General features: G+C 41.2%; 1 protein-coding gene and 1 long non-coding RNA gene across 4 annotated transcripts; both read left to right on the top strand.

The window, feature by feature from the left end:
• Positions 1 to 56,227: 56,227 nt before the first annotated feature.
• Positions 56,228 to 137,583, top strand: LOC134589117 (dermorphin-2-like). 3 transcript variants are annotated; one of them, XM_063444317.1, is made up of 8 exons: positions 56,228 to 56,287; positions 56,977 to 57,063; positions 59,228 to 59,275; positions 60,680 to 60,709; positions 60,936 to 60,965; positions 129,285 to 129,335; positions 134,902 to 134,984; positions 137,435 to 137,583. In XM_063444317.1, the coding sequence occupies exons 2-7, from the start codon at positions 56,987 to 56,989 to the stop codon at positions 134,969 to 134,971; spliced, it is 306 nt and encodes a 101-aa protein (XP_063300387.1). In that variant the 5' UTR covers positions 56,228 to 56,287; positions 56,977 to 56,986; the 3' UTR covers positions 134,972 to 134,984; positions 137,435 to 137,583. The 3 variants fall into 3 exon arrangements, with proteins under 3 accessions (XP_063300387.1, XP_063300386.1, XP_063300388.1); XM_063444316.1 differs by having other exon boundaries at positions 56,239 to 56,287; positions 56,974 to 57,063; XM_063444318.1 differs by lacking the exons at positions 56,228 to 56,287; positions 56,977 to 57,063; positions 59,228 to 59,275; positions 60,680 to 60,709; positions 60,936 to 60,965 and adding exons at positions 124,010 to 124,088; positions 126,260 to 126,307; positions 127,714 to 127,743; positions 127,972 to 128,001.
• LOC134589074 (uncharacterized) lies at positions 67,720 to 70,226 on the top strand. The gene is made up of 2 exons (XR_010086644.1): positions 67,720 to 67,804; positions 70,036 to 70,226. It is a non-coding gene; the product is annotated as an uncharacterized LOC134589074 (long non-coding RNA).
• Positions 137,584 to 144,179: the final 6,596 nt, after the last annotated feature.

Here is a 144,179-nt window from a genome sequence, read left to right as displayed (position 1 = left end):
GGGATTTAAGAATGGGATTTAAAAATGCAAAAATCTAGCATATTATTCATGCCAAATCCTTGCATTAGTCTCAATTAAAGCTGCATTGCTGCCCAAAATGTCCCTTTGTCAGGGGCTTACTAGTGGTGGTTTGTGAAGTTTTAAGATGTTGAGGTGCCAGACTCAACCCACGGATTTGACAACACTCCCTCTCTTTTGGAATATGACTTCCCCACCCCCTGATCTAATGGACTCATATAAAATATTATAACAGCTGGCAAAATGTAAAAAAAATGTGTTTTATTGGTTTAATTCTTTGAGTGCCAGAGATAATACCAGCACCTGTGACACTGAAAGGGTTAAAACATCTAATTATAAATTACTTAGTTTGCAGAAAACTGCTTAGGGTAATAAGTTACACTATTCCTGACCTGGTACAATACATTTTGCTGAGATATGAAGTTATTACAATTGACTGCACTGAGAAATGCAATTTAAAAAAAAGAAGATTTGAGGATACAGGACAAGACAATAACGGAACTGTACCGTGAAACCTGAGAGTGCCTGGCAGCATGCTTCAACAGACACAAACAGTGCTGGCATTGTGGGGATACACTGTGCTGGCTGAGATAAGGGGCATTTCTATCAGGAGCTAGAATCAGTCCTCTTTAAAATGGTTAATGTTTTAGGTCTAGGTTTAGGGCGTTGGACAAGGTTATCTTCTCATTGAGTTGGATTTGCAGTTTGCTAACTTCTGACTTTCTTTTTTTCTTAGGAACTACTGGATTTGAAAAGAAAAAAAAGAGACGTAGTGGAAAAATACTCTTTAAATGTTGTAGTACATTTTAACTAAAGTAATCCCAAATGTTTTAGCTTAGTAGCAATCAAAACATGTTTATAGTGATGACAATTAAAGTATTGGACGTTTATGCTCATATGTAACCATGTGTTTTCTTTTTTTTCTTCCAAATCTATTTTCTATATATAAAACAATAACTTTCCAAAATCTAGGCACTACAGATCAAACTGTCAATGAGTCTTTTGAGTGTAAATAACATATGAAATAATACACACTTTAGCTGTTCAATCTCACATCAACTGGTTGCTCATTCAAAGTGGTTGTCGCAAAGTTCTCCCTAAACAATACTCCAAATCACTGAACTATTATATTACTGTGTTCATTTTCTACATGTAAATGAATACAGACATAATATTGACTATTAGCCTAATAAAGAAATGTGCATCTGGGGCAGCTGGAAAAGCAGCATCCAATTGATTTATTTATTTGTGACAATTTTTGTGACAATTTTTTTCGAGTTTGCATTGAGTTAGTACATAGCACAAAAAAACGGTACAATCACACCCGACGAGAATGCATACAGCAATAGAGGTCATAGAATCAACAATGAGCCATGTGATTGCATAAATATATTATTCTTCTTTTTCACTGCTCACACACTGAAAATTAATATACCGCTATCTACACTCCAAAAAGAAATGACTGCATGGTAATAAAAAAATAAAAAAAAACAAGAGTGAGAGCGCTACAAAATACGCACTTTCATCTCTCTTTTTCATGAAACTTACTTTATGTCACATAGGCATCTCAGGTACTCAAAAAAATACTATCCACTCGGATTCTTTGCTAACAACCCTGACTCGAAAACCAAAGAGACAGTGATCCTTTTCTCAGCGGAAGTTTCATTCCATAAAGAAGCAAAATTGTCAGACCCGAGGGGCAGAAACCTCTTCCTGTGGGGCACGATCCACAACTCGTGCTTTACGCTTGCTAATGTCTACCTCCCCAACAAGTGGCACAATCCTTTTCTAGCAAAAGCCCTCAAAACTTCGAAATCTTAAAGTGAAGGCACTCTCATATTGGGAGGCAATTTTAATACACCACTAGACTGCAGGCTAGACACCTCTAAGGACACCTTGACTCTCTCAAGTCATGTGCTAATTTATGAAGTTTTCTTTAATCTTTTTTTCTTTTTCACTAGGGGAGAAAAGTGGCTATTTAGAAATAGATCTGAATTAAAGAGGATTTTTAAAGGACCACTATAGTGCCAGGAAAACAAACTCGTAGTGCCCCCACTAGAGATGTTGTGAACATAAAATTTTCCGTTCGCGAACGGCGAATGCGAATTTCCGCAAATGTTCGCGAACGGGCGAACCGGGCGAACCGCCATAGACTTCAATAGGCAGGCACATTTTAAAACCCACAGGGACTCTTTCTGGCCACAATAGTGATGGAAAAGTTGTTTCACGGGGACTAACACCTGGACTGTGGCATGCCGGAGGGGGATCCATGGCAAAATTCCCATGGAAAATTACATAGTTGATACAGAGTCTAATTTTAATCCATAAAGGGCATAAATCACCTAACATTCCCAAATTGTTTGGAATAACGTGCTTTAAAACATCAGGTATGATGTTGAATCGATCAGGTAGTGTAAGGGTTACGCCCGCTTCACAGTGACAGACCAAACTCCCCATTTAACGCACCGCAAACAGTCCATTTGCACAACCATAAACTCCCCATTTGCACAAGGTTGGATACCAAGCTAGCCATGTCCCGTTCCTTGTCCTCACTGATGTCATTGCAGGTCTCTTCCTCCACCCAGCCACGTACAACACCAAGGGTCCCCGAAAGGTGACAACAAGCCCCCTGTATTTTTTTTTTACATTTACACTACTGTTACACCAGATATGAGTTGCACTGGTGTGACACTGTGCCCTGGCAGGCCCTGAAACGCACACGTGTGAAGGAAACTGACTGCTACTATTTCACAGTCAAATTTCTAGTTTTTTTTTAATGTACACTACTGTTACACCAGATATGAGTTGCACTGGTGTGACACTGTGCCCTGGCAGGCCCTGAAATGCACACATGTGAAGGAAACTGACTGCTATTATATTACAGTCAAAAACGTTTTTTTTTTTTAAATGCAAGCTATTGTGACACCAGATATGAGTGGTGGCACTGGGCAAGTGGGCACAGTATACGCTGTGAGCCTGACACACACGCTGTCAAGCAGGCAACTGCAATTAGATTACACAGAAAAAAAAAACAGACTTATGTTCTAGCCCTAAAAAGGGCTTTTTGGGGTGCCGTCCTTACAGCAGAGATCAGATGAGTCCTTCAGGACTGTAGTGGACACTGAATACACTAGCCTAGTTATCGATTTCCCTATTAAATCAGCAGCAGCTTTACTGTCCCTCCTCTCACTAAGAATGCAGCTTCCGGGGGGCGGGGCCTAGCTGTCATGGAGGAAAGACGCACTTCGTGTGAGCTCCCACAATATCTCACTTTAAGCAGCTATCAACAAGCGAACTTCACCCCAGAAGGGGATGACCCAGCAATGTTGCTCCTACCTGACCGACCCGACATGCTTAATAGCGGTCAGCAACTCGACAGAGTCTTACTTACCTCCGCGTGGCAAGTGTGGCCTGGTGCTCACATGGCGGGTTTGGCAGCCGATCTCCTGATCCTGGGATTGCCAGGAGCAGCTACTTCCCGGCAGGAGCTCCGTTACCCCCCCCCCCCTTCGGACCGGTGGGGGGTTATCCCGGTCCACCCCTGAGAGGCTGTCTGGAGCTAATGGACGCACAGAGCACAGCCGCCTTGGCTGACATACTCATCTGCGACTCTCCCAATATGGCGGCAGCCGCGTGTCCTCCTGGTACCAGCAAAGCATGGCAGGATATTGAGTCTAAGCTGGACAGACTCTTTAATCAATTTTGGAAGCAAATAACAAGCAGGAAGCCCCAACAAGCTCCACCACAGCCCCAACAAGCTCCACCACAGCTAAGCGAAGCAGTCCCCATTAAAATCCACCAACGCAAAAGGCGTCGAAGACGGGACCGGAGGCACAAACAGAAATGCAGAGCCTGCCCCACGTCAAGCAATCGCCTCCACCTTAAGCCACCACAATCCCGCACTGGACATGAAGCACCACTGGGACAGATCCGACCACCCGACAAAACAAGCTTCCACCACCTCAAGGCGCGAACCCGGCACTCAGCCAGAGACTTGCCTTTGTTGTTTCAGGTAACAGGGACTCCCAGGGTCTGCACCTGGTGCCCAGAAGGGATTGGATGAGCACAAGCAGTAAACAGCAGCCTGCCAAGCATGTCCCACTATAGCCGATCCTCCACACCATGCCTTTGATCACATGAACTGCTCTCTGCACATTAACTAATCGTAAAGTAGCATGCGTTTAAACATGTCATTATTTCACCTCCTGAAGAGTTTATTGTAGTAGTTCCTTACATGTATGTTATTCACTACTAGTCTCATCTCATGGGGCGACTCACACTTGATTTATAACTAGTGGTGGAGCTGCTGATATAAATACACAGTCGATAATGTGCATGCTACACCCTAAACATGACAGCCATCTTTCACAACAATGTACTGCTATATACTCATACACTCAGTGCAACTAGCCATGATATACGCACGTTCAGCCTAGCATGCTCAAATAAAAAAAATAAAAAAGAATGCAGCTTCCGAATGAATCTAAAATGGATGCTGTCCAGGAGGTTGGAGGGTCTGGGAGGGTGGGTCTGCTGCTGATTGGCTGGAATGTGTCTGCTGACTGTGAGGTACAGGGTCAAAGTTTACTCAATGATGATGAATAGGGGGCGGACTGAACATCGCATATGTCCGCCATCCTGGCGAACGCGAACAAGCTATGTTCACCAGGAACTATTCGCCAGCGAACCGTTCGGGACATCTCTAGCCCCCACCCTCAAAGTCCAACTCCCGCTGGGCTGAAGGGGGAGGAAGGGGTTAAACACTTACTTTTCTCCAACGCCGGGCTCCCTCAGCGGTGAGGACTCTCCTCCTCTTTCGGTCACCATCGGCTGAATGTGCATGTGCGGCAAGAGCCGCGCGCATTCAGTGAGTCCATAGGAAAGCATTCTCAAAAAAGAAAATCACAGTGAGAAGCGCGGAAGCACCTCTAGCGGCTGTCAATGAGACAGCCACTAGAGGCTGGATTAACCCATTTGTAAACATAGGTTATCTATAGATATGCCTTAACTCCACCTCTGGGTGAGGCGTGGTAATCCACAGGGTATATCCCTAATGATCCTGAAGGGTGCTAGTGTACTTGCTTGGGGGTCAGAATCTAATTCTAAGTGAGTCACCATCTTTCCTTGCCAGAGACCCCTGGACAGAAGTTGTACTTTGAAAACCTAAGTGAGTAATTAGGACTTCTGTATTTTATCCTTTTTGTTTGTATCTGTTGTTGGTGTAAATAATTTGTTTATCATATATTTTTATATGCACTGTGACTAATTTTTGCTCATAATAAACATTAATTTATTAAGTTCCGCCTTTGTCTGGTTAAGAATTACGTTACCTGAAGAGACTAGTTAGTATTTTTGTAATTCCTGAAATATTATACTAAGTAATATTTAGTGGGTTTTATTGTTGATTTACCTGGGGAACCAAGGTACCCCATTTATACATTGTCTTGGTGGTGGCAGCATTAAAATAGTAATAATTATATTATTATGTTTAAGTGTGGGTGATGTTAAAAGGGGGATTTGGTCATTATTTCCGGTCTAGTACAGACAAATAGTGAACTTTAACCCTTTCACTACCACAACCACGTCACGCACACTCTTGGAGCAGGTTGCGTTCGTGGCAGGTAAATAAAAAAAACCATATATGAAATGGAACTCCTGGTTACAGCGGATAGAAACCCTATAGGACCTAAAAGCCTATGGCTTACCCTGGTATTAGGGAATATTGAGTTAAGTTCTCTTTTGTGTTTGGGTCCAAGGGGGGTCTGCCTGACTGCTGGTGCTCTCTCTCTCTCTCCTGGGTCGCTCTCGCTCACTCTCTATTTCTCTCTCAGAGGGAACCTGAAGATAGGAAGAGAAAGAATAGGTTTTTTGTATTCTGTACATGAATAACCTCGATTTAGGGATCCTATATGGCCTTGTATTTGTTTGTGACGTACATAACTTATGTTGGTCTGTTTATTGTTTTTTTATAATATGATATATTTATTAGGTGTAGCACTGTATACTTGTCTTGTATACAAGGTTATGCTGTTTCTTTGTGTATGGGGCACTTTAAGATTAATTGTTGGATAAGAGTGCAGCCCAGTGGAGCACTGGGTTAATACTGTAAATCATACCTTGTATTATTTATTGTGTCCTGATGGGTCTTTAGAAAATAAAAAAAGATTATATATTAAAAATAAATAAATCTATTTTCTTTATATAAAACATAATAAATATCCAAAATCTTGGCACTATAGTCTTGATGTCTTTAACCCCTTAACACCGCAGCCAAATGTACAAGTTGTGAACGAAACAAAACGTAAACAAAACCTGGCATTTGCGCTATATGTCTGTCCAACCGTAATTCACCTCTTTCATATTAAATGCACCCCCCCTTATTATATATCATTTTATTCAGGGGAAACAGGGCTTTCATTTAATATCAAATATTTAGCTATGAAACATAATTTAATATGAAAAAAATGGGACAAAATAAGATTTTTTTTGATTTTTTTCGTTCTACATGACATTTTAACTGTCAATGTCATAATACTGTTTGCTTTTACTGCAATAAAATACACATATTTGTATTCAGCAAAGTCTCACGTGTAAAACAGTACCCCCTATGTACAGGTTTTATGGTGTTTTGGGAAGTTACAGGGTCAAATATAGCGTGTTACATTTGAAATTGAAATTCGCCAGATTGGTTACGTTGCCTTTGAGACTGTATAGTAGCCCAGGAAATAAATTTACACCCATAATGGCATACCATTTGCAATAGTAGACGACCCAAGGTATTGCAAATAAGCGATGTCCAGTCTTTTTTAGTAGCCATTTGGTCACAAACACTGGCCAAAGTTAGCGTTCGTATTTGTTTATGTGTGAAAAATGCAAAAAACGCCAATTTTGGCCAGTGTTTGTGACTAAGTGGCTACTAAAAAATACTGGACATACCCCATTTGCAATACCTTTGGTTGTCTACTATTGCAAATGGTATGCCATCATAGGGGTAATTTTCATTCTTGGGCTACCATAGGGTCATAAAGGCAACGTAAGCAATCTGGCGAATTTTAATGTGAAAAAAATTAAACACAAGCCTTATATTTGACGCTGTAATTTTTGAAAACACCATAAAACCTGTACATGAGGGGTACTGTTGTACTCAGGAGACTTCGCTGAACACAAATATTTGTGTTTCAAAACAGTAAAAAGTATTGCAGCAATAATATCGTCCCTGTAAGTGCTGTTTGTGCGTGAAAAATGCAAAAAACGTCACTTTTACTGGCGATATCATGGTTGTAATACATTTTACTGTTTTGAAACACTAATATTTGTGTTCAGCGAAGTCTCCCGAGTAAAACAGTACCCCCCATGTACAGGTTTTATGGTGTCTTGGAAAGTTATAGGGTTAAATATAGTGCTAGCAAATTAAATTCCCTATACTTTCGGCATGGGTGGTCAGGCAGGTCCCGCTAATTGTAATTAATTAGGATACCTAATTATGTAAAATTATTACATAAATATATGTGTAGAATTAATATATGTATATATATACATATGTGTATATATACGTATATATATATATATATTTTTTTTTAAATATTTTTATTTATATATAGGTATATATATAGTGATATATACGTATATATTTATGTATATAGATATATATATTATTTCGTTCTACGTGTATTTTGATATAAATATATATATATTAATATCACAATACAGTTAGAACGAAATAAAACACATCTATATATTTTTTAATATTTTATTTTTAATTATTTATTTTATTTTATTTTTTTACGTATTTACATATTTATTTTTTTTATATTATTTATAAATATATATATAACAATAATTATATATATATATTTAATCAGTATCAGTCTACGTGTAATTTGATATTAATATATATATATAATTATATATATATTAATATTAAAATACACCTAGACGGTGTATGTGTGTGTATGTATATGTGTATATATATACTTAGATCATATATATATAATATATATATATATGATCTAAGTATAAATTTTTTTTTTTACACTTTTAACATTATTTTTATTTTATTTTCAGCCAGCAGGGGGACCAACTGTCATTACAGTTGGTCCCCCTGCTGGCAATGCCTGAGCCAGCTATACCGGCCATGTGATTGTGAGGTCCTCGCAAGGACCTCACTCTCACATGACCGGGAGGCACCGGAGGAGGAAGATGTGCCGCGGGGGGGCTCCCTGGGAGTCCCCCCAACCGCGATCGCCGGCGTGGGACCACCGGCGACCGGGTAAGTTACTAAAAACCGGAGGGCGTACTATTACGTCCGGCGGCGTTTAGAGCCGCTTTTAAAAGGACGTAATAGTACGCCCTCCGGACTTAAGGGGTTAAACAAGCAAAAAATAGCGTTTTCAACTTGTTAATGGTCTTCTTTTATTATACCTTTCTCTCTCTCTCTCTCTCTCTCTATATATATATATAGGATTAATTTTATTATTGAACAACAACCATGTTCTCAATGAACCCAAAAAACTCATTAATATCAAAGCTGAATATTTTTGGAAGTAGTTTTTAGTTTGTTTTTAGTTATAGCTATTTTAGGGGGATATCTGTGTGTGCAGGTGACTATTACTGTGCATAATTATTAGGCAACTTAACAAAAAACAAATATATACCCATTTCAATTATTTATTTTTACCAGTGAAACCAATATAACATCTCAACATTCACAAATATACATTTCTGACATTCAAAAACATAACAAAAACAAATCAGTGACCAATATAGCCACCTTTCTTTGCAAGGACACTCAAAAGCCTGCCATCCATGGATTCTGTCAGTGTTTTGATCTGTTCACCATCAACATTGAGTGCAGCAGCAACCACAGCCTCCCAGACACTGTTCAGAGAGGTGTACTGTTTTCCCTCCTTATAAATCTCACATTTGATGATGGACCACAGGTTCTCAATGGGGTTCAGATCAGGTGAACAAGGAGGCCATGTCATTAGATTTTCTTCTTTTATACCCTTTCTTGCCAGCCACGCTGTGGAGTACTTGGACGCGTGTGATGGAGCATTGTCCTGCATGAAAATCATGTTTTTCTTGAAGGATGCAGACTTCTTCCTGTACCACTGCTTGAAGAAGGTGTCTTCCAGAAACTGGCAGTAGGACTGGGAGTTGAGCTTGACTCCATCCTCAACCCGAAAAGGCCCCACAAGCTCATCTTTGATGATACCAGCCCAAACCAGTACTCCACCTCCACCTTGCTGGCGTCTGAGTCGGACTGGAGCTCTCTGCCCTTTACCAATCCATCCATCTGGCCCATCAAGACTCACTCTCATTTCATCAGTCCATAAAACCTTAGAAAAATCAGTCTTGAGATATTTCTTGGCCCAGTCTTGACGTTTCAGCTTGTGTGTCTTGTTCAGTGGTGGTCGTCTTTCAACCTTTCTTACCTTGGCCATGTCTCTGAGTATTGCACACTTTGTGCTTTTGGGCACTCCAGTAATGTTGCAGCTCTGAAATATGGCCAACTTGGTGGCAAGTGGCAACTTGGCAGCTGCACGCTTGACTTTTCTCAGTTCATGGGCAGTTATTTTGCGCCTTGGTTTCTCCACACGCTTCTTGCAACCCTGTTGACTATTTTGAATGAAACGCTTGATTGTTCGATGATCACGCTTCAGAATCTTTGCAATTTTAAGAGTGCTGCATCCCTCTGCAAGATATCTCACTATTTTTGACTTTTCTGAGCCTGTCAAGTCCTTCTTTTGACCCATTTTGCCAAAGGAAAGGAAGTTGCCTAATAATTATGCACACCTGATATAGGGTGTTGATGTCATTAGACCACACACCTTCTCATTACAGAGATGCACATCACCTAATATGCTTAATTGGTAGTAGGCTTTTGAGACTATACAGCTTGGAGTAAGACAACATGCATAAAGAGGATGATGTGGTCAAAATACTAATTTGCCTAATAATTCTGCACTCCCTGTATATATATATATATATATATATATATATATATATATATATATATATATATACAAAAAGAAAAAAAGTGCTGTTCACAATCGCAATGTATTCGCTGTAAGGGAGTGCACCAATGAAACAGAAAGTGCCAATCGTGTAAATATATTCTATACACAGAGTAAAAATACTCGCCTCCTGTCATTAATAAAATTCAGATTATTATTACACTGAAGCTAGCATAATCTAGCAGTGACGTACGCGTGTAGTGTCTGGACCACAAAGAGTTGGGGTTCCAATGGGAAAAATGTATAAAAGATCGTTGTTGAGTCTCATTTGGTATGTCGAGACACTGAAAAGTGACCGCTTCAAAAGAAAACGAGAAGGGTCCATGTCGAGAGCCCAAACATTCAAAATCAGTCAGAAAAACAAACAAACACAAAAGGAGGGTAAACTTCGCAGACAAGTGCCGCAAGAGCAATTTGTCGCTGGAAGGCCACTTCTTATGAAACCAAGAACCTGGGCTACATCCCAAAGGGAGGGATATTTTGGGGCAGGAGGGATCTATGTAACCGAATGCCCTAACTCAGTCTAAAAACCAAGGGATTCTGACCTATCAGTTCCCCTTGGATTGGGATATGAGCCGCCACAATCGCAGAACGCACTACGTTAATGGTCCGGTAAAACTTACCTTCCAAAATAGGGACGTCTAGAGTTCAATATGGAGGATCCAGAGGCCGCAAAGGAATCGATATTCTGTCCCATACACCAATTGGTTCATGAAGTCCAAGCCAAGAGGTAACATTTCCTCGTTCCTAGGGCCCATGAATCCCAGAGGATATCTTTAGCTGTTGACGATAGGTCGTCGGTACACCAAGCACCCCTGAAAGACTCCAAGCTACAAAAGAGAGATGTCCTTCTTGTAGCTTTGGGTGAGGGTTCCCCCACGGGGTCTGTTAGCATCATCTGATCGTCCAGCAGTAACAGAGGATCTTGGCATGACAGTGCGAGGAGATCCGGGAACCATAGTTGACTCGGCCAGCGTGGGGTCACCAGGAGGATCGCTACTTCTTGCAGACTGATGTGATGGATTACTCTCGCAATCATTGCAAATGGTGGTAATGCATAAGCCCCTTTGGTCTGCCAGTTCTGCAGGGATGCGTCTATTGCCGAACTCTCTGGTTCTGGCAACCAAAGATATCCTCTGGGATTCATGGGCTCCAGGAACAAGGAAATGTTACCTCTTGGCTTGCACTTCATGAACCACTTGGTGTATGGGACAGAATATTGATCCCTTTGCGGCCTCTGGATCCTCCATATTCAACTTTAGACGTCCCTATCTTAGCCTGGAAGATGTTCCGCCACCAATGTGATATTGCGTGGGAGGCAGTAATCAAAGATTTCCTTCGTGAGTTCTGTCAATGTCTGAGAGCGAGGGCCACCTAAGTGATTGATGTATTAAACTGTGGAGACATTGTCCATGCGTAGTAGGATACAGCAATTGGATCTCCCTTTTGCTAGGCTTCAAATAGGCTTTGAATACGATTTTGCCTTATTAACTAGGAAGCAGAGGGATTCTAACAAGGTCACCATGTACTCCATGGTTGAAATTAGAGGATTTCAGATTTGGTCGAAGAGTAGAATGTCATCAAGATAAATCAAGCAACTGGTTTCGGAACTTTCAAAAACCCATTTAGAATGTTTATGTAGAATTATCACACCTTGCTAACGAGGTGTGAAAACCACAAACCACAAGGGAAGCCTCAGCGTGTGCTGACCCTGGGTGGTGGCCCATTCGTTAGATAAACGCCGTCCAGGGGGAGCATTCGCAGATTGCTTCCCACCTCATTTGGCTCCCAAACGATAACCTCCCAAGCACCCCTTGGAGTGTCCACACCAATAACTTAGAACGTTGCCAACTTGCAACATAAATGTGAAACCGCAAGGGAAGTAATTCATGAGTGCTTCCCTGGGTGGCCGCTGTTCGTATAGACTAACGCCGGCAAGGGGGAGCATTCGTTTCCCGAAAGGAGAAATTTCCTTTGCTTGGTTTTAACCAGGGACCCTGCAAATGGAGGCTGTTTATGCCGGTTACCGTTCTGGGGGTCCTTGAGATTGGTAGGGACACTCTGTAGGGACAATGGTGGTTTGCTGGGCTTCCAGGAGGCGGGAATCTTTCCCGCGCTGGATCTCCCAGGTACATAGAATCCTGGGTAGAAGACCCCCTGCCACGGGAGGGGAAATAAAGTGGGGGGAACAGGAAACAAATGGTTCCGGTTCCGATATACAACTCCTGGGAGGGGGAGGACCCTGGGAGGGGACATTGTCTTTTACCTGTGTTCCACCTCCTTGCATAGGGAGAGTATAAAGCCAAGTGTGGCCAATAAAGTTTGTTGTTGTAACCCTGGAACTGTGTGTCATCCAATTACTGGGGGGGGGGGGGATGGGTCTGGTCAATTATTAATAGCGAAGGTAACCAACCGGGTTACCCAGGGTTCGCTACAACAGTCAGATATACATCTTTTAGATCCACGGGGGTATACCAGTTTCCGTCCTGTAGTAGATCCCTCAGTAAATGGATACCTTCCATTTTGAAATGGTGCTATGAGACGTATGGGTTGATATCCCATAGATTTATCATCGGGCAGAATTCTCCTGAAAATGTTGCTGAAGAAACCTTGCGAAGTCAACGCAGGTTGGATTGCTCCTTTTGCTCTGAGGTCCTGATCCACTAGCCGAGAGTCTGCTGCCGTGAAATGCAGTGGAGGATGAAATTGCACAGGTGTGGTCTCAAACTCAATGTGATAACCGCTAGTGGTTCAGGAATCTGAAGAAAGTTCTATCCACTTCGGGAAAATATGAGAAAGGTGCCATGGTTAGTACAGAAGGCATACAATGGAGGTTTACCTGTTGCAGAGCTTGCACAAGCTCGTCAACGGCCTTCGCTGCCTCTGCTGGAGCCTTGAGAATATTGGAAAGGCTGTCGGCCGCCCACTTCTTGATAGAATGGTGGAGGGCGTGAGAATCTGTGGCCTGATGGCCAGAATCGGCTGGTGGCATGATCCCTCTGCCGACCAGCCCATCCAAAAACACCCCTGTGTCTGTTGCTATGAAACACTTTGTGCAGCGATGTCTGCGCTTTGTTCAGGGATGTAAACAAGTTAACATGTTTGTTAAGTTCTTTCATGAACGGTTCACCAAATATTTTACCTCAAGCTTGTGGGCCCAGCTCTTTGGCCCTGAGGTCCACCAATTTGCCATCAATCCAAAATAAAGCTGCCCGGCATCTCTCCGGGCCACTTTTGTGTTGCCCCCCCAAAAAAATAATTGGGCCCACTCATGGATGTCGTGCGCCCAATAATGCACCATGTCTGCCGTGAAAGAGTCAGCTTGAGAGTATGCCTCATCTGCTAAGGAGCTTGTCTTGGGCTCCTTTAAACCCTTTTTTGACTCATTTTCTTGGGTCTAAACTTCCTCTTACCATTAAGGCTAACGTAATTTGGTCGCACTCTGGGGTGTATGCAACCTTATCTGGTAGTTAAGGTCTGGGACATTCGGGGCTTAAACTTTTGCAGACTTCATTGTCCAATGCCTTGCGCAGCTAGAAGTGCATACATTTTAGCAAATTAGGAGCTGGTGTCCAATCACCTGAGCGGAGATGGCAGATGTTCCTTTGGTCAAACATTCATTGACCCGTGGAATCGAAGAAAACCAGTTCCTCGTCCATGTCTCCCATCTGCTGGGGCTCACCCAGGAATGTTTCTTTAACAAAAGAATTGGCACCCTATGTCCTGTTGTCTGAATAGGAGTCCTAAGCTTGCTATTCACCAAGAACGGATAGCGAGGGAAGGACATCCTGCTCCTCGTCTGAGGAGGCATCATGAGTTGGTGGGATCACTGGTCATGCATGCATGGACCCTTCACCCTTCCAATGGTGTTTCACCCGATGTCCTTGGTCCTTTGAAGAGGAGTCTGAATCGTTTGACACTTCTCTCAGAGAAGGCTCTTTCGTAGTGTCTTGAGTAACAGGTAATGCCTTAGGTAAGGCCGCGTTAATCAGTGCTTGGAGATCAAAGGGCATCTAAGATTCGTCCATAGTTAATATTTGGGGTTCACCCAAATTAGAATCTGTGAGTAAGTATGTACTGTGAGGCAAATTGGTAACAGGGACTGCCTGGCGGGTGTAGTGGTCAAATATGTGACGCACGATAATGCAGATGAAGGCAAATGCTGGGGCTCACCCAGTAATAAGGAGATTGCATGCACAGCTCCAATCAGCAGCACAAGCTGGGATAATAGGTTGAGACCTGACTGGCTGACTCAACCCAAGGTTGAAACTAACCTATAAAAGGTCCCTAGTAAAGTGTAACGTGTAACAGTAGAGAAATCTGCACGGTTTTCCACAAATTGACAGCACACAAAAATTTTCCGACTGTCCTGTGGAAACTCCTAACAATCAACAAGGTTTAAGATGGCCGCCGCGGATTTCACGATGTGAGATCCAAGATGACCGCAAAAAAACCTACAAAACATGATTTGTGGGTAATGTGCTGAATGTTCGCCAAGAAATATTCAGACGCAGGAGACAAAGGAGTGAATTGGCAAAAAACCTAACTGGAAAAACAGGCGAAAGTAGAAAAAAAATGAACGCTAAAACTATGCAAATTAGATGCAGTCAGCAAACTAACCCAGAGGGAAAAGTAATCGAACGTGAAGGTTCAATCTCGTTCGTGCAAGTGAATAGCCCGAATGGCCAAATCAATAGTATAAAATACACCGAACGCACGCTCAAAACTACACGCATTTGGTGGATTTCATACTATTGATTAGATTAATACCCCAAAAACAGGTGAATGCTATCGCACGGATGCATGCGAAAGGTGAATGCCTGATTGGCGGGAGAGACTCAGTGGTTCCTCACGGCCTCTGAAGAGAGTGTGTAGCATCAGGAGAGCCCTCTTGGAGTGGCAAGCATAGCCACGGAAGCAGAGGGGATACCTGACAGGCAACAGGGAACCCAGGGAAGCTTTATGAGAAAAGAGAGGGAGCATGGGGGAATAGGCAGGGGAAAGGAACCCACAGACCCAGACTGTCCTAGTTCCCACAAGATATATAATACAGAAAGTAAAAGAGTATAGATATAAAAAAATCTCTTACAATATGTCACTACGGCTATACAAAGGGGAAACAGAGGGATTTTTTTTTCACCGAACCATGTTTGTTTTCCACAATGTATATAGGGTCCATTCTCATGTGACTTGTAATGATGATATTAGGTTTGTTAATATGTGATACCTTCTGTGACCTACTATCTGTACTACTATGACAGCCTTGCCGTATGAGATTCTCCCTCCTCTCTCCAAGACAAACGCTCTAAAAAGCACAGACTTCCCAAAGGCATGTTCCTCACACAATTGACACACATCGACCTTGTGCTGACGGAACACCAACAAATTATGCCAACTGGCAATCGACACGCATTTACATTGCATTTCTAAACATTTCTGATGACGCCAAGTTCTCTATGGCCGATCCTAATGGATCACCTATCGCACTACTGAAAGCCATATACTTCCACCCCCCAAATGCCCACAAAGGGCCCCTAGCCTTCCCAAAGGCACACTGCAACACATACTTTATTTTATCCTTTCTGTTCATGTTCTCATCCCTGTTTCTTTCTTTTTCCCACACTCATTTAGCAATGCATACGCGTGTGGTACAGCTCGCGCTGACCTGTGGACTGTGACGGGTTCCATCTGTGTCGTGGCCTCCCTACATGCTACCATAGGAGGTGATCCACAAGACTTGATGAAGTTGGCAATTGCGGCCCTCCAACAACACCTAGATGTATACATAAGCTCCTACACTTCACCAGGTTTAAACCTCCATGAAAATATACACACGCAATGTTAAGGTACTATATTAACCCGGTTAAGAGAAATGTCCTTAGCAGGGACGCACGCTCCCATAGAGAAGATGCATTATCTCCTCAGAGACTCATTTCAAAACTGTCTCCTGCCCTTCGATCATGACAAAAACCTTTTCGAAACCAGTTTCATGCCATCTCACGCACCAAAACTAGAGGGACCTATATACTGATTAGCAGTAGTGTGTAATTTACGCTCCATTCCCAAAACCTAGACAAATAGGGGAGGTATGTAGTAAAAACAAAGAGAACGTTACCTGCGCTCTGGCCTAAATCCCTGTAGCGGAGGGGCAGAGGTTACTCCAATGGCTCTCCGCTGGGAACAAAGATTCAGCATACAAAATCACAGGAACACAGCATAATCCACCTCCCCTAGGACTAGACGATACATAGTCTGGGAGTCAACTGTCAGCTTTATTCACAAGTTTTCTTTTATGCATTTCTCCCATGCAAGGGAGGTAACTTACCGTACCCAATCATATCGTGGTCACCTCCTCTCCCTCTCCTCCCCTTAGATTAACAGTTAAACTTATTAGTGGAGACAGAGTTTTCCCCACTTTCTGGATGTCCCCCAAATACAGGGGGTACAGGGACAAGGGGTCCCCTGGTAGGTCTGATCTGGGTGAGCAACATACTCAAAATTCACCCAGATCGGACCAGGGGTTCGGGAGTTATAGCCATTTAAAGTTTTGACCGACCGCAAGGATTTAGTAGCCGAAAACAGCTCCATGAATTCTGGCCCTGCGGTCGGTTTATTTCAATGAACCAAAAGTACCGAACAGCTTAGCCATCCGGCTCTATCTCTGCGTTCGGATGAATCCCCTAGTCTGGGGGATTCATCCTACCGAACGGCGGGCCGGTCGGCAGTTTAGATCGAACTCTTCCGCTGTTCTGGAGGTCTGAGCGGTGTCTGGGTAGTCGAGCATCCGATTTGAGTTCCAGACGCTCGACGAACACCGCTGTTCGTGAGTTAAGATGGCCGCCGCCACGTGTTCGTTATACGAACGGCGGCCACACACGAACCCAATTACCCCTGTTTGCAACATTGTTGCCTTCCACTAATGGGAGGCACACAACCAGTGGCGTACGTACCGCGGTCGCAGGGGTCGCACCTGCGACCTGGCCCGGCACTCCACGGGGCCTGGCCGCCCTGCGGCCCCCCGGCGACCGGGTAGCAGCTGCCACGCTTTGCGGCCCCGGCCCGTGCGGCAAACCGCCGGAGCCGCATGTCAAGGGGTCCATCGGGTGGCCCATGCTGTCAGGGCCACCCGATGGACATGGATTGTAATGGGGCCCGGTCTGCGCTGAGCACTTTAAGTGCTCAACCGGGCCCCCTGTGATGAGATCATCACACGCTGGGAGGAAGTGACCGCACGTCACTCCTCCCAGCATACTGAGAGCCCGCGCGGGAGGAAACAGAAAGGAGGAGGGAGTCAGAGTGGGAACTCTGACTCCCATCAGGCTGAGCCACCACTGGACCCACACATGGTAGGAAACATTTTGTGTATTTGTGTCTCTGTATGTATGTATGTGTGTATGTATGTCTGTGTCTGTGTCTCTGTATATGTGTATGTATGTCTGTGTTTCTGTATGTGTGTGTTTGTGTGTGTATGTGTGTATGTGTGTATGTATGTCTGTGTCTGTGTCTCTGTATGTGTGTATGTATGTCTGTGTCTGTGTTTCTGTATGTATGTCTGTGTCTCTGTATGTGTGTATGTCTGTATCGGTGTGTATGTCTGTGTATGTGTGTGTGTATCTGTATGTATGTCTGTGTCTCTGTGTGTGTGTATGTATGTCTGTGTCTCTGTATGTGTGTATGTATGTGTCTCTGTATGTGTGTATGTCTGTGTCTCTGTATGTGTGTGTATGTATGTCTGTGTCTGTGTGTATGTGTGTCTGTGTGTATGTATGTCTGTGTCTGTGTCTCTGTATGTGTGTATGTATGTCTGTGTCTGTGTCTCTGTATGTGTGTATGTATGTCTGTGTCTCTGTATGTATGTCTGTGTCTCTGTATGTGTGTATGTCTGTATCGGTGTGTATGTCTGTGTATGTGTATGTGTATCTGTATGTATGTCTGTGTCTCGGTGTGTGTGTGTGTGTGTGTGTGTATCCATATGTATGTCTGTGTCTCTCTGTGTGTGTGTATGTATGTGTGTGTCTGTGTCTCTGTGTGTGTTTGTGTGTATCTGTATGTATGTCTGTGTATGTATGTTTGTGTCTGTGTCTCTGTATGTGTGTATGATTGTGTGTCTGTGTCTCTGTGTGTGTGTCTGTTTCTGTATGTGTGTATCTGTATGTCTGTGTATGTATGTGTGTCTCTGTATGTGTGTATGTATTTGTATGTCTGTGTCTCTGTGTGTGTCTCTTTATCTATGTGTCTGCGTGTGTGTCTCTGTATGTGTCTGCATGTGTGTGTGTATGTATGTATGTATGTGTTTGTCGGGGGTGTGTGTATGTGTTTGTGTCTGTATGTATGTGTCGGGGGGGCCCACAGTCAGGGGGGAGAGGTTCACGGTGGGGGGGGCCCACGGATCAGTTTCGCACCGGGGCCCCATGGAGTGTGTGTACGCCACTGCACACGACCACAGCAGGGTGGTCTCTCTTTCGGTATTTCAATCGGTTCCCGAACCGGCTAAGAGTTCTGGTTCGGGAACCGATTACATTATTCACATATAGTTAAAATAAATGCAATAGTCAATTTTAAAAGTCTCTTGTGGCTGCTTCTGCCACAATGCTCCCCCAGAACCAAGCCGGCCTCCCTGATGCGGTCGAGGATGGCTCCTATATGAGTCAAATGCTCGTCCCAGGAGTTGCTAAATATTGCTATGTCATCTAAATAGGCGCAAGCATACTCCTGGGATCCGTCCAGTAACTGGTCCACCATCCGCTGAAAAGTAGCTGGCGCATTCTTCATCCCGAAGGGCATCACCTTAAATTGGTATAGCCCAAACGGGGTGATGAATGCGGACTTTGGGATGGCATCCTCGGCTAGTGGGATCTGCCAGTACCCTTTGCACAAGTCTATTGTGGTGAGGTACTGGCCCCTGGCAATTTTATCTAAGAGCTCATCGATTCGGGGCATGGGGTACGCATCTGAAATTTTTTATCATTAAGTTTCCGGTAGTCGACGCAGAAGCGGGTGGTTCCGTCCCGCTTCGGTACCAGCACTACCGGAGAGGCCCAGGGGCTATCTGAGTGTTCTATCACTCCTAGTTGTAGCATTTAGTCAATCTCCTTCCGCATATGATCTTTTACAGATTCGGGTATGTGGTAGGGGGTTTGTCGAAGAGGGGGTTGCCCTGGGGTTTCTACCCTGTGGGTAGCTAGCAGGGTATATCCGGGCTGGTTGTAAAATGTATCCCCTTTTTCCCAGATAAGCTCTAGTATTTGAGCTCGCTCTCTAGTACTCAGCCTGTCTCCTAGCTGTACTTCCCCTAATTCGGTGTTGGCCCCCCCTTTTGTTAGTAGGTCTTGTAGGGGTAGATTATCTGGGTCCTCGGCGGCCAAGGCACATATGGCAGTTACTTCCTCGGTCCGCTCGTGATAGGGTTTCAGCATGTTAACGTGGAGCATGCGTCTACTGCCTGCGCCCGTACATGGGGCAATTATATAGGTGGTGTCACATACCTGTTCCACCACCTTATAAGGGCCTTTCCAGGAGGCCTGCAGTTTGTCATTTTGGACCGGCTTCAGGATTAGCACCTTTTGCCCTATTTGAAAACTGCGGTCCCTGGCTCCCCTATCGTACCATCTGCGCTGTCGTTGCTGGGCCGCCTGGAGATTAGACCGTACCGTCTGGATTAGGGTCTCCAAGCGTTCCCTGAACTCTAGTACATATGGGACGATAGGGGTAGCGTTACTGGTGACTGTTCCCTCCCAGTGTTCCCTAATGAGGTCTAAGGGACCCCGCACTCTCCTTCCGAATAGTAATTTGAATGTCGAGAACCCCGTGGACTCCTGGGGTATCTCTCGGTACGCGAAGAGCAGATGGGGAAGAAACCTCTCCCAGTCCTTCTGGGTGTCCATGAACGTACGGAGCATTTGCTTTAAGGTTCCGTTGAAATGTTCACAGAGCCCATTGGACTGGGGGTGATAAGCTGAGTTTACAATAGGTTTCACCCCACATGTTCTCCATAACTGATGAGTGACTTCGGCTGTGAATTGGGTACCCCGATATGAGATAATATCTTTGGGAAACCCCATTCTGGAGAATATCCGGATCAGGGCATCCACTATAGTTTCCGCATGGATATTAGTTAGGGCTATGGCCTCGGGGTACCGGGTGGCATAGTCTACTACGGTTAGGATATACTTTTTCCCTGACGGGCTGGGTTTTGCTAGGGGTCCAATTATATCTACTGCCACTCTACTGAAGGGTTCAGCTATTATGGGTAGGGAGTGCATTTTTGCCTTGTACCGGTTCCCTCTCTTCCCTACTCTCTGGCATGTGTCACAAGTTTGGCAATACTGCCGGATATCTTTGGAGACCCCTGGCCAAAATAAGTTTTGGGTCAAAGGATGTTTTGTCCTACTGACGCCTAGGTGTCCTGACAAAGGGATGTCGTGGGCAATACGTAGCAATTCTTGCCTATACTTTTTGGGCACTACTAATTGTGTGTGGGTCATGGGTACAGATCCTGCTACTACCTTCTCAGCATATACAATAATCCTTTCTCCCAACCGTATCTTTCCCCTTCCAACCCTGCCTGATTTTGCGTAACCCTATCCCGGTATACCTGCAAGGACGGGTCGGTGACTACTTCAGTACCAAATTCTAAGGGGGGAGCCCAGGGGACGAAATGGGGGGTAGTACTGTTACTTACTGGAGCCTCAGAGTGTTCAGAAGATGCGGTGGTGCGGGCCTGCTGCCGGGTTACAACGGGTAGCGCTTCCTGTGCGGGGTGCCGAGAAACAAAAGCTGAGGTCAGCTCCCCCAAGTCGTTACCCAGGATGACATCAGCTGGTAAGTCCTGCATGAGGCCCACTTCCACATTCCCCGATCCCGCTCCCCAATCCAAATGTACTTTAGCAGTGGGGATTTTGTAAATAGCTCCCCCTGCCACTCGGACTGCCACATATTCTCCAGTGAGCTGGTTCTTGGGAACTAGATGATTGCGCACCAGAGTTATGGTGGCCCCAGAATCGCGTAGACCCTGAAAGCGTTTTCCCTCTACGTGTACCCCTTGGCGGTGTCCCTGTCGGTTGTCTGCATCCGCTTGTACTGGGTTAACCTCGTGGAGTGTGCCCAAAGGTTCTTCATTGGAAAGGGTCCCGAAGGAAGGTTGTCGGGGCTCACCCTGGTAGCAGTGTACTGCTGCCCGGTTTGCAGGGGAATTGGTCGGAGTATTCCACGTGGAGCGGTTTTTGTTCCTGGGACAGTCTCTCTGCATGTGGCACCTGATGAAAGATCGGGTATTGTTGTACCGTGGAGGCGTTTGGTAGTTCCCACCACCCGGACGCAGTGCTGGGGTGGGGGTAATGGTGGGAGGTGTGTTTGCAGCTCCCAAGGTGGGCCGTGCTTGTGCCCGCTGTGCCCTTCTGGCATCTTGGTACTCGTCTGCCAACCTGGTTGCTTCAGTTAAGATGCACGGTTTCCGATCCCTCAGCCAGTTTTGTAAATCCGGGGTTAACCCCTGGAAGAATTGCTCCAGTAGCAATAATTGTAGCATATCCTCCACTGTGGTTGCTTGTGCGGCTTGCACCCAACTTTTGCCCGCCCTAGTTAAGCGGTGTGCCCACTTCATGTGAGTATCTTTCTCCATCTTTCGGCTTTCTCGGAACAGCTGCCGGTCGGCCTCCATAGTAATTGCATACATGTCCAGGATCACCTTCTTTACTTTCTGATAGTCTCTGCTATCCTCGTCTGGCGGGTACGGTAGGCTTCTGCTGCCCGGCCTGCAAGCTTACCCACCAACAGGGGTACCTGGTCGGCAGCGTTGATCTCATGTAATTGGCATAACCTCTCAAAGTCATGCAAATAGCCATCGATGTCCTCGGTTTCCACATAGTTTTTAAAAGCATGGTACGGAATTTTAGGCTTCCCCGGTACTATGTGTGGTGGGGTTGGGGACCCCTCTCCGGACCTCCGGTCTGCCCGCTGCTTTTCCATTATGTATTCGTGGACATCTGCCATAATCCTTTCCAAGGTTTCTGTGGGAGGCGTACCTGGGAAAAAGGCCAGTCTGCTTTGGAGTTCTATTCCAAACTCATTCTGTGTGCTGTCCATAAGAGGTGCTGCAGCAGCTGCCCGGTCTCCCTCCATGAGTTCAGCAATAAGGGTAGCTCTGGTATTATTGCTGGCAATAATTCCCCTGGCTTCCAATAGTTCTTTTAGCGTGGCCCGTTTCAAGTTAGTATAATCTGTCCCCATTCACTATCCGTACGGGTATATTCAGATACCCTTTCCTTTCGGTTCCATACGAAATAGCAAATTTCATGAACGGCTGTAACTGTCGAACAACGGTCTGCTGTGAGGTTTGAATCCCGTCGCTTGCCCCCAATTGTAGCGGAGGGGCAGGGGTTACTCCAATGGCTCTCCGCTGGGAACAAAGATTCAGCATACAAAATCACAGGAACACAGCATAATCCACCTCCCCAAGGACTAGATGACACATAGTCTGGGAGTCAACTGTCAGCTTTATTCACAAGTTTTCTTTTATGCATTTCTCCCATGCAAGGGAGGTAAATTACAGTACCCAATCATATCGTGGTCACCTCCTCTCCCTCTCCTCCCCTTAGATTAACAGTTAAACTTATTAGTGGAGACAGAGTTTTCCCCACTTTCTGGATGTCTCCCAAATACAAGGGGTACAGGGACAATTAAGGGGTCCCCTTGTAGGTCTGATCTGGGTGAGCAACATACTCAAAATTCACCCAGATCGGACCAGGGGTTCGGGAGTTATAGCCATTTAAAGTTTTGACCGACCGCAAGGATTTAGTAGCCGAAAACAGCTCCATGAATTCTGGCCCTGCGGTCGGTCTATTTCAATGAACCAAAAGTACCGAACAGCTTAGCCATCCAGCTCTATCTCTGCGTTCGGATGAATCCCCTAGTCTGGGGGATTCATCCTACCGAACGGCGGGCCGGTCGGCAGTGTAGATCGAACTCTTCCGCTGTTCTAGAGGTCTGAGCGGTGTCTGGGTAGTCGAGCGTCCGATTTGAGTTCCAGACGCTCGACGACCAAGCACCGCTGTTCGAGAGTTAAGATGGCCGCCGCCACGTGTTCGTTATATGAACGGCGGCCACACACAAACCCAATTACCCCTGTTTGCAACATTGTTGCCTTCCACTAATGGGAGGCACACGACCACAGCAGGGTGGTCTCTCTTTCGGTATTTCAATCGGTTCCCGAACCGGCTGGTTACCGATTACATTATTCACATATAGTTAAAATAAATGCAATAGTCAATTTTAAAAGTCTCTTGTGGCTGCTTCTGCCACAATCCCCATGTCCTTTTAAACAAAATGGAGGCGCTTTAGTTTTATTCCAATGGCCATTTGAAGATATAAGCTCACCTGCCACGTCAAGGCAAGCCTCAATAGGTGAGTTCCTACACTAGCCATTAGATATGCTGATATCAGCCAAGAATCTCCAGTGAGACAGGAAGGGGTATTTTATAAACCCTTTCACATCTAACCCTTTATAGGAGATTCTTGGCAGATCGAAGACTGCAGCATTTGGCTGGTTGATTGAGCCGACCATGCACCCATGATGATGATGCTAAAGGACCTCTATGACACCTCTCGCCATAGTCCATGGAGGCTAAATGACTCCTTATTACATGACCCATCAATAATCACTGATTCAATGCTTTCCTATGGGGGGGAAAAAATTGAATTGATAACACTCAGCAGTGAATATGGTGCCAGCAGACCATTAATTTGTCATAACATTCTAGACACTGTCAGGCTTATTCACTAAAAGTTCAACTGTTAGGAATTCAAAGTGAAATAGTCAGACTGAAAACTACCGACTCATTTTTCCAATTTGCCTATTGTGAATGTGAGATTCCCTTTGACAATTTACCTGACAATTCACATTTAAGTCAATAAACCTGCATAATTTGCAATTCACTCTACAATTCATCACAATCACCAGTTTGTGAATAAAACCCATTGAGTCCTAAGAGTTTTAGTCATCCATAAATATACTTTAAAAAGTAAGCCAGGGATTAGATTTCTGCTCAGGTGGGTTTTTCATGTTTACAGCAGTTGGGCTTACAGCAGAATATGTTTTGATCTTTCTTTCTATACAGGAACTGCAATGGATGCAGCTGTGTTGGGATTAAGGTGGAAATGATTGAAAGAGTGAAGAGATAAAGACATAATGAAACCGAAGAGATAATTGGTTTCACATATATATGTAACTAGAATTACACTTAATGTTTATTAGTCATATGTGTTTTGACTCCTTCATTTCCTGGTTACAGAAGAGAGCAGCCATGTGGGTTTATGGAGAAAATGTATGAATAGACAAATATTATGTTCAATTTCAATTTTCACTTTCTTTTCATAAAGATCAGACTGCTGGTTTAAATTTCCAAACTGAGCAAAAACTCTGCGTAATGCCTTCTTACGCTTGTAGTAATAGTAGGAATAAATATAAAGAATAGTATAGCATTTGTAAACACAAAACTGTATTACTAATGCTATAGAGTCCCTCTGCCTCTGTGGCCCAATGCACCCTGGTGTTGAAAGGTTTTTAACCCCTATTAACACTTACCTTAATTCCAGTACCGAGGTCCCTCGGTGATGTCTCTGTCTGCTCCTCTAATGACGTCACAGAGGACCCGTGCACAGATAAAATATCCTCGTAGGAAAATACTTATCAGAAACTGTTAGGGGAACAAGGACACTGCCCCAGACCACTTCCATGAGATGAAGTGGTCTGGGTGCCTATAATGTTCCTTTAATCTCCTCAAAAATTTAAAAAGTTGAACCACCATCTCCAACTCTGGTGCAAAAGGTCACATACATAAGGACAGCCACTGTCTCCACTTTGTGCTTTCAGGAGCTGGGAAGGAGATTATAGATCTCAATTACCGATCCAGTACAAGCAGAAGTAATGTGAAGACTTTAGTTTGCAATTTACAAAATACAAATTAAGGAACAGCACACACAAAAATACAGTTTTACATTTTAGAAGGCTAATTAAATTCACAAAATCTCAACAAACATATGTATGAAAATTCAGTTCCACCTTATATGGCAATATTATGTTAAGCCAACCACTACTTCGCAGTATCCCAATATCTGTGAATCCTTCACTAATTCTAACATGGGAGACAAACAACTACTTATAGTGACATTTATAAATGAATATAAATTAAAATACATTAAATTAATCGGTTACATAGTTACATAGTTTCATAGGATGAAAAGAGACATGCATACATCAAGTTCAGTCTTTCTCAAATCTGCTTTTGCTGTTGCTCCAAAAGAAGGCAAAACACGAGTTTGAAGCTCTTCCAATTTTGCCACAAACTATGACAAAATTCCTCTTGACCCCAGAATGGGAGTCAGATTTATCCTTGGATCAAGAAGCCATTACCCCACAATTAAAAATGATATCCCTGAATATTATGTTTTAAACATCTGTACGACTCTGATAAAACTACTTCTTCAGGCAGAGAATTCCACATCCTTATTGTTCTTACTGTAAAACGTTCCTTTGCCTTAGACTAAATCTCTTTTCTTCCAAACTAAACGTGTGACTTTGTGTCCTATGTATAGTCTGCCTATGAATAGAGTTAAAGTTTCTGCTTATGAATGGATTTCCAGACAATAGTTTGTATTGGCCCCGAATATATTTATATAATGCTATCATATCCTCTCTGAGGTGCTGTTTTTCTAAACTAAAAAGGTTTATATTTTGTTAACCTTTCTTCATAGCTAAAACGTTCCATTCCTTTTATCGATTTTGTAGCCCATATCTGCACGTTTTTAGTGCCATATTATCCTTCTTTAGAGCAGGTGGCCAAAAATGCACAGCATATTCAAGATGTAGTCTTATCAGTGATTTATAAAGAGGCAAAATTATATTCTCATCCCAAGAAATAATGCCCCTATTTATACATGACAATAACTTACTGGACTTGGCCACTGCTGATTGACATTACACATTGTTTCCTAGCTTGTTATCTATAATAATTTCCAAATCCTTCTTGTGTGTTGTTATCCCTAATTCACTACCATTTAGGATGTAAGTTATTTGTGTATTACTTACTCCAAATTGCATAACTTTGTATTTTTCTATATTAAATTTCATCAGCCATTTCAGTGCCCAGTGTATTAAATCCCTCTGTATTGAACTAATATCTTGCTCACGTTGTATTACTTTACAGAGTTTTGTGTCATCTGCAAACACTAAAACATGACTCTCAATGCTTATTTCAATATCATTCATAAATATGTTACATAGAAGTGGTCCCCGAACAGAAACCTGAGGGACACCAATTACCCCTTTTGTCCAGCTTGAACATTTACCATGAATGACAACTCTCTGTACTCTATTTTAAACCAATGTTCTACCCAAGATCAATCATTTTCATGTAGACCAATTTATTTTAGTTTGAACACTAACCTATTGTGTGGAACACCAATCTAAGTAAATCATATCCACTGCAACACCCTGATCTAAACTTCTACTTACTTCTTCATAGAATGCAATTACGTTAGTTTGACATGACCTATGTTTCATAAAACCATGCAAAGTTTTGCTAAGAACAATGTTCTTCTCAATGAATTCCGGAATATCTCTTAATAACTATTCAAGTACGTTCCTAGCCACAGAAGTTAAACTCACAAGTCTCTAATATCTAGGCAAGGATTTTGAACCCATTTTGGATATAGGAACCACATTTGGATTTTTCCAATCCTCCGGTACAATTCCTGAATGAATAGCATCTTGTAAAATTAAAAACAGAGGCTCACTTATTTCCACACCTAGTTACTTAAGTACTCATGGGTGAATACCATCAGAGCTTTCTTTATATTAACTTTCTTTAGTTGCTGCAGAACCTTGTCTTGAGTCACCCAATCACATTTTTTCTGCAAGCTTTTTGCAGCAATGTTTTGCATATCTCTAGGCATAGGTTCTTCCTCAATATATACTGAAAATAAAAAGTTATTTGAAATGTCTGCCTTTTTCTAGTCTTCATTAACTAACAACCCCATCAAAGTTTTCAGTGTACGTACACTTTTATTTTTAGAATGTATGTACTTAAAAATGTTTTGGGGTTAGTTTTGCTCTCTTTCTTTTGCTATCACTTCCTCATTCTGTAGTCTATTCACCTTTTTGCATGCATTATTGGCTTCCTTATAGGATGCCTCTGATTTGTCAGATTTAAATGCTTTAAATGCCCCTTTCTTATTTTGAAAATCTTGATTTAACTTCCCACTAAGCCACATAGGTTTCAATTTGTTTCATTTATATTTATTACCCAATGGTATATACCTTTCTAATATCTGTTTGAAGATTTTCCATTTATCCTCCATTTTTTTTTACTAAATAGTAGTCAATATATTGTAATGCTGCCCTTATCGTATTGAAATTGTCCTTTTTGAAATTATATGTTTTTGTTTACCCCATGTGCATTTGTTTTATTTTTAATTTATTTCAAAGGACCCTAAATTGGGATCACCATTTCCTAAGTGCTCCCCTACTTGAATGTTGGTCAAAAGTTCAACATTGTTTATTATAACCAGATCAAGACAAGCGTCCTTCTTAGGCGGTGTTTGTACAAATTGTGACCACAAATTGTGATAATATATATATATACCGTATATACTCGAGTATAAGCCGACCCGAATATAAGCCGAGGCCCCTAATTTTACCCCCAAAAACTGGGAAAACGTATTGACTCGAGTATAAGACTAGGGTGGGAAATGCAGCAGCTACTGGTAAATTTCTAAATAAAATTAGATCCTAAAAAAATAAAATTAATTGAATATTTATTTACAGTGTGTGTATATAATGAATGCAGTGCGTGTGTATGAGAGCAGTGTGTGTATGAATGCAGTGTGCGTGTGTGTGTATGAATTCAGTGTGTGTGTATGAGTACAGTGTATGAATGCAGTGTGTGTATGAGTGTAGTGGGAGTATGAGTGCAGTGTGTGTATGAGTGCAGTGTGTGTGTATGAGTGCAGTGTGTGTGTATGAGTGCAGTGTGTGTATGAATGCAGTGTGTGTATGAGTGCAGTGTGTAGGAATGCAGTGTGTGTATGAGTGCAGTGTGTGTATGAATGCAGTGTGTGTATGAATGCAGTGTGTGTGTGTGATGCAGAGTGTGATGCAGAGCCTTGGTGGGGGGTGGGCATTGTTATTGTTATTTTTTAATTATTATTATTTTAATATAAAAATTATTATTACTAATAAAACAAAAAAAAATTATAATTTATATAAAATATAAAATATATTTATTTTATTATTTAATTTGATTTCCGTCCCTCCTCCCTGCTTGTTAGCTGGCCAGGGAGGGGGGCTCTCACTCACTCATCCCTGGTGGTCCAGTGTATGGGCTGTGTAGGAGGGGGCTGGCAGGAAGCGTTTACTTACCTTTCCTGCAGCTCCTGTCAGCTCCCTTCTCCGCGCCGGTCCGGTCAGCTCCCCTGTGAGCTCACAGTGTAAGTCTTGCAGAGCGTTGCCACGGTAACCCGTGGCAACTCTCTGACCCCGCGGCTCTAGCGAGACTTACACTGGAGGAGAAGGGAGTAGACCGGACCGGCGCGGAGAAGAAGGGAGCTGACAGGAGCTGCAGGAAAGGTTAATAAACGCTTCCTGCCAGCCCCTTGTCTGTATTATGGCAATGTAAGTTGCCATAATACAGACATTGACTTGAGTATAAGTCGAGTTGTGCCGAAAAACTCTTATACTCGAGTATATACGGTATATATATACCATATGCAGTATGTGTGTGCTAAAGGCTAATTTCTTACTGAATATACAGAGGAGATTTGAATATATAAAAGATAATTGTTATAAAATGAAAATGAAAAAAGAATTGCAACAAAATTTACTAGAATTCTCCAGTGTGGTGTTCTATTTTGGAAGCAATTGTTGATCATATTGTTGAGGTAACGTTCTCTTTGTTTTTACTATGCATTTTGAGCTGTTGGATACTAAGCTACTGCTTGTCAGGGTACCTGGAGTCTCTACCTCAGAGGAGGTTAGACTTTCAGACGGCCGTCCTCTCAGGGGGCTGAATCACCCGATCCTCGCAGTTCTCCCGGCCGTTTACACGCCGGCCGCGATAGCTCCGCCTCCTTTTATGATGCGGCGCTCAGTAGCCGATGTCATTACGGCAATCACGTCCCGACCTGTCAATCTAATCCCGAACAACGAATCAGGGCTCGTCAGGGGCGGAGTCATCAATTAAAGAGCCAAGGTATAAAATAGGGATGTGTGTAATGGTTCATTGCCCTGTCGTGGTTCTAGCTAGTCTGGTCACTCAGTGCTCTTATTACTGTTTGTCTTTTTGGTTCTGACTCGGCTTTGTGTTTTCGTTCCTGCTTACCTCTCTTATCCTTTGACCTCGGCTTGTCTCTCGCTTACCTGCTCTCTCGTTCCCTCGACCTCGGCTTGTCTCTGACCATTCTTTGCTTACTCCTTACGTTAGTCCGGCCAGTCTAAGGTCCGGTATACGTACCTAGCTCCTGTTTGTATTCTGCGTGTTGGATCCCTGTCCCGATCCTGACACTGCTGCTGTAAGCGCGGTGCTTTATCTTTGTGTTTGTATATGAATTTTGTATCACACAGCTATGTTACATTGCTGCCAGCCACCCCATGTTTGTCTTATTAAGAGTTTATAAGTATGTAGGGGCAGCACCCCTTCCTGTCTCAACAGGAACATTTGCCTTTTAGCTTATACCGGCAATGTGATTTGTATGTTTTATAGCCCTATTTAGGGTTAATACGTATGTAGGGGTTTATAAAACACTTAGTCTAAGTGTTTACACTTAGTCTGATACCAGCAAAGTTCATTGTATGTGTAAAAGCCCTATAAAGGGTTAAATGTGAAAGGGTTTATAAAATTCTTGGCTGATATCAGCAAATCTAATGGCTGGAGTATGACTCACCTTTTAGGGCTTGCCTTGACGGGGCAGGTGAGCTTATATTCAAATGGCCATTGGAATAAAACTAAAGAGCCTCCATTTTGATTAAATGTACATAGGGATTTAGGCCGGATCGCAGGTAAAGTTCTCTTTGTTTTTACTATGTATTTTGAGCTGTTGGATACTAAGCTACTGCTGCTGTAAGCGCGGTGCTTTATCTTTGTGTTCATTTTAATGAGGGTAAAAAAAAAGAAAAAATCTCAGGCACCATAGGCGTGCGCACGGGGTGTGCCGGGTGTGCCTGGGCACACCCTAATCACACCCCGTGCTGCACTACCTCTGGGCAGACTAACATGTCTGGGTCCTCGGTCTATGACCGAGGACCCGACACAGGAGGGGGCCCGGCGGCTTGCCCACAATGCCGCCGGGTGCGAGGCCCCTCCTGTCCGTCTGCAGCTCCGCCGGGAGTGAGCTGCAGACTGAGGTGTCTCGCGATCTCCAGCCTGTCAGAGAATTGCCGCGGCAACGCTCTGACTGGAGATCGCGAGACTCACCATGTGGTCTGCAGCTCACTCCCGGCGGAGCTGCAGACTGAAGAGAGAGGGCGCCCACTGGACCACCAGGGCAGGTATTTAACCCCCCCCTCTACCCCCTGTCACTCACTGCCCCCCCCCCCCCCCACCCTGCCTCTGCCCTCATACCCCCCTGACCCCTGTCACTAACCCCCTAACCCCTGTCACTACCCCTTTAACCCCTGTCACTACCCCCCTAACCCCTGTCTCTACCCCCCTAACCCCTGTCACTAACCCCCTAACCCCTGTCACTAACCCCCAACCCCTGTCACTACCCCTCTAACTCCCTAACCCCTGTCACTACCCCTCTAACCCCCTAACCCCTGTCACTACCCCTCTAACCCCTGTCACTACCCCTCTAACCCCTGTCACTACCCCTCTAACCCCAGTCACTACCTCTCTACCCCCCTAACCCCTGTCACTACCCCCCTAACCCCTGTCACTACCCCTCTACCCCCTGTCACTACCCCTCTACCCCCTGTCACTACTCCCATAACCCCTGTCACTACACCTCTACCCCCCTAACCCCTGTCACTACCCCCCTAACCCCTGTCACTACCCCTCTAACTCCCTAACCCCTGTCACTACCCCTCTAACCCCCGTCACTACCCCCCTAACCCCTGTCACTACCCCTCTAACCCCCTAACCCCTGTCACTACCCCCCTAACCCCTGTCACTAGCCCTCTAACCCCTGTCACTACCCCTCTACCCCCCTAACCCCTGTCACTACCCCCTAACCCCTGTCACTACCCATCTAACCCCTGTCACTACCCCCTAACCCCTGTCACTACCCCTCTACCACCCTAACCCCTGTCACTACCCCCATAAGCCCTGTCACTGCCCCTCTACCCCCCCTAACCCCTGTCACTGCCTCTCCACCCCCCAACCCCTGTCACTGCCCCTCTACCCCCTAACTCCTGTCACTACCCCCTCATCCCCTGTCACTACCTCTCTACCCCCAACCCCTGTCACTACCCCCTAACCCCTGTCTCTACCCCCCTAACCCCTGTCACTACCCCCCTAACCCCTGTCACTACCCCTCTACCCCCTGTCACTACCCCCATAACCCCTGTCACTACCCCTCTACACACCTAACTCCTGTCACTACCCCCTCATCCCCTGTCACTACCCCCAACCCCTGTCACTACCCCCCAAACCCCTGTCACTGCCCCTCTACCCCCTAACCCCTGTCACTACCCCCAAACCCCTGTCACTGCCCCTCTACCCCCTAACCCCTGTCACTACCCCCCAACCCCTGTCACTACGCCTCTACCCCCAACCCCTGTCACTACCACTCTACCCCCTAACCCCTGTCACTGCCCCTTTGCCCCCCTAACCCATGTCACTGCCTCTCCACCCCCCCTTAACCCCTGTTACTGCCCCTCCACTCACCCACCCCCTGTCACTGCCCCTCTACCCCAACCCCTGTCACTACCCCTCTACCCTCCTAACCCCTGTCACTACCCCTCTAAACCCTGTCACTACCCCCTAACCCCTGTCACTACCCCCTAACCCCTGTCACTGCCCCTCTACCCTCCCTAACCCATGTCACTGCCTCTCCACCCCCCCAACTCCTGTCACTGCCTCTCCACCCCCCCACCCCCTGTCACTACCCCTCTAACCCCCGTCACTACCCCTCTACCCCCTAACCCCTGTCACTACCCCTCTACCCCCCTAACCCCTGTCACTACCCCTCTACCCCCCTAACCCCTGTCACTAACCGTCTACGCCCGCTACCTCCTGTCACTGCCCCTTCACCCCCCTACCTCCTGTCCCTCTACCCCCCCAACCCCTGTCGCTGCCCCTCCACCCTCCTAACCCCTGTCGCCCACACAGTGCACCCCTCACAATCATACACATTGTACCCCACACACACTGAATCCCTCACAATTACACAAACTGTACCCCTTACAATTACATACACTGTACCCCTCGCAATCACACACACTGCACCCCTTACACGCTGCACCACTCACAATCACACACACTGCACCGCTCACAATCACACACACACTGCACCGCTCACAATCACACACACACTGCACCTACGTATATTTGTATTTGTGTATATATATATATATATGTATATATATGTATATGTGTGTGTGTGTGTGTGTGTGTGTGTGTGTGTATGTATGTATGTATGTATGTGTATGTGTATATAAAAATACATATACACGTGGCGTGTGTGTTTGTGCTTTAGGGTGCACACCCTAATGCAACAGGCTGCGCACGCCTATGTCAGGCACTCACTGTGATTGTGTCCAGGCAGGTTTTTTCTTTTTATGCATATTCCGTGTGTTTTTTTGCTGACCCATGCTCAGTAGCACCCTGGATTGTAATATTGTGGCTGAGCGCGACCCTATCTTTTTTCCATTGCATATTAATGAGGGTGACATGCTTGTGAGCAAAAACAATAAAAAAATAAAAAAGTGCCATTAAAGTGACAGTGTTTTAGTTATGGTGCTTTCACTGGTATGGGCCAGCTTCAGCACTGGTATTAATCAACTTTTAAAATCTATTGAATACTCTGAAGATCATTGACAGGTCCCTGTGTATTCCCTCTGGTCAAATACTTTGCAAATAAATAAAAATTATGATGTCACCCTCATTAATATGATCAACAATTGCTTCCAAAATAGAACACCACGCTGGAGAAGTCTAGTAAATTTTGTTGCAATTCTTTTTTTTATCATTATGTATCAAATATATTTTATATATTCAAATCTCCTCTGTATATTCAGTAAGGAACATTAGCCTTTAGCACACACATACTGCATGCACTCAACTGTTTCACATACCTATTTAATCATGTGATGAAACTCATATTTCCTCTAAGAAGAAGTTCTCAGTAACTAATAATGCTTAAGGTGAAATGAAACCTTTAGATCACAAAGGGTTGGAGCTGCTCTGCATTTCAAGGGTCTATTCTACATTGTGGTTGCTATATAGACATACTAAGTAGACATAATGTCACATAAGCAGGACAAGGACAGTATATTTTAAGTCAGATAGATGAAACAAAAAATATTGTGCATCCAAACTGACTAACGACCTTAGTTTACTATTAGTGTTGCAAATAAAATCAGATATAAGGCACAGGTGCAAGTGACTCTTTATTTACACTTACAAAAACATTAATGGTTTGTTCAGCTGCTCTATTCATGGCCAACATGAATAATCAGCTGAATCTTTTTAAAACTGATAAAAACAAAAGCTAGACCCAATTCCAAGCAATTATCAAAACAATTACAACATAAACAGCTATAAAGCATAGCATTGGAAGAAGTACTAAAGTCACAATCCAGCGGGAAGAAACCCGAAAAGGGAAAAGAGAAGAGGAAATTTAAATCTTCTTTTTTTTTTTATTCATGGCAGCAAAAAAGGTCCAGGAGGGCAAACAACTTACGAAGAGAGAGAAGGAGAGGAAGTTGGAAATCAAACCAGAAAAAAGGTTATCGGTCTCTACTTTGTCGCAACAACAGAGACAAGAGTTAGAGCAACAAAATGAAACAGAGACTTCATTTAAAGAAATAGAAATTATTACACCACAGAAGGATCACTTAAAACAGTACCAAAAAGAGGCTAATTTTGCAGAAATACACGAGTATTTAGATACAGCTTTCGAACGGCAATTTGATAAGATCAAAAATGAAATACAAGTGGGCCTTTTGTAATTTAAAACTGAAATTCTATTATTAGAGAAGAAAGTTAAAAATCAATGAAGAGAAAATAGAATCTCTAGAATATCAACAAGCGACAGCGGAAGATGCCCAAGAAAATGCCAAGAAAAGAATAGCAGATCTGGAATTAAAAATCGCAGATTTAGAAGACAGAATGAGGCATCATAATCTAAGATTCAGAGGAATTTCAGAGACAGTTACTCATGAAAAATTACAAGATTATATAATGAGTCTTTTTCAACAATTAGATATTCAATTGTCAAACCCTCCACAGATGTTAGAGCGGTGTCATAGAATTATGAAACCGGAAACAGTAGCACAAGGTGCCCCAAGAGATGTCCTTATAAGCTGTGCTTCATATAAGATAAAAGAGCAAATACTAAGATTAACAAGAATGACCAGATTAAAAGAACCATATAACGATATTGTCATTTTTCCGGATATATCATATCATACTAGGGCGAAAAGGAAACCGTTCTTAGCATATACAAAGATTTTAAGGCAAAAGAATATTAGATACTCGTGGAGATACCCAAGCAAAATTGTGGTCTCATATGAGGCGAAATCATATACATTCTCTGATGCAGCGGCTATAGAAAAATGGTTCAATGAAATGAAATTTGCAGCTATTGACTGAATAGCATATATATATATATATATATATATATATATGTGTAGAGATGAGTTTATATGTATTGTATATATATATTTTTTTTTCTTTCTCCTTCTCTTCTCTCCTTTTCCTTTGAGAAAGAGAGCACACATTAGTTATGTAAGTAGAATAAAAAGTAAAATAATAAGGTAGTGACTCACAAGGGTACTATATAAGGAGATATTATAAGGCAAGGTAATATTTAGTGTTGTGAATGATAATTGTAATTTAAATAATAGATGGCACGACCATGATTCAAAAATATAGGTTAGTAGTAAAGTATTAATGGTGCACTATACTTAATTTGATAAAGACTGGATAAGATTCTGTAAGATTTTTATTAGAATGGAAGTTATAAACAGTACACATGAGAAAAGAGAAGAAAAAGTAAAATGAATTGCGATCACAATTAATAACTATTTGGTTTAGGAATTTACAAACATAGCACAAACAATAGAAATACTATATTCACGGTATGATTTAAATATATATATATATATATATATATATATATATATATATATAAAGAGTCAAGAAATAAAAGAGAAGTAGGAAAAATAAAGCACTCTCAAATAGGATCAAGAGGGAGGGGAGAGGGGAGAAGGAGGAAGATAAGGGAATGAGGGTTGGATTTGAAGTAACATGTGGAATATGAATTCTCATCAATAGAGAAAATAATATTGAAGAAGGGAAAGAGGAATATTGATATATACATATATATTTTTTTTCCCCCAATTTATATGATAATGAAAGTACCAATCTCTCTTTCATTGAGGTATTCAGCATCACATAATTGATCCCAGTAGGGATCTTGGTGGACGGTTTGGTGAAAGCGGATATTCACCAAAATCATCCAAACTTTCTTAAAGGGATGTTTTCTTTTTCTTCTGTATGTTTTAGTAGGTTTGAATTTGTTAAAATGTCTAGTGTTAGTCTTGTATCGAAACAGTGCTTTAAGTGTAATATAAAGGAAACAGAAATCTATCATGGAAAATTGATATGCATGTGTAAATGTCTGATAGGCAATAGAAGATATTATAACCTTATAGAAAGTCATTATGATACGAGTTACAAATAGGCTGATGCCTATTATATTAGGTTAATAATCTGCGGATAAATGGTAAACTTTGTGACTATTAATGTACAAGGTCTTAATTCACCCCAAAAAAGGAAAATAGTAATAGATCGTATGAAAACAGAAAATGCCCATATAGTGTGTTTACAAGAGACGCACTGGAGACAAGCTGATGTAGGGAGATTTAGATTTCGAGATTTCCCTCTTTCAGTATGTTGGTCATTTAAAGAGAAAAAGAAAAGAGGAGTAGCGTTTTTTTTTTCAGCTAAAATAAATGTCTCTATAAAACATCAGAGTATAGATAAAATGGGCAGATGGATTATATTAATTTGCGTTATTGATGAAGAACTATATACAATAGTTAATATCTATGCACCGAACTCTTCACAGATACAGTTTATACAAAAAGTTTTAACGAAAGTAGAAAAAATTAAGCAAGGTACTCTTATAGTTTTGGGTGACTTTAATTCCGTAATGGACCCTAAATTAGACAGGAGGTCTGAAAAAGGCAAAATAATTTCTAGGAATGTCTTTAATCAATCCAAAAAATTAAGAAATATTATACAAAATGCAGCTCTTATGGACTGCTGGAGGATATTCCATCCCACTGATAGAGATTTTACATGTTTCAGCAAGACTCATTGTTCATATTCAAGAATTGATCTAATTCTAATAGAAAGCAATCTGCTGGGTAGAATAAAATCTTATAATATAGTGTCTATTACCTGGTCTAATCATAATATGATAAAGGTCCAATTGAAAGATAAATTTATTAGACAAAGAACAGAATGGAAATTGGACAAGAACATATTAATGCCAGAGGACAATAAAGAACAAATAGCTAAGGCAATAGACACATATTGGATAGATAATGAAAAGGATGGGGTATCACCCATGATAAAATGGTGTGCATTTAAAAGCGTTATAAGAGGCCATTTAATCAGTATGGCTGCGCATGGAAAAACAAACAAAGGGAAATTTCTTTCAGAGTTATATATAGAATTAAGTGAATATAATAAAATAAATATGACTTCCCCTACAAGAGAGCGAGCAAACCAAATAAGGATAATAGAAAGTAAAATCAACGATATTCAAGTAACTACAGCTAATAGAAATTTACAATATATGAAAACTAATCTCTACTATAGGGGAAATAAAGCTGATAAACTCCTTACGAATAAAGTTAAAGCAAGTCAAAAGGCAAAATTAATAAATAAAATAAAATTAGGAAATGAAGTAATAATTGATCCAATTAAAATTGGGGCGGCCTTTAAAGAATATTATCATGATTTATACAATTTACCAATAACCGCTACCCAAGAGGATCTACAAAAATATTTTCAAGATAAGCATTTGCCCAAATTAACTCATTCACAAATAAACAAATTGAATGAAGATATCTCAGAACAAGAAATTATAGAGGCTATTGATGCAAAAAAAAATAAAGCACCAGGCCCTGACGGATAGGCTCGTCCAGGGTTTAAGGGAATGCTATAACACAGCTATGTCCACCGGAAAATTGCCACATGAGATGTTAGCAGCTAATATCGCCCCCATACTTAAACCAAAAAAAAATTCAGAAGAGATCACCAATAATAGGCCGATAACTTTATTAAATAATGACTATAAAATCTATGCATCAATTATATCTAAAAGAATTAAAAGTATAATTACGAGCTTAATATCGGATGACCAAGTAGGATTTGTTCCCGGGAGATCATCGTTTAATCATATTAGGAAAATTATTAATATTTTTGCCAAGGTACACGCCACAAAAAAACCCTTTCTCACTATGGTGCTCGATGGAGAGAATGCCTTCGACCGGGTTAACTGGAATTATATGAAATCAACCCTAGAGGCTTTTGGATTCTCGGGACAGATTCTTTTGGCAATTATGGCCCTCTATTCCTCTCCATTGGGTAGGATAGTGGGAGGGGGATTAAGTCTGATTTGTTTGAGATTTCAAATGGCACACGCCAGGGGTGTCCTCTATCCCCACTTCTTTACATCCTAGTGGCGGAACCACTGGCTCATGATATTAGTTTAAATGCTAATATAACAGGCTTCCATTAGAAAGACAAAGATTTAAAGATAAGTCAATATGCGGATGATATACTGTTAACATTATCGAACCCAGTTCACTCGGTTCCAGAAGTAATGAAAGAAATAAAGCAGTTTAGTTTTCTTACAAATCACAAACTTAACACTCATAAAACAGTGGTGGTGCTGCTATATATGGATCAGGATGAATATAATTTTTTTAAATAGACAGTATGATTTTAAATGGGATTGGAAGAGTTTAGTATATTTGGGGATAAATATAGTCTATGATCCTGAAAATATTATGAGAGCTAATTTGACCCCTTTGATAAAAGAAACTACTCACCTCCTTAAACTATGGAGTAAACTTGAGATATCTTGGTGGGGAAGAATTAACTCTATAAGGGCTTATATATTTCCTAAGATTATTTACCTGTTAAGGATGATTCCGTTGCCGATTCAACACCATTGTCTAACAAATATTAATAAGATCTTCAGAATTTACATTTGGAATAACAAGAAGTCTAGAATATGACAAGATCTTATGTATTTAAAATATAAACAAGGGGGAGCAGGATTTCCCAATATTTTTTTGTATCACCAAGCTGCACAGCTGATGCATACAGTAAATACAATTAATCAAGAGATATACCCACAAGATTGGTGTGAATTAGAGGGAGAGGATATTTCGGAACCACATAATATAGTTAAATTGTTGTGGCCTATAAAAACCTTATCCCGTAATAAATATAAATTATGTCAAACAGAAAACATAATATTAAATCCTCAGGTTAAATACTGGACTCATTTTAAAAAACAATTGGAATTGAAAGACAAAAACTCTTGCGCCCTGTTTTTTTGCTTGCCATAATTTTAAAGGGTAATCAAGGCGTGGACCCCTTGTTCACGGTGTCTAGAGAGAGATCAGCTATGCCTCACTGATGATGCCTAACAAGGCTGAAACGATCGTCTGGGGTTGCTGTGTCTCTTGTGCAGAGGGAACTTGCTGGCATTTTGGATCTGGACTGCCCGTATGGGTGGGACCAGTCTGATATGCTTCAAATATGTTCTCTCTGTAATTGCACAAGATGAGACAAAACCAGCTTGAGATCTGAACAGGGACCCACTGAAGGGCAGGCTATTTCAGCTGTCCATTCTCAGTATACTCTTGCATAGTTACATAGTTACATAGCTGAAAAGAGACTTGCATCCATCAAGTTCAGCCTTCCTCACATATGTTTTTTGCTGTTGATCCAAAAGAAGGCAAAAAAAAACAAAAACAGTTTGAAGCACTTCCAATTTTGCAACAAGCTAGGAAAAAAATTCCTTCTTGACCCAAGAATGGCAGTCAGATTTATCCTTGGATCAAGCAGTTATTACCCTACATTGAAAGATTATATCCTTGAATATTCTGTTTTTGCAAGTATGCATCTAGTAGCTGTTTGGACATCTGTATGGACTCTGATAAAACCACTTCTTCAGGCAGAGAATTCCACATCCTTATTGTTCTTACAGTTAATAATAAACCTTTCCTTTGCCTTACACAAAATCTTCTTTCTTCCAGTCTAAACACATGACCTCGTGTCCTATGTAAAGTCTGGTTGTGAATAGATTTCCACACAATGATTTGTATTGGCCCCAAATATATTTGTATAATGTTATCATATCCCCTCTCAGGCAACGTTTTTCTAAACTAAATAGGTTTAAATTTGTTAACCTTTCTTCATAGCTGATATGTTCCATTCCTTTTATTAATTTTGTAGCCCGCCTCTGTACTTTTTCTAGTGCCATAATATACTTCTTTAGAACAGGTGCCCAAAATTTCACAGCATAGTCAATATGTGGTCTTACCAGTGATCTAAGAGAATGAATGCCCTTTTTCATGCATGACAAACGCCTTGGCAAAATCCAAATAGATCACATCCACTGCAACACCCTGAGCTATACTTCTACTTACTTCTTCGTAGAACGCAATCAAATTAGTTTGACATGACCTGTGCTTCATAAAACCATGCTGATTTTTGCTGATAACCATGTTCTTCTCAAAGAATTATTGAATATTATCCCTTAATAACCTTTCAAATATTTTCCCAGCCACAGAAGTTAAGCTCACAGGTCTATAATTTCCAGGCAAGGATTTTGAACCCTTTTTGAATATAGGAACCACATCTACCTTCCTCCAATCCTCCGGAACACTTCCTGTAAGAAAAGAATCTTGAAAGATTAAAAACAGAGGTTCACTTATTTCTACACTTAGTTCCTTAAGTACTCGTGGATGGATACCATCAGGCCCTGGAGCTTTGTTTATATTAACTTTCTTTAGTTGCTGCAGCACCTTGTCTTGAGTTAACCAATTACAATTATTCTGCAAGTTTTTAGTAGCAATCATTTGCACATCTGTTGCCATGGGTTCTACAGAGGAAAAATAGTTATTTAAAATGTGTGCGTTTTCTTGGTCTTCATTAACTAACACCCCTGTTTTAGTTTTTAGTGTACCTACACTTTCATTTTTTATTTTTTTAGAATTTATGTACTTAAAAAATGCTTTTGGGTTGGTTTTGCTCTCTTTAGCTATCATTTTTTCATTTTGAAGTTTAGCAAATCTAATCGCCTTTCTGCACGCATTATTGGCTTCCGTATATCTTTTATAAGATGCATCTGATTTGTCTGATTTAAATGCTTTAAATGTCCTTTTCTTATTTTTAATCTCTTGTTTTACTTCTCTACTAAGCCACATTGGTTTTAATTTGTTTCTTTTAAATTTATTACCCAATGGTACATACTGAGAAATGTACCTTTCTAATATTTGTTGGAAGATGTTCCATTTATCCTCAGTGTTCTTTTCACTAAAGAGTTTATGCCAGTCAAAATATTGTAAAGCTGCCCTTAACTTATATAAATTGGCCTTTTTAAAATTATATGTTTTAGTATACCCCATGTGCTTTTTTTTTTTTTAGTTTATTTCAAAGGACACTATATTGTGATCACTATTTCCCAAGTGCTCACCTACTTGTGCCCCGTTTGTTTTGCTCTCCATATTCTATTTATTGCTTTAAAGAAAGAGGAGATGCTTATGTTGTCAGGTCCTTCTATCTCCTGCTTACCTTTTTTTCTGATTTTGTTGTTTGTTTTAGTGTAAGATATGTTTGCTGCTGCTGCAGTTTAGTAAAGAGAGTTTAATGCAAAATATTTGCCTCCTGTCATTACTAAAATTACGTTTATAGGTACACAACATTACCATAATTTATAATTCTCATCATTCCCTTATCAAATATCTCACCTCAAGCTTACTGCCTTGTAGTTACTTTTGATTTAGGTCTCACCTTTTCTCCCCACATCCAAACTGTCTCCAAATTATATAACTACAACCTTCCAAATATTGCTTGCATATGCCCTTATTTTACACAAAATTAACTAAAGCATTTGTCCATGCACTTATCATTTCCCACCTTGTTTGTTGTAACTTGCCTCTCATTGGCTTTCCAAATATCTGCATTTTCTCACATTTTTCTGTAAAGAATGCTATCATCAGCATGCTACTCTCACACCTCACCCTTTTGCCAATTCTTATATTGGCTTCAAATATCCTTCAGCATCCAATTCAAACTGCTGACAGCAATTCTACTCCTGACTACAGATCCTGTTATATTAGCTATGTTGTCCCCATATTGCTAACTCTCATTTTAAAGATTTCTCAATCCTATGTAATACCTTATCTAATCCTATTAAAATTTCTTCTAGCCTCCAGTCCTTTAAAAAACTGGTATTGGGTATCATCTTCTTCCATTGCAATAGCCTTCTGTTTCCACTATAATTTACTTGTTTCCACAGTCCCTTTTCACTCCATATCCTTCCATTTTTTGGTTCTTCTACACACCACATTTACCAGTTTAACGAGACACAGACATCATATTTATCTCCTCCTCTTGTTATGTTGTTGCTGTTCTTCTTAAAGTTAATTTACCTGTTCTTCAAGATTGTAAGCTCACTTGAACATAGTCATCTTCACATTTTATATCTGTCCATATTATGTTTGTTTAGACTTGTGCACAGCAAGATTTTTCAAATTTGATTCAGGTCTTTCTCAAGATTAACAGATACTGTACATGTGAATTAAAATAAAATTCAGCACAATACCAGTGGTACTCTGCTGGTACACCTCATAGTATAAACAAAAAAGCAAGATCCTGTACACAGATTATACAGCTGTATCCTACACATATTATTATTAATAATAATGAATAATATGAGACAGGAGCAAAGTGAAGTCCATTCACTGTTGGAGTGAAAATACATGCCCTCATACTAAATATATTAATCTGTTAAACTATCATCTATACTAAGCAAGAAGGAATAATGAAGTACATTCAATGTAAGGAATTAAAATGCATGTTAAAATATAAATAAACTAATCTATTAAAGTATCCTTTAATAAATTACAAAAAAGGGAAAAAAAACATCTAAATACAAGAGGAACATAGAATAAGGTATATTCTAATTTAACCCCTTAGGGGGAACTGTGTCCAAATGATGGATCCAACATGCTTCCTGTTATAATATTATTTGTGACCTATCAGTGGAGGGATATGATCAATGGCCATAAAACGCAGGGTGGAGGTGTTGGGTGGCAATAAAATATATAGCCACAGGTTTGTCTAAGAGTTGATCCCTAAATGTTGAACAATGTTGGTCTCTAAGTGTGAGATCAGTCTTTCCCATGTATAAAAGTTCACACGGACATGTAATCATGTAAAAATCATGGTCAGCGGTGCATGTGATGTAATGTTGTATAGGGATCCGTTTGCCACTATGTGGGTGTGTAAAAGTGGTCCCACTGATAATGTGGTTGCATTTGACACTGCCGCTGCAGTTGAGGCATCCGTGCTTCACCACTGTTAACTTTTTTATATAACAAATAACTGTATCACTCTGTACCAACATGTCCCGGAGAATGTTGTTTCTTTGGTAACTTACACTGGGGTAGTGTTAGAATATAAGGGGTAAATTTTTATCAGAACTTAAAATGTTCCAGTGCTTATGGATCTATTTTCTGATCTTCATCATACCGGTATGGAGGGTTAATGGTCTAAACATTTTTGGAACATTATGTGTTTCTTGTTCTCTTTTGTGGGTCTCAAAGGAGCAAAATTGTGTGTCTTTACTTTTTGCCTCCGCAAATACCTGAGGATGATATCCACAAGCCAACAATTAGTTCCACGTCTTGTAATTGTAGATCTCTAGTATCAGATACACTATTATATCTCATGACCCTCAGAAATTGTGATATAGGAAGTGAATCATTCAAATATTGTGGATGGAAACTGGAGGCCAGAGGGAGAAGGAGAACAATGTAATGAATATCCCAGTTGTCTAAGTGTTTTATACACCATTAAATCCAAAAATTGGATTGATCACTGGTTCCAAGTTGATACCAGTTTGACTGGAAGTGAAGATTGCTGCACTTCATCAATCATCTGACATAATTCATTCACAGTGCCACACCAAGCAAGGATGATATCCAGAGCCAGTGCAAAGATTTTTAGGTACACAGATGAAGATGCATTTTGCCACTCTGCCGACCCCCCAAAAAAAGCATCTTCATCTGTGTGTCTCTTAACCCTTCTTTTATGTTTCTTATCCCCTCTTTTGAATGTCTTACCCTCTTTAGTGTACCGTATCCCCTATTTTTCCCCATTATGTGTCTTACACCTTCCTTGTGTATCTCTTACAAGCCCCTTTGTGTGTCTTTTATCCCCCCTCTTTGTATGACTCTTACATCCTCCCACATAAAGTGTCTTACTCCCCCAGCCCCTTTGTGTGTCTCCTTCCCTCCTAGCCCCATTGTGTCTTTTACTCTTCCCAGCTCCTTAGTGTGTGTCTCTTGCCCCCCCCCAAACTCCTAAGAAGGTGCTGTCTTTGAGTTATAGCACTCTCTCGACTTAACACACGAACATGACTGCTAGTGATGTACCGAACTGTCCGCCGGCGGACAGTTCCCGGCGAAATTTGCTTGTTCGCGTTCGCAGCGGCGGGCGGACACATGCGCAGTTCGATCCGCCCCCTATTCGTCATCATTGGGCAAACTTTGACCCTGTGCCTCTCGGTCAGCAGACACATTACAGCCAATCAGCAGCACTCCCTCCCTTCCACACCCTCCAACCTCCCTCCCAGCATCCATTTTCGATTCATTCGGAAGATGCATGCTTAGTGAGAGGAGGGAAAGTTTAGCTGCTGCTGATTACATAGGGAAATTGATAGCTAGGCTAGGGTATTCAGTGTCCACTACAATCCTGAAGGACTCATCTGATCTCTGCTGTAAGGACAGCACCCCAAAAAGCCCTTTTTAGGGCTATAACATCAGGCTGCTTTTTTTTTTTTTTTTTTCCCTGTGTAATGTAATTGCAGGTGCCTGCCTGCCAGCCTGTGTGTCAGGCTCACAGCATATACTGTGCCCACTTGCCCAGTGCCACCACTCATATCTGTTTTAACAATCGGTTAAGCTTTACATTTAAATTAAATAATTTTTTTTCACTGTAATAGAAGAGCAGTTGCCTGCCTGCCAGCTTCTGTGTGAGGTTGGATGCCTTGCCTATTTGCACAGTCAGTGCCACAAATCATATCTGTTTTAACAATCGGTTAAGCTTTAGATTTAAAATAAATAATTTGTTTTCACTGTAATAGAAGAGCAGTTTCCTGCCTGCCAGCTTCTGTGTGAGGTTGGATGCCTTGCCCATTTGCACAGTCAGTGCCACCACTCATATCTGTTTTAACAATTGGTTAAGCTTTCGATTTAAAATAAATATTTTTTTTTCACTGTAATAGAAGAGCAGTTGCCTGCTTGCCAGCTTCTGTGTGAGGTTGGATGCCTTGCCCATTTGCACAGTCAGTGCCACCACCAGGGCTGCCATCAGAAATTTTGGGGCCCCTGACAAAGCACAAGGTCTGGGCCCCCCCTCCCCCGCCCCCTCCCTCCCGGGCCCGCCCACGCCCTACCTAGTCTGCTGACAATGATGCGGGACTGAATGTGGTGTGTATAGTGGAAGTGAATTAGAATGTGTGTAATGGATGTAGTGTTTGTGTGTATTAGATACTGTTTGTGCAGTGAATGCAGAGTGTGTGTTTGTGTAGCGGATGCAGTGTGTATAGTGAACGCAGAGTGTGTTTGAGTAGTGGATGTAGTGTGTGTACAGTGATGTAGTGTGTGTTTGTGTAGTGAATGTAGTGTTTGTATGTACTAGATGAAATGTGTTTAGTGGATGCAGTGTCTGTAGTGGATGTAGTGTGTGTATTAGACACAGTGTCTGTGTATAGTGAATGCAGAGTGTTTCAATTTGTGGTGGATGTAGTGTGTGTACTGTGAATACAGGATGTTTGTGTAGTGGATTCTGTGTGCACAGTTGATGCAGAGTGTATGTTAGTGTAGTGAATGCAGAGTGTGTGCATAGTTTAGTGAATGCAGAGTGTGTGTTAGTGTGTAATAAATGCAGAGTGTGTGTTAGGGTGTAGTGAATGCAGAGTGTGTCATTGTAATGAATGTAGTGTGTGTGTAAATTTGTAGTGAATGCAGAGTGTGTGTTAATGTGTAGTGAATGCAGAGAGTGTGTTAATGTGTAGTGAATGCAGAGAGTGTGTTAATGTGTAGTGAATGCAGAGAGTGTGTTAATGCGTAGTGAATGCAGAGAGTGTGTTAATGCGTAGTGAATGCAGAGAGTGTGTTAGTGTAGTGAATGCAGAGAGTGTGTTAGTGTAGTGAATGCAGAAAGTGTGTTAGTGTAGTGAATGCAGAGAGTGTGTTAATGTGTAGTGAATGCAGAGAGTGTGTTAATGTGTAGTGAATGCAGAGAGTGTGTTAATGCGTAGTGAATGCAGAGAGTGTGTTAATGCGTAGTGAATGCAGAGAGTGTGTTAGTGTAGTGAATGCAGAAAGTGTGTTAGTGTAGTGAATGCAGAGAGTGTGTTAATGTGTAGTGAATACAGAGAGTATGTTAGTGTGTAGCGGATGCAGAGTGTTAATGTGTAGTGAATGCAGAGAGTGTGTTAGTGTGTAGCGGATGCAGAGTGTGTGTTAGTGTAGTGAATGCAGAGTGTGTTAATGTGTAGCGAATGCAGAGAGTGTGTTAGTGTAGTGAATGCAGAAAGTGTGTTAGTGTAGTGAATGCAGAGAGTGTGTTAATGTGTAGTGAATGCAGAGAGTGTGTTAGTGTGTAGCGGATGCAGAGTTTGTGTTAGTGTAGTGAATGCAGAGAGTGTGTTAGTGTGTAGCGGATGCAGAGTGTGTGTTAGTGTAGTGAATGCAGAGTGTTAATGTGTAGTGAATGCCGAGAGTGTGTTAGTGTGTAGCGGATGCAGAGTGTGTGTTAGTGTAGTGAATACAGAGTGTGTTAATGTGTAGCGAATGCAGAGTGTGTGTCAGTATAGTGGATGCAGTGAGTGTGTTAGTGTGTAGTGTATGCAGAGTGCATGTTGTATTAGTGAATGCAGTGTGTGTATTGTATTAGTGTATGCAGTGTGTTTGTTGTGTTAGTGTATGCAGTATGTATGTTGTGTTAGTGTATGCAGTATGTATGTTGTGTTAGTGTATGCAGTGTGTGTGTTAGTGTATGCAGTGTGTGTTGTATTAGTGTATGCAGTGTGTGTTGTATTAGTGTATGCAGTGTGTGTTGTGTCAGTGTATGCAGTGTGTGTTGTGTCAGTGTATGCAGAGTGTGTTGTGTTGGTGTATGCAGAGTGTGTTGGTGTATGCATAGTGTGTTGTGTTGGTGTATGCATAGTGTTTTGTGTCAGTGTATGCAGAGTGTGTGTTGTGTTAGTGCATGCAGTGTGTGTTGTGTTAGTCTATGCAGAATGTGTTGTGTCAGTGTATGCAGAGTGTGTGTGTGTTGTGTTAGTGTATGTAGTGTGTGTGTGTTGTGTTATTGTATATTGTGTGTGTGTGTGTGTTGTGTCAGTGTATGCAGTGTGTGTGCTGTGTCAGTGTATGTAGTGTGTGTGTGTGTGTTGTGTCAGTGTATGCAGTGTGTGTGTGTGTGTGTTGTGTCAGTGTATGCAATGTGTGTGTGTGTGTGTGTTGTGTCAGTGAATGCAAGGTGTGTGTGTTGTGTCAGTGTATGTAGTGTGTGTGTGCTGTGTCAGTGTATGTAGTGTGTGTGTGTGTGTGTGTTGTGTCAGTGTATGCAGTGTGTGTGTGTGTGTGTGTTGTGTCAGTGTATGCAATGTGTGTGTGTGTGTGTTGTGTCAGTGTATGCAAGGTGTGTGTGTTGTGTCAGTGTATGTAGTGTGTGTGTGCTGTGTCAGTGTATGTAGTGTGTGTGTGTGTGTGTGTGTGTGTGTGTTGTGTCAGTGTATGCAGTGTGTGTGTGTGTTGTGTCAGTGTATGCAATGTGTGTGTGTGTGTTGTGTCAGTGTATGCAATGTGTGTGTGTTGTGTCAGTGTATGTAGTGTGTGTGTGCTGTGTCAGTGTATGTAGTGTGTGTGTGTGTGTGTGTTGTGTCAGTGTATGCAGTGTGTGTGCTGTGTCAGTGTATGTAGTGTGTGTGTGTGTGTTGTCAGTGTATGCAGTGTGTGTGTGTGTTGTGTCAGTGTATGCAGTGTGTGTGTGTGTGTTGTGTCAGTGTATGCAGTGTGTGTGTGTTGTGTCAGTGTATGCAGTGTGTGTGTTGTGTCAGTGTATGCAGTGTGTGTGTGTGTTGTGTCAGTGTATGCAGTGTGTGTGTGTGTTGTGTCAGTGTATGCAGTGTGTGTATGTGTGTGTTATGTCAGAGTATGCAGTGTGGGTGTGTTGTGTCAGTGTATGCAGTGTGTGTGTGTGTGTGTGTTGTGTCAGTGTATGCAGTGTGTGTGTGTTGTGTCAGTGTATGCAGTATGTGTGTGTGTTGTGTCAGTGTGTGTGTGTGTTGTGTCAGTGTATGCAGTGTGTGTGTGTGTGTTGTGTCAGTGTATGCAGTGTGTGTGTGTGTGTGTGTTGTGTCAGTGTATGCAGTGTGTGTGTGTGTGTGTGTGTTGTGTCAGTGTATGCAGTGTGTGTGTGTGTTGTGTCAGTGTATGCAGTGTATGTGTGTGTGTGTGTGTTGTGTCAGTGTATGCAGTGTGTGTGTGTTGTGTCAGTGTATGCAGTGTGTGTGTGTGTGTGTGTTGTGTCAGTGTATGCAGTGTGTGTGTGTTGTGTCAGTGTATGCAGTATGTGTGTGTGTTGTGTCAGTGTGTGTGTGTGTTGTGTCAGTGTATGCAGTGTGTGTGTGTGTGTGTGTGTGTGTGTTGTGTCAGTGTATGCAGTGTGTGTGTGTGTGTGTGTGTGTGTTGTGTCAGTGTATGCAGTGTGTGTGTGTGTGTGTGTTGTGTCAGTGTATGCAGTGTGTGTGTGTGTTGTGTCAGTGTATGCAGTGTATGTGTGTGTGTGTGTTGTGTCAGTGTATGCAGTGTGTGTGTGTAAATGTGCTGGGGTGTGGGGGAGGGGGGGGGGGCATTTTAACATAATTAAAAAAAAAAAAAAATTAAATTGTTTCTCCCCCCTCCCTGCTTACCTGTGTCTAGGGAGGGGGGAGATTCCATCCCTGGTGGTCCGGTGGCATGGTGGGGCCCCCCGGCTTCCCAGTTACCGCAGAGGGGGCCCAGGCAGCACACAGCCTCCTCTCTCCTCCAATAACTCTCGCGAGACCCGCGGAGCGTTGCCATGGCAACCGGGTCTCGCGAGAGTTATTAGCAGAAACGAGAAGAAGAGAAGCTGTGTGCTGCCTGGGCCCCCTCTGCGGTAACTGGGAAGCCGGGGGCCCGGGGCTGCACACATAGATAGCGATATTCGCTATCTATGTGTGCAGAGAGGGAAAGTGGGGCCCAGGACTGCCAGAGCAGTCCGGGCCCCCCAGGGCCGCCGGGCCCGTGACAACTGTCACGGTTGTCACCCCCTGATGGCGGCCCTGGCCACCACTCATATCTGCTTTAACAATTGGTTAAGCTTTCGATTTAAAAGAAATAATTTTTTTTCACTGTAATAGAAGAGCAGTTGCCTGCCTGCCAGCTTCTGTGTGAGGTTCACATTGGATACTGTGCCTATTAGCCCAGTGCCACCACTCATATCTGTTTTAACAATTGGTTAAGCTTTCGATTTAAAATAAATAATTTTTTTTCACTGTAATAGAAGAGCAGTTAGTTGTCTGCAAGCGTCTGTGTTTCAGGCCTACTTCAGCGTGTGCTCTGCAGACCTGTGCCAGCGTGCTTTGACAGTTGCCAATCATATCTGGTGTCTCTTTAGCGTGCTTTTACAACCAAAATTTTGTTTCCACTGTAATAGAAGAGCAGTTGCCTGCCTGCCAGCTTCTGTGTGAGGTTCACATTGGATACTGTGCCTATTAGCCCAGTGCCACCACTCATATCTGTTTTAACAATTGGTTAAGCTTTCGATTTAAAATAAATAAAAAAATTTCACTGTAATAGAAGAGCAGTTGCCTGCCTGCCAGCTTCTGTGTGAGGTTGGTTGCCTTGCCCATTTGCACAGTCAGTGCCACCACTCATATCTGTTTTAACAATTGGTTAAGCTTTCGATTTAAAATAAATAATTTTTTTCACTGTAATAGAAGAGCAGTTGCCTGCCTGCCAGCTTCTGTGTGAGGTTGGATGCCTTGCCCATTTGCACAGTCAGTGCCACCACTCATATCTGTTTTAACAATTGGTTAAGCTTTCAATTTAAAAGAAATATTTTTTTTTCACTGCAATAGAAGAGCAGTTAGTTGTCTGCAAGCGTCTGTGTTTCAGGCCTACTTCAGCGTGTGCTCTGCAGACCTGTGCCAGCGTGCTTTGACAGTTGCCAATCATATCTGGTGTCTCTTTAGCGTGCTTTTACAACCAAAATTTTGTTTCCACTGTAATAGAAGAGCAGTTGCCTGCCTGCCAGCTTCTGTGTGAGGTTCACATTGGATACTGTGCCTATTAGCCCAGTGCCACCACTCATATCTGTTTTAACAATTGGTTAAGCTTTCGATTTAAAATAAATAAAAAAATTTCACTGTAATAGAAGAGCAGTTAGTTGTCTGCAAGCGTCTGTGTTTCAGGCCTACTTCAGCGTGTGCTCTGCAGACCTGTGCCAGCGTGCTTTGACAGTTGCCAATCATATCTGGTGTCTCTTTAGCGTGCTTTTACAACCAAAATTTTGTTTCCACTGTAATAGAAGAGCAGTTGCCTGCCTGCCAGCTTCTGTGTGAGGTTCACATTGGATACTGTGCCTATTAGCCCAGTGCCACCACTCATATCTGTTTTAACAATTGGTTAAGCTTTCGATTTAAGAGAAATATTTTTTTTTCACTGTAATAGAAGAGCAGTTAGTTGTCTGCAAGCGTCTGTGTTTCAGGCCTACTTCAGCGTGTGCTCTGCAGACCTGTGCCAGCGTGCTTTGACAGTTGCCAATCATATCTGGTGTCTCTTTAGCGTGCTTTTACAACCAAAATTTTGTTTCCACTGTAATAGAAGAGCAGTTGCCTGCCTACCAGCTTCTGTGTGAGGTTCACATTGGATACTGTGCCTATTAGCCCAGTGCCACCACTCATATCTGTTTTAACAATTGGTTAAGCTTTCGATTTAAAAGAAATAATTTTTTTTCACTGTAATAGAAGAGCAGTTAGTTGTCTGCAAGCGTCTGTGTTTCAGGCCTACTTCAGCGTGTGCTCTGCAGACCTGTGCCAGTGTGCTTTGACAGTTGCCACTCATATCTTGTGTCTCTATAGCGTGCTTTTACAACCAAAATTTGTTTTTCACTGTTATAGATTGAATAGCAGTTACTTGTCTTCAAGCGGGTGTCTCAGGCCTACTTCAGCGTGTGCTCTGCAGACCTGTGCCAGTGTGCTTTGACAGTTGCCACTCATATCTTGTGTCTCTATAGCGTGCTTTTACAACCAAAATTTGTTTTTCACTGTTATAGATTGAATAGCAGTTACTTGTCTTCAAGCGGGTGTCTCAGGCCTACTTCAGCGTGTGCTCTGCAGACCTGTGCCAGTGTGCTTTGACAGTTGCCACTCATATCTTGTGTCTCTATAGCGTGCTTTTACAACCAAAATTTGTTTTTCACTGCTATAGATTGAATAGCAGTTACTTGTCTTCATGCGGGTGTCTCAGGCCTACTTCAGCGTGTGCTCTGCAGCACTGTTCCAGTGCACATTGCCAATCATATCTGGTGTCTCTATAGCGTGCTTTTAAAAACAAAATTTGTTTTTCACTGTTACAGATTGAATAGCAGTTACTTGTCTTCAAGCGGGTGTCTCAGGTCTACTTCAGCGTGTGCTCTGCAGACCTGTGCCAGTGTGCTTTGACAGTTGCCACTCATATCTTGTGTCTCTATAGCGTGCTTTTACAACCAAAATTTGTTTTTCACTGTTATAGATTGAATAGCAGTTACTTGTCTTCAAGCGGGTGTCTCAGGCCTACTTCAGCGTGTGCTCTGCATGGGTCAGTGGCTCTGCACCAGACTTCCCTCCAATTGATCAAAGTTAAAGGATTTCAAGTGGACTGATTACAATCACAGGGCCTCTAAAGAGTCCTGTATTGTTATTTGTCGTCACTACCTTCCCGCGTCGGGAAGATTTCTTGCACAGGGCGACCAAAGGCCTAAGGCTGGCCCTGCGCATGGGTCAGTGGCTCTGCACCAGACTTCCCTCCAATTGATCAAAGTTAAAGGATTTCAAGTGGACTGATTACAATCACAGGGCCTCTAAAGAGTCCTGTATTGTTATTTGTCGTCACTACCTTCCCGCGTCGGGAAGATTTCTTGCACAGGGCGCCCAAAGGCCTAAGGCTGGCCCTGCGCATGGGTCAGTGGCTCTGCACCAGACTTCCCTCCAATTGATCAAAGTTAAAGGATTTCAAGTGGACTGATTACAATTACAGGGCCTCTAAAGAGTCCTGTATTGTTATTTGTCGTCACTACCTTACTGCGTCGGGAGTGGGTCATTTGCGCCCCTGCTGCCTTCCTTGCATGTGGTAGCTGTTTGTCAGGGATTTGTCAATCCATATCTGCCAAGTGACCCTATGTAGGGGGAACAGTCCCTATTCTGCTCTGTGTCAGTGTGTATCAGGGATCATTAGGATAGGTGTCAATCCATATCTGCCAAGTGACCCTATGTAGGGGGAACAGTCTCTATTCTGCTCTGTGTCAGTGTGTATCAGGGATCATTAGGATAGGTGTCAATCCATATCTGCCAAGTGACCCTATGTAGGGGGGACAGTCTCTATTCTGCTCTGTGTCAGTGTGTATCAGGGATCATTAGGACAGGTGTCAATCCATATCTGCCAAGTGACCCTATGTAGGGGGAACAGTCTCTATTCTGCTCTGTGTCAGTGTGTATCAGGGATCATTAGGACAGGTGTCAATCCATATCTGCCAAGTGACCCTATGTAGGAGGAACAGTCTCTATTCTGCTCTGTGTCAGTGTGTATCAGGTATCATTAGGATAGGTGTCAATCCATATCTGCCAAGTGACCCTATGTAGGGGGGACAGTCTCTATTCTGCTCTGTGTCAGTGTGTATCAGGGATCATTAGGACAGGTGTCAATCCATATCTGCCAAGTGACCCTATGTAGGGGGAACAGTCCCTATTCTGCTCTGTGTCAGTGTGTATCAGGGATCATTAGGATAGGTGTCAATCCATATCTGCCAAGTGACCCTATGTCACTATTCTGCTCTGCTCTGCTATGTCACTATTCTGCTCTGTGTCAGTGTGTATCAGGGATCATTAGGACAGGTGTCAATCCATATCTGCCAAGTGACCCTATGTAGGAGGAACAGTCCCTATTCTGCTCTGTGTCAGTGTGTATCAGGGATCCTTAGGATAGGTGTCAATCCATATCTGCCAAGTGACTCTATGTAAGGGGAACAGTCTCTATTCTGCTCTGTGTCAGTGTGTATCAGGGGTTTTGAGGACAGGTGTCAATCCATATCTGCCAAGTGACCCTATGTAGGGGGAACAGTCTCTATTCTGCTCTGTGTCAGTGTGTATCAGGGATCATTAGGATAGGTGTCAATCCATATCTGCCAAGTGACCCTATGTAGGGGGAACAGTCTCTATTCTGCTCTGTGTCAGTGTGTATCAGGGGTTTTGAGGACAGGTGTCAATCCATATCTGCCAAGTGACCCTATGTAGGGGGAACAGTCTCTATTCTGCTCTGTGTCAGTGTGTATCAGGGATCCTTAGGATAGGTGTCAATCCATATCTGCCAAGTGACCCTATGTAGGGGGAACAGTCTCTATTCTGCTCTGTGTCAGTGTGTATCAGGGGTTTTGAGGACAGGTGTCAATCCATATCTGCCAAGTGACCCTATGTAGGGGGAACAGTCTCTATTCTGCTCTGTGTCAGTGTGTATCAGGGATCATTAGGATAGGTGTCAATCCATATCTGCCAAGTGACCCTATGTAGGGGGAACAGTCTCTATTCTGCTCTGTGTCAGTGTGTATCAGGGATCATTAGGATAGGTGTCAATCCATATCTGCCAAGTGACCCTATGTAGGGGGAACAGTCTCTATTCTGCTCTGTGTCAGTGTGTATCAGGGCTGGGCTTTGAGGACAGGTGTCAATGTTAGGTGATTTCTGCCCTTTATGGATTAAAAGCAGACTCTGCATCAACTGTGCAATTTTCCATGGGAGTTTTGCCATGGATCCCCCTCCGGCATGCCACAGTCCAGGTGTTAGTCCCCTTGAAACAACTTTTCCATTACTTTTGTGGCCAGAAAGAGTCCCTGTTGTTTTTAAAATTCGCCTGCCCATTGAAGTCAATGGCGGTTCGCGCGGTTCGCCGGTTCGCGAACATTTGCGGAAGTTCGCGTTCGCCGTTCGCGAACCGAAAATTCCGGGTTCGCGACAACACTAATGACTGCACTTGTTAACGCTTGGCAGGGGGATGTGGGTTCTCACCTTACTGCACAACAGTGGAAGAAAGCGTACACAGTCCACAAAGGGAGGTCGATGTGCACATCGCACTTTGAGACAGTTCGTAAATTACAATACAGATGGTACATGGTGCCCAATAGGTTGGCTAAAATATATCTAGCTTCCACAAACACATGTTAGCAATGCCAAGACGCAAGGGCTATCAAGTTCCACATTTGGTGGACATGCCCGAGAGTCAAGCCATTTTGGAATATGTTGTGAGACATAGTATCCACGGCCCTACACATGAAAATTTCCCTTATGCCCGAAACCAGCCACCTATTCATGGACCTGGATAACCTCGGCAAAAAGGACTCCATACTTCTCCTTCCCATACTTGTTGCTGCCGATACCCTGTTGGCTAGGGCCTAGAAGTCCAGGGACACACCAGCCAGAGCGGCTCTAATTCTCCAAACCACCACTAACCTAGACTATGAATGCATGGCAAGGAAAAATACTAGAGCATACTCGAAGATAGCGGAGGTTCGTGACAAATGGGAGAAGAGCGTGACACCCATGAATACTAACTAAATACATGAGGGGAAGGGAGGTATCCTTACATGTAATTGGGAAAAATGAAACAGTAGAAAGGAAAAAAAAAATTACAATTGAACCACACTGTATGGAACTGGGGAGCTCCATAATTTGGGGATAAATGATACTACGACAATTAGCAACTACTTAAGGGGGATAGATCGCACAGTGCTGACAGATAGAGCCCACAGGCTACTCACACATTATTATTATTTTTAGTTAGACCCTCTGCTTCTGGTTAGATTGCTTTTCGTATAATGAAAGACAACAGGTTGGGCCTTCACACCCCACGCCGATCTGCAACTCCCTCCCAGGCACACACATATCTGACTCCACTGGAAAACAGATAATATGTAAAAGTGTATGTTGTGTGTGATGCTAGCATGTGGGGAAACGTAGTCAATGTATCTAACTGATTTGCTATCCTGTAAGAAGACCGATGTGCATTGACATGTGATTGTCTTACCATGTACAATGTCCTTTATGTAACCTATGTCTTTCTCGCAGAACAAACCTGTGTTTAATCTAACCTGCACTCTGCAAATCTTTTCCTTTCTGTAACCCTCGTATCCACGAACTCGACAACCAAGTACCGCTACCAGAGTTCGGGAGACATAATGGCCACCATTTACTAGAGCTTGTGTGTTCGGCTATACAAATGTCAGCCACCCAAAGAGAGCATTTGAATTAATAGTTTTTTTTAAGTTAACGAGCCAGGGGTTGGTCAGTGTTCGGTCACATGAAAATACATAACCAAGGGGAAACATACTGTGTTCAGTTAAACAGGGAAAGAGAAATAAGGAAGTTCTTCACACTAGTCTTTTAGGAGTGAGTTCATCACATTACCTAATTTTAAGGCCTGCTAATAACCGGATAATTGTTAATATGTCCTAACATGTAAAACCATAGAATTTACACTTTCTCTTTCCCATGCGTTTTTGTGTGAAAAATGCAACAACAACAAAACAAACATGAGCACTAAATTTGGCCAGGATTTGTTACTAAGTGGCTACTAAAAAAGACTGGAGACAGCCTATTTTGAATACCGTGGGTTGTCTTCTTTTACAAGTGCTATATCAAGATGGAGGCAATGCTCATTCCTGGGATGCCATATGGTTTTACATTTTTCAGATTGCTCATTCCTGGGTTGCCATAGGGTTTTCAAATTTTCCAGATTGGTATACAGGGCCTTATTCACATAGACCCTGCAAACCAATATGGAAAATTTAAATGTACAAAAACTGAAATGGGCAAGCTATTTATTTGACCCTGTAACTTTCCAAAACATCATGAAACCTGTACATAGGGGGCACTGGACATTGTTGTACTCAAGGGACATCATAGCATACATATATGTGTGTTTTATTGCAGTAAAAGCAAACAATATTATATATAACATTCACAGTTACAATGCCATGCAGAATTAAGAAAATAAAATGTCTTAATTTCTCACACTTTTTAGATTTTATTCATATTAAATTATTTTTAATATATACATTTTTTGTTTATATGTTTATATGATATATAATAAGTTTGGGTGCACTTAATATGAAATAGGTAAATTGAGATTGAATATACATGGAGCTCAAATTCTAGGTTTTGGTGTAGGGTTTGGTTAGTACATTTGCTTCTGTCCTTAAGGGGTTAAAAAAACAGTTAGCAGGGCTGGGAATGTGATGCTAAATACACAGTATGAAAAAAATCAAACATTTAATGTTGGTCATGAAGTATGATGTGCAATGCTTTTATTTAACATCCTGGAATTATTATGAATTATTATTTATCCAGCACTATATATAGTCTCTACATTTTAGGGCCATATACAGACCAAGAAAGCCTTACTCATTCTCTGTCTGGATATCATATTTCTGACTGAAACAGTAAGTAGAACATTCTTATCTCAATTGTTCCTTACAATATTTTCTTCTCTTTTTCATACAGTTTTCAGAGGACAACAAGAATTGAGAATGACATTTCAAATTTTTCATCTAAGAAATAGCTGAACTGGAAAAATAGCCTAATTCGATTATTTTTCTAATCTTAATTTTTTTTACATTTTCTAATTTTTTACAAACATGCAATTCTATTGCAATTTCTCCACAAACCCCAATTTACTGTACAACAATGTGGGACACAATAACTAAACTTAGAAATGTAACACATTAAAATCAGAATGACAACATATAGTCTGAAATTGTTGATTTGAAAAAAAAAAATCTCAAAATTCTAAGTACATTTAAATAGATTTTTACATTTAAGGTCAAAAGAGTCAAATTGGAAAAATGCTCAATCGGCTAGGCATTCACTTTGTATTAACTTTTAATTTTCACTTTAGTGCAGTGATAAGCAACCTTGGACACTCCAGATATTGTAGACTACTTATCCCATGATTCATTGTAGTCCACAACATTTGGAGTGCCGAATGTTAACTACCACTGCTTTAGCGAATGACAATTTTCATTTTAGTGAATACCTCAGTTGTAATATTTAATGCTATGTACTACATAATAAGTAATTAATACACCCTAGATCTTTAATCCAGCTACTGATAATCATATTTTGTTAGCAGATTCGCCAATATGATTTTTAAACAATCTCTTATGATGTTCGTTTTCTTTGGAATGATTTCTCTATCAATTTGCAGACCACGCGATGCGTGAGTATCCAAAAAATTAACATTTATAAAAACATTTTTGCCTAGAGAACTATATATAGAATGACATTTCTTGCTGATGCTACCTAAAACTAATTAATAGTTGAAGGCACTTAAAAATAAATGGAAAATTTGTCTCAAAAATATTTTAGCTACTTCATGGCCATGTATATTTTGCACTATATAGATATAATTTCACATTGTGATAATAGTTTTATTTAACATATTAAAGGATGCATTACAGTTGCAGATGGTACAGAGAGAGCAGTTGTTATACAAAGATCATGATTTTAAGTACATTTAGTGTGGCCATATCCACCTACAAATTCAAATTATGTGGGTAGAAAATAAATTAATTACTCAAAAATAAATTGAAGCTTGAGAATGCTATATTCTGCAGGGTAGCACTTTTCATGTGCCGTCCATCAATATGTATATGTGCCCAGGAGAACGTGATGGATCTTGCAACTTTAGCAATACAAATGAATACACTAGAAGAGGGGTGCCAAAATATTGATTCTATATAATCATATTTATTAAGAATTCTAAACCTGTTTTTCTCATTAGTACAAAAAACACAATTAAAAGTAAAAGTGATGTTTCATACAATACAAATTAAACATGGTTATGTGGCTACACAAACTTATGATTCCCTGTAAAACCCCAATAACCGTTACAGCATTTACTACTTTGAACATAAGCAGATTGGTGCAGTTTTTTTAATAGTTATGATGAGCAAAATTGAAGGGAAAGTGTGTGATTACTGGATGTTTTGAAAAAAATATTGACCTGAGAATAATGGATGTAAATAGCACAGAAGGTATTCCTATCTTTGTTGGTCTTAAAACAAATGACAAAGTGTCAATTAAAATATACAGAGTTTACAAAGGTTTAAATAATATATAATGCTGTAAATATTTGGTTAGAAATGATTTAATATTGTTTTACATACAAAGTAGCAACATGCAAAAGTGGGGAGAAGACAGACAAACGGGCTATATGATATGCAAAAGGGAGAAAAGAGACACAAAGGTGTGTAAGATACACAAATGGACAGAAGAATTGGTAAGAGGGGCAAAAGTGTCTGAGAGGGGATTAGAAGAGGCACACAAGGAGGTTTAAGATATACAGAATGTGTGAATAAGTGCGCTGTGCAATACACAAAAAAGAAATCACAGTTTTTGGAGGGTGCCAAAATACAGTTTCCCTCAGCTGTCAAGTAGCCTAGCTATGCCTCTGCTCTTAAATGCTTTATGTAATTCTAACAGAGTAAAGAGAGAGCCTATTCCCTCTTCCCTTTTCCTCACTGTAGGAATAGTATGACTCATTAGAACTACCTTTGCTCTTTACAAAGAGATGGTAGTTGTTTTATTCTGCATACTTCTGTTAATTAAATGACCAGTGGCCCCTGGAAGAGAAATTCCTTCCGCTACAGACTGGCAATCTTGTCTAGACTAGAAATTAGGGCAAATGAGACATTACAGACTACATTTCATTTTTTCAGAGTAAATAAAAGTAAAGAGGAAGCACCTCTAGTGGCTGCCAGGAAGACCGCCACTAGAGCATGGGTAGGCAACCTTCAGCACTCAGCAGATGCATCTACTCTGATGCTTTGTCAGTATCATGGCTTTAAGAGTATTATGGGAAATTGAGTCCTCAACATCTGATTACCGTTGGTTGCTAACCCTTGCGCTAGAGGCTCACTCAATCCATTAATGTTACAAAACAGCAATGTTTTATGTTAAAGAGTTTAAAGTACATGAACAATGCACCCAAACCACCTAATTGAAATGAAATCATCTGGGTGACTTAAGTGGTCCTTTAATATAACTTGTGCACAAAAGAATGAACAAGACTCCACATGTGAATCCCGGGCAGATTGATTCATTTGGACGCAGATTAAAATACATTTGTACCAGCTAAAACATATTTATGCACAATTCTTGGTAACAGAAACAGTTGCATGAAATTAAAACCTACACCTCAAAATAATTTCAATAGATAAAAAAAATTGAAGAAAGGTATATTCTACCAAGCATACTAATTAATTTACATGTTATCTTTTGGTACCAGTAGTCATTCACGTTTGTTCTCTTTAAAATGTTACAATTATTAGCATAACTTTATATAAAATATAAAACATTTTGACCTCAATATTTTTTCTTAGTGGATATGAAGAGCGATATGTAAGGGAAGACGCAAGTGAGGAGCCTGGGTGAGTAATGAATGTTCTAAAAACTATTAGCTCCAGAAAAATGTTTAGAAAAAGTCAGTAGAGTATGTTTATGACTTTTTGTCTTAAAATCAATGATAGGACGTCATATGAAATATGTGTAATCAACAGAATAATAAATATATAGCTATTACAAAGAGTCATATGTATAATAAGGTCAATAATAATATTTGTTAGAAAGTAATTAACGTTTTATGCTTTTCTATGTAAACTGAGTTTTTGTGAAAACTCATTTTGGTATTTACATATTTTAGCTCTTAAAGCAACACTATAAGTACATTTAAGAGGCACATTTCTAACCTAAAATAAAAAAAAGACTAAAAAACATATATTTGTCTAATTTGAGATATTATTCCTAAGCTGCACTAGCTGTGTAAACATTCTTCTAAGTAAAACTGGAGATAAAAATCTATTTTCCTGTTTTTATAGTGCTGTGCCCTGTGCCACTGAAACAGAAATTAAAATGAATGCATGAATACATTGTGTGGTCTGTGATATAATGTAGTAGGAGAGATAATCTGCTTTCTTTATAAAAAAAACAAAAACTAATTATTAAAACTGTGTAGAGGCTCAAAGAGTCTGCCTTCTTCCACCCAGTGGGTTGTTGGTTAAAAAGAGCCAGGTTAATTGGATCAGGTCACCCAATGCCCTGGTCCTGCAGTAGTTTACAATACCTGGAATTGGCAATTCTCTACTGCTGAAGTGTTAAAAGGGCCATGGAATGGCCAAATATATTCAAACAGGTTAGGTAATTCTCAGGCTCCTAGCACAGAAGGGGGTAATTCTTTAATTAATATATAGATTCAGGAAATGCCAAGTCTCATGCCCAAGGGGCTAACCCCTCAATAAGTAAGGCCAAGAGATGGCCATTCTCCGGACCCGTAAAGTACATATCAGGCTGTGATATGGCCAGGTCAGATTAAGAGCAACTAGCCTAAGCACATACCCATACAGGATGGGCAAAAGAAAGCCAGCGAACAATTAATGTCTGCACTTTCACTACTGGAGCATTGCCATTTGGAACCTAGACACCTCCAGTGCTTTTAAATAACGAAAGAAAAAATGCCTTAACCCCTTAAGGACACATGACATGTGTGACATGTCATGATTCCCTTTTATTCTAGAAGTTTGGTCCTTAGGGGGTTAAAAAGTAAAATTAAAAGAAAGATTTTACAGTTTAAAAAAAAAATATTTCTGTCTCCATAGAAAAGTGGATAAAAAATGAGTTGACACTGTTTTTTACTTCATATTCTTGAAATTCATTATAAATAATCACATGATATATAAAATCAGTAACAGTATTTAAAAATCAGTTTTCTACAATTCATTTAAAAACCTATTTGCGATAACACAGAATAATAAACCTAGTTTATTCTTCTTTTTTAGTGACGCTGAAGAGGAAAGTGAAGAGGAACGGTGAGCACTCCACTTTTTTTTATTTTAAAGATGTCAGTCTCCATAGAAAAGTGGATAAAAAAGCAGTAGACACTTTTTTTTACTTTATATTCTTGAAATGCATTATAAATAATTATATGATATATAAAATCAATAACAATATTTGAAAATCAGTTTTCTAAAATTAATTTAAAAGTCTATTTGCGATAAAGCAGAATAATAAACCTAGTTTATTCTTCTTTTTTAGTGGCGCTGATGAGGAAAAGGAAGGGGATCGGTGAGCAATCAGTGAACACAAATTTTTAGCCACAAAACCCTGACTGTCCATCTCCCTCCTTGCACAGCCCCCCTCCCTTGCACCCTGTCAGTTCATCTCCCTCACTACACCCTTACAGACCCCCCTCTCTCCCTGCACAGTTCCCCCTCTCACTTCACAGACCCCCTCTCTCCCTACACAGTTCCCCTCTCCATTCACATACCCTCTAGCTCCTTGCACAGTCCGTCTCCCTTCACAGATCCCCTCTCCCCCTCCCTTCACAGATCACCTCTCCCCCTCCCTGCACATTCCCCTCTCCTTCCCGTCACAGACCCTCTAAATTTGATATAATATTATAATGATATGTGAGATTAATAAGATCATATGTAGTATGAATTATAAAGTTACTTTGTTCATCGTCTTATAAGCAAAATAAAGGGAGTGGCAATGTAGTGATAGGTGAGTAATGGATATTTAAAAAAAAAATGTTGACCTGAGAAAAGAGGATGTTAATATTGTAGTACAGGGGTTCATCACTCCAGATGTTGTGGACTACATCACCCTTGATATTTTGCCAACATTATGGTTGTAAGAACATTATGGGAGATGTAGTGCCCAACATCTGGAGTGCCATCATATGCCCAACCCTGATGTAGAGAGTGCTCCTAAGTTTGTTGGTCCTAAAATAGATGACAGAGTACACATGAAATATACATGATTAATGGAACAAAAAATATACATTTATTGCAAATGGTGATTGATATATATATATGCACAATGCCAAAAATGACAACTAAAAGTTTAAAATATGTGTTTGATCAAATATAAAGTGACACTAGTACTTATACCAAATCACTGACTAATTAGAAAATAAATTATGAGTTTTGTTTGGTGTTTTAATTGTCCTTTTAATTTCTTTAGCATCTATGCAGATCAGCCTGTGTAAACTTTTTGCATAACCCAAGAGAAACAGGGTTCGTAGGTGAACAAAACTTGCCAAAGGTCCATTACATCCCCAGAGTCATTTACATGGAGTTGATTACATTTTTCACCACCGAATTTTTGTTAATTGAAAAAATATTAGCATATCATTTGATGAGGAACACAAAGAAAGATGGTGATTACTGTATATATTCACCAGAGAAAAGTGTATGAGTAGGGAGTGAGTAAAAATTATCTTAAAATGTATTATATAAAAACATGTAATATATTTGGGAATTAGAAACCTATTTTGTTTATTATCTAATATCAATGCTTTTTTAGTAATGAAAATGAGGAGGAAGAGGCGGAGGAAGAAGAAAATGAAAACGGGTCAGTGTTATATATATTTCGCTTTTTTATTTTTTATCAAAACCTTGTAGACAAAAAGTGACATAATTTCACGTGACTAACCAAGATGTCTTGCTGAGTAACATTGCAAGAAAGCTTATAAATATCTCTAATAACGTCCAGTAAAATGGAAGAGTAGTTAGGGGGTTAGAGTCAAATAATTTCTAAAAGCCTAAAAAAAGTTGATAAAAAAAAGAGTAAACATTATTTCTGATATCAGCTTCTCAAACTTTATAAGAAATGATCATAAATTCAAGAGTGGACTGGGCCTGGGTGCCATATAACGGCAGAGCCTCCCCCACCAAATCACACACGTTCCTGCACAATATAATATGGCAAGGAGTATCACGCCACAGATATGACGTAGAAATAGGTTACTGAATAAATGCACAGTTTTACCTATTCCCATCGAGCTATGCTAAATCACCTGTAATCCAGTCTCCTAGACATGTGCACCAATGAAATTTAAATTTTCTACGAAAGATTTTGTTTTAAATAAAAATTTAATTCGTCAATCCCGAATTTTGTCTTCAAACCATTCGTTTTCGGACGAAAATCATGAAAAATTTGACGAAAACAGCACTGCGCGTGCGCAAAAAAAAAAGCAAGGAGGGAGCCGGCATCTCTACCAGCTCCCTCCTTGTAAAAAAAAATATTACTATCCCCCCCCCGCATTAAAATCCATGGGGGTCACTATGACCCCCATATTAATAAATGGGAGGTTAAATCCTCCTGAATGCCCCTAGCCGCGAGTAGGGGCATGTCAACTAAACAGCAAGCAGCGAGTGGCTGCTCACTGTCATTACACACTAATTATAAATCAAAATGGGGGTCACTCTGAGTAAACATTATTTCTGATATCAGCTTCTCAAACTTTATAAAAATTACAAGTGGGGGGGCTGGCACAGGTAAAATCCTGCTGCCCCTACCTGTGCCATTGCCCCCCCCCCCTCCCTGCAGTAGGGGCATGCCACCTAAACAGCGAGCAGCCAGTGGCTGCTCGCTGTCATTTAAATCAGTATTTTACATAGAAGTGAGTGAGAACTATGGTAAGAGAGAGTACATGTAACAAAATGTTATAGTAAAACTATAACAATGTTGCAATAGGAAAAAGTAGCTATTTAGATCTAAATAGCTACTTTTCCCACGGTACTCTTACCAGCTCTCTCACTTCTATGTAAGTTTAAATAACAGCGAGCAGCCAGTGTCTTCTCGCTGTCATAAAACTAAATATAAATCAATATGGGGGTCAATAGGACCCCCATATTGATAAAAAGGAGGTTAAACCCTCCCCAATGTCCCTACTCAATAGCTGTCCAGTCACTTGTAATTTTAAATTTGTTTAGGCGATAGGGAGGATTTAATCTCCCTGTTATCAATATGGGGGTCAGAGTGACCCCCATATTGATTTATAATTAGTGGCTGCTCACTGTTTAGTTAACATGCCCCTAGTTTAGTTGACATGCCCATTCAGGAGGATTTAACCTTTTATTAATATGGGGGTCATAGTGACCCCTATGGATTTTAATGCAGGAGGGGGGGTAGTAATAATTTGTTTTACAAGGAGGGAGCTGGTAGAGATGCCGGCTCCCTCCTTCCTTTTTTTTTGCGCACACTAATGAAAATGAAAAGGTAATCATTCGGCATTTCCACTTTCCTTTCGTTTCCATTATCGTATGTTGCTCTTTCGTTTACGTTTCTGCTGACGAATTCGAAAAACACAGGAATTTCGTCCGAAAACACTTTCGTTCGAAAACGAATGCACATGTCTACAGTCTCCGATAAATGTAATACATTAGTGCTAAACCATGCTGCTATTAACTTTAAAGGTGCATGGACTGCAGGAGGTTTTAAAACTTCGCCAAGAATCAGTAAGGACTGAGGGTAGGTGGCTCATTATCACGGGTGGATGTCCATTGGGTGGCCCTCACACTTAAAGGGTTACTTAAACCACCATTACCACTTCAGTGATTTGAAGTGGTCATGGTGGTAGGAGTCTGTATGTGCAGTGTTTCTGCTTGAAACACTGCACCTACAGATAAATCTAAACTTGAGTGCAATGGGCTAGTTACACCCAGAACTCTGTTTCACATTGCACAAAGGTCAATGCTGTGCATAAAATACTACCATACACACAGCACACTAGTAATAGACATATTGTGCTTATCCCTTACAGGCAGTACCTGGATGGGTAAGCAGTTTTCTCCCTTCTGTACCTGAGTTAAACCCTTGTGCCTCCCAGTAAAATCAGCAGTGCTTGTTGTTTTCTTTTTCATTACATTTTTTCTCCCTTCTCACTCCCACTCCTCATTTGCTCAGAGTGTGTGCATTCGCTGTGAGGCGGCAAAACAGTCCAATCACAGGCTTGTCTTTGAGAAGCCTGCGATTGGCCCGCACGAGGGTTTAATGTAAACAAATTAATTGTGCACAATGGCGCCTTTTATATAGAAAGGGGCCTCACCCAACCAAAAAAAGGCTTGAAGTAATCCTATAACCACACAATGAGCATCTAAGATCAGGTGCCAAATTGGGATTCATGGCCCTTTAATAGCACATCAAACCAGGCCCTGTACACATCATTAGTTCCCCTGTGGCTTGTTGGGAGGAAGGATACTTCCTCCCAGCTTGCAGAGAGCCATGTCAAGAGGAATTACAGAGAAGATATTTAGAGGGACTAAGGAAACATGGACCCTCAGACTCACATCATCCCTAGCCATCCAGCCCCCACCCGTCCCCAGGTAAGACACACTAGCGCACCCAAAAGGTAAGGTAACAGGAGGATGGCTAAAATTGGTAAATCGTTACTTATATATGTGTGTATTTGTGTTAGTATGTATGTGTATCTGTGTGTGTCAGTCTGTATGTGTGTCTGTATGTACCTGTGTGGTCAGTGTGTACGAATACCTGTGTGTATCTGAATATGTCTGCATATATATGTCAGTGTGTGTACTGCACATAAATACACCCCATCATTAAAACACGCACACTACACATAACTACATTAAAAAACCAATACTACACACAGATCCACTTTTGCATTCCAATGCCACCACTACACATAAACACACCACTACTTTTAAATGGCAACAGTACATACAAACACACAAGTGCATTCAAATACCAACACTACACATAAATGCACCCCTTTATTTACACATACATACGCCATACAAAAACATGCTTACATTCAAACACACAAACACTGCTCACAACTACAACCCTGCAAGAATCAGTAAACAGTAGATCCCTTGCTGGCAAAGTCTTATGGGAATTGTAGGACAGTTGAGTAATAACCTTTTGGCGACCCATGCACTAGGAGAGGCTCAAACCATTTCCTGCTCCATGTCCATCTCTGCATTAGTTCCTCGACTGGCTAGTGTAGATTATCTCCTTAAGGACGCATGACGGAAAATTTCCATCATGCTATCCTACCCTTAAGGACGCATGGCAGAACATTTCCTTCATGCAGTATTTTTCCAGCAGGGTCTATTTCCTTGCTGGTAACTCTGAGCCCCAGGTATGATTTCATTCCCCTCACCTGGTGCCAGAATTAGTGGCCTCAGACTGACCGATGCTCTGTTTGCAGAGCTCAAAGTAAGAGCTGCAAACAAGCATTTAAATAAGGATTTAAATCCCCACTGTTACAATTTGGTGTGATCAGGTTTGAATCCCTGCTCACACCAGGGAGTTACAGGTATCAATGGAAACCTGGGGCTCCCATCTATCAGCTGGGGACATTTTTCTCGTGACCCCAGCTTTTTTGATTAGCTACATGCAGTGCTGGAAGTCAACAGTCAAACTGCTACAATGCCCCAAAATGAGACTTGCACCCATCAAATTCATCTATCAAAATTATCACAGTGAAAACTGAAATGGTCATGTCTTTTTTATGGCACTGTAACTTCACAGGATAGTGGCAAAGGCATAGATTGGGGGTATCGTTTTACTCAGTAGACATGGCTGAACACAATATGGGGTTTTCTACAGCAGTAGTATACATCAGCTTTATGAAACACACATTAAAAAACCTTATTTTATGTGTGTATGTTAGAAATCTGAAAAAAAACCAACACCATTTTACTACACTATTTAGCAGAGATTAGCGGTGAAATGGCTATTTAAAAAGTGTCAGAATTCTCTTAGGTAAATAGCCTGGCATGTGTGTTTTATATAAATATATACTTTTGTGCAGCAATTTTGCTTTCTGTGATGGCTATTAAGCTTACAAGACAAACCTACCAAATTCTAAAATAGCTCCACATTAAAATTTTATTTTACTCCTTGTATTTTGTGACCTGTAACTTTCAAAATAAGCTGAAATCCTAGACATATTATGTACTCTGAAAATTAGAACAACTAATTGAATATTTTTTAAATTACTTTCCTTAAGCTGCACCTCTTATACACACGTTATTATTGCCCAAACTGTGAAAAAATATTTTTTTTGCATTTTCCAAAAATAATAAATAAGAATTTATATATGTATATGTCACATCAGATTAAATCCCTTTTTGTCCTTTAAAAAAATGGTATATAATATGTGTTGGTGCAATAAATAAGAAAAATGCAAACTGAGGTTGAACACAAACAGCAAAAAATGTAAAAATTGCTTGTGTCCTTAAGGGTAAGTCCAGTTTTTGAAGCTGCGTCCTTAAGGGGTTATATAAAAAAGAAGGTGGAATTTTATTGTAGAAAGGACTAAACTCAATTTAAATTACTGTTCTATAGTTGGTGGAAAAAATGGGAAACTCCAGGCACCCATTATACTACATCTCAATGAAGTAGTCTTGGTACCATTTTTTCAGTGTTAAAATGTGATTAAAATATGATTTATTTAATTTCCTTTCCAAACGTTGCCAGCCAGCCCCTGCATATGATACACAAGAATAATTATAGTATTGGAAATTAATTTCCTGACGTTTTCTATACAAACTACGTTTTTGTAATAACCCAGTTTTGATAGTTTTTTGATAGCTATTTTTCACTAACACAATTATTAACATGGTTTGCCTATGATATGATGTTGGCGTTTAATTTTTTTGTTGTTGAACAGAATAACATGTTCTGAAAAATGTTTGAAAAGAGTCTAAATGTGACTAGTAGATGTTTAAAGTATTGGTTGGTCTTCAAATTTTTGACAAAAAGGGTTATTCACTAAAGTGTGAATTGAAAGTAAATTTCAAATTTAAGGCAAAAAATAACTGATTTGGAAAAATTCACTAAGCAAGGCATGCTTTCAGTTTGTCTATTTTGTTCAAGAATTTAAAATTCAATTTGAATTCTCACTCTAGTAAATAACCCTGAAAGGCTTATATAAGGTGGATTATTGGAATACAATTTATTTTATTTGGCTTTCAAACTTTAAAATGTAACTGATATATACATTAAAATTTCAGGAATTATAAAAATAGTTATTTAGTATATTCTATCCCTTGTTTTCTTTCTTAGGGGCGATAAGGAGGAAAATACAAAGAAAAAGAGATTGCTGGGGGAACTTGTGTCTAATCTCGGCCTATGAGCAGTGGAATAATGTGAGTAGAGAGTGTTTTAAACCTGGCTGGCCTTTCTGATAAAGATTCAAATCATATCCATGACCACTATAGTGCAATTCCCCAGGAAATGGATGGCCTGGGCAGCACTTTAAGGCATCCAATAATCTGGTATATGCCAATACACAATTACTGCTTTATCTGAATTATTTGCATAAAATTAGAGTTAGTGTTAGAGTAAATTGTAGGCTTTGGATTACAGAGTTAAGGTTATGCTTGTAGAATAAGGTTAGGGTCTGAAGTAGAGTTAGAATGGCGTACAGGTTAGAACAAGATGCTAATACAATAAAGCTACTTATTTAACCCTAATTCAAGCACACAGTCAGAAAAGCAATAGACATACATGTAGTGATATCCATACTAAATCTCTCCCTGGGTGTCCTCTCCTTCTAATGCAGGTTGCATTGTAGTTTAAAAAATTCAATGCTGTCAACGGTCGGGCTGTGTGCATACATACATTAATAAGGAAGTCTTTTTATGGATTGGCTAAGAAGTAGGGATCGATCGATTATCGGTTTTAACGATATTATCGGCCGATATTCTGTATTTTTGGGAATATTGGTATCGGCCAATATAGAAATCGATATTGCCGATACTACCTCCCAGGACCGCTGAGCCCATTACAAGCCCGGCGGTCCTGGAGGGGCCCGCAGCAAGCTGTTACTTACCTTCCCAGCAGCTCTTCCAGCTCCCTGTGTAAATCTTGCAAGACCCGCGCCCGTCAGAGCCTTGCCATGGGTTACCATGGCAACGCTCCGCGTGGCACGCAGGCCACGAGATTTACACTGGGAGCTGGAGGAGCTGCAGGAAAGGTAAGTAACAGCTTGCTGCGGCCCCTCCACTACTCAGCCAATACCACTTGACCACCAGGGATTGCTATAGCCCCTCTCCCTGGCCAGGCAACAAGCAGGGAGGGAGGATAAAAAAAAAAAACCCAAAAAACATATCAATATTAAAAATATTAAAAATTACAATAAAAAATGCCCCCCTCCTCCCCCCATTCTACACAAATTACATCCATTCAGAAACACACACTACACAATGCATTCACTATACACACACTACATTCACTATACACACACTGCATTCATTATACACACACTGTATTCAATATATACACACTACACAAACACACACAGCTCCCCTGTCTAAACACACTGCATCCACTACACGTGGCATGTATATTTTGTGCATTTACCTTTAGAAATAGTTATTTTTTTACTCCACTCCTTTTTTGGAATATCACTTCCCCACCTCCTGATCTAATTGACTTATATACAATATTATAATAGCTGGAAAAATGTTTTTTTTTAAAAAGATTTCATTGGTTTAATCCTTTGAGTGCCAGAGATAATACAAGCACCTCTAAAACTGAAAGGGTTGAAACATTCTAAATTACTTAGTATGCAGAAAACTGCTTAGGGTAATGAGTTACACTATTCCTGGTCTGGTACAATACAGCTTGCTGAGATATGAAGTTATTACAATTGACAGCACTGAGAAATACAATTAAAAAAGAAGACTTGAGGATACAGTACAATACAATAACGGAACTGTACTATGAAACGTAGGAGAGCCTGGCAGCATGCTTCAACAGATACAAACAGTGCTGGCATTGTGGGGATACACTGTGCTGGCTGATATAAGCGGCATTTCTATCAGGAGCTGGAATCAGTCCTCTTTAAAATGAGTATTGTTTTAAAACTTACAGGTAGTGATGTCCCGAACAGTTTGCAGGGAACCGTTCGCTGGCGAACATAGCTTGTTCGCGGTCGCGAACACGCGCAATGTTCGGTCGGCCCCCTATTCGTCATTATTGAGTAAACTTTGACCCTGTACCTCACAGTCAGCAGACACATTCCAGCCAATCAGCAGCAGTCCCTCCCTCCCAGACCCTCCCACCTCCATGACGAATAGGGGGTGGACCGAACATCGCGCATGTTCGCGACCGCGAACACGCTATGTTCGCCAGCGAACGGTTCCCGGCAAACTGTTCGGGACATCACTACTTACAGGTGTATGGCTTTGGACAGGGTTTATCTTCTCATTGAGCTGGTTTTGAGAACAGGGGCTTAAATGAGGAGAGAACAAAAAGTCAGAGAGTAGAGTCAAGCTGTGCCCCAACAACTAGAACATAATCTGCCTAACTCTCTTTCAGTGTTTGGTCTATTCTATATGCAGTTTGTTAACTTCTGACTTTCTTTTTTTCTTAGTGACGAAGATGTGAACTGTTAACTAGGAACTATTGGATTAAAAAAAAATAGATGAGAGAGATGTGCGTGGAAAAAGACAATGTTGTTGTACTTTTTAATGAAAGTAATTCCAAGTGTTTTAGCTTAGTAGCAATCAAAACATGCTTATAGTGATGAAAATTAAAATATTTGAGGTTTATACTCAAATGTAACCATGTGTTTTCTGTTTTTTTTTCCAAATCTATTTTCTTTCTATAAAATATAATAATAATTATCCAAAATCTAGGCACCATAGATCTGTCGATTAGTCTTTTAAATGTAAAAAAAATATTAATACATGTTTTAGCTGTTCAATCTCAGATTAACTGGTTACTTATTCACAGTGGTTGTTGCAAAGTTCTCCTTAAACCATATTACAAGTTACTGAACTATTTAATTTATGTGTTTATGTTCTACATGTAAAATACAGATACTACTATTCTCAAATTAAGAGCAAAAATCCACAGTTGATAATACCTTACTGAGCTATCAGAGACGGAATTTTAAAACTCACAATGAATAATAATTCCTACTTAAAAGTAGATAAGATAAACACCATAAAGCATGAATAATCAAGAAGTAGCTAACCCTGCTAAAATATACTCTAAAATCCAAACATAAGTACTTATTAAAATCCATTATATGTCAACGATCAAATAAACGATATTCTAATAGCTAAAGCTAATAGAAATTTACAATAAATGAAAACTAATCTCTACTATAGGGGAAATAAAGCTGATAAACTCCTTACCAATAAAGGTAAAGCAAGTCAAAAGGCAAAATTAATAAATAAAATAAAATTAGGAAATGAAGTAATAATTGATCCAATTAAAATTGGGGCGGCCTTTAAAGAATATTATCATGATTTATACAATTTACCAATAACCGCTACCCAAGAGGATCTACAAAAATATTTTCAAGATAAGCATTTGCCCAAATTAACTCATTCACAAATAAACAAATTGAATGAAGATATCTCAGTACAAGAAATTATAGAGGCTATTGATGCAATGAAAAAAAAATAAAGCACCAGGCCCTGACGGATATGTAGACTTTTTTTTATAAAATCTATAAGGATAGGCTCGTCCAGGGTTTAAGGGAATGCTATAACACAGCTATGTCCACCGGAAAATTGCCACATGAGATGTTAGCAGCTAATATCGCCCCCATACTTAAACCAAAAAAAAAATTCAGAAGAGATCACCAATTATAGGCCGATAACTTTATTAAATAATGACTATAAAATCTATGCATCAATTATATCTAAAAGAATTAAAAGTATAATTACGAGCTTAATATCGGATGACCAAGTAGGATTTGTTCCCGGGAGATCATCGTTTAATCATATTAGGAAAATTATTCATATTTTTGCCAAGGTACACGCCACAAAAAAAACCTCTCACTATGGCGCTTAATGGAGAGAAAGCCTTCGACTGGGTTAACTGGAATTATATGAAATCAGCCCTAGAGGCTTTTGGATTCTCGGGACAGATTCTTTCGTCAATTATGGCCCTCTATTCCTCTCCATCGGGTAGGATAGTGGGAGGAGGGATTGAGTCTGATTTGTTTGAGATTTCAAATGGCACACGCCAGGGGTGTCCTCCATCCCCACTTCTTTACATCCTAGTGGCGGAACCACTGGCTCATGATATTCGTTTAAATGCTAATATAACAGGCTTCCATTAGAAAGACAAAGATTTAAAGATAAGTCAATATGCGGATGATATACTGTTAACATTATCGAACCCAGTTCACTCGGTTCCAGAAGTAATGAAAGAAATAAAGCAGTTTAGTTTTCTTACAAATTACAAATTTAACACTCATAAAACAGTGGTGATGCCGCTATATATGGATCAGGATGAATATAATTTTTTAAATAGACAGTATGATTTTAGATGGGAGAGGAAGAGTTTTGTATATTTGGGGATAAATATAGTCTATGATCCTGAAAATATTATGAGAGCTAATTTGACCCCTTTGATAAAACAAACTACTCACCTCCTTAAACTATGGAGTAAACTTGAGATATCTTGGTGGGGAAGAATTAACTCTATAAGGGCTTATATATTTCCTAAGATTATTTACCTGTTAAGGATGATTCCATTGCCGATTCAACCCCATTGTCTAACAAATATTAATAAGATCTTCAGAAATTACATTTGGAATAACAAGAAGCCTAGAAAAGGACAAGATCTTATCTATTTAAAATATAAACAAGGGGGAACAGGATTTACCAATATTTTTTTGTATCACCAAGCTGCACAGCTGATGCATACAGTAAATACAATTAATCAAGAGATATACCCACAAGATTGGTGTGAATTAGAGGGAGAGGATATTTCGGAACCACATAATATAGTTAAATTGCTGTGGCCTATAAAAACCTTATCCCGTAATAAATATAAATTATTTCAAACAGAAAACATAATATTTAATCCTCAGGTTAAATACTGGACTCATTTTAAAAAACAATTGGAATTGAAAGACAAAATTTTGACGGATTACCGTTTAGATATCTGAGGAAATGGATAGAAAATATAGATGTCAGTCAGTGGACTAGACATGGCATTAATAAAATCTCAGATATATTTGACGAAAATAAAATTATGTCTTATATTTAGTGATGTCGCGAACACAAAATTTTCGGTTCGTGAATGGCGAATGGGAACTTCCGCAAACGTTCGCGAACCGGCGAACCGGGCGAACCGCCATTGACTTCAATGGGCAGGCGAATTTTTAAACCCACAGGGACTGTTTCTGGCCACAAAAGTGATGGAAAAGTTGTTTCAAGGGGACTAACACCTTGACTGTGGCATGCCGGAGGGGGATCCATGGCAAAACTCTCATGGAAAATTACACAGTTGATGCAGAGTCTGGTTTTAATCCATAAAGGGCATAAATCACCTAACATTCCTAAATCGCAATGGATATTGATTGACACCTGACACATGGATTGACACCTTGACATATGGATTGACACCTGTCCTCAGAGACCATGATACACATTGACACAGAGCAGAATAGGGACTGTTCCCCCTACATAGGGTCACTTGGCAGATATGGATTGACACCTGTCCTCAAAGCCCATGATACACACTGACACAAAGCAGAATAGAGACTGTTCCCCGTCCTCAGAGACCATGATACACAATGACACAGAGCAGAATAGAGACCGGGGGTCTAGTAGCGTGGACACCCAGCACAGGTCGTTCTCCTTCAGCCTTTTTATACGAGGGTCCCCCAACAGGCACGAGAGCATGAAAGACCCCATTTGCACAAGGTTGGATGCCGAACTACTCATTTACCGTTCCTCCACCTCACACAGAGCAGAATAGGGACTGTTCCCCCTACATAGGGTCACTTGGCAGACATGGATTGACACCTGTCCTCAAAGCCCCTGATACACACTGACACAGAGCAGAATAGAGACTGTTCCCCGTCCTCAGAGACCATGATACACACTGACACAGAACAGAATAGAGACTGTTCCCCTTACATAGGGTCACTTGGCAGGTATGGATTAACACCTGTCCTCAAAGCCCCCGATACACACTGACACAGAGCAGAATAGAGACTGTTCCCCATCCTCAGAGACCATGATACACACTGACACAGAGCAGAATAGAGACTGTTCCCCCTACATAGGGTCACTTGGAAGATATGGATTGACGCCTGTCCTCAAAGCCCCTGATACACACTGACACAGAGCAGAATAGAGACTGTTCCCCGTCCTCAGAGACCATGATACACACTGACACAGAGCAGAATAGAGACTGTTCCCCCTACATAGGGTCACTTGGCAGATATGGATTGACACCTGTCCTCAAAGCCCCTGATACACACTGACACAGAGCAGAATAGAGACTGTTCCCCGTCCTCAGAGACCATGATACACACTGACACAGAGCAGAATAGAGACTGTTCCCCCTACATAGGGTCACTTGGAAGATATGGATTGACACCTGTCCTCAAAGCCCCTGATACACACTGACAAAGAGCAGAATAGAGACTGTTCCCCCTAAATAGGGTAACTTGGCAGGTATGGATTGACACCTGTCCTCAAAGCCCATGATTCACACTGACACAGAGCAGAATAGAGACTGTTCCCCGTCCTCAGAGACCATGATACACAATGACACAGAGCAGAATAGAGACCGGGGGTCTAGTAGCTCGGACACCCAGCACAGGTCGTTCTCCTTCAGCCTTTTTATATGAGGGTCCCTCAACAGGCACGACAGCATGAAAGACCACATTTGCACAAGGTTGGAAGCCGAGCTACTCATTTCCCGTTCCTCCTCCTCACACAGAGCAGAATAGAGACTGTTCCCCCTACATAGGGTCACTTGGCAGGTATGGATTAACACCTGTCCTCAAAGCCCCTGATACACACTGACACAGAGCAGAATAGAGACTGGTCCCCCTACATAGTGTCACTTGGCAGATATGGATTCACACCTGTCCTCAGAGACCATGATACACACTGACACACAGCAGAATAGGGATGTGGAATAGCACCTGGGGAGCTGGGGGGTGTCGTTGATGTGGAGCAAGACGCAGCAGTAGAAGAGGACTCAGCCGAGGAGGTTATGGAAGAGGATGGAGTAGGAGGAGTAGAGGAGGTGGCAGCAGGCCTGCCTGCAAGTCGTGGCGGTGTCACCAACTCCTCTGCAGAGCCACGCATTCCATGCTTGGCAGCCGTCAGCAGGTTTACCCAATGCGCAGTGTAGGTGATATACCTGCCCTGACCATGCTTTGCAGACCAGGTATCAGTGGTCAGATGGACCCTTGCCCCAACACTGTGTGCCAGACATGCCATTACTTCCTTTTGCACAATCGAGTACAGGTTGGGGATTGCCTTTTTTGAAAAGAAATTTCGTCCGGGTACCTTCCACTGCGGTGTCCCAATAGCTAAAAAATTTTTGAACGCCTCAGACTCCACCAGCTTGTATGGTAAAAGCTGGCGGGCTAGGGGGGCGTGTCCTAGCTACTGAAGCGAGAAGTCGCCATGCGTACGCCAGGCATACCGTACGCAACATGCAGGAGGCAGAGGGAATCCTGGGGCAACTGGGTCTCCCCCCGGACTCGCTACTCACATCGAAGCCTCCAAAAAACTCCACGCTCCCTCCATATTAGGGCAACGCCGAGGCTCAAACATTTGTCGCTGGAAACCTAGCCGGGACATCATGCACAACTTGAATGGAAAACGTGACTAACAGGTCAACCCTGCTTACGGAGACTCTCAGGTCATTGATCGTGTCAAGAGGAGGGGAACAACTTCAAAAATAGATTCCTGGCAAATTCTTAAAAAAAACGTGCAAACATGAATCCAGAAAGTACAGAAAGTACAGTGCTTAATCGTATTGGTGTACTAATTTCCAGTATATCTAAAAATGTTTTACATATTCTCTGATTTTAATTGCCATGTGTACCTTTCGTATGCCCATGTGAAACGTTTTACCATTTAGGGCCCGAGTGGGGTCATTTAAACAGATCATACCTCGAGTGCAGAGTGCATTTAATCCGACTCGTTAATGTTAGTTATTCACTAAGCTTAGTGAAAACATAGTTGGCTTAAAGATGTTTTCGATTCAAGTTCTTGTGCCCCACAGTTCAAATTAACATTCAAATGACAATTCATGACAGATCCCACAAGTGAATAGCCCTGCCAACATCGTCTCTGAATTTTTTTGTTATTTAAGAAGAAATAGAAATGCATATCAACGAAAAATGCTGGCGGGCTAATAGTTCGGACAAGCCAACTGTCACACGCTGGGCAAGGGGGTGACTTTGTGACATTGGCTTCTTACGCTCAAACATGTCCTTGACAGACACCTGACTGTGGGCAGAGGAGCGGGAACTGCTCAAGGCGAGAGACACAGTGGCAGATGGTTGAGAGGGGGCAAGGAGGACAGCAGTGGTTGACGTGGCTGAAGATGCTGGACCATGAGGAGGATGGCGGCTTTGAGTTTGTGTGCTGCTTGTACTCATTGGTTGATCCCATAGGCATTTGTGATGTGCGATCATGTGCCTACGCAAAGCAGTTGTACCTAGGTGGGTGTTGGACTTCCCACGACTCAGTTTCTTTTGGCACAGGTTGCAAATGGCATCGCTGTTGTCAAAGGCAGACACACAAAAAAAAATGCCACACTGCTGAGCTCTGCAATGACGGCATTCTGGTGGTGGACACAGCATGCGTTGATTGGCGTGCTGTCGGGCTGACCCCGGGTGCCGATGCATGCTGTCTGACTATGCCACCAGCTCCTTGCGACGACCTCCCCCTGCTTCCAACTCGTCTCCTCCTCCTCTCTGTCTCAACATCTGAACTTTCCCCCTGTTCTTCTTCTCTTCTAGCAGTGGCAGAGGTTGGCAGAGTACACGCTGTAGGCCTGACACACCCGCTTGAAGACAACTAACTGCTATTAAATCTATAACAGTGAAAAAAGTTTTTTGGTTTTAAATGCACGCTATTGTGACACCAGATATGAGTGGCAAATTACACTTGCTCAGGTTGGCAGAACACACGCTGAAGGAAGGCCTGACACACCCGCTTTAAGGACACTGACTGCTATTAGCTTAAACTGGAAACCTTTTTTTCTTTGTAAAACCACGCTACAGAGACACCAGATATTAGTGGCAACTGTCAAAGTACAATGGCAGGGGTCTGCAGAGCACACGCTGAAGGCCTGAAACACCTGCTTTAAGGACACTGACTGCTATTAGCTTACACTGGAAAACATTTTTTCTTTGTAAAAGCACGCTACAGAGACACCAGATATGAGTGGCAACTGTCAAAGTACACTGGCAGGGGTCTGCAGAGCACACGCTGAAGGCCTGAAACACCCGCTTTAAGGACACTGACTGCTATTAGCTTACACTTGAATACTTTTTTTCTTTGTAAAAGCACGCTATAGAGACACCAGATATGAGTGGCAACTGTTAAGGTACACTGGCAGAATAGAGACTGTTCCCCCTACATAGGGTCACTTGGCAGGTATGGATTAACACCTGTCCTCAAAGCCCCTGATACACACTGACACAGAGCAGAATAGAGACTGTTCCCCGTCCTCAGAGACCATGATACACACTGACACAGAGCAGAATAGAGACTGGTCCCCCTACATAGTGTCACTTGGCAGATATGGATTCACACCTGTCCTCAGAGACCATGATACACACTGACACACAGCAGAATAGGGATGTGGAATAGCACCTGGGGAGCTGGGGGGTGTCGTTGATGTGGAGCAAGACGCAGCAGTAGAAGAGGACTCAGCCGAGGAGGTTATGGAAGAGGATTAAGTAGGAGGAGTAGAGGAGGTGGCAGCAGGCCTGCCTGCAAGTCGTGGCGGTGTCACCAACTCCTCTGCAGAGCCACGCATTCCATGCTTGGCAGCCGTCAGCAGGTTTACCCAATGCGCAGTGTAGGTGATATACCTGCCCTGACCATGCTTTGCAGACCAGGTATCAGTGGTCAGATGGACCCTTGCCCCAACACTGTGTGCCAGACATGCCATTGCTTCCTTTTGCACAATCGAGTACAGGTTGGGGATTGCCTTTTTTGAAAAGAAATTTCGTCCGGGTACCTTCCACTGCGGTGTCCCAATAGCTAAAAAAATTTTGAACGCCTCAGACTCCACCAGCTTGTATGGTAAAAGCTGGCGGGCTAGGGGGGCGTGTCCTAGCTACTGAAGCGAGAAGTCGCCATGCGTACGCCAGGCATACCGTACGCAATATGCAGGAGGCAGAGGGAATCCTGGGGCAACTGGGTCTCCCCCCGGACTCGCTACTCACATCGAAGCCTCCAACAAACTCCACGCTCCCTCCATATTAGGGCAACGCCGAGGCTCAAACATTTGTCCCTGGAAACCTAGCCGGGACATCATGCACAACTTGAATGGAAAACGTGACTAACAGGTCAACCCTGCTTACGGAGACTCTCAGGTCATTGATCGTGTCAAGAGGAGGGGAACAACTTCAAAAATAGATTCCTGGCAAATTCTTAAAAAAAACGTGCAAACATGAATCCAGAAAGTACAGAAAGTACAGTGCTTAATCGTATTGGTGTACTAATTTCCAGTATATCTAAAAATGTTTTACATATTCTCTGATTTTAATTGCCATGTGTACCTTTCGTATGCCCATGTGAAACGTTTTACCATTTAGGGCCCGAGTGGGGTCATTTAAACAGATCATACCTCGAGTGCAGAGTGCGTTTAATCCGACTCGTTAATGTTAGTTATTCACTAAGCTTAGTGAAAACATAGTTGGCTTAAAGATGTTTTCGATTCAAGTTCTTGTGCCCCACAGTTCAAATTAACATTCAAATGACAATTCATGACAGATCCCACAAGTGAATAGCCCTGCCAACATCGTCTCTGAATTTTTTTGTTATTTAAGAAGAAATAGAAATGCATATCAACGAAAAATGCTGGCGGGCTAATAGTTCGGACAAGCCAACTGTCACACGCTGGGCAAGGGGGTGACTTTGTGACATTGGCTTCTTACGCTCAAACATGTCCTTGACAGACACCTGACTGTGGGCAGATGAGCGGGAACTGCTCAAGGCGAGAGATGGAGTGGCGGATGGTTGAGAGGGGGCAAGGAGGACAGCAGTGGTTGACGTGGCTGAAGATGCTGGACCATGAGGAGGATGGCGGCTTTGAGTTTGTGTGCTGCTTGTACTCATTGGTTGATCCCATAGGCATTTGTGATGTGCGATCATGTGCCTACGCAAAGCAGTTGTACCTAGGTGGGTGTTGGACTTCCCACGACTCAGTTTCTTTTGGCACAGGTTGCAAATGGCATCGCTGTTGTCAAAGGCAGACACACAAAAAAAAATGCCACACTGCTGAGCTCTGCAATGACGGCATTCTGGTGGTGGACACAGCATGCGTTGATTGGCGTGCTGTCGGGCTGACCCCGGGTGCCGATGCATGCTGTCTGACTATGCCACTAGCTCCTTGCGACGACCTCCCCCTGCTTCCAACTCGTCTCCTCCTCCTCTCTGTCTCAACATCTGAACTTTCCCCCTGTTCTTCTTCTCTTCTAGCGGGCACCCACGTGACATCCATGGACACATCGTCATCATCAACCGCTTCACTTGTATCTGACAACTCAGCAAAGGAAGCAGCAGCGGGTACAACATCATCATCATCACACCGTACGTCCATGTGTGTAATGCTGCCTGCCTGAGACATAGACCAGATATGAGTGGCACTGTGCAGTGGCAGAGGTTGGCAGAGTACACGCTGTAGGCCTGACACACCCGCTTGAAGACAACTAACTGCTATTAAATCTATAACAGTGAAAAAAGTTTTTGGGTTTTAAATGCACGCTATTGTGACACCAGATATGAGTGGCAAATTACACTTGCTCAGGTTGGCAGAACACACGCTGAAGGAAGGCCTGACACACCCGCTTTAAGGACACTGACTGCTATTAGCTTAAACTGGAAACCTTTTTTTCTTTGTAAAACCACGCTACAGAGACACCAGATATTAGTGGCAACTGTCAAAGTACAATGGCAGGGGTCTGCAGAGCACACGCTGAAGGCCTAAAACACCTGCTTTAAGGACACTGACTGCTATTAGCTTACACTGGAAAACATTTTTTCTTTGTAAAAGCACGCTACAGAGACACCAGATATGAGTGGCAACTGTCAAAGTACAATGGCAGGGGTCTGCAGAGCACACGCTGAAGGCCTGAAACACCCGCTTTAAGGACACTGACTGCTATTAGCTTACACTTGAATACTTTTTTTCTTTGTAAAAGCACGCTATAGAGACACCAGATATGAGTGGCAACTGTCAAGGTACACTGGCAGGGGTCTGCAGGGCACATGCTGAAGGAAGGCCTGACACACCCGCTTTAAGGACAATGACTGCTATTAGCTTACACTGGAAAACGTTTTTTCTTTGTAAAAGCACACTATAGTGTGATGGAATCTCGGTAAAAATAAATTTAGTAGGCCGAGATTACCACGTGGCATGTGTACGTGCATATACTGGTGTATCGGTCGGTTGGTTGCACGTGGCAAAGATACGATCAGTAGTTTATGGAGCATGTGCGAGAATACCAGATGTAGTATTCCCCTCCTCCATTGTGCTGGGCAAGCCATGCGGTCAAACAGGAAGTTAGTTCTTATTCGATTCATTGGGTAAGAGAATGTGTGGGTAGAGCTACTTATGGGAGGAGTTACATGCTTATATAAGGAGCCTACACTATTGTCCGGGGCTCAGAACTTGTTGTATTTTGGTAACATTAGTCCCTCTGAGTCCCGATCGGTGAACTGAATAAAGAATCTCTTCCTTCCTGAAGAAACCTGTGTCCATCTCTCTGTGCTTGGCTTCCGTCAGTTTCTCCGGTATCATTTGGTGCATTGGCCGGGAAGCTCATCGTTCAACGGTAGCTGAGAAGCAGAGGCGTGAGATGGTCTATCTTTGCCCACGTTCTCTACGGCTGCACCCCTGAACTTCTGCGTGGACCTCCCTTCATCTCGGCGCCACTGGTTTGTTGTCCAGGAGATCATCGGCCTCTACGTAGTAAGTGCTGGGGTGTCCCCGTCGATGAGTGTGAACTCAGGTTCAGGAACGAGGAGGTAAGACGACCGCTGTTTTAGACGGTGGACCCACTAGGGGTATTGGATACCGATTGTGCGGTAGGCCCGTAAGGGGTTATTTGGAATCTGCCCCCTCCAGTGGAGGGAAGGAGTGAAGGTGCACCGCTCAATTAAACGCCCTTTAGTAAGCCTGTTTAATTTTGGTTTGGAGTCAGGCGGGGTTCTGGTGTAAATAGCCCTAGCCGGACACCGGTGTCTTGTCTAGACTAGCGTTCTAGGGTGTAAATTACGTTCGCTAGGTCGGAGGGACCGGGAGACTAAGCGGCGCCTGTGTAAATTCGGTTCGCTAGATCTCAACCTATCTTGGCTAAGTGGGAAGGCGTGTAAATTTGGAACCCACTAGACTATTGATAGAGTAGATAGACTAAGATGGTACTGTTGTAAATTCCGCCCTCTAGTTCGCCATATGTGGTGCTTGGGCAGTGTGGCTAACCAAAACGTATGTAGATAGTTTTAGGTAGTCCATCAAGGTACTGGCCAATAGATTAGTTGGGAATTGTATATGTGTTAAAGATTGTTGTAGTAGCGTGTATATCTTGCTAGATAGCGTGAGCTCTGCCGTCTAGCGAGAGTGTGAATAGTGTGTAATTGTATTATAGCGCACGGTACCATAACCATGTATAATTACTGACACTGTAAATAAGTACTAATAATTGTCGTCTATGTTGCATGTTTAACACCATAACCACTACTAATTGTACTGTGACTTTAAATTGTACTTTAACCTATGCTAACCGTACTATAACTACTGTTTGTAAAGACGATGTTACTGGGGTGTGTTATAGACGGGTAATTCAGATATAGGGAATTATAGCGTGGGTGACCGTATAGTTTCGCCAAAAGGGCACAGTATTAGTTACTTAGTGACTGGTGTAACAGCTGTGTGTGTACGGGAATTCCCTGAGTGTTTTGTTGTGTGCGTTTCACTTAGTAACTGTACCACGTGGTGCTGTTGCCGAGGGAACGGGTGTGACCGTTGGTAGAGTGTTTGTATAGTTTCTGTTGGAAACAACGCTCCATTGTTAAGTATGGGCGCGTCGGATTCAACGATTTTGGATCCCTTAGGATGTATGATAAAGAATTTTTAAAAGGGATATAAAGCATGTGATTTTGGGGTAAAGATGTCTCCAGCACGCCTGATTACTTTGTGGAGTAGGGAATGGCCTACTTTGGTTGCCGCATGGCCACCACGTGGCAGTTTGGATCCTAATCTGGTACAGCGTGTACACGTGGCTGTATCAGGTAGGCCTGAACTTTACGGCCAGTTTCCCTATATTGATTGTTGGAGGCAGGCCGTAAAAGACTCGCCAAAATGGATCCGAGTATGCCACGAGGAACAATGTCGCCTCATGGTGGCCAGGACTCGCTTGTCCACTAAGGCCGTAATTACGCCCATTTTGGACACGCCCCCTGAGTCTGAGATCCCTATGCCGCCCCCTTACATCTCCTCCACAGGATGAGGAAGAGGAGGTGCTGCTGGAAACACCCCTCCCCTTGCCCCGTTGTCCCCACCTACTTCCTCCTCTAGCTCAGAGCCCAGCCCCTTTGTTTCAAACCCTCCCCTTCCGATACCTGCTTCCGTTAACTCCACATTGCCAGATTTGGCGCCATACCTAGCTTCCGGTCAGGCTCCCCCTAGCCCGGCCCTGAATATTTTACTCACCAACCTTCCCCATAGTAAAGCTTCCCCATCCCCTTGTCTTACTACCCCTCGACCGGAACCCCTAACTGACGCATCCCTACGAAGCCCCGTATTAACCCGACAACTGACCGGTACTCTCCAACCCCGACATTATCAAATGCCACTTCGATTGACTCCTGGCCCGACACACATTAACGATGATGGCCAGATACAATATGCTGATCCAGTCTACGTCTATGTCCCTTTCACGACCACTGATCTCTTTAATTGGAAGACCCATAACTCCTCTTACACCGAAAAGCCTCAAGCCATGACGGATCTGTTTTCTTCAATAGTCCAGACACACAATCCCACTTGGGCTGATTGCCAGCAATTATTAATGACATTGTTTAATAACGAGGAAAGGACTAGGATAAATCAAGCGGCAATTAAAGCACTGGAAGAAGAGGCCCGTACACAAAATCAGGCCAACCCAGCAGCATGGGCCACAGCACATTATCCAAATGCCGATCCAAATTGGAATGTCAATGGCGCAGACTTGGTTCATTTAAAAGCTTATAGGGATGCTATTATTGCTGGCATGAAAGCTGGAGGAAAGAAGACGATTAACATGTCTAAGACGGCTGAGGTATTGCAGAAATGTGATGAATCGCCCAGTGTCTTTTATGACCGATTATTGGAGGCATACCGCTTGTATACCCCCTTTAATCCGGAGGCCCCTGAGAATTCCCGGATGGTTAACTCTGCCTTTGTCAGCCAAGCCTACGGGGATATAAAGCGCAAGCTACAAAAGTTAGAAGGGTTCGTAGGGATGTCCATAACCCAACTAATGGAGGTAGCGAATAAAGTGTATATGAACAGGGAAACAGAAACGAAGAAAGAGGAAGAGCGCAAGATGCGTAGAAAGGCAGATATGCTAGCGGTAGCGATCGCAGGCGTAGATAGAAGGGAGAAAGAGGTGTATAGGGGAGCAGATAAAGGCGATAGTAAGTGGAATAGGGAACCCCTGAGTAGGAATCAGTGCGCGTACTGTAGGGAAGAAGGGCATTGGAGAAGTGAGTGTCCACAAAGGGAACAGTATGAGAGAGACAGGCCTAGGGCAGGATATGGTAATTATAGAGGCAGAGCGAGAGCTAGAGGAGGTCCTGGAGGGAATAATGGTAGCAATAGAGGAAGTGTTAGAGAAGACAGGTATTCTCCAGCAGCGCAGAGATCCCGCGATAGAGAAGATAGGGACTTTCTAGGATTGGCTGACACGGTCATGGAGGACTATTGATACCGACCGGGCTCTATCCCCCTTGGCCGAGCGGAGCCTATGGTCGATGTATCAATAGGGGGAAAAAGGAGTGCGTTCATGATCGATACTGGTGCTGAACATTCGGTGGTGACTGACCTAGTTGCTCCTCCATCTGGAAGAACCATCACCGTAATAGGAGCAACTGGAAGGAGTGCTGCTAAACCGGTTCTTAAAAGTCGACTCTGTACATTGGGAGGCCACGTAGTAAAACATCAATTCCTTTATATGCCTGAATGTCCAGTCCAACTGCTAGGACGTGATTTGTTGTCAAAACTACAAGCGCAGATAACGTTTCTACCAAATGGAACAACATCTTTAAAGTTCAATGGACCTTCAGGTATAATGACAATATCTGTACCAAAGGAAGAAGAGTGGCGACTTTATACAGCGTTGACTAGCCAAAACCCTAAGAGTGATGAATCCTTGTTTAATATACCAGGAGTGTGGGCAGAGAACAACCCACCAGGACTTGCTCACAATATCCCACCGATTCGAATCGAACTGAAACTTGGGGTCTATCCAGTGAGCTTAAGGCAATATCATATCCCACAAAAGGCCAAGAAGAATATACAATCATATTTGGATAAGTTCATAAGGTATGGTATCCTAAAATTCTGTACTTCCCCCTGGAACACCCCATTGCTGCCTGTTCAAAAGCCCGGTACAGATGAGTATCGCCCTCAGTGGTGTATCTTGGTTTTGTGCTGCCCTAGGCAGGACAAAACTCAGAAACCCCCCGCGCGCGCCACCCCCACCCAACCCTTCCCCCTGCCCCGCCTTCTAAATACACACACATTCACTGACAGATACGCATACACTAGCTAACAGACACACACAGTCGGACACACACACACACTAACAAACACACACAGTCGGACACACACACACACTAACAGACACACACAGTGAGACACACACACTAACAAACACACACAGTCGGACACACACACTAACAAACACACACAGTCGGACACACACACTAACAAACACACACAGTCGGACACACACACACTAACAGACACACACAGTGAGACACACACAGTGAGACACACACACTAACAAACACACACAGTCGGACACACACACTAACAAACACACACAGTCGGACACACACACTAACAGACACACACACTAACAAACACACACAGTTGGACACACACAGTGAGACGCACACTAACAAACACACACACACTAACAGACACACACAGTGAGACACACACTAACAAACACACACACGCTAACAGACACACACAGTGAGACACACACACTAACAAACACACACAGTCGGACACACACTAACAGACACACACAGTCGGACACACACACACTAACAGACACACACAGTCGGACACACACACACTAACAGACACACACTAACAGACACACTGTAGGCCACAGTCAGACACACACACTAACAGACACACACACACACTAACAGACACACACACACACTAACAGACAAACACTAAGACACACACACACACTAACAGACCCACACAGTCAGAGACACACACACTCACATTAACACATTTTTTTTTTTTATTTACTCCCCCCCCGCCTCCTTACCTTTGGGAATGCTGGGGGTGGGGGGGTTCTCCCATTCCCTGGTGGTCCAGTGGCTGCAGGGAGGCACTGGCAGGCAGGCTGGGCGGCCGGCGAGGGAGCTCTTCCCCTGAGCTCTCTGCTCAGCTCCCTCGCACGCCGCCCGCAGAGTGAGGCTGGGAGGCGGAGCCGGAATATGACGTCATATTCCGGCTCCCAGTCTCACTCTGCGGGCGGCGCGCGAGGGAGCTGAGCAGAGAGCTCAGGGGAAGAGCTCCCTCGCCGGTCGCCCAGCAACCAGCCCAGCATGTCTGTTAGCCGCAAGGCTAACAAGGCATTTTCCCTGGGCATTTGGGGGCGGCGTTTTTTGCCGCCCCCTGGAAAATGCCGCCCAAGGCAAATGCCTTGTTTGCCTCGCGGCTAATACGCCCCTGATCGCCCTGTGCAGGACTTGAGAGCAGTCAATGATGCGGTCGTAAGTATACACCCAGTTGTGCCCAATCCATATAACCTGCTTGCTTTAATTCCGGGCGGGGCTACCTATTTCACTGTCTTAGATCTCAAAGATGCCTTCTTTTGCCTTCGAATTGCTGCGGAAAGCCAGTGTATCTTCGCATTCCAATGGGAAAATGCTGTAACGGGCTTGAAACGCCAGATGACTTGGACAAGACTGCCCCAAGGGTTTAAAAAATCACCTACCCTATTTGGATCAGCTTTAAGTCAAGACTTACTAGATTTCAAGTTCATCCCAGGAGAGTGTGTACTATAGCAATATGTAGATGATTTGTTGATAGCGGCCGTTACTAGAGAAATATGTCAGCAAGCAACACATGATCTACTACACATTCTCTGGAAGGCAGGATACAAGGTGTCCAGGAAGAAAGCTCAGTTGTGTCAGCCAACTGTCAAGTATCTGGGATTCCATATCTCTGGAGGTCAAAGAATAATGGGGCCAGAGAGAAAAGAAGCTGTATGCCAAATACCAATACCCATGAATAGAAGACAAGTGCGGGAATTCTTGGGGGCAGCAGGCTTCTGTAGGATATGGATTCCCAGTTATGCGATATTGGCGAAACCTCTTTATGCAGCTATAAAAGGTACAGAACAAGATCCCTTCCTGTGGACACCTGAACAGCAAAAGGCATTTGAAGATGTGAAGAAGGCTTTGATGAGTGCCCCAGCATTAGGTCTACCTGATCATACACATCCATTCTACTTATATGTACACGAGCAAAGAAGAATGGCTGTGGGAGTATTGACACAGTACTTGGGATCATGGCAAAGACCTGTTGCATATATGTCAAAACAACTGGATGCAGTGGCCAGTGGTCTTCCACCTTGTCTAAGAGCCGTAGCTGCCGCTGCCCTGCTGGTAGCTGAAGCCGATAAACTCACTCTGGGTCAAGAACTCTATGTGCGAGTCCCGCACGCAGTACAGACGTTGCTAGACTATAAAGGCAATCATTGGTTTAGTAACAGCCGCATGACTAGGTATCAGGCTATGCTGTGTGAAAACCCAAGAGTGCATTTAGAGACTGTTAACACTTTAAATCCAGCTACCCTTTTGCCACAACTTACTGAAAGTCAACATGATTGCCTGGAGGTAATGGATGAAGTATTCTCAAGTAGACCAGATCTTCGTGACTTTCCCATCCAGAACCCTGATGTCCAGTACTATACGGACGGCAGTAGTTATGTAAAAGAAGGGATTCGCTATGCAGGATATGCAGTAACAACCATAGACAAGGTGATAGAAGCTCGGCCCTTGTCAAAAGGAACATCGGCACAGAAGGAAGAACTAATTGCACTAACACAAGCGTTACAATTGGCTGAAGGTTTAAGAGTGAACATCTACACGGACTCCAAGTATGCGTTTTTAACCACTCATGCCCACGGAGCTTTCTATAAAGAAAGAGGACTATTGAATTCAGAGGGTAAAGAAATTAAGTACGCAGCTGAAATATTACAACTACTGGAAGCCGCGTGGGAACCGAAAGGAAATCGGATGGCAGATAATGCAGCTAAGCGTGCCGCTGAATCAGGAAGTCAGGAATATGTGGAACATATAGCTGCACTTATACCGACTCCACTGTCTCAATGGACTCCAGTTTATACAGCTCAAGAAGAAGAGTGGTTAAAGACTGAAGCTGGGAAGTACCTGGAGAACAAATGGTATCAGTTAGAAGATGGAAGAATAGTTATTCCAGCATCACTAGCTGTAGAAATTGTCCAGAACTACCACAACGGGACACATTCTGGAAGAGATAGTATGGAAGAATCTCTCAGAAAACATTTCTACATACCAAGATTGTCCAACTTGACTCAAGCCATTGTACGAAGATGTGTAATATGTGCTAAGAACAATGCAAGGCAAGGACCAGTGAAATCACCGGGAGTCCAGTATATGGGGGGACTCCCTATGTCCGATCTTCAAATAGACTATACAGTAATGCCTAAATCCAGTGGACATCGCTACCTACTAGTAGTTGTGTGTACCTATTCAGGCTGGGTAGAAGCATGTCCTACTCGTACAGAGAAAGCAGGAGAAGTTGTACGATTCCTGTTACGAGAAATAATACCCTGATATGGACTACCATGCTCTATAGGATCGGATAATGGTCCAGCCTTTGTTCATCAGCGCCTACAACAACTGACTCATATGCTTGGTATTAAGTGGAAGCTTCATACGGCATATAGACCTCAGAGCTCTGGTAAAGTAGAAAGAATGAATAGAACTATTAAGAACCAGTTGGCAAAGATGTGTCAAGAGACTCAGCTTAAGTGGAATGTTCTTTTGCCTATAGCTCTGTTACGTATTCGTAGTACACCTACCAGAAGGATGGGTCTCTCACCTTTTGAAATCATGTATGGGCGTCCACCTCCCGTACTTGGTAACTTAAGGGGGGATTTGAGTCAGTTGGGAGAAGGAATTACCCGGCAGCAGGTTGTAGAGTTGGGTAAATCTATGGAGGAGGTACAGAAATGGGTACAAGATAGATTACCTGTGAATATTTAGCCCCCTGTTCATAGCTATCATCCAGGAGATCAAGTGTGGATTAAAGAGTGGAACAGTATACCGTTAGGGCCTAAGTGGAGGGGTCCTTATGTTGTTCTTTTGTCTACCCCTACAGCAATAAAGGTGGCTGAAGTGACTCCGTGGATTCATCACTCCAGGGTTAAACCAGCAGCAGTAGATTCTTGGCAAGCTACACCAGATCCAGAGAATCCCTGCAAGATCCAGTTAAAGCCACGACTCAGTCGGAGTGACGAGGAGATATTGGGATTACAATTGTATTTAAAGAGATCAGTAAGTGAGTGTTTTGACGGCCATAATAAAGCCTGACCACTTACCCACGTTTCATAGCCAGGGTGTCTCGAAGGGACCTCTGTGAAGGGTAGAGCAGAACTCCATTCCTTGCAGCCCTTACATCCTGGAAGCTGAGGTGCCATCGCACGGACGAAGACTGAGGATGAAGACGTCGAAAGAAGTGTTTTTGATAATGTGTATTTTTGTGTTTTTAAATATTCAGGAAGGTAGAGGTACAGACACACCTAGCTGTGAGGTTTGCATTAAGACTACTATAACAGGTAATCATATTTCCCAGACCCTACTCTGGCATTCACAATATGAGTGTAAAGGATATGTGTCTAGGTGTAGATACTTAGGTATAGAATATAGTGTATGCCATTTAGGAGTAGCAGACCCTAAGTGCTTCAATTCAGAGTATCAACCCCGTACAATTTGGTTGACCCTCCGGAATGGAGATCAACCGGGGGACCCTAATAAATAAAACAGTATTAGAATCCGTATATTCTTCAGGTGTTCTGCTATTTGATGCATGTAAGGCGATATCAAGTGGTAGAAAGCTGTGGAATGTATGTGGGGATCTTAAATGGGAGAGAACGTATGGGTCTAACGATAAGTATATTTGTCCCAGTAGTAAAAATAAGTACGTAAGTCCAAAATGCCCAGATAGGGATTATAATTATTGCCCATATTGGTCTTGTGTGGGGTGGGCAACTTGGGGACAGACAGTAGATAAGGATATGATTGTTACTAAGTTGCCTACCAAACCGTATTGTAAGTCTATGGAGTGTAACCCAGTCCATATACTTATTAATAATCCTGAACAATTTTTAGATAGGTTTGGTAACTTATTTGGGTTCCAGATATATGGGACGAGTTTAGATCCTGGGACAATATTATTTATAGGGATAGAGACCGATACCGTAGCATCCCAAACTCATCAGGTTTTCCATTCTTTTTATGAAGAGATGAGTGTAGAAAATAAGATCCCCCATAATGCTAAAAACCTGTTCATAGATTTAGCTGAAAGTATTGCTGGTAGTCTTAATGTGACCAACTGCTATGTATGTGGAGGTACTAACATGGGAGACCAATGGCCCTGGGAAGCAAAGGAGGTAATGTCCGGTTCTGAGACAATTGAACAAATAATATCTTCTCAAGCCGATTATCAAATGAGTGTTAGAGGTAAATCTGAGTGGCGATTAAAGACCTCCATCATAGGTTATGTTTGCATAGCAAGAAAAGGAAAAATGTTTAACACATCTGTAGGAGAACTAACTTGTCTAGGGCAAAAAGCTTATGATGATAATACAAAGAATACAACCTGGTGGTCGGCTTCAAATGTCTCAGAACCACCTAACCCGTTTGCAAATTATGCCAATTTAAAGGACGTGTGGTTTGATTTATCCATCACATCTAGTTGGAAAGCCCCAGCAAATTTGTACTGGATCTGTGGTAAGAAGGCCTATTCGGAGTTACCACAGGACTGGGAAGGGGCATGTGTGTTAGGTATGCTCAAACCATCCTTCTTCTTGTTGCCTATTGAAACAGGAGAGACTTTGGGAGTTAAAGTATATGATGTGAATCATAGGAAGAAAAGGGGACCCCTAGAGATAGGTACCTGGGAAGATAATGAATGGCCTCCCCAGCGTATCATAGATTATTATGGGCCAGCCACTTGGGCAGAAGATGGTACTTTCGGATATAGAACCCCAATATATATGCTCAACCGCATCATAAGGTTACAGGCAGTGGTTGAGATAATTACCAATGAGACATCACAAGCGCTCAATCTCCTAGCGAAGCATAATACTAGGATGAGGACAGCCGTTTACCAAAATAGATTAGCTTTGGATTATCTATTGTCAGTAGAGGGAGGTGTATGTGGGAAGTTTAACCTAAGCAATTGCTGTCTTCAAATAGGTGATGAAGGACAAGCAATAGCTGAGCTTACTAGCCATATGGTTAAACTAGCGCATGTGCCTACTCAGGTATGGAAAGGGTATAATCCAAGTAGTTGGTTTGGTAATTGGTATGAGCAGTTTGGAGGACTTAAGGCATTGGTAGGTGGAGTCATGCTAATCTTAATGCTGTGCCTTCTCCTACCATGTCTTGTTCCTTTGGCAGTTAGGTCTGTGCAGGGCATTATAGAAAATATAGCAGAGAGAAAGGCTGCTGCACAGATAATGGCCATATATAGATATGAGGCTCTAAATCAGGGAGAGCTAGTGCAGGAAGAAGAATGTTGAGGGATTCACGTCATTAGTCGCAAAGTCTGGTCTGGTTCATGGCAACCTGAGGTATATGCAAACTAAGGTTAAGTGATGCCTCCGTAATTGTGAAAATATCAGAGGCATCAAAGGGGGGAATGTGGTGGAATCTTGGTAAAAATAAATTTAGTAGGCCGAGATTACCACGTGGCATGTGTACGTGCATATATACTGATGTATCGGTCGGTTGGTTGCACGTGGCAAAGATACGATCAGTAGTGTACGGAGCATGTGCGAGAATACCGGATGTAGTATTCCCCTCCTCCATTGTGCTGGGCAAGCCATGCGGTCAAACAGGAAGTTAGTTCTTATTCAATTCATTGGGTAAGAGAATGTGTGGGTGGTGCTACTTATCGGAGGAGTTACATGCTTATATAAAGAGCCTACACTATTGTCCGGGGCTCAGAACTTGTTGTATTTCGGTGACATTAGTCCCTCTGAGTCCCGATCGGTGAACCGAATAAAGAATCTCTTCCTTCCTGAAGAAACCTGTGTCCATCTCTCTGTGCTTGGCTTCCGTCAGTTTCTCCGGTATCAATAGAGACACCAGATAAGAGTGGCAACTGTCAAGGTACACTGGCAGGGGTCTGCAGGGCACACGCTGAAGGCCTGACACACCCGCTTTAAGGAAACTGACTGCTATTAGCTTACACTGGAAAACTTTTTTCTTTGTAAAAGCACGCTCTAGAGACACCAGATATGAGTGGCAACTGTCAAGGAACACTGGCAGGGGTCTGCAGGGCACACGCTGAAGGCCTGACACACCCGCTTTAAGGACACTGACTGCTATTAGCTTACACTGGAAAACTTTTTTTCTTTGTAAAAGCACGCTCTAGAGACACCAGATATGAGTGGCCACTGTCAAGGTACACTGGCAGGGGTCTGCAGGGCACACGCTGAAGGAAGGCCTGACACACCCGCTTTAAGGACACTGACTGCTATTAGCTTACACTGGAAAACGTTTTTCTTTGCAAAAGCACGCTATAGAGACACCAGATATGAGTGGCAACTGTCAAGGTACACTGGCAGGGGTCTGCAGGGCACACGCTGAAGGAAGGCCTGACACACCCGCTTTAAGGACACTGACTGATATTAGCTTACACTGGAAAACTTTTTTTCTTTGCAAAAGCACGCTATAGAGACACCAGATATGAGTGGCAACTGTCAAGGTACACTGGCAGGGGTCTGCAGGGCACATGCTGAAAGAAGGCCTGACACACCCGCTTTAAGGACAATGACTGCTATTAGCTTACACTGGAAAACTTGATTTCTTTGTAAAAGCACGCTATAGAGACACCAGATAAGAGTGGCAACTGTCAAGATACACTGGCAGGGGTCTGCAGGGCACACGCTGAAGGCCTGACACACCCACTTTAAGGACACTGACTGCTATTAGCTTACACTGGAAAACTTTTTTCTTTGCAAAAGCACGCTATAGAGACACCAGATATGAGTGGCAACTGTCAAGGTACACTGGCAGGGGTCTGCAGGGCACACGCTGAAGGCCTGACACACCCGCTTTAAGGACACTGACTGCTATTAGCTTACACTGGAAAACTTTTTTCTTTGTAAAAGCACGCTCTAGAGACACCAGATATGAGTGGCAACTGTCAAGGTACACTGGCAGGGGTCTGCAGGGCACACGCTGAAGGAAGGCCTGACACACCCGCTTTAAGGACACTGACTGATATTAGCTTACACTGGAAAACTTTTTTTCTTTGTAAAAGCATGCTATAGAGACACCAGATATGAGTGGCAACTGTCAAGGTACACTGGCAGGGGTCTGCAGGGCACACGCTGAAGGTAGGCCTGACACACCCGCTTTAAGGACACTGATTGCTATTAGCTTACACTGGAAAACATTTCTCTTTGCAAAAGCACGCTATAGAGACACCAGATATGAGTGGCAACTGTCAAGGTACACTGGCAGGGGTCTGCAGGGCACACGCTGAAGGAAGGCCTTACACACCCGCTTTAAGGGCACTGACTGCTATTAGCTTACACTGGAAAACTTTTTTTCTTTGCAAAAGCACGCTATAGAGACACCAGATATGAGTGGCAACTGTCAAGGTACACTGGCAGGGGTCTGCAAGGCACACGCTGAAGGAAGGCCTGACACACCCGCTTTAAGGAAACTGACTGCTATTAGCTTGCACTGGAAAACTTTTTTTCTTTGTAAAAGCACACTATAGAGACACCAGATATGAGTGGTGGCACTGACTGGGCAAATGGGCACAGTATCCACTGTGAGCCTGACACAGAAGCTGGCAGGCAACTAACTGCTATTGAATCTATTACAGTGAAAAAAGTTTTTTTCTTTTTAAATGTCAAGCTTAAGCTATTGTGAAACCAGATATGAGTGGTAGCACTGGGCAAATGGGCACAGTATCCACTGAGCCTGACACAGAAGCTGGCAGACAACTAACTGCTCTTCAATCTATTACAGTGAAAAAAGTTTTTTTCTTTTTAAATGTCAAGCTTAAGCTATTGTGACACCAGTGAGTGAGTGGTGGCACTGGGCAAATGGGCACAGTATGCACTGTGAGCCTAACACAGAAGCTGGCAGGCAGGCAACTGCAATTACATTACACAGAAAAAAAAATAGCAGACTGATGTTCTAGCCCTAAAAAGGGCTTTTTTGGGTGCTGTCCTTACAGCAGAGATCAGATGAGTCCTTCAGGACTGTAGTGGACACTGAATACCCTAGCCTAGCTATCAATTTCCCTATCTAAATTAGCAGAAGCTACACTTTCCCTCCTCTCACTAAGCATGCAGCTTCAGAATGAATCTAAAATGGATGCTGGGAGGGAGGTGGGAGGGTGTGGAAGGGAGGGTCTGCTGCTAATTTGCAGGAATGTGTCTGCTGACCATGAGGCACAGGGTCAAAGTTTGCTCAATGATGACGAATAGCGGGCCGATCGAACCGCCCATGTGTTTGCCCGCGGTGGCGAACGCGAACACGCTATGTTCGCCGGGAACTATTAGCCGGCGAACAGTTCGGTACATCACTACTTATAATGATCTCTGTACTGTCTTTAACATCCCAATATCACAGAATTTTTATTTTATAAGAATAAAAAGCTTTCTATATAGCGTCGTACCCCATCTGACTGAACATTCTCCAGTTTATAAATTGAATAAATTGATAAATGCAGAAAAAACACAAAGATATGAACAAAATGTGTTGAAATACTAAATTTAATTAAAGTACAGATCCATCCTCCAGCTAAAATTAAGTGGGAAAGAGATCTACAAATTAAAATTGAGTTAAAAGATTGGTATAAGGCCCTCCAATCGGTCTACTCCACAGTACACTGCTTAAACATTATGGAGGCACATTACAAAATATTAAACAGATGGTATTGGACCCCGGCAAAGATACGAAAGTTTTCAAATATAGAAAGTTTGGGATGTTGGAGATGTGGTGCAGAAGATACAGATTAATTACATGATGGAAATGTGCACCGCTGAGGAGAGCGTGGGATTGTTTTTTAGTTGAGATTAATGAAATATTGGGCATTACAAAAAAATGGGCACCAGAAATGGTATTGTTACATTTGAAATTACCACAATTAGCGAAAGATGAGAAATATTTCATAATCCATGCATTGATGGCTATTAAAATGTCCATTGCCAGGAATTGGAAAAATAAGGCAAGAGATTCTTGGCAACAATGTAAAGAAGCTATCATTTATCAATGTAAGATGGAAAGAGGAATATCCTCCTATTACTGTAATAGTACGAAAAACTATAACATTTGGGACAAATTGATTAAGATCCTTGAGAGACCTGTATGTGAATGACACAAGTATTAAAAAAGGAGGTAGATAAATAAGGGGTAATTAAAAGGTTATAATGAATTTTCTAGAGAACGATAATAACAATACCAGGATAGATTAAAAACATTATTCCAGAAATGCGCTGTTGCGATTGTATTGTATGTCTTTCATGTTATTTGTAACAATGTATGATATATGATAATCGTACTTTGTATGAATATTTATGTTTGTTTGTAAAGTATGTAATTTTATATTTTAACTTTATATTATAAATGGAAAAAAATCTAATAAATTATTCAATAATAATAATAAAAAAAACGAAATGTACCTAATGACAGGAGACTTTATATTTTGCATTATTATTATTATTATTATTAATATTATTATATTTATATAGCGCCAACAAATTCCATAGCGCTCCACAATGGGCATTAAACTCTCTTTACTAAACTTGAGCAGCAAAGAGATCTTACACTAAAACAAGCAACCAATCAGAAAAAAGGTCAGCAGTTGATACAGGGCCTGACAACATAAGCAACTCCTCTTACTTTGCTGCTCCTGATGCAACAGGTCAGAGTATTTGGTTCTCTCTATTATTGCTTTATTGATTGTATTTTATGATTGTTTATTTTTTCTATTTTGTCATGTACTTATTACCCTTTTTTTCTCACCCACTTGTCTACCCTCTTATTCCTACTAGTTTATATATTTTTGCTATTTTCTCAGATTCCCTTCTCCAATTCAGGCAGGGGCCTTTCAGACTCTCCTGCCTGGGAGATTCAGGGGTATTGCGGCTGTCTGGGCTGCTCTTCCACTCACTTCTATCCTTGCTTGAGGAACTGTAGGAGCGGTCTCATCAGCCAACGCTTGCGCGAGATTGTGAGATTCTCTGCGGCTATTTTATGTTCCTGCCTGGACATTGCTCTCAAGGGATTGTGACTGTTATGCCACTAATTGTGTATGATTCACACAGAAGTGCTCCTCTGCTCTACACCTTAGGGTGAGCAACCAGTATTATTATTGCCTGGCCACTCAGCTAGCAACAGGTCTAAGGTACCATATTGGTACCTTCCCACATTTAATCTGACACCAGATATCCTTAGTGTGCACGCTGCAAGATCATCTGACAACGTTTATCCACTTCTAGCTCAGAAAGCCACGGGAATGGGAAGTTAATGCCTGCCTGTTGGCCAAATGCCCTCCCCCTCTACTCACGGATAAGATGGCTAACACATCAGAATTCAATCCCACTGGGGTGGTCCTCATGTCACGTCAGGGACGCAATCTTTGTAATGGCATTTAAAAGGGCTTAAAGGCTGCTAAAGACAAGCTCCTTAATATGCTGGGGCCAAAAGTGAAGATCTTTTATATTGCGGATCTGGCTTTATCACAGAAAATGCAGTTGGACCTGAATGCTATCAGCGAATAGAAGCTGGGACCCTTGGCCAATGGTCTTCTCTTTGGAGGGCCCTTCATTGCTGAACTAAAATAGCATGTAAATCTCTTTACCACATTGAATAATGCGCGGACCTCTATGAGGCAGTGTTTAGAGCATCACCCAGCATTTTTTAGAGGGCTCGTTGGCAGCGGGCCATGTCAGCAGCTGCTTCTGGAATTCTGGCCCCAGGACCAATCCACCTTCATCCTCCTTCTATCCAGCCATATCCAATCAGCCCAACTCCTTCCACAAAGGATAGGATAGAGACAAAATTGAGCTTTCTTTCCCCAGGTGGGTCTTGTACTGATATCCCTTTTAACTGGGCTTACTGCGGGCAGGTTGCTCCTTTTGTACAGAACTGGATGGCAGTTTCCACAGACACTGGAGTTCTCCAGATGGTAAGAAGCTACATGATAGAATTTCATTCACCACCCAGTCAGAGGTTGCATCTGCCTCCTTCACATGTCTTTAGGACCCACAAGGTGCAGAGGGAACTTGCTGGCATTTTGGATCTGGACTGGCCGCATGCGCCCTGTTTTTTGCTCTCCATAAGTTTAAAGGGTAATCCAGATGTGGACCCCTTGCTCACGGTGTCTAGAGAGAGATCAGCTATTCCTCATTAATGATGCCCAGGGCCGCCACCAGAAATTTTGGGGCCCCTGACAAAGCACACGGTCTGGGCCCCCCCAGCGCCCCTCCCCCACCCGCTCGGCCTGCTCGGCCCGCTCACAGGACTCCTACCTAGTCCGCTGCAAATGATGCAGGACTGAATGTGGTGTGTATAGTGGAAGTGAATTAGAATGTGTGTAATGAATGTAGTGATTGTGTGTATTAGATACTGTTTGTGCAGTGAATGCAGAGTGTGTGTTTGTGAAGCGGATGCAGTGTGTATAGTGAACGCAGAGTGTGTTTGAGTAGTGGATGTAGTGTGTGTTTGAGTAGTGGATGTAGTGTGTGTTTGAGTAGTGGATGTAGTGTGTGTTTGTGTAGTGGATGTAGTGTTTGTGTGTACTAGATGCAATGTGTTTAGTGGATGCAGTGTCTGTAGTGCATGTAGTGTGTGTATTAGATGCAGTGTCTCTGTATAGTGAATGCAGAGTTTTTGAATGTGTGGTGGATGTAGTGTGTGTACTGTGAATACAGAATGTTTGTGTAGTGGATGCTGTGTGTATAGTTAATGCAGAGTGTGTGTCAGTGTAGTGGATGCAGAGTGTGTGTCAGTGTAGTGGATGCAGAGTGTGTGTCAGTGTAGTGGATGCAGAGTGTGTGTGTGTCAGTGTAGTGGATGCAGAGTGTGTGTGTGTTAGTGTAGTGGATGCAGAGTGTGTGTGTGTGTGTGTGTGTGTGTTAGTGTAGTGAATGCAGAGTGTATGTGTGTTAGTGTAGTGAATGCAGAGTGTGTGTGTGTGTGTGTGTGTTAGTGTAGTGAATGCAGAGTGTGTGTGTGTGTGTTAGTGTAGTTGATGCAGAGTGTGTGTGTGTTAGTGTAGTGAATGCAGAGTGTGTGTTAGTGTAGTGAATGCAGAGTGTGTGTTAGTGTAGTGAATGCAGAGTGTGTGTTAGTGTAGTGAATACAGAGTGAGTGAGTGTGTCTGTATTAGTGTAGTGTATGCAGAGTGTGTGTGTGTTAGTGTAGTGTATGCAGAGTGTGTGTGTTAGTGTAGTGTATGCAGAGTGTGTGTGTGTTAGTGTAGTGAATGCAGAGTGTGTGTGTTAGTGTAGTGAATGCAGTGTGTGTGTTAGTATAGTGTGTGTATGCAGTGTGTGTGTGTGTGTGTTAGTATAGTGTGTGTGTTAGTGTAGTGAATGTAATGTGTGTGTCAGTGTAGTGGATGCAGAGTGTGTGTCAGTGTAGTGGATGCAGAGTGTGTGTCAGTGTAGTGGATGCAGAGTGTGTGTGTGTCAGTGTAGTGGATGCAGAGTGTGTGTGTGTTAGTGTAGTGGATGCAGAGTGTGTGTGTGTGTGTGTGTGTGTGTGTGTGTGTGTTAGTGTAGTGAATGCAGAGTGTATGTGTGTTAGTGTAGTGAATGCAGAGTGTGTGTGTGTGTGTGTGTGTTAGTGTAGTGAATGCAGAGTGTGTGTGTGTGTGTTAGTGTAGTTGATGCAGAGTGTGTGTGTGTTAGTGTAGTGAATGCAGAGTGTGTGTTAGTGTAGTGAATGCAGAGTGTGTGTTAGTGTAGTGAATGCAGAGTGTGTGTTAGTGTAGTGAATACAGAGTGAGTGAGTGTGTCTGTATTAGTGTAGTGTATGCAGAGTGTGTGTGTGTTAGTGTAGTGTATGCAGAGTGTGTGTGTTAGTGTAGTGTATGCAGAGTGTGTGTGTGTTAGTGTAGTGAATGCAGAGTGTGTGTGTTAGTGTAGTGAATGCAGTGTGTGTGTTAGTATAGTGTGTGTATGCAGTGTGTGTGTGTGTGTGTGTTAGTATAGTGTGTGTGTTAGTGTAGTGAATGTAATGTGTGTGTTAGTGTAGTGAATGCAGAGTGTGTGTGTCAGTGTAGTGAACGCAGTGTGTGTGTCAGTGTAGTGAACGCAGTGTGTGTGTGTCAGTGTAGTGAATGCAGTGTGTGTGTTAGTGTAGTGAATGCAGAGTGTGTGTTAGTGTAGTGAATGCAGAGTGTGTGTTAGTGTAGTGAATGCAGAGTGTGTGTGTGTGTGTTAGTGTAATATGTGTATGCAGTGTGTGTGTGTTAGTGTAGTGAATGCAGTGTGTGTGTGTTAGTGTAGTGAATGCAGTGTGTGTGTTAGTGTAATGTGTGTATGTATGTAGTGTGTTAGTGTAGTGAATGCAGAGTGTGTTATTGTAATGTGTGTATGCAGTGTAGTGTGTGTTAGTGTAGTGTGTGTGTATGCAGTGTAGTGTGTGTTAGTGTAGTGAATGCAGTGTAGTGTGTGTTAGTGTAGTGAATGCAGTGTGTGTGTGTGTGTTAGTGTAGTGAATGTGTTAGTGTAATGTGTGTGTGTGCAGTGTAGTTTGTGTTAGTGTAGTGTAAATTGAGCATTCCATTCCAAAAACGTTATTCCCCCCTCCCTGGTTCTTACCTGGTCCAGGGAGGGGGGAGATTAGATCCCTGGTGGTCCGGTGGCATTGTGGCCCTCCCGGCTCCCTACACTTGCAGAGGGGGCCCAGCGGACTGCAAGTGTACTTACAAGCTCTTCCCTCTCTGTAACTCCCGCGAGCACGGCGTGCGTGCGTGCTGCGCGGAGCGTTGCCATGGTAACCCATGGCAACGCTCTAACGGCTGCAAATCTCGCGGGAGTTGCAAGTGTAGGGAGCCGGGGGCCCGCGGCTGCACATATATATAGCGATCATCGCTATATATATGTGCAGAGAGTAATTGTGGGGCCCCGGACTGCCAAGCAGTCCGGGCCCCCCAGGACCGCCGGGCCCGTGACAACCGTTACGGTTGGCACCCCCTGATGGCGGCCCTGATGATGCCTAACAAGGCTGAAATGATCGTCTGGGGTTGCTGTGTCTCTTGTGCAGAGGGAATTTGCTGGCATTTTGGATCTGGACTGCCCGTATGGGTGGGACCAGTCTGATATGCTTCCGATATGTTCTCTCTGTAATTGCACAAGATGAGACAAAACCAGCTTGAGATCTGAGCAGGGACCCACTGAAGTGCAGGCTATTTCAGCATTCCATTCTCAGTATACTCTTGCATAGTTACATAGTTACATAGCTGAAAAGAGACTTGCATCCATCAAAATCAGCCTTCCTCACATTTGTTTTTTGCTGTTGATCCAAAAGAAGGCAAAAAAAGAACAGTTTGAAGCACTTCCAATTTTGCAACAAGCTAGGAAAAAAATTCCCTCTTGACCCAAGAATGGCAGTCAGATTAATCCTTGGATCAAGCAGTTATTACCCTACATTGAAAGATCATATCCTTGAATATTCTGTTTTTGCAAATATGCATCTAATAGCTGTTTTGGACATCTGTATGGACTCTGATAAAACCACTTCTTCAGGCAGAGAATTCCACATCCCTATTGTTCTTACAGTTAATAATAAACCTTTCCTTTGCCTTAGACGAAATCTTCTTTCTTCCAGTCTAAACGCATGACCTCGTGTCCAATGTAAAGTCTGGTTTGTGAATAGATTTCCACACAATGATTTGTATTGGCCCCAAATATATTTGTATAATGTTATCATATCCCCTCTCAGGTGACGTTTTTCTAAACTAAATAGGTTTAAATTTGTTAACCTTTCTTCATAGCTGATATGTTCCATTCCTTTTATTAATGTTGTAGCCCGCCTCTGTACTTTTTCTAGTGCCATAATATACTTCTTTAGAACAGGTGCCCAAAATTGCACAGCATATTCAATATGTGGTCTTACCAGTGATCTAAGAGAATAAATACCCTTTTTCATGCATGACACATGCCTTGGCAAAATCCAAATAGATCACATCCACTGCAACACACTGTGTCTTTAATAATCTTGATTGAATAAACACAGGTACTGTATCTTTAAATGGTTCAAGTTGTTGAGTGGATTCTTAGATTAATTTATACAATTGAATTGAAGCAATAATATGAAGGAAGCAATGTAGCTTTAACTTGCAGAGATTCGTTTTAGCTTAATTGATAGAAAACAACTCATATGGAGGTAGAAAGGTAAATAATTAGGAATTACTCCTATAACGATAGGAGCATGTGTGAGCAGGCTGAGCTTGAGCTCAGTAGTCAGGGAAAGTTCGTATAATACAGCGAGGTAACTTAGCTTCCAGAGGAGTTGTAGTTGGTTCCAGAGTGCCTTCCGGAGAGGTTCCGTGGAGAGAGGTCGAGAGGAGGTTAGTCGTTTACGAGTCCGGTTCGGTACACAGGTAAGTTTGAAGAGAAAAGTTGCAGCCGGTATGATTCCGCGGTACGCTGTTCATTAATCCAGCGTCTGTTGCCTGGCGCGGTCGCATTATGTAGCGCAATGAGACCGCGTCAGAGGGGGGTGTGGCTACAGTCCGTCAACCCGGAAGAGACAGGCAGTGCAAGTAACGGCCATGACAGTATCCCCCCTGTAACGAGCACCCACCGGGTGCTATCCACGTGGTTTGGATGGATAACATTTGTGGAAAGCTGTACGCAGCCTATCAGCATGAATCTCAGAGGAATCTTCCCATGAATCTTCATCAACTCCATAACCCTTCCATCTAACGAGATACTGTAGAGAGCCACGATGGATCCTTGAATCAAGAATTTTGTGGACCTCGTATTCCTCAGTACCATGTACCAAGATAGGATCAGGAGAAGTGATTACATTTCTTTGAAAAGGATCAGGATGATAGGGCTTGAGCAAGGACACATGAAAGACAGGGTGAAACTTAAAAGTAGGTGGAAGCTTCAATTTCACAACATTAGAGTTTATGATAGACGTTATTTGAAAAGGGCCAAGAAATAGGAAACTCAACTTCTTCGAGGGACGGTTGGTGGAGATGTTCTTTGAGGAGAGCCAGACAAAATTGCCAACTTTGTAAGAAGGGGAAGGTTGTCTCTTAGCATCATAAAACTTCTTCTGGTTAGAAGATGCCACTTCAAGATTTTCATGTAATTGTCGAAATAAGGAGGACATATGAGAGATTTGATCCGAGACAGTGGGGTTGGATGAGGGAATGATTTGAGAAGGAAATGAGGAGGGATGAAATCCGTAATTGGAGAAGAATGGAGTCATTTTGCTACTTGTATGAACTGAGTTGTTATAAGCAAATTCGGCCATAGGTAACCACGTTATCCAATCATCCTGTAGGTGGGAACAATAACAACGTAAATACTGTTCCAGGCATTGATTAACTCGTTCAGTCTGCCTGTTGGTTTGAGGATGATAAGCGGAAGATAGTTTACGTTGGATACGAAGGGAAGTACATAATGCATTCCAGAATTTGGAGGTAATCTGGGTTCCGCGGTCCGATATGATTTCATCTGGGAGTCCATGAAGTTTCACAATGTTATCGAGAAATGTTTTTGAAAGTTCTGATGATGAGGGTAATTTCTTCAAAGGAATGAAATGGGACATCTTTGTGAATCGGTCTACTACTACTAAAATGGTAGAATGGTGTTGAGAAGGGGGAAGTTCCACTAGGAAATCCATAGAGATGGATTGCCAAGGTCTCTCTGGAACTGGTAGGTTCATCAACTGACCAAAGGGTTGATGATGGTCATATTTGGATCTTTGACAGGTTGAACAGTTTTTCACGTAGGATTCGATGGTGCTGTCCTGACGCGGCCACCAATAATATCTTTTGGATAATTCGAGGGTCTTTTTAATACCTGGATGACCTGCCAGAGGAGAGTCATGAATGAATTCAAGTATTTTATTCCTAAACGGGGGAGGAATGTAAATTCTATCATGAAAATAATAGAGACCGTCTTTCAGTGACAATTTAGTTGATTTAGGAAGGTCAAGAGCATCTGGATGAAGACCTTTTATGTCATCTATTAGGGATGTGACAATTCCGATGACTGTATGGGGGTTTTCTACTTCAGGTTCTCGATGAATTCTGGAGAGGGCATCCGCCTTTTTGTTCCTTGCCCCAGGTCTAAAAACGATTTGAAAATTAAACCGGGAGAAGAAGAGGTTCCATCTTACTTGTCTCGCAGACAGAGTTTTGTTGGAGTGAAGATATTCAAGGTTTTTATGGTCAGTATAAACTATTATAGGAGTTTGGGTTCCTTCTAGAAGATGTCTCCAGTTTTCTAAAGCTAATTTTATGCTTAATAATTCTTTTTCTCCTATAGGGTAATTCTTTTCAGCCGGAGACATGGAACGGGAAAAGAAGGCAACAGGGTGAAGAGGATCTTGAGGAGTTTTGTGTTGGGAAAGGACAGCTCCGAGAGCAGTTTCTGAAGCATCTGTTTCAAGGACATATAGACATGTGGGATCAGGGAGTTGAAGGATAGGAGCAGTTGTAAACCTTCTTTTCAATTAATCGAAAGCCTTTTGGGCCTTTTCATTCCAATTGAAAGCATGTTTTTTGCTGTTAAGTGAATTAAGTGAATGAGTTACATCAGAGTAATTTTTAATGAATTTCCTGTAGAAGTTAGCAAAGCCCAAGAACCTTTGTAATTCTTTTACGTTAGAAGGAATGGGCCAGTTGAGGATACAACTGATTTTTGAGTTATCCATTCCAATTGAATGAGGAGTGATAACGTAACCTAAGAAGGTTATTTCGTTGACATTAAAGAGACATTTTTCTGGTTTAGCGTATAATTTATGAGTTCGCAGTCTGGATAACACCCATCTCACGTGTTTTTTGTGTTCTTCAGGTGTATTGGAGTATATAAGAACGTCATCTAAGTAAATGATAACACAGACGTCCAGAAGATCCCTGAAGATGTCATTTATGAAATGTTGAAAGGTGGCAGGGGCATTGCAGAGGCCAAAAGGCATCACAAGATACTCGTAGAGACCATATCTAGTTCTGAAGGCAGTTTTCCATTCATCGTTGGCTTTGATTCTAACGAGATTGTATGCCCCACGGAGGTCAAGCTTAGTATAGATAGTGGCTGTTTTTAACCTTTCAATTAGCTCGTTTATCAGGGGAAGAGGATAACGATTTTTGACTGTTATCTTATTTAAAGCTCTGTAATCAATGATGGGATGGATGGTCTGGTCCTTATTCCTCACAAAAAACATACTGGAGGCCGCAGGTGAGCTGGAAGGTCTAATGAACCCCTTACGGAGGTTTTCCTCCAAGTATTCCTTGAGGATTTTTAATTCTGATTCAGAGAGAGGGTATATGTACCCAAAAGGTATGGGGGCACCAGGTATGAGGTCGATAGGGCAGTCGTAGGGACGATGAGGTGGAAGTGTCTCAGCTTCCTTTTTACTGAATACATCAGAGAATTCTGAATAGCAAGAAGGTATAGATGGTTCTTCGATAGTTTGGAGGAGTGGAATATTTTGTAAGCACGTTTCCTTACAGTACACAGAGTTAAAAGCGAGAGAAAAGGGAGACCAGGTAATTTGAGGGTTGTGGTCCCTTAGCCAATTGATCCCTAGGATGACCGGATAAAGGGGAGAAGAGATAACATTGAAAATGAGGTATTCGGTATGAGTGTTAAGTGAAGTTGTTCGTATAGGAATAGTTTCTTTTGTGATAGGACCCGAGGCTATGAGGGAGCCATCAATTACTCTGACAGAGACAGAAGTGCTTTTACGGACACAAGGAATTTTATTTTTGATTACAAAGGATGAATCGATGAACACTCCGTTAGCCCCAGAATCAACGATGGCTTCAGTCGTTATTCTTTCTTTGTCCCACTGTAATATGAGAGAAATGGAGAAAAATTGAGTGGATGATTTAGGAGGGAGTGCACTCAGTATAGAAGTGGTATGAGCATGCTTACCACTCTGTGGTCTTTTCAATAGAGGGCAGTCCGGGATTAAGTGGTCTTGTGAGGCACAGTACATACAAAGGTTAAGTAGTCGTCTTCTAGATTTTTCTTCTAGTGTGAGAGGACCTCTTATAGTGCCAATTTCCATAGGTTCGTTAGGCAATGAAGGTTTTTCAGCTGGTTTTGGAGGAGCAGCTGGTTTCCTAATTGATGAACCTGAGAGAGCTCTTTCAGCCTTTCTTTCCCTAAGCCGTCTGTCAATACTGATAGATAGTTGAATAAGAGCGTTTAATGTAGCAGGGAGTTCAGTTCGAGAAAGTTCATCTTTTACTCCTTCGGATAATCCAATTCGAAATTGGTTGCGCAGGGTTATATCGTTCCATTGAGTTTCTATTGCCCATCTCTTGAACTCAGCTATGTAATCCTCAACAGGTCTATGCTTTTGCTGGAGGGTTCGGATGGTTAAATCAGCTGTAGACTGTTTATTAGGATCTTCGTAAAGGAGAGACGTAGCTTCAAAGAACTCGTCCAATGAGTCTAAGATGGGATCATCAGTTTCCAAGAAGGAGTGGGCCCAGGCCATAGGTTCACCTCTTAGGAAGGAGATAACTGAACAAACCTTAGATCTTTCGGTGGGATAAGATCGGGGTTTTAGAGCAATCAATAGTTTGCAGGAGTTTAGGAACTCCCTATATTTTGATCTATCTCCAGAAAACTTCTCCGGATTACAGACAGCAGGTTCACTGGCTGAGTGCATAACAGCATGAGGAGTGTGGGTTTGTAAGTCTCTGACATAAGTAAGAATCCGTTCATTTGTAACCTGTAGATCTTGCATGCCTTGAGCAAGTGTATCGACTCTTTGATTCATCATCGTCAATTTTGAATCGAAATCTGCTGGATCCATTACAAGGCTGGATTAATCTGTCACGTTCACATAGAGTTTGAAGGAGCTCAACTGCAGATTTCTGATTAATTAGATGTGAATGTGAGGAGTTGAGAGAATACAGAGATGACAGTTCACCAGGGAGTTAACTGATACTGTGTCTTTAATAATCTTGATTGAATAAACACAGGTACTGTATCTTTAAATGGTTCAAGTTGTTGAGTGGATTCTTAGATTAATTTATACAATTGAATTGAAGCAATAATATGAAGGAAGCAATGTAGCTTTAACTTGCAGAGATTCGTTTTAGCTTAATTGATAGAAAACAACTCATATGGAGGTAGAAAGGTAAATAATTAGGAATTACTCCTATAACGATAGGAGCATGTGTGAGCAGGCTGAGCTTGAGCTCAGTAGTCAGGGAAAGTTCGTATAATACAGCGAGGTAACTTAGCTTCCAGAGGAGTTGTAGTTGGTTCCAGAGTGCCTTCCGGAGAGGTTCCGTGGAGAGAGGTCGAGAGGAGTCAAGTGCTAGCCGTGGTCGAGGAAGGAGAAGGAGGTTAGTCGTTTACGAGTCCGGTTCGGTACACAGGTAAGTTTGAAGAGAAAAGTTGCAGCCGGTATGATTCCGCTGTACGGTGTTCATTAATCCAGCGTCTGTTGCCTGGCGCGGTCGCATTATGTAGCGCAATGAGACCGCGTCAGAGGGGGGTGTGGCTACAGTCCGTCAACCCGGAAGAGACAGGCAGTGCAAGTAACGGCCATGACATATACTTCTACTTGCTTCTTCGTAGAACGCAATCAAATTAGTTTGACATGACCTGTGCTTCATAAAACCATGCTGATTTTTGCTTATAACCATGTTCTTCTCAAAGAATTCTTGAATATTATCCCTTAATAACCTTTCAAATATTTTCCCAGCCACAGAAGTTAAGCTCACAGGTCTAGAATTTCCAGGCAAGGAATGTGAACCCTTTTTGAATATAGGAACCACATCTACCTTCCTCCAATCCTCCGGAACACTTCCTGAAAGAAAAGAATCTTGAAAGATTAAAAACAGAGGTTCACTTATTTCTACACTTAGTTCCTTAAGTACTCGTGGATGGATACCATCAGGCCCTGGAGCTTTGTTTATATTAACTTTCTTTAGTTGCTGCAGCACCTTGTCTTGAGTTAACCAATTAAAATTATTCTGCAAGTTTTTAGTAGCAATCATTTGCACATCTGTTGCCATGGGTTTTACAGAGGAAAAATAGTTATTTAAAATTTGTGCGTTTTCTTGGTCTTCATTAACTAACACCCCTGTTTTAGTTTTTAGTGTACCTACACTTTCATTTTTAATTTTTTTTAGAATTTATGTACTTAAAAAATGTTTTTGGGTTGGTTTTGCTCTCTTTAGCTATCATTTTTTCATTTTGAAGTTTAGCAAATCTAATCGCCTTTTTGCACGCATTATTGGCTTCCGTATGTATTAAGGCCGTTTGGCCTGTATTTGTGGGAGGGGCTTAAATTAATTCACTTCCCTATATAAGGGACACCCCTTACCTGACTCATATCGCTTGAGGTCAGCATCAGAATGATTTTCACTTCCTGGTCATCCAGACGCCATTTTACCTGATTACTCCATGAGGTTTTCTAAGCAGAGCTGTGTCAGGAATCCAGCCACAGGCTTTTCCGGCCTACCACCTTCTTTCTTTAATCCATCGCCGTGGATGGTGTCCATGTGACTCACAAACTGTAAGTCGACCTACCCGTTACGCCAGGCATCAGTCCCATGGCACCATGCACGGGTCAGGTCCTCACTTTACGGCTGCATTTTGTCTAAGTCTGTTCTAAAACCATTGCATGTTCATGCATATCATTCGTTTAAACCTCCTACCGGTCTTTGGGTGTACTACAGACTTCTTAGACATTATCGCATTTCATGTACAAACCAACGAACCACTGCATTTTCGCCTACACACTGACCCCTACAGGTCATTCGGTGTACTACAGGCTTCTCAGACATTATTGTATTTCATGTACAAACCATCGAACCACTGCATTTTCGCCTACACACTGACCCCTACCGGTCATTCAGTGTACTACAGGCTTCTTAGACATTATCGCATTTCATGTACAAATCAACTAACCACTGCATTTGCGCCTACACACTGACCCCTACTGGTCATTTGGTGTACTACAGGCTTCTCAGACATTATTGCATTTCATGTACAAATCAACGAACAACTGCATTTTCATCTACACACTGACCCCTACTGGTCTTTTGGTGTACTACAGGCTTCTTAGATATTATCGCATTTCATGTACAAATCAACGAACCACTGCATTTGCGCCTACACACTGACCCCTACCGGTCATTTGGTGTACTACAGGCTTCTCAGACATTATTGCATTTCATGTACAAACCAACAAACCACTGCATTTTTCACCTACACACTGACCCCGATCAGTCATTCGGTGTACTACAGGCTTCTTAGACGTTTTTGCTTTTCATGTACAAAACAATAAACCACTGCATTTTCACCTACACAATGACCCCTACCAGTCATTCAGTGTACTACAGGCTTCTCAGACATTATTGCATTTCATGTACAAACCAACAAATCACTGCATTTGCGCCTACATGCTGACCCCTACCGGTCAATCGGTATACTACAGGCTTCTCAGACTTTATTTCACTTCATAAGCAAACAAACTAACTACAGCATTTTCGCTTTTATACTGACTCCTATCTGTCAAACGGTAGGAATAACCCCTTAAGGACACATGACATGTGTGACATGTAATGACCCCTTTTATTCCAGAAGTTTGGTCCTTAAGGGGTTAAAGAGTATTTTAACATACAATCAGCATTTCTGACCCCTACTGGTCAACAGCAAAACTGTCTTCACGTGTCATATACAATTTACCAGCCAATATAAATTACACATAAGATTGTTTTAAACATAACCATAAACCATAAATTAAACTCCAGCACGGGCTCAACTTCAGGTTTAATTCACAATAATTTACATTTCACATCAAGACCAACAGTGGCTCTATCAACACTGCCACCTACAGGTCTGTCAAGTACATTGACAATTTTCATGGGGTTTTACAAACACCAAAACACTGACACCTATAGGTCAACAGACAAACAACATTTCACATACCAATCAGTATCCAACTACACTGCCACCTATAGGGCACTCGGCAGATCTCCAGTGCACTTGCATTTTGCAACACCATGTTCACTGACCCCTACCATTCAATAAGACATACAACAATTCACATAGCAAGCACTATATCCACATCTGGTATAAATACATATATTATTACACAGTAGCAGACGCATCTGTATATACGTAACTGGTAAAATAGTTCACATACATTTTTCACAGAACGCTGCTCACGCAACAGACTTTCCCCTAGCAAGGGGACATACAACTTACAAGGTGGGGACAGACCACATTTTCACTTGTACATACGGCACTTAATGGGTTAAGATTGATACATATTTAACCAGTATGGCTACGATGTTTAATATTTACACATCACGGCACTTTACTTTTCACATATAGTATTATAGCAGGAAGCATGTTGGATCCATCATTTGGACACAGTTCCCCCTAAGGGGTTAAATGAGAATATAACTTATTCTATGTTCCTCTTGTATTTAGATGTTTTTTTTTCCCTTTTTTTGTAATTTATTAAAGGATACTTTAATAGATTAGTGTATTTATATTTTAACATGCATTTGAATTCCTTACAGTGAATGTACTTCATTATTCCTTCTTGCTTAGTATAGATGATAGTTTAACAGATTAATATATTTAGTATGAGGGCATGTATTTTCACTCCTAACAGTGAATGGACTTCATTTTGCTCCTGTCTCATATTATTCATTATTATTATTAATAATATGTGTAGGATACAGCTGTAGAATCTGTGTACAGGATCTTGCTTTTTTGTTTATACTATGAGGTGTACCAGCAGAGTACCACTGGTATTGTGCTGAATTTTATTTTAATTCACATGTACAGTATCTGTTAATCTTGAGAAAGACCTGAATCAAATTTGAAAAATCGTGCTGTGCACAAGTCTAAACAAACATAATATGGACAGATACAAAATGTGAAGATGACTATGTTCAAGTGAGCTTACAATCTTGAAGAACGGGTAAATTAACTTTAAGAAGAACAGCAACAACATAACAAGAGGAGGAGATAAATATGATGTCTGTGTCTTGTTAAGCTGGTAAATGTGGTGTGTAGAAGAACCAAAAAAATGGAAGGACATGGAGTGAAAAGGGACTGTGGAAACAAGTAAATTATAGTGGAAACAGAAGGCTATTGCAATGGAAGAAGATGATACCTAATACCAGTTTCTTAAAGGACTGGAGGCTGGAAGAAAGTTTAATAGGATTAGATAAGGTATTACATAGGATTGAGAAATCTTTAAAATGAGAGTTAGCAATATGGGGACAACATAGCTAATATAACAGGATCTGTAGTCAGGAGTAGAATTGCTGTCAGCAGTTTGAGTTGGATGCTGAAGGATACCAGGTACCAGCACCTATGAACTACCAGAGACCATTGATATGAGTAGTTGCATTGCATATAGACTGTTGAAAATATGTTCAAATGGTTCAGGGCACATGACAAACCATGTGTCCCAATACAACTTACAAATAACGTACTCACCATCTGTACACACCAATGCATTTTCAACACTTTTGACTCATTACCCTTCCAGACTTGTAGTAGATTTACTAAAGCTCTGGAGCTTCAAAGGGCTCCCATACAGGTATCATAAACACACCTTCAAGGAATATAGCATGCCCTCACTTACAGTCAGCACAACAAAACCATTGGCTGTAAACACACTCATAACCAAGATTTGCAGAGGGGTCTTCCAATCTCCACAATTTACAGCATGGCACCAAACACAAACACATTGGTATTGTCACAAGGAATCTTCCCTTAAACAAAGACTAACCACAGACTTATTGGCACCACACACCTCCGCTACCCCAAGTCTCAACTCGCTCATACCCTCCGAGGAGTTTTCTTACTATACAACACCATTGATCTACCTTTACAGCTATCACTCAAGCATGGGTTGAAGCTTGGTTAAGTAAGACCAATATCATCAACGCAGTAAACGGCTACCATCTACCCTACACACTGGCACTTACATGGCATAAATTGGGCAATCCTTTCCCCACTCAACTTTTGAGCTACAGATTAGCCTACTATCGATATTCGCAGATACTCTGTGCTGGTTATGATAACATATCCAGAGGCCTTCTTACAGTCATACACTATCTAGAAGAGTTCTTGTTGATCAAAGATAACATATTTTTCACTAGAAGCCTCATGGCAGCTTAGTCTGGTTGACCACTTGGGCGTCCCAGTACCCCATAAGAAACAGAAGGCCAGACTCTATCATCACATTACTGGGCATATGACTTGAGTCGGCATCCATACACGCAAGTTACCACAAGACAAATAGGGAACATTCTCAACTACATCAATCACTACCTCCTGCTTAGTACTTACAACTGCAAGGAACTACAATCCCTACCAGGTTCCTTAATTTTGCCATGCCAATCATACCACAAGACCACGCTTTCACATCCAGAGTACTTTCCCCTTTTTTTCCACACTTCCAACATGACGATCAGAGGATGTCCCTAGACACCTCAGTAACAGTAGACCTGCACATGGGGGGGAATTTCTTAACCACTTGGCATGGTAAAAGCATGTTCCTTCCAGGATTGTCTGACACTTCTCCTCTCCAACCAGATGGTCAGACGTGGCGTCTACCACGGGTTTGGCAGCGATCTACCGGGAACGATTGCTTTGGAGCTGTTGGCCATGGAATCCAGGTTTGGAAATGTTTCCACCACCTCAGCCCCTTTGGGAGATCTACCCCATTGTAGCAGCTGCTGTGGCGTGGGGTAAATCATGGTCAGGGTCATCAATCCGTTGTTACTCAGACAACTAGGCACATGTCATATCATCAACAAACGCCACTACTCATCCATAAGGTCATGATATTTCTGGGGAACTCACTTGGTTGGCCACTTATCACATTTCACTTTCATGTACCAGACGGGGGTATACATCCCTGCCGACAATTGTCTAATTTATATTCCAGGCATGTTCATCATACGCTTCCTACAGCCGCCCATACAGTCACGGCCACTCTTTCGTTCCAGAGACAAAATCATGGATTAGACATACTCATGCAGCATAGCATGCACTATCCCACCTAGCACTTTCGTCCCATACTTGTAGAACACATAACACAGCTTTTCACCTGGCTTAAAGAATCTCATTGGAACACGACATAGCTCAACCTGTGTCATAACATTTCTCCTAGGTTTTGCTTCTTTTTGCCACCTTAAAATTAAACTATCTCACACACCATTAATTATATATTTTACAGGCATTCAACAACACAGGATAACCTATGGCCAAAACTACCATAACTTCATGCTATCATACCAGACAAGAATATACTCAGAGGTTTTCAGGAATCCATTCCCCCACGTTCCTCTCAGAGATTACCAATAGCCATCCAACTTTTCATCCTTATCGGACCTATTAGAGCTACAACCATTCAATTATACTACCAAGTCAGCCATTACCAGCCATGCACATTGCCTTTTATGCCTTTCTCAGACCAGAGAATCCATTACCATCACCACCACTCAGACAGATCATTGTCTTCAACGATCCGACGTACGTAAACACATATATCATTACCTATAGGCTCTACCACATTCCAAAACGAGTCAACACAGACCAACAGTAGAGATAACATACTATCCCACCCACTTTCGGTCCTAGATTCCTACCTTCAAAATTCTTCCAGGAATTAAATACTGTAATGCATTTAAGGAAATGTCTGGTTAATTTGTATATATTTGTTGACTGTATTAAATCTTTGATTATTCATTTTTGCCCTCTTTATTTACAGGCCTACCGTATCATCGGTCTCGCCACACCACAACCGACTTGCTCCCTTTATACTATCCTACGCTTATGCTGGATCCTTACTCCATATACGGCTATTTGCCCCTTACACAAATCTTTCATAAGATGCATCTGATTTGTCTGATTCAAATGCTTTAAATGTCCTTTTCTTATTTTTAATCTCTTGTTTTACTTCTCTACTAAGCAACATCGGTTTCAATTTGTTTCTATTAAATTTATTACCCAATGGTACATACTGAGAAATGTACCTTTCTAATATTTGTTGGAAGATGTTCCATTTATCCTCAGTGTTCTTTTCACTAAAAAGTTTATGCCAGTCAAAATATTGTAAAGCTGCCCTTAACTTATATAAATTGGCCTTTTTAAAATGATATTTTTTAGTATACCCCATGTGCTTTTTTTTTTTTTAGTTTATTTCAAAGGACACTATATTGTGATCACTATTTCCCAAGTGCTCACCTACTTGTGCCCCGTTTGTTTTGCTCTCCATATTCTATTTATTGCTTTAAAGAAAGAGGAGATGCTTATGTTGTCAGGTCCTTCTATCTCCTGCTTACCTTTTTTTCTGATTTTGTTGTTTGTTTTAGTGTAAGATATGTTTGCTGCTGCTGCAGTTTAGTAAAGAGAGTTTAATGCAAAATATTTGCCTCCTGTCATTACTAAAATTACGTTTATAGGTACACAACATTACCATAATTTATAATTCTCATCATTCCCTTATCAAATATCTCACCTCAAGCTTACTGCCTTGTAGTTACTTTTGATTTAGGTCTCACCTTTTCTCCCCACATCCAAACTGTCTCCAAATTATATAACTACAACCTTCCAAATATTGCTTGCATATGCCCTTATTTTACACAAATTAACTAAAGCATTTGTCCATGCACTTACCATTTCCCACCTTGTTTGTTGTAACTTGCCTCTCATCGGCTTTCCAAATATCTGCATTTTCTCACATTTTTCTGTAAAGAATGCTATCATCAGCATGCTACTCTCACACCTCACCCTTTTGCCAATTCTTATATTGGCTTCCAATATCCTTCAGCATCCAACTCAAACTGCTGACAGCAATTCTACTCCTGACTACAGATCCTGTTATATTAGCTATGTTGTCCCCATATTGCTAACTCTCATTTTAAAGATTTCTCAATCCTATGTAATACCTTATCTAATCCTATTAAACTTTCTTCCAGCCTCCAGTCCTTTAAGAAACTGGTATTAGGTATCATCTTCTTCCATTGCAATAGCCTTCTGTTTCCACTATAATTTACTTGTTTCCACAGTCCCTTTTCACTCCATGTCCTTCCATTTTTTTGGTTCTTCTACACACCACATTTACCAGCTTAACAAGACACAGACATCATATTTATCTCCTCCTCTTGTTATGTTGTTGCTGTTCTTCTTAAAGTTAATTTACCCGTTCTTCAAGATTGTAAGCTCACTTGAACATAGTCATCTTCACATTTTGTATCTGTCCATATTATGTTTGTTTAGACTTGTGCACAGCACGATTTTTCAAATTTGATTCAGGTATTTCTCAAGATTAACAGATACTGTACATGTGAATTAAAATAAAATTCAGCACAATACCAGTGGTACTCTGCTGGTACACCTCATAGTATAAACAAAAAAGCAAGATCCTGTACACAGATTCTACAGCTGTATCCTACACATATTATTAATAATAATAATGAATAATATGAGACAGGAGCAAAATGAAGTCCATTCACTGTTAGGAGTGAAAATACATGCCCTCATACTAAATATATTAATCTGTTAAACTATCATCTATACTAAGCAAGAAGGAATAATGAATACATTCACTGTAAGGAATTCAAATGCATGTTAAAATATAAATACACTAATCTATTAAAGTATCCTTTAATAAATTACAAAAAAGGGAAAAAAAAACATCTAAATACAAGAGGAACATAGAATAAGTTATATTCTCATTTAACCCCTTAGGGGGAACTGTGTCCAAATGATGGATCCAACATGCTTCCTGCTATAATACTATCTGTGACCTATCAGTGGAGGGATATGATCAATGGCCATAAAACGCAGGGTGGAGGTGTTGGGTGGCAATAAAATATATAGCCACAGGTTTGTCTGAGAGTTGATCCCTAAATGTTGAACGATGTTGGTCTCTAAGTGTGAGATCAGTCTTTCCCATGTATAAAAGTTCACACGGACATGTAATCATGTAAGTATCATGGTCAGCGGTGCATGTGATGTAATGTTGTATAGGGATCCGTTTGCCACTCTGTGGGTGTGTAAAAGTGGTCCCACTGATAATGTGGTTGTGTCAGGGTACCTGTAGTCTCTACCCCTGAGACGGGTAGAGACTTAGACGTTTTTCCATCCAGACGGCATGATTCTCCCGTTCCTCGCGGTCCCCTCGCGCATGTAAACGCCAGCCGCGAGAGAACTATGCCTTTTTGTAACGTGACGCTCAATAGTCGACGTCATGACGCTATTCTAGCCCGACCGGTCAGTCAAATCCCGGACACGAATCAGGTCTCGGCGGAGGCGTGATTAGTCTCTAGAACCAGGGTATTTAAGGGAGCTCTCAGCATTTGCTCATTGCCCTGTCGTGGTTCTAGCCAGCCTAGTCACACAGTGCTCTTGTATTCTCTTGTCTTTTGGTTCTGACCCGGCTTTGTTATTACTTACCTGTCTTCTCTGTTATCCTTGACCCGGCTTGTCTCTCGCTTACCTGTCTTCTCGTTCCCTCGACCTCGGCTTGTCCCTGACCATTCTATACGTAGTATTAGTTAAGTCCGGCCATTCTAAGGTCCGGTATACGTATCTGCTACTCTTTGTACTCTGCGTGTTGGATCCCTGTCCCGATCCTGACATTACGACAGGGCCTGCAGGTACAAACTGTCAGCTTGGTTCTCCTGATCCTAGGTTTGACGCCATGGAGCATAGAATGGATCAGATGGCACTAGCACTACAGGCGTTACTATCACGTCCTAATAATCCACCTGAGGAGATGCGTAATACTTCTATTCCTCCTGTGAGTTCAGGGCTAGAGGTAGCCACTGTAGGTGCTTCTTCCCGAGTTACCCCACCTGTACGTTATGCTGGTTCTCCTGAAAGGTGTCGTGGCTTTTTTAACCAGATCAGTATCCATTTCGAGCTACAACCCCGTTCCTACCCTACTGATAGGGCAAAGGTGGGATTTATTATCACCTTACTCATTGAGAAGGCTCTGAGATGGGCTAATCCGTTGTGGGAGAATGATAATCCATTAGTCTATAACTATAATGCCTTTGTTGCTGCTTTTAAAAGAACTTTTGACCCCCCTGGCAGAAAGGTCAATGCAGCTAGATCACTGTTGCGCCTTAGACAAGAGAACCGAACACTTGTGGATTATGCACTAGAGTTCAGGTCTTTGGCGGCAGAGGTTAAGTGGAATGAACAGGCTTATATAGACGTATTTTTAAACGGATTATCCGATGTAATACTTGACGAGGTAGCGACGAGAGAGCTTCCCGAGAATTTGGAGGACTTAATTTCCTTTATATCTCGCATTGACGAACGTCTAAGAGAGAGGCAGAACACTCGAGATAGAACCGGTAGACCTTCCCTTAGACTAGCTCCATCATTTCAAAGCCCTGAAACCAAAACTCCACAGTTTCCAGAACCTATGCAGATAGGCCTTACTCGCCTCTCAGAGGAGGAGAGACAGTACAGGAGAAGGGAGGGACTGTGTATGTATTGTGGAGTCAGAGGTCACTTACGTTTGAATTGTCCCAATCGCCCGGGAAACGCTCGCACCTAAGTTTCTCTAGAGGACAGGCCTTGGGTGTTTCTATTTTGTCCTCTACTCATAACTACAAAGAACACAGGCTTCTATTACCCGTCTCTTTAACTTGGGAGAAGGGAACGTTAAAGACTATGGCATTGATAGACTCCAGAGCTGCTGAGAGCTTTATCGACCAAGTTTTTCTCACCAAACACGCTATCCCATCCCAGTTAAGGAAGACACCTTTGGCTGTTGAGGCCATAGATGGCAGACCTTTAGTTGAGCCTGTGATTTTCCGGGAAACCACACCTCTTAACTTAACTACTGGTATTCTACACAAGGAGGAGATATCTCTACTACTCATTTCATCTCCTTCTGTTCCCATAGTCCTGGGATACTCCTGGCTGAAGAGACATAACCCCATTATAGATTGGAAATCAGGGGAAATAGTCTTGTGGGGTCAGGGTTGTCAAGAGAGATGTTTAACCCCTTAAGGACCAAACTTCTGGAATAAAAGGGAATCATGACATGTCACACATGTCATGTGTCCTTAAGGGGTTAAAGAGAGTGTCATCCCTTTGTATTGTTAACACACTTAATAACTCTACCGACTCTACTAAAGTACAGATACCGTCCTTGTATCTAGATTTAAAGGCGGTATTTGACAAAAGAAAGGATGATACCTTACCACCACCCAGGCCTTTTGATTGCAAAATTAATTTACTTCCTGGTACTATGCCTCCCAGGGGCCATGTATACCCTTTGTCTACGAATGAGAACTTAGTCTTAGAGGAGTATATTCGTGAAAACCTAGACAAAGGGTTCATTAGGAGATCCTCCTCCCCTGCTGGGGCTGGATTTTTTTTGTTAAAAAGAAGGATGGTTCTTTAAGACCTTGCATTGACTACCGAGGTTTGAACAAGATAACCATTAGAAATGCCTATCCGATCCCCTTGATCACCGAGCTTTTTGATCGATTAAAGGGTTCCAAGATTTTCACTAAGTTAGACCTCAGAGGTGCTTATAACTTGGTGAGAATTCAGCAGGGACACGAGTGGAAGACTGCGTTCAATACTCGTTATGGGCACTATGAGTATACTGTAATGCCTTTTGGTCTCTGTAATGCCCCGGCGGTATTTCAGGATCTAATTAATGAAGTTCTTAGGGAGTTTCAACATGGCTGTGTTATTGTATACCTCGATGATATACTTATACATTCCAGGGATATTGAGACTCACCACGGACAGGTCAGAAGGGTTTTGCACAAACTTCTTCAAGATGGCTTGTACTGCAAATTAGAGAAATGTAGCTTTGACCAATCCCAGACTACCTTTCTTGGTTACGTGATTTCTGGAGAGGGGTTTGAAATGGATCCGGAGAAACTCCAATCCATTTTAGATTGGCCTTTACCTAAGGGTCTCAAGGCCATTCAGAGATTTATTGGTTTCTCTAATTATTACAGACGTTTCATTAAGGGTTACTCCTCTATTATTGCTCCTATCACCAATATGACCAGACAAGGGGCTGACACTAAGAATTGGTCTACTGAAGCACTTCTGGCTTTTAAGACTCTCAAGGAGCTGTTTGCTTCCGCACCAATTTTAGTTCACCCTGATACTACTCTGCCTTTCCTACTCGAAGTTGACGCTTCTGAGACGGGTATAGGTGCCATCCTGTCCCAAAGGTTGGGTGTGGATAAACCATTACATCCATGTGGGTATTTTTCCAAAAAATTATCGGGTACTGAGAGCAGATATGACATTGGTGACAGGGAACTCCTAGCGGTTATCATGGCTTTAAAGGAGTGGAGGCATCTATTGGAGGGGACTTTGCATCCTGTTACCATTTTGACGGATCATAAAAACGTATCCTATATTGGGGAGGCTAAACGATTATCATCGAGACAGGCCCGTTGGTCTATATTCCTCACTCACTTCAATTACATACTCACATAGGGCCTGGTTCTAAGAATTCTAAAGCTGATGCCTTGTCTCGCCAACATGAACCTTCTGCCGTATCTGAGCCGGTTTTATCCTCTATAGTACCTAAGTGTAATATCATCGCTAACACAACTCTCAAAATCCATTCTCCGCTTCTTGATCAGATCAGGAGCTTGCAGCATCTGGCACCTAGACTGACTCCTGCGTCTAGACACTTCGTTGCTCCTGAACTCCAACTGGAGCTCTTACAGTGTCTTCACGAGAGTAAGGTGGCTGGTCATCCGGGCGTTCGCAAAACATATTCCTTGATCTCTAAGGATTTCTGGTGGCCTTCTTTACGGAGGGATATTAAGGATTTTATCGGAGCCTGTGAGGTCTGTACTAAGACTAAACTACCTCATTCGCTTCCTTGTGGTCTCTTACATCCCCTGGAAGTTCCAGAAAAACCTTGGTCCTGTTTGGCGATGTATTTTATTGTGGATTTGCCTGTTTCGAAAAAGCACACTGTTATTCTCACAGTGGTGGATAGGTTTACCAAGATGGCTCATTTCGTGCCTTTACCTAAACTTCCGACTTCACCTGAATTAGCGGAGATTTTTGCTAAAGAGATCTTTCGCTACATGGGATACCTCCCGAGATTACTTCTGATAGAGGTTCCCAGTTTGTTTCACGTTTCTGGAGATCATTCTGTTCTCAACTAGGCATTAAATTGAATTTTTCTTCTGCTTATCACCCTCAGTCTAATGGAGCCGCTGAACGTACCAATCAAAAGATTGAACAATATCTGCGTTGTTTTGTTTCTGAACACCAGGACGATTGGGTCGATCTGATTCCTTGGGCAGAGTTCGCACACAATAATCTTGTTTGCGATTCAACTCGCTCTAGCCCCTTTTTCATGAATTATGGTTTTCATCCTTCCATTCTTCCCTCGGTTCCTTCTTCCCAGGGGGTACCGTCGGTTGATACTCATGTTGCCAATCTGAAGAAGTTGTGGGATCAGACTCGACAAATTCTCCTACATAATTCTATACTGTATAAAAAACACGCTGACAAACGCAGAAGGCCGGCTCCTAGTTTTGTCCCTGGTGATAGGGTATGGTTGAGTACTAGAAACATTCGTTTGAAAGTACCGTCTATGAAATTCGCTCCTCGCTACATTGGACTCTATAGGATTCTGAATCTAATTAATCCTGTTGCGTATCGCCTAGCGCTCCTCTCTGCCTTACGTATTCCTAATTCCTTTCATGTTTCCTTGCTAAAACCCCTGATCTGTAACAGATTCTCCTCCAAGGTCTCCTCTCCTCACTCTGTTCAGGTTGAGGGTCAGGAGGAGTACGAAATCAACTCCATCATCGATTCTCGAATCTCCCGGGGGAAAATCCAATACCTGGTTGACTGGAAGGTATATGGTCCAGAAGAGAGGACCTGGGTACCACAGGAGGATGTCCATGCTCCTTGTCTTCGCAGGGCTTTTCATTCCCGCTTTCCATCTCGTCCCGGTTCCTTCCGCCCGGTGGGCATTTCTGAGAGGGGGGGTACTGTCAGGGTACCTGTAGTCTCTACCCCTGAGACGGCGTCGACGTCATGACGCTATTCTAGCCCGACCTGTCAGTCAAATCCCGGACACGAATCAGGTCTCGGCGGAGGCGTGATTAGTCTCTAGAACCAGGGTATTTAAGGGAGCTCTCAGCATTTGCTCATTGCCCTGTCGTGGTTCTAGCCAGCCTAGTCACACAGTGCTCTTGTATTCTCTTGTCTTTTGGTTCTGACCCGGCTTTGTTATTACTTACCTGTCTTCTCTGTTATCCTTGACCCGGCTTGTCTCTCGCTTACCTGTCTTCTCGTTCCCTCGACCTCGGCTTGTCCCTGACCATTCTATACGTAGTATTACGTTAAGTCCGGCCATTCTAAGGTCCGGTATACGTATCTGCTAATCTTTGTACTCTGCGTGTTGGATCCCTGTCCCGATCCTGACAGGTTGCATTTGACACTGCCGCTGCAGTTGAAGCATCCGTACTTCACCACTGTTAACTTTTTTTAAATAACAAATAACTGTATCACTCTGTACCAACATGGCCTGGAGAATGTTGTTTCTTTGGTAACTTACACTGGGGTAGTGTTAGAATATAAGGGGTAAATATTTATCAGAACTCAAAATGTTCCAGTGTTTATGGATCTATTTTCTGATCTTCATCATACCGGTATGGAGGGTTAATGGTCTAAACATTTTTGGAACATTATGTGTTTCTTGTTCTCTCTTGTGGGTCTCAAAGGAGCAAAATTGTGTGTCTTTACTTTTTGCCTCCGCAAATACCTGAGGATGATATCCACAAGCCAACAATTAGTTTCACATGTCTTCTAATTGTAGATCTCTAGTATCAGATACACTATTATATCTCCTGACCCTCAGAAATTGTGATATAGGAAGTGAATCATTTAAATATTGTGGATGGAAACTGGAGGCCAGAGGGAGAAGGAGAACAATGTAATGAATATCCCAGTTTTCTAAGTGTTTTATACACCATTAAATCCAAAAATTGGATTGATCACTGGTTCCAAGTTGATACCAGTTTGACTGGAAGTGAAGATTGCTGCACTTCATCAATCATTTGACATAATTCATTCACAGTGCCACGCCAAGTAAGGATGATATCCAGAGCCAGTGCAAAGATTTTTAGGTACACAGATGAAGATGCATTTTGCCACTCTGCCGACCCTCCAAAAAAGCATCTTCATCTGTGTGTCTCTTAACCCTTCTTTTATGTTTCTTATCCCCTCTTTTAAATGTCTTACCCTCTTTAGTGTACCGTATCCCCTATTTTTTCCCATTATGTGTCTTACACCTTCCTTGTGTATCTCTTACATCCCCCCTTGTGTGTCTTTTATCCCCCATCTTTGTATGACTCTTACATCCTCCCACATTAAGTGTCTTACTCCCCCCAGCCCCTTTGTGTGTCTCCATCCCTCCTAGCCCCATTGTGTCTTTTACTCTTCCCAGCTCCTTAGTGTGTGTCTCTTGCCCCCCCAAAACTCCTAAGAAGGTGCTGTCTTTGTGTTATAGCACACTCTCGACTGAACACACCAACATGACTGCACTTGTTAACGCTTGGCAGGGGGATGTGGGTTCTCACCTTACTACACAACAGTGGAAGTAAGCGTACACAGCCCACAAAGGGAGGTCGATGTGCACATCGCACTTTGATACAGTTCGTAAATTACAATACAGATGGTACATGGTGCCCAATAGGTTGGCTAAAATATATCTAGCTTCCACAAACACATGTTAGCAATGCCAAGACGCAAGGGCTATCAAGATCCACATTTGGTGGACATGCCCGAGAGTCAAGCCATTTTGGAATATGGTGGGAGACATAGTATCCACGGCCCTACACATAAATATTTCCCTCATGCCCGAAACCAGCCACTTATTCATGGACCCGGATAACCTCGGCAAAAAGGACTCCATACTTCTCCTTCACATACTAGTTGCTGCCGATACCCTGTTGGCTAGGGCATGAATGCATGGCAAGGAAAAATACTAGAGCATACTCGAAGATAGTGGAGGTTCGTGACAAATGGGAGAAGAGCGTGACACCCATGAATACTAACTAAATACATGAGGGGAAGGGAGGTATCCTTACATGTAATTGGGAAAAATGAAACAGTAGAAAGGAAAAAAAAAATACAATTAAACCACACTCTATGGAACTGGGGAGCTCCATAATTTGGGGATAAATGACACTACCACAATTAGCAACTACTTAAGGGGGATAGATCGCACAGCGCTGACAGATAGAGCCCACAGGCTACTCACACATCTTTTTGTATATAGTTATTTTTAGTTAGACCCTCTGCTTCTGGTTAGATTGCTTTTCGTATAATGAAAGACAACAGGTTGGGCCTTCACACCCCACGCCGATCTGCAACTCCCTCCCAGGCACACACATATCTGACTCCACTGGAAAACAGATAATATGTAAAAGTTTATGTTGTGTGTGATGCTAGCATGTGGGGAAACGTACTCAATGTATGTAACTGATTTGCTATCCTGTAAGAGGACCGATGTGCCTTGACATGTGATTGTCTTACCATGTACAATTTCCTTTATGTAACCTATGTCGTTCTCGCAGAACAAACTTGTGTTTAATCTAACCTGCACTCTGCAAATATTTTCCTTTCTGTAACCCTCGTATCCACGAACTCGACAACCAAGTACCGCTACCAGAGTTCGGGAGACATAATGGCCACCATTTACTAGAGCTTGTGTGTTCGGCTATACAAATGTCAGCCACCCAAAGAGAGCATTTGAATTAATAGTTTTTTTGAAGTTAACGAGCCAGGGGTTGGTCAGTGTTCGGTCGCATGAAAATACATAACCAAGGGGAAACATACTGTGTTCAGTTAAACAGGGAAAGATAAATAAGGAAGTTCTTCACAATAGTCTTTTAGGAGTGAGTTCATCCCATTACCTAATTTTAAGACCTGCTAATAACCGGATAATTGTTAATATGTCCTAACATGTAAAACCATAGAATTTACACTTTCTCTTTCCCATGCGTTTTGTGTGAAAAATGCAACAACAACAAAACAAACATGAGCACTAAGTTTGGCCAGGATTTGTTACTAAGTGGCTACTAAAAAAGACTGGAGACAGCCTATTTTGAATACAGTGGGTTGTCTACTTTTACAAGTGCTATATCAAGATGGAGGCAATGCTCATTCCTGGGATGCCATATGGTTTTACATTTTTCAGATTGCTCATTCCTGGGTTGCCATAGGGTTTTCAAATTTTCCAGATTGGTTTACAGGGCCTTATTCACATAGACCATGCAAACCAATATGGAAAATTTTAATGTACAAAAACTGAAATAGGCAAGCTATTTATTTGACCCTGTAACTTTCCAAAACATCATGAAACCTGCACTGGACTCAAGGGACATCATAGCATACATATATGTGTGTGTTTTATTGCAGTAAAAGCAAACAATATTATATATAACATTCACAGTTACAATGCCATGCAGAATTAAGAAAATAAAATGTCTTAATTTCTCACACTTTTTAGATTTTATTCATATTAAATTATTTTTAATATATAAATTGTTTGTTTATATGTTTATATGATATATAATAAGTGTGGGTGCACTTAATATGAAATAGGTAAATTGAGATTGAATATACATGGAGCTCAAATTCTAGGTTTTGGTGTAGGGTTTGGTTAGTACATTTGCTTCTGTCCTTAAGGGGTTAAAAAAAACAGTTAGCAGGGCTGGGAATGTGATGCTAAATACACAGTATGAAAAAAATCAAACATTTAATGTTGGTCATGAAGTATGATGTGCAATGCTTTTATTTAACATCCTGGAATTATTATAAATTATTATTTATCCAGCACTATATATAGTCTTTACATTTTAGGGCCATATACAGACCAAGAAACCCTTACTCATTCTCTGTCTGGATATCATATTTCTGACTGAAACAGTAAGTAGAACATTCTTATCTCAATTGTTCCTTACAATATTTTCTTCTCTTTTTCATACAGTTTTCAGAGGACAACAAGAATTGAGAATGACATTTCAAATTTTTCATCTAAGAAATAGTTGAACTGGAAAAATAGCCTAATTCGATTATTTTTCTAATCTTAATGTTTTTTACATTTTCTAATTTTTTACAAACATGTAATTCTATTGCAATTTCTCCACAACCCCCAATTTAGTGAACAACACTGTGGGACATAATAACTAAACTTAGAATTGTAACAAATTAAAATCAGAATGACAACATATAGTCTGAAATTGTTGATTTGAAAAAAAAAAATCTCAAAATTCTAAGTACATTTAAATAGATTTTTACATTTAAGGTCAAAAGAGTCAAATTGGAAAAATGCTCAATCGGCTAGGCATTCACTTTGTATTAACTTTTCATTTTCACTTTAGTGCAGTGATAAGCAACCTTGGACACTCCAGATATTGTAGACTACTTATCCCATGATTCATTGTAGTCCACAACATTTGGGGTGCCGAATGTTAACTACCACTGCTTTAGCGAATGACAATTTTCATTTTAGTGAATACCTCAGTTGTAATATTTAATGCTATGTACTACATAATAAGTAATTAATACACCCTAGATCTTTAATCCAGCTACTGATAATCATACTTTGTTAGCAGATTCGCCAATATGAATTTTAAACTATCTCTTATGGTGTTCGTTTTCTTTGGAATGATTTCTCTATCAATTTGCAGACCACGCGATGCGTGAGTATCCAAAAAATTAACATTTATAAAAACATTTTTGCCTAGAGAACTATATATAGAATGACATTTCTTGCTGATGCTACCTAAAACTAATTAATAGTTGAAGGCACTTAAAAATAAATGGAAAATTTGTCTCAAAAATATTTTAGCTACTTCATGGCCATGTATATTTTGCACTATATAGATATAATTTCACATTGTGATAATAGTTTTATTTAACATATTAAAGGATGCATTACAGTTGCAGATTGTACAGAGAGCGCAGTTGTTATACAAAGATCATGATTTTAAGTACATTTAGTGTGGCCATATCCACCTACAAATTCAAATGATGTGGGTAGAAAATAAATTAATTACTCAAAAATAAATTGAAGCTTGAGAATGCTATATTCTGCAGGGTAGCACTTTTCATGTGCCGTCCATCAATATGTATATGTGCCCAGGAAAACGTGATGGATCTTGCAACTTTAGCAATACAAATGAATACACTAGAAGAGGGGTGCCAAAATATTGATTCTATATAATCATATTTATTAACCCCCTTAAGGACCAAACTTCTGGAATAAAAGGGAATCATGACATGTCACACATGTCATGTGTCCTTAAGGGGTTAAGAATTCTAAACCTGTTTTTCTCATTAGTACAAAAAACACAATTAAAAGTAAAAGTGATGTTTCATACAATACAAATTAAACATGGTTATGTGGCTACACAAACTTATGATTCCCTGTAAAACCCCAATAACCGTTACAGCATTTACTACTTTGAACATAAGCAGATTGGTGCAGTTTTTTTAATAGTTATGATGAGCAAAATTGAAGGGAAAGTGTGTGATTACTGGATGTTTTGAAAAAAATATTGACCTGAGAATAATGGATGTAAATAGCACAGAAGGTATTCCTATCTTTGTTGGTCTTAAAACAAATGACAAAGTGTCAATTAAAATATACAGAGTTTACAAAGGTTTAAATAATATATAATGCTGTAAATATTTGGTTAGAAATGATTTAATATTGTTTTACATACAAAGTAGCAACATGCAAAAGTGGGGAGAAGACATACAAACGGGCTATATGATATGCAAAAGGGAGAAAAGAGACACAAAGGTGTGTAAGATACACAAATGGACAGAATAATTGGTAAGAGGGGCAAAAGTGTCTGAGAGGGGATTAGAAGAGGCACACAAGGAGGTTTAAGATATACAGAATGTGTGAATAAGTGCGCTGTGCAATACACAAAAAAGAAATCACAGTTTTTGGAGGGTGCCAAAATACAGAGAGAGCCCATTCCCTCTTCCCTTTTCCTCACTGTAGGAATAGTATGACTCATTAGAACTACCTTTGCTCTTTGCAAAGAGATGGTAGTTGTTTTATTCTGCATACTTCTGTTAATTAAATGACCAGTGGCCCCTGGAAGAGAAATTCCTTCCTCTACAGACTGGCAATCTTGTCTAGACTAGAAATTAGGGTAAATGAGACATTACAGACTACATTTCATTTTTTCAGAGTAAATAAAAGTAAAGAGGAAGCACCTCTAGTGGCTGCCAGGAAGACAGCCACTAGAGCATGGGTAGGCAACCTTCAGCACTCAGCAGATGCATCTACCCTGATGCTTTGTCAGTATCATGGCTTTAAGAGTATTATGGGAAATTGAGTCCTCAACATCTGATTACCGTTGGTTGCTAACCCTTGCGCTAGAGGCTCACTCAATCCATTAATTTTACAAAACAGCAATGTTTTATGTTAAAGAGTTTAAAGTACATGAACAATGCACCCAAACCTACCTAATTGAAATGAAATCGTCTGGGTGACTTTAGTGGTCCTTTAATATAAGACTTGTGCACAAAAGAATGAACAAGACTCCACATGTGAATCCCAGGCAGATTGATTCATTTGGACGCAGATTAAAATACATTTGTACCAGCTGAAACATATTTATGCACAATTCTTGGTAACAGAAACAGTTGCATGAAATTAAAACCTACACCTCAAAATAATTTCAATAGATAAAAAAAATTGAAGAAAGGTATATTCTACCAAGCATACTAATTAATTTACATGTTATCTTGTGGTACCAGTAGTCATTCAAGTGTGTTCTCTTTAAAATGTTACAATTATTAGCATAACTTTATATAAAATATAAAACATTTTGACCTCAATATTTTTTCTTAGTGGATATGAAGAGCGATATGTAAGGGAAGACGCAAGTGAGGAGCATGGGTGAGTAACGAATGTTCTAAAAACTATTAGCTCCAGAAAAATGTTTAGAAATAGTCAGTAGAGTATGTTTATGACTTTTTGTCTTAAAATCAATGATAGGACGTCATATGAAATATGTGTAATCAACAGAATAATAAATATATAGCTATTACAAAGAGTCATATGTATAATAAGGTCAATAATAATATTTGTTAGAAAGTAATTAACGTTTTATGCTTTTCTATGTAAACTGAGTTTTTGTGAAAACTGATTTTGGTATTTACATATTTTAGCTCTTAAAGCAACACTATAAGTACATTTAAGAGGCACATTTATAACCTAAAATAAAAAAAAGACTAATATAAATATATCTGTCTAATTTGAGATATTATTCCTAAGCTGCGCTAGCTGTGTAAACATTCTTCTAAGTAAAACTGGGGATAAAAATCTATTTTCCTTTTTTTATAGTGCTGTGCCCTGTACCACTGAAACAGAAATTAAAATGAATGCATTAATATATTGTGTGGTCTGTGATAGCATGTAGTAGGAGAGATAATCTTCTTTCTTTATAAAAAAAACAAAAACTAATGATGAAAACTGTGTAGAGGCCCAAAGAGTCCGCCTTCTTCTACCCAGTGGGTTGTTGGTTAAAAAGAGCCAGGTTAATTGGATCAGGTCACCCAATGCCCTGGTCCTGCAGTAGTTTACAATACCTGGAATTGGCAATTCTCTACTGCTGAAGTGTTAAAAGGGCCATGGAATGGCCAAATATATTCAAACAGGTTAGGTAATTCTCAGGCTCCTAGCACAGAAGGGGGTAATTCTTTAATTAATATATAGATTCAGGAAATGCCAAGTCTCATGCCCAAGGGGCTAACCCCTCAATAAGTAAGGCCAAGAGATGGCCATTCTCCGGACCTGTAAAGTACATATCAGGCTGTGATATGGCCAGGTCAGATTAAGAGCAACTAGCCTAAGCACATACCCATACAGGATGGGCAAAAGAAAGCCAGTGAACAATTAATGCCTGCAATTTCACTACTGGAGCATTGTCATTTGGAACCTAGACACCTCCAGTGCTTTTAAATAACGAAAGAAAAAATGCCTTAACCCCTTAAGGACACATGACATGTTCGACATGTCATGATTCCCTTTTATTCTAGAAGTTTGGTCCTTAGGGGGTTAAAAGTAAAATTAAAAGAAAAAGATTTTACAGTTTAAAAAAAAATATATTTCTGTCTCCATAGAAAAGTGGATAAAAAAGGAGTTGACACTGTTTTTTGCTTCATATTCTTGAAATTCATTATAAATAATCACATGATATATAAAATCAGTAACAGTATTTAAAAATCAGTTTTCTACAATTAATTTAAAAACCTATTTGCGATAACACAGAATAATAAACCTAGTTTATTCTTCTTTTTTAGTGACGCTGAAGAGGAAAGTGAAGAGGAACGGTGAGCACTCCACTTTTTTTTTTATTTTAAAGATGTCAGTCTCCATAGAAAAGTGGATAAAAAAGGAGTAGACACTTTTTTTTACTTTATATTCTTGAAATGCATTATAAATAATTATATGATATATAAAATCAATAACAATATTTGAAAATCAGTTTTCTAAAATTAATTTAAAAGTGTATTTGCGATAAAGCAGAATAATAAACCTAGTTTATTCTTCTTTTTTAGTGGTTCTGATGAGGAAAAGGAAGGGGATCGGTGAGCACTCAGTGAACACAAATTTTTAGCCACAAAACCCTGACTGTCCATCTCCCTCCTTGCACAGCCCCCCTCCCTTGCACCCTGTCAGTTCATCTCCCTCACTACACCCTTACAGACACCCCTCTCTCCCTGCACAGTTCCCCCTCTCACTTCACAGACCCCCCTCTCTCCCTACACAGTTCCCCTCTCCATTCACATACCCTCTCCCTCCTTGCACAGTCCGTCTCCCTTCACAGATCCCCTCTCCCCCTCCCTTCACAGATCACCTCTCCCCCTCCCTGCACAGTCCCCTCTCCTTCCCGTCACAGACCCTCTAAATTTGATGTAATATTATAATGATATGTGAGATTAATAAGATCATATGTAGTATGAATTATAAAGTTACTTTGTTCATCGTCTTATAAGCAAAATAAAGGGAGTGGCAATGTAGTGATAGGTGAGTAATGGATATTTTAAAAAAATGTTGACCTGAGAAAAGAGGATGTTAATATTGTAGTATAGGGCTTCATCACTCCAGCTGTTGTGGACTACATCTCCCTTGATATTTTGCCAACATTATGGTTGTAAGAGCATTATGGGAGATGTAGTGCCCAACATCTGGAGTGCCATCATATGCCCAACCCTGATGTAGAGAGTGCTCCTAAGTTTGTTGGTCCTAAAATAGATGACAGAGTACACATGAAATATACATGATTAATGGAACAAAAAAAATATACATTTATTGCAAATGGTGATATATATATATATATATATATATATATATATATATATATATATATATATATATACACACAATGCCAAAAATGACAACTAAAAGTTTAAAATATGTGCCTGATCACATATAAAGTGACACTAGTACTTATACCAAATCACTGACTAATTAGAAAATAAACTATGAGTTGTGTTTGGTGTTTTAATTGTCCTTTTAATTTCTTTAGCATCTCTGCAGATCAGCCTGTGTAAACTTTTTGCATAACCCAAGAGAAACAGGGTTCGTAGGTGAACAAAACTTGCCAAAGGTCCATTACATCCCCAGAGTCATTTACATGGAGTTGATTACATTTTTCACCACCGAATTTTTGTTAATTGAAAAAATATTAGCATATCATTTGATGAGGAACACAAAGAAAGATGGTGATTACTGTATATATTCACCAGAGAAAAGTGTATGAGTAGGGAGTGAGTAAAAATTATCTTAAAATGTATTATATAAAAACATGTAATATATTTGGGAATTAGAAACCTATTTTGTTTATTATCTAATATCAATGCTTTTTTAGTGATGAAAATGAGGAGGAAGAGGCGGAGGAAGAAGAAAATGAAAACAACGGGTCAGTGTTATATATATTTAGCTTTTTTATTTTTTATCAAAACATTGTAGACAAAAAGTGACATAATTTCACGTGACTAACCAAGATGTCTTGCTGAGTAACATTGCAAGAAAGCTGATAAATATCTCTAATAATATCCAGTAAAATGGAAGAGTAGTTAGGGGGTTAGAGTCAAGAGTCAAATAATTTCTAAAAGCCTAAAAAAAAGTTGATAAAAAAAAAGAGTAAACATTATTTCTGATATCAGCTTCTCAAACTTTATAAGAAATGATCATAAATTCAAGAGTGGACTGGGCCTGGGTGCCATATAGCGGCAGAGCCTCCCCCACCAAATCACACACGTTCCTGCACAATATAATATGGCAAGGAGTATCACGCCACAGATATGACGTAGAAATAGGTTACTGAATAAATGCACAGTTTTACCTATTCCCATCGAGCTATGCTAATCACCTGTAATCCAGTCTCCTAGACATGTGCACCAATGAAATTTACGTTTTCTATGAAAGATTTCATTTAAATAAAAATGTAATTTGTCAATCCCGAATTTCGTCTTCAAACCATTCGTTTTCGGACGAAAATCATTAAAAATTTTACGAAAACAGCACTGCGCGTGCGCAAAAAAAAAATAAAGCAAGGAGGGAGCCGGCATCTCTACCAGCTCCCTCCTTGTAAACAAAATATTACTAACCCCCCCCCCCCACCCCCGCATTAAAATCCATGGGGGTCACTATGACCCCCATATTAATAAATGGGAGGTTAAATCCTCCTGAATGCCCCTAGCCGCGAGTAGGGGCATGTCAACTAAACAGCAAGCAGCGAGTGGCTGCTCACTGTCATTACACACTAATTATAAATCAATATGGGGGTCACTCTGAGTAAACATTATTTCTGATATCAGTTTCTCAAACTTTATAAAAATTACAAGTGGGGGGGGCTGGCACAGGAAAAATCCTGCTGCCCCTACCATTGCCATCGCCCCCCCCCCCCCCCCCTGCAGTAGGGGCATGCCACCTAGACAGCAAGCAGCCAGTGGCTGCTCGCTGTCATTTAAATCAGTATTTTACATAGAAGTTAGTGAGAGCTATGGTGAGAGAGAGTACATGTAACAAAATGTTATAGTAAAACTATAACAATGTTGCAATAGGAAAAAGTAGCTATTTAGATCTAAATAGCTACTTTTCCCACGGTACTCTTACCAGCTCTCTCACTTCTATGTAAGTTTAAATAACAGCGAGCAGCCAGTGTCTTCTCGCTGTCATAAAACTAAATATAAATCAATATGGGGGTCAATAGGACCCCCATATTGATAAAAAGGAGGTTAAACCCTCCCCAATGTCCCTACTCAATAGCTCTCCAGTCACTTGTAATTTTAAATTTGTTTAGGCGATATGCCCCTACTCGCGGCAATGCCGCAAGTAGGGGCAATAGGGAGGATTTAATCTCCCTGTTATCAATATGGGGGTCAGAGTGATCACCATATTGATTTATAATTAGTGTGTAATGACAGTGAGCAGCCACTGGCTGCTCGCTGTTTTGTTGACATGCCCCTAGTTTAGTTGACATGCCCATTCAGGAGGATTTAACCTCCCATTTATTAATATGGGGGTCATAGTGACCCCTGTGGATTTTAATGCAGGAGGGGTGGTAGTAATAATTTTTTTACAAGATGCATGCTCCCTCCTTTTTTTTTTTGCGCACACTAATGGAAACGAAAAGGTAATCATTCGGCATTTCCACTTTCCTTTCGTTTCCATTATCGTATGTTGCTGCTTTCGTATGTTGCTGCTTTTGCTGCTTTCGTTTGCATTTCTGCCGACGAATACGAAAAACACAGGAATTTCGTCCGAAAACGCTTTCGTTCGAAAACGAATGCACATGTCTACAGTCTCCTATAAATGTAATGCATTAGTGCTAAACCATGCTGCTATTAACTTTAAAGGTGCATGGACTGCAGGAGGTTTTAAAACTTCGCCAAGAATCAGTAAGGACTGAGGGTAGGTGGCTCATTATCACGGGTGGATGTCCATTGGGTGGCCCTCACACTTAAAGGGTTACTTAAACCACCATTACCACTTCAGTGATTTGAAGTGGTCATGGTGGTAGGAGTCTGTATGTGCAGTGTTTCTGCTTGAAACACTGCACCTACAGATAAATCTAAACTTGAGTGCAATGGGCTAGTTACACCCAGAACTCTGTTTCACATTGCACAAAGGTCAATTCTGTGCATAAAATACTACCATACACACAGCACACTAGTAATGGACATATTGGGCTTATCCCTTAGAGGCAGTACCTGGATGGGTAAGCAGTTTTCTCCCTTATGTGCCTGAGTTAAACCCTTGTGCCTCCCAGTAAAATCAGCAGTGCTTGTTGTTTTCTTTTTCATTACATTTTTTCTCCCTTCTCACTCCCACTCCTCATTTGCTCAGAGAGTGTGCATTCGCTCTGAAGGCGGCAAAACAGTCCAATCACAGGCTTGTCTTTGAGAAGCATGCGATTGGCCCGCACGAGGGTTTAACGTAAACAAATTAATTGTGCGCAATGGCGCCTTTTATATAGAAAGGGGCCTCACCCAAGCAAAAAAAGGCTTGAAGTAATCCTATAGCCACACATCTAACCACGCATCTAAGATCAGGTGCCAAATTGGGATTCATGACCCTTTAATAGCACATCAAACCAGGCCCTGTACACATAATTAGTTCCCTGTGGCCTGTTGGGAGGAAGGATACTTCCTCCCAGCTTGCAGAGAGCCATGTCAAGAGGAAATACAGAGAAGAGAGGTAGAGGGACTAAGGAAACATGGACCCTCAGACTCACATCATCCCTAGCCATCCAGCCCCCACCCGTCCCCAGGTAAGGCACACTAGCGCACCCAAAAGGTAACAGGAGGATGGCTAAAATTGGTAAATTGTTACTTATATATGTGTGTATTTGTGTTAGTATGTATGTGTATCTGTGTGTGTCAGTGTGTATGTGTGTCTGTATGTACCTGTGTGGTCAGTGTGTACGAATACCTGTGTGTATCTGAATATGTCTGCATATATATGTCAGTGTGTGTACTGCACATAAATACACCCCTGTATTTAAACACGCACAATACACATAACTACATTAAAAAAACCAATACTACACACAGATCCACTTTTGCATTCCAATGTCACCATTATACATAAACACACCACTACTTTTAAATGGCAACAGTACATACAAACACACAAGTGCATTCAAATACCAACACTACACATAAATGCACCCCTTTATTTACACATACATACGCCATACAAAAACATGCTTACATTCAAACACACAAACACTGCTCACAACTACAACCCTGCAAGAATCAGTAAACAGTAGATCCCTTGCTGGCAAGTCTTATGGGAATTGTAGGACAGTTGAGTAATAACCTTTTGGCGACCCATGCACTAGGAGAGGCTCAAACCATTTCCTGCTCCATGTCCATCTCTGCGTTAGTTCCTCGACTGGCTAGTGTAGATTATCCCCTTAAGGACGCATGACGGAAAATTTCCATCATGCTATCCTACCCTTAAGGACGCATGGCAGAAAATTTCCTTCATGCAGTATTTTTACAGCAGGGTCTATTTCCTTGCTGGTAACTCTGAGCCCCAGGTATGATTTCATTCCCCTCACCTGGTGCCAGAATTAGTGGCCTCAGACTGACCGATGCTATGTTTGCAGAGCTCAAAGTAAGAGCTGCAAACAAGCATTTAAATAAGGATTTAAATCCCCACTGTTACAATTTGGTGTGATCAGGTTTGAATCCCTGCTCACACCAGGGAGTTACAGGTATCAATGGAAACCTGGGGCTCCCATCTATCAGCTGGGGACCTGGGGCTTTTTCTCGTGTCCCCAGCTTTTTTGATTAGCTACATGCAGTGCTGGAAGTCAACAGTCAAACTGCTACAATGCCCCAAAATGAGACTTGCAACCATCAAATTTATCTATCAAAATTATCACAGTGAAAACTGAAATGGTCATGTCTTTTTTATGGCACTGTAACTTCACAGGATAGTGGCAAAGTCATAGATTGGGGGTATCGTTTTACTCAGTAGACATGGCTGAACACAATATGGGGTTTTCTACAGCAGTAGTATACATCAGCTTTATGAAACACACATTAAAATACCTTATTTTATGTGTGTATGTTAGAAATCTGAAAAAAAAACACAATTTTACTACACTATTTAGCAGAGATTAGCGGTGAAATGGCTATTTAAAAAGTGTCAGAATTCTCTTAGGTAAATAGCCTGGGATGTGTGTTTTATATAAATATATACTTTTGTGCAGCAATTTTGCTTTCTGTGATGACTATTAAGCTTACAAGACAAACCTACCAAATTCTAAAATAGCTCCACATTAAAATTGTATTTAACTCCTTGTATTTTGTGACCTGTAACTTTCAAAATAAGCTGAAATCCCAGACATATTATGTACTCTGAAAATCAGAACAACTAATTGAATATTTTTTTAATTACTTTCCTTAAGCTGCACTTATTATACACACGTTATTATTGCCCAAACTGTGAAAAAAAAATATTTTTTTTGCATTTTCAAAAAATAATAAATAAGAATTTATATATGTATATGTCAAATCAGATTAAATCCCTTTTTGTCCTTTAAAAAATGGTATATAATATGTGTTGGTGCAATAAATAAGAAAAATGCAAACTGAGGTTGAACACAAACAGCAAAAAATTTAAAAAATGCTTGTGTCCTTAAGGGTAAGTCCAGTTTTTGAAGCTGCGTCCTTAAGGGGTTATATAAAAAAGAAGGTGGAATTTTATTGTAGAAAGGACTAAACTCAATTTAAATTACTGTTCTATAGTTGGTGAAAAAATGGGAAACTAAAGGCACCCATTATATTACATCTCAATGAATTAGTCTTGGTACCATTTTTTCAGTGTTAAAATGTGATTAAAATATGATTTATTTAATTTCCTTTCCAAACGTTGCCAGCCAGCCCCTGCATATGATACACAAGAATAATTATAGTATTGGAAATTAATTTCCTGACGTTTTCTATACAAACTACGTTTTTGTAATAACCCAGTTTTGATAGTTTTTTGATAGCTATTTTTCACTAACACAATTATTAACATGGTTTGCCTATGATATGATGTTGGCGTTTAATTTTTTTGTGGTTGAACAGAATAACATGTTCTGAAAAATGTTTGAAAAGAGTCTAAACGTGACTAGTAGATGTTTAAAGTATTGGTTGGTCTTCAATTTTTTGACAAAAAGGGTTATTCACTAAAGTGTGATTTGAAAGTAAATTTCAAATTTAAGGCAAAAAATAACTGATTTGGAAAAATTCACTAAGCAAGGCATGCTTTCAGTTTGTCTATTTTGTTCAAGAATTTAAAATTCAATTTGAATTCTCACTCTAGTAAATAACCCTGAAAGGCTTATATTAGGTGGATTATTGGAATACAATTTATTTTATTTGGGTTTTCAAACTTTAAAATGTAACTGATATATACATTAAAATTTCAGGAATTATAAAAATAGTTATTTTGTATATTCTATCCCTTGTTTTCTTTTTTAGGGGCGATAAGGAGGAAAATACAAAGAAAAAGAGATTGCTGGGGGGACTTGTGTCTAATCTCGGCCTATGAGCAGTGGAATAATGTGAGTAGAGAGTGTTTTAAACCTGGCTGGCCTTTCTGATAAAGATTCACATTATATCCATGACCACTATAGTGCAATTCCCCAGGAAATGGATGGCCTGGGCAGCACTTTAAGGCATCCAATACTCTGGTATGTGCCAATACACAATTACTGCTTTATCTGAATTATTTGCATAAAATTAGAGTTAGTGTTAGAGTAAATTGTAGGCTTTGGATTACAGTGTTAAGGTTAGGCTTGTAGAATAAGGTTAGGGTCTCAAGTAGAGTTAGAATGGCGTACAGGTTAGAACAAGATGCTTCTACAATAAAGCTACTTATTTAACCCTAATTCAAGCACACAGTCAGAAAAGCAATAGACATACATGTAGTGATATCCATACTAAATCTCTCCCTGGGTGTCCTCTAATGCAGGTTGCTTTGTAGTTTAAAAAATGCAATGCTGTCAACGGTCGGGCTGTGTGCATACATACATTAATAAGGAAGTCTTTTTATGGATTGGCTAAGAAGTAGGGATCGATCGATTATCGGTTTTACCGATATTATCGGCCGATATTCGGTATTTTCGGGAATATCGGTATCGGCCAATATAGATATTGATATTGCCGATACTACCTCCCAGGACCGCTGAGCCCATTACAAGCCCGGCGGTCCTGGAGGGGCCCGCAGCAAGCTGTTACTTACCTTCCCAGCAGCAACGCTCTGCGTGGCACGCAGGCCACGAGATTTACACTGGGAGCTGGAGGAGCTGCAGGAAAGGTAAGTAACAGCTTGCTGTGGCCCCTCCACTACTCAGCCAATACCACTGGACCACCGGGGATTGCTATAGCCCCTCTCCCTGGCCAGGCAACAAGCAGGGAGGGAGGACAAAAAAAAAACAAAAAAACATATAAATATTAAAAATATTACAAATTTAAATAAAAAATGCCCCCCTCGTCCCCCCATTCTACACAAATTACATCCATTCAGAAACACACACTACACACTGCATTCACTATACACACACTACATTCACTATACACACACTGCATTCTCTATGCACACACTGCATTCAATATATACACACTACACAAACACACACAGCTCCCCTGTCTAAACACACTGCATCCACTACACGTGGCATGTATATTTTGTGCATTTACCTTTAGAAATAGTTAATTTTTTATCGGCAAGTTATCGGCACGTTATCGGCTATCGGCCTGAAAGTTCACAGATTATCGGTATCGGCTCTAAAAAATCAATATTGGGCGATCTCTACTAAGAAGGCAGGCTTATGGTGCAGCATTCTGCAAAACATGTAATTTTTGTGTAGAAACTATAAATATTTAAGTATGCAAAATTATAGCATATTATTATTGCCAAATACTTGCATTCACTTCCATTAATCTGTATTGCTGCCCGAAATGTCCCTTTTTAAGAGGCTAACCAGTGGTGGTTGGTGGTCCACCCACGGATTTTACTCCACTCCTTTTTTGGAATATCACTTCCCCACCTCCTGATCTAATTGACTTATATACAATATTATAACAGCTGGAAAAATGTTTTTTTTTTTTTTTAAATATTTCATTGGTTTAATCCTTTGAGTGCCAGAGATAATACAAGCACCTCTGACACTGAAAGGGTTGAAACATTCTAAATTACTTATTATGCAGAAAACTGCTTAGGGTAATGAGTTACACTATTCCTGATCTGGTACAATACAGCTTGCTGAGATATGAAGTTATTACAATTGACAGCACTGAGAAATACAATTAAAAAAGAAGACTTGAGGATACAGTACAATACAATAACGGAACTGTACTATGAAACGTAGGAGAGCCTGGCAGCATGCTTCAACAGACACAAACAGTGCTGGCATTGTGGGGATACACTGTGCTGGCTGATATAAGGGGCATTTCTATCAGGAGCTGGAATCAGTCCTCTTTAAAATGAGTATTGTTTTAAAACTTACAGGTAGTGATGTCCCGAACAGTTCGCAGGGAACCGTTCGCTGGCGAACATAGCGTGTTCGCGGTCACGAACACGCGCGATGTTCGGTCCGCCCCCTATTCGTCATCATTGAGTAAACTTTGACCCTGTACCTCACAGTCAGCAGATACATTCCAGCCAATCAGCAGCAGACCCTCCCTCCCAGACCCTCCCACCTCCATGACGAATAGGGGCGGACCGAACATCGCGCGTGTTCGCGACCGCAAACACGCTATGTTCGCCAGCGAACGGTTCCCGGCGAACTGTTCTGGACATCACTACTTACAGGTGTATGGCTTTGGACAGGGTTTATCTTCTCATTGAGCTGGTTTTGAGAACAGGTGCTTAAATGAGGAGAGAACAAAAAGTCAGAGAGTAGAGTCAAGCTGTGCCCCAACAACTAGAACATAATCTGCCTAACTCACTTTCAGTGTTTGGTCTATTCGATATGCAGTTTGCTAACTTCTGACTTTCTTTTTTTCTTAGTGACGAAGATGTGAACTGTTAACCAGGAACTATTGGATTTAAAAAAAAATAGATGAGAGAGATGTGCATGGAAAAAGACTCTTCCAATGTTGTTGTACTTTTTAATGAAAGTAATTCCAAGTGTTTTAGTAGCAATCAAAACATGCTTATAGTGATGAAAATTAAAATATTTGAGGTTTATACTCAAATGTAACCATGTGTTTTCTGTATTTTTTCCAAATCTATTTTCTTTCTATAAAATATAATAATAATTATCCAAAATCTAGGCACCATAGATCTGTCGATTAGTCTTTTAACCCCTTAATGACACAACTTCTGGAATAAAAGGGAATCATGACGGAATATATCCGTCGTCTGTCCTTAAGGGGTTAAATGTAAAAAAAAAATATTAATTAATACATGTTTTAGCTGTTCAATCTCAGATTAACTGGTTACTCATTCACAGTGGTTGTTGCAAAGTTCTCCTTAAACAATATTACAAGTTACTGAACTATTTAATTTATGTGTTTATGTTCTACATGTAAAATACAGACACTACTATTCTCAAATTAAGAGCAAAAAAAATCCACAGTTGATAATACCTTACTGCGCTAGAGGGAATTTTAAAACTCACAATGAATAATAATGCCTACTTAAAAGTAGATAAGATAAACACCATAAAACATGAATATTCAAGAAGTAGCTAACCCTGCTAAAATATACTCTAAAATCCAAACATAAGTACTATATAAGTACTTATTAAAATCCATTATATGTCCAGTTTACAGATATGTCCTTCTTCCAGTATTATATATTATGTCCTTATTTTAATATGAGACATTACTGAATAAATTACTATTCTGGGAAACAAATAATCCTGTTATCAATATATTGAATCGTATAAAGGGTAGGATTCAGTATCTTGAATCGAATAAAAAAGTTATTATTATTATTATTATTATTTATGAAGCACCAACAAGTTCCATAGTGCTGTACAATGGGTGGACTAACAGACACGTATTTATAACCAGACAAGTTTGCCGCACAGGTACAGAGGGATTGAGGGCCCTGCTCAATGATCACATAGGGATGATTCAATATAAAATTATCCTCACCTTTGGCAGTATAAAACAATTAAATAGTTGAAATAGCTGCTTATTGAAACAGCTCCATATAGAAAGTGTCTCTGTACAAAATGAATCCTATTACACTTATACACTTATTATAAATCAATAGTATAAAAACCCACAGATTGTTCAAGAGTATGCCCAAAGAAAGGGGCATTTAGATTAGCTATACTTAGCTGTCATTATCCTGTCATTATTCTGGAACGAATCATGTGTCCAACAGCATAAGAGGCTGGAAACTATTTTGAAGTATATTTGTAACATTTTGGGCTTATTTGTATCCATGCATTACCACAGTTACCGATGCTAAGGGGAGCATCCAAATGCATTACAAGCTACGATGAAACAAATTGAAATACACAAGTAGTCTCTGTTAGTCAGCTCCCACATTTGCATACTCGCAGCTATATAAGCATAGTAAGCTTAAACATATTAATTGCAAGTAGAATATCCAAAGTAGAATTATACACACAGATCACTGGTCACATCTTCCGTCCATGTGTAGATAGTGCAATATGTTTATAATATAAAAATATATTGGTATTTATACTTCTGAAAAAATACTGCAATGTAAACATAAATAAAAAGTACAGGTGAACTTGGTGAGTAAAACTCACCAGTGCAAATCAATAATGGGACAAAAAGAAATTTAGAAAGAGAGTATATAGAGCAAGTAACAGCATCCAACAGAAAAAAATGCCCAATCGGACAACTGAATTATATTATATCGGTATTTATACTTATAGATAATACTGGAATGTAAACATTTCAATTGGATCAATTTTTTTTCTAAAAATCAGAATAAGTAAATAATTGATAAGAAAAATACAATAAATGCAGAAAATAATAAAAAAAAATTAAAAAACACAAAAAATAATGAATAATGGGTATTAACTAGAAGAGACATGCTCAAAAACAAGATGCCTTATTCATAAAAATGTTGTCTTAAAAATGGAAGTGGAAATAAGCTACAAAATAGATTCTTGCCTATAAAAAAATTATGTCAGTATAAACATAAAAAATATCACTATAAAAACCATGTTGCTGAAACCCGTATAATATGATATAGCCGTTAAACAAAGAAAATAGAAGGAAAAAGAATGGAATGGATATAAAAATAAATATATAAAAATATGAAAGCAAAAATGTAAATATAAATCTGATCAAAAGGCAGCTTAATCCAAATCTTTATTGAATCCTCTATTCTCCAAAGTGCCCAATTTGACAGCCCAATATGATTCTCATAGGGTCTGTGATCATTACAATGCCCTTATCTATTAAACCTTCCAGATCCCCATCGTGAGCTTCTGCAAAATGATTTGTTACCCCATGATTTATATCCTTTTTTGAATTGCTCTGACATGTTACTAAATCCTGGTTTTTAATTTTCTATACGTGCGGCCTGTATATTGTTTGAAGTAAGGGCATTCAAGAAGATAAACGCTGTGTGGTATTACAATTGATAAAATGTTCAGTTGCATATGTTTTGTTATTTTCATTGTTTATTGTCCCTTCTTGGGATGTGTGGGCATGTAATACAGTATTTTTTCTTCCACATCCATACAAATCTTTTAATGGTGGAAACAAGGAGGGTGTTTTCCATTGTATATTCTAGGTTATGATTGGGGCTATCATAGTTTTAATAGTTACATTTTTAATAAAAACAACCTTAGGTCTACCTTCATTATTAATACACATATTTTTGTCTTTGGCGTTTTAATGGCCAGTGTTTATAAATAATATATTTTATTTCAATCACTGCAATGTTATCAGTACTTATAAAAGAGAGGAGTAATCTCTCCTTATTTATCCAAATTTAAAAACAATAAGTGCAAAAATATAAATTGGTGCTAAACGTAAGTGTGTCCAAACCCCACTGTGAAATCAATCACCTAATTGCACAAGGAAAACAACAGACAAAAAAAATGTATATAGTGGGTGGCACACACTGTGAATGACACTCACACAGTATACACGGTAAATACCCTATATAAGTTATTTTCATATGTTGCTGAAAGAGACAAATACTAGTATAGGGTAGTACAGTTTGACTGATATATAAGTGCAAATGCAAATATTTCCCACTCACATTTTACTAAGCCTGTGATTCACTGGCTCAGGTAAATCAACATAGTAGTTGTAAAGTTGATGTTAGATGGGCTCCTGTGGTTGTATTCTCCAACATAGAATAAATATAAGAAGGCTCCAAGTTAAAAACATTAAAGTAATGTGCCTTCAACAAAAGTCCTTCCCAATAGGGTCCACACACAATGCGTTTCGACATATATTCTTCTTCAGGTGCATGAAAAACCACTCTCTCCTTTCATTTTTATATCAGATTATGGCGCCATCTGTTTTTGTAACACTGCCCCCCTGACGTTCACCGGTCGGCGAATCACATCTGGCGCTTGGTGAGACGTTATATCTGTTCCAGGGGCCATGTTAGTCCTCCACAATACCGTCTATCCATTTCCTGATGCTTACCCACACACAGGAAGTCCATCGCCGGCCATGTTATAATTTCACTAACTGGCATTATGTCACATCTTCGCATGCATCCGAGATCCTCATAACAGTCCACATAAATTTTAGCCCAGGCATATCCGGCTGCCATTTTAATTGTTGGCAAAGCACAAAAAAAATTCCCAGAAGGTAAGAGAAAGAGAAAATAGAACAGTAAAATGGTTCCTATACACGCATATATTACATATAGTATATATAGATATATATGAAGCAGGGGAGGGAAGGCTGCACTCACCTGAACATGCATAAATGGTGTGCTGCTGGGGGCCAAATTATACAATACACAAGATCCAGGGCACTCACTTATTCGCTAAACAGCAACTTCAATGTTGACAGATTTTATTCGTTTTTTTAAAAACAGCTAATCTAGGCAAAAATAATGGGGATTTAGTTACATTATATGATCATACATTGCATACGCCTGCCACAACGTCAATGTACCCCATCTTTGGCAGGTCCTACTCTCACAGTCTAATGTCTGCTCTTATGAGATTAACCCACTTACTTGGGGAAAAATTCCATCTGGGGCTCTCTGCAGCACAAGGCTAAATAAGGCCCTGGGATGAGGCACCTGTGACAGGGAGGGGTGCAAAACCAAGGAGTTGGCTAGACTCCCAAATATATATATATATATATATATATATATATATATATATATATGAAACAAGAGGGGAGGCTGCACTCACCTGAACATGCATAAATAGGGTGCTGCTGGGGGCCAAATTATAACACAGTGAGGGAGTTTAAGCATTTGTGGGATAGACATAAGGCTATCCTAGCTATATGATAAGGCCAGGGCCTAATTAAAGTATTTAGAACATTTTGCAGACTAGATAGCCTGAATGGTTCTTATCTGCTGTCACATTCTATGTTTCTATATTCGACAGTGTCAGAAGCAGAGGAACATAATACATCTTTCAAAGCCTGTATACCTTGCTCATGGAGTATGATGGTGCACAGGCTTTAAGTATCCAAAGTAACTAATATTATTTCCTCTGTTACAGTCCAAATACGACAAATAAAATCCTGCGAGTCTTTCAAACACGTGGGAAGGGCCTAAACACTCTATTTAAAGTGAAAGTCGACAAATAGAGCTATATGCTCAACTAATCCTCCCTTGCTGATACAATTGGTTGTTCAAATGGGTTCACAGCATCTTAATGTAATTTAGGGTGTGTGTACATAACCAGATGTTTTGGATGCGATATGTACAAAAATGTGGGGAATTTGTCATCCAAGTATCCCAACTGGAGAACGATGTCAATATAGGTACTGATTGCTTTTTGGAATTTACTTGGATCAAAAGTGAGTCTGCAATATGCAGAACTGTCATCCAGTTGACAAACGATCTCCTGTTTGTATTGAGAGTATGATTGAATAACTATGGCACCTCCCTTATTTGCAGGCTGTATGATAATAAATGGTTCATGCATCAAATCAAATAAAGCTTTTCTCTCCCCTTTTGTGAGATGATGTCTGTGTCTTGGAGGGTTCTTTGCTACTTTGTCTGCATGAACTTTAACCGCTTGTATGAAGATCTGTAGAATAGACACATGTGACACCTTGATGTTCTTTTTATCCCATATAGGGAATGGGTTGGAGTATGTCACTGTCCAATCCTTCCTCAATTCATTACAATGTAAAGCGCATTGTAAAATATACATCTCAATATCTGTGTAAAATTGATCTGGTTTCATTACTGGGACAAACGTTAGTTCTTTTCTCAAAAGAGAATGATGCCTGGAGTCAAAATCCTGTTGGATAAGTTGAATACCACCGTCATCTCCTTTGCAAAGTGGATTTTCCAGTGTTTTTTGTATTTCTTGTGGTTCTTCTGTTCTCTGTGGATGTTTCTGTACTTCTTTCACCTCAAGTAATGGTTTTGGATGCCCTAGGGTATCATTTAAATGTGGGCCTTCTCTGAAAAAGATTCTAACTTTGAGAGAAGTACCAAAGTTGCTAGAGATTTAAGAAATGCCTATGCCTGCTATAAGGAAATTTACAACGAAAAGAAAAGAATGTGTTGGAAGCAAACCACTATCACAGCTTGTCTACACAAAGCTGATATGACTAGTTCTGTCTCAAACGAACCAGAAACAAGTGAGGTGCAGACTTCAACAAGTACCAAACAACTGAGAGTGGACTGTGCGGTGCCCCATTCATCAAGTGCAACATGTCTCTTCATTGAGGACGATGATGATTGGGGATGATTTCATGAAGAATTCCATATGTTATGTATTTCTGTTCCTACAACATATATGTATTTGTTATGCCTATATTTTGTATTTGTACTTAATAATTTAGGTTTTCTATAGTAAAATTTCTTGATCACGAACAGAACATATGCTTATTACATTGCGGTTTATGGGAAATTAGTTCTCACTTTATGAACTCTCTTTATTAACTAGGCTTTGGAACCAATTAGTTTGTAAATTTGTGAACTACCTAAATATAAATTGATAGGAGCATTTTTTTACACCATTTGGTTTACAGATCAATTAAGAACAAGTAATCAATACAAGGAAAAACAGGAGGAGCAGTAAAAAAAATATCTATTTTTATATATTACACATTTATTAAATATATTATATATAAATATATCAAAAAAATTTGTGTTTGTAAATTTCTTTTTATTCAGATTTTTGCAGTTAAAAAATAGTATAGGACTCGTAGGTCCCTCAGTGACACGACAATGGAAACACAGGTCCCATTACACATATATGTTCAAGTGCGTTCACCCGTTGTACAAATATGGTAAAACACATTAGATAAGGATAAATGGTGTGACCCCTCCATTCAGCGCCTGATAGGGCATGTGTCAGGTGTGTTTTTTGTTGAGTAGGCAGATATGCCAAATTGTGGTTTCCGATTAGGCCATATCCCAAGCCCTAGAGCAGGGGTAGGCAACCTTCGGCACTCCAGATGTTGTGGACTACATCCCCCATAATGCTCTTACACCGATAATGCTGGCAAAGCATCAGGGGGTATAGTCCAAAACATCTGCAGTGCCAAAGGTTGCCTATGCCTGCCCTAGAGTATGAAGGCAAAGTGAAAAAGGTATGCATGAGAAAAAAGGAAAGAGGAAAGGGGAGGGAAAGCAAGAAGTGTGGGGTCGG

Source organism: Pelobates fuscus, chromosome 1 (assembly GCF_036172605.1).
Source record: "Pelobates fuscus isolate aPelFus1 chromosome 1, aPelFus1.pri, whole genome shotgun sequence".
NCBI classification, from domain to species: domain Eukaryota; kingdom Metazoa; phylum Chordata; class Amphibia; order Anura; family Pelobatidae; genus Pelobates; species Pelobates fuscus.
The sequence above is the reverse complement of the archived record's forward strand: the minus strand, read 5'-3'. Positions and strand labels throughout refer to the sequence as shown.

Excerpts from the sequence above, each read along its gene's own strand:
- LOC134589117 (XM_063444317.1), top strand. The coding sequence starts at position 56,987 with ATGATTTTTAAACAATCTCTTATGATGTTCGTTTTCTTTGGAATGATT. Across the intron at positions 60,710-60,935 it reads GAGGAAAGTGAAGAGGAACG|TGGCGCTGATGAGGAAAAGG; the intron begins GTGAGCACTCCA and ends CTTCTTTTTTAG. Across the intron at positions 60,966-129,284 it reads GAGGAAAAGGAAGGGGATCG|TGATGAAAATGAGGAGGAAG; the intron begins GTGAGCAATCAG and ends ATGCTTTTTTAG.